This window comes from Strongylocentrotus purpuratus, unplaced genomic scaffold (assembly GCF_000002235.5).
Source record: "Strongylocentrotus purpuratus isolate Spur 01 unplaced genomic scaffold, Spur_5.0 spur5_scaffold_15, whole genome shotgun sequence".
Taxonomy (NCBI): Eukaryota; Metazoa; Echinodermata; class Echinoidea; order Camarodonta; family Strongylocentrotidae; genus Strongylocentrotus; species Strongylocentrotus purpuratus.
In genome coordinates this window covers 37,151,216-37,276,394 of record NW_022145600.1, presented here as the reverse complement: position 1 = coordinate 37,276,394, position 125,179 = coordinate 37,151,216, and the positions used below count along the sequence as shown (strand labels likewise).

The window sequence follows — 125,179 nt, the reverse complement described above, 5'->3', positions numbered from 1 at the left end:
CCCCCCCCCCCCCTCCCCCACCAACAGCCTAAGCCAGTTTGTCGCCCGATCTAGTTATCCACTTTCCTTTGGGATCCTCTGTTCCATATTTTATTTTATTTTTTAAATGATATTTTATTTCCTTCCTCACAATTTCACATAACAAGAAATTCACATAACAAGAAATTATCAAGATAAGCAATATAAAACAAGATCTTTGATACAAGACATTTCATAAGTTACATCAATCAATGAACATAGAGAAAAAAAAGGAAAAAAAAAAGTCTTGCATGTAACAGTGAATAATCAAAATAACAGTAGAGGAAGGTTTAAAATTACATATTACCATCCTATCACAACACTCTCACACTCCCCCCCCCCCTCCCCTCTAGCCCACCCACACCACCTTTCACACACATAAACACACATACAAACACAAACACACACTGCATGCAACCTGTTCCCTCAACTCACACCACACAAACTCTTAACCCCCCCCCCCCCCCCCCTAGCCCACCCATCTCATCATACCCCCTTCACGCCGACACACACACTGCATGCAACCTGTTCCGGTTTGTCCACCTGTACACGAGAGAGAATTAATAATACTACTAATAATAATAATACCCACATCCATTAAAGTAAAAATGCATCGATTTGTTCCCATTTCTGTAAGTGCATCCCCAGTTTCCCCTTTTTGAAGGCTATTTTGTATTCCTCGTCTCTGTAATTTTTAAGCATATGTACTGTTTTCTGTACAGATGGCAAAGTTCCTTCTTTTCTAGAAATAAAAATGATATACTTTACTAAAAATATGATACAATTTATTACAAATATTCTCGCAGTATTGCCGAATATTCCCATAAAAATGGGTTTCCAATCATCAATGTCAATTTCGATTAAATGTAACTTTTGAATTACCTCCTGCCATAATCTTTTAACTTTAAGACAATCTAAAAATAAATGTTGGTATGTCTCTACTTCTAGTCTACAAAAGGAACAAAAATGGTCTGACTCAAAACCAAATTTAAAGAGCTCTCTTTTCGTATATACAGCCCCTTGTAATTGTTTGTATTGAAACTCTCTATGTTTATTACAAAGCATTGCACATTTCATCCTTGTGAATGTTTCTTTCAACTCCGTCATTCCAAGATCAAATTGACAGTTGCCATCTGTAACATGTAATGTATACTCTTTTTGAAGGTCTTCAATGAAGTAATCATATAACCGCCTGGATTTTATATCACATAGTTTCTGTAAACGTCCAAATATCATCAATTCTATTTCAAAATTTTCAGTGTCCACTTCCATAAAATCACTTTGTATCCAATCGTTTCTAATTGCTGAAAAGATCTTTTGAATTCTAAGCAAGCTTTTAGTTTCAAAACCCAAATTTAAAAAATGTAAGATCGGTTTTAAATGACCTCTGACAATTATATCTGATGCTTGAAGTATACCTTTCTGAAATAGTTCGACATCAAAAAATGTTTTATTGCTGAGACAAATACACTTGTTGCTAAATATAATCGGATTATTCTTATTTTCTCCAAAGTGTCTGCATTTATCTAATTCTTGCCATGCCTTCAACATGTCTTTATAAAAAGATGGTATACCCTTCAAGTCCATTTTATTTATATCATAATTACAAAGAAATATAATTCGACCCCCCAGTGATCTGAAAAAGTGGTCAAAGGTTACTTTCCAACCTGAATACTTTTCTCCATAGAGCAACCGTTTGATCCACATTATTCTCTGAGTCTTGATAAATATCTTAAAATTCGTTACTCTGAGTCCCCCAGCGCAATAATCTTGATATAATATTTTCCGTTTTATTCTGTCTCTCCCTCCCCAAATAAAATTAAAAGAAATCTTTTCGATTTCTTCAAAAATGTTTTGTGGGACTGTCATAAGAGACGAAACATAATTTAGTTTTGAAAATACATATATCTTCAACAATTTAATTTTGCCAAACATCGTTAAATCTCGTTGCTTCCACCAACCGATTAGTCTTTTGATTTTGCTCAAAATTTCCTTATAGTTCAAATCATCTTTTATTTTGGAATGACGTGCGAAATATACCCCTAGGATCTTTATATGGTGTACCCTATGTCCAAAAAAAGGTAAACCCGGCCTATCACTTTCCTCTCCTAACCACATAAAATTTGTCTTATCCATATTTATCTTCAACCCACTTAATTTTTCAAAGTTTTTGAAAACTTTCTTCACTTTATTAATTGAATCCATATCTTTTAAAAACAATGTAATATCATCGGCATACAAAACTTGCTTTATTTCTTTATTCCCGAATTCTACCCCTTTAATGCTCTCATCTTTCCTAATATAACGAGCTAGTAATTCGATAACTATTACAAATAAATATGGAGATAGGGGGTCACCTTGTCTTACCCCTCTATTAATTCCAAAATATCCTGTTGAGTGTCCCCCGTTCATCACGCAACTGCTAACATTAGTGTAGAGGGTTTTAACCCAAGAACACAAAACTTTACCAAACCCGAACTGTTCCAAAGCTTTAAATAAAAGTTTATGGGAAATGCAATCGAAAGCCTTTTCAAAATCTACGGCAATTAAAAAGCCTACAGGCTGATACAAGGACTGAAAGAATGTATCATCAATTAACCGAACCGCTTCCCCAATATTCCGATCTTTAACATAGCCCACCTGATCGTAATGAATAATATCCTCCAATACCTCCTTTACCCTTGTAGCTAATACTTTCGACAATATTTTATAATCTACATTTAAGAGAGTAATTGGCCTATAGTTTTTCATGTACAAAGGGTCTTTGCCTTCTTTCTCAATTAGCGTAATTACCCCCTGTCTCTGTGAGTTTGATAACATTTTTGTTTCAAAACTTTCATTAAAAGCCTCCACTATTGTTTTCCCTAAAGTGGGCCAGAACGTGAAATAAAACTCTGTCGAGAAGCCGTCATTGCCTGGTGATTTGTTCCATTTCATTTCCTTTACTGCCTGATAGCATTCTGCCAATGTTATCTTGCCTTCACAATACTCTTTATTTTCTTTACTTAATTTGGGTAATTCATTTAAGAACATATTTTCAATATCCTCTGTAATTTCACCATTTTTACATGCATATAAATTCTCGTAAAACTCCCTGATAATCTTCAAAATCCCTTTGCCATCCCTCACAGTTTCCTTATTTTCATTATATATCTCCTTAATCACACTTTTCCTTTTATTTGACTTTAGTAATTGTTCAAAAAACGTTGAATTTTTTTCTCCTTCTTCAGACCATTCTGTCCTTGAACGGACTTTTAACCCTTGGCGTGAATAGTCGAAAAGCTTCTCTAATTCCATTTTTTCATGTCAATTTCATCCTGAATACTTTTATGACAATCAATATTGATCGTCAATCGATATTCCAGGTCTTTAATTTCTTTTTCCAATTTTGCAATGTGGACTCTTCTGAGTTTTGCTCTTTCACGGGAGAATTTCATTATATATTCTCTTAATTTCATTTTCATAAAATCCCAAAATTTAATTTTGCTCGTTATTTGATTCCGCCAAGTTTCCTCTATTTCAGAAATCTTCTTTTTTACCCCATCTACAAAATCTTTTTCATTACATAGACTACTATTAAACTTCCAATAGGATTTCCCATAAACAAAACTATCGACTAAATTGTTAAATTCTATTCTAACTCCAGCATGGTCAGGTGTAATAGAAGGCAAAATTTCAGACTTTCTTATCAACTTGTCTACTTTCGAAGAAATGAAGATATAATCCAATCTACTCTGAACTAATGGCTGCTTCTGTCTGAAAGTGAATTCTTTCTGATTAGGATGACGCTTACGCCACACATCAATTAAATCAAGCTTATCAAGAAAGTCTAATAATGAGTCCCTATATTTGCTTTTCGAAATATTACTTGCACCCATGTAATCCAAATTATGATTCATAATAACATTGAAGTCTCCTCCAATTATCAAGGAATATTCTTGACTTAATACAGAACAAATTATTTTATTTAGATCAGACAGAAAATCACATTGGGCGTTTTCTTTATTCCTTGTGGGAAAGTACACGCTTCCTAATATTAGCTTTTCGCCTTGACATTTGCCTTTAATGATGACGTATCTTCCCCCTTCGTCAATTAAGGTTTTTTCCACCACAAAAGTAATACCTGGTTTAAACATTACAATAACCCCCCTACTGTGGTTACTCCCGTGGCTAAAAAACATTGAGCCTTCCCAATCACCCTTCCAACTGTATTCAATGTCTTCTGTGCTAAAGGTTTCCTGCAAGAATATCATATTTGCCGACATTTTGCACCACTGAAAAATCTTCTTTCTTTTAACTCTTTCTCTCAGTCCTCTGACATTAATTGAGAGTAATTTTAAATTAACCGACATCAAGAACTATGAATCTATATCTGTAACAAAAAACCTTTAGAAATGTACATAGTGGTGACAGTTTCACAGTAGATGGGAAGCTTGATGCATTTCCAACTCTAGGAAAAACAAACGCTTTCAAGTTAGATTGCAAATTAAACAAGTACAGGCAGACATCGGAACCGGAAAACATACCACACATACCATCACCCCACCCTTCAACACTATCAACCACATTCATACACATAAGCATAATATATGCTGGCATGTTCGAAACCCCTCCCATCACTTATTCTAAATCATGGCGTGGCAGCCTTTTACACAAAGTATTAATACAGTCTTCTTACTGTGACAAAAAAAAAAAAAAAAAAAAAAAAACCAACACCGAAAATAAAACAGTAACTCCAGACGATATAACTTGACCTCATAATTAACGGATTCAGATAATGTGTAACTAATGATACTTTAGCCCCAGGCTCAAACGGCTATATATAATATTTTAAAAGAAAAAAAACGTAATAAACGAACGTAATAGATAAACCCCGTGCATACTTTAAGCTTCAACAGCTTGTACCCCACCAAATGGCTTTTGGTACCATTATAAACTTTACAGTATATAAGGAGTTCTTTTTTAAGAAAACGAATTAATTAACTTTTGAACTATTCCTCTTCTTTTTTTTTCTTTTCCTTTCACTGTTAACGACCGGCTTAAGGTAACCGTAAAAGGGCATTATTTATTTTCCCCTTTTAATTTCTCTCAAAACAGAGTCTAGATATAAAATTTATAGTTGATTTAAAGACCTCGCTGGTGTCTAAGACCGGCTGGGGACGAGACTTTTCTAAATAAAAGAACAACGTCCCGCCCACCTGCCGTCATAGACAGTGACCACAAGCAGCCGGTGACGAGATCTAATTATTACTTCACAAGGCACTAACGTTAATCCTCCTGCTAAGATTGTAAGATTACATGGATATTTACTATTAAAGGGGGGGAGCAGAAACAAATCGACAATTATGTTGTATATTTCAGATGCCATTTATCTCGATCAACTGAAATGTCTAGGACCAGCTGGAGACGAGACTTGTCTCAAAACACGTCCCGCCCTCCTGCTGCCGCAAAGACCATTCAGCCAATCAGCATGTCCGGCGTTGGTGACCACGAGAAGCCGGTGACGAAAAGAAACAAAAGAAACACTTTCGCCCTCCAGCTCTCGCGGACCAATCATAGCTGAGGAAGCCTCTCACGTGTTCATGGCTATTGATTAGTTGGATTACTTTGCTCACCAAATGGAAAAGGAAAGAGAAATGCGATGTACATGTATGTATTAAGTTACACACACAGACACACACACATGCACACCAAACCACTCCCCCTCTCCATTTGTAAATATCTTTAAAAGGAACCCGTTCTATAATTTGCGTTGTACAGTGTTCACATTCCTCTAATGACACATTTTAAAGATTAAGTAACAAGCTAGACATCTCGTGGAATGCAATAAGGCAAACCTATGCCTACATTAGTACAAATTGGCGGGTACTATTTTCTCTTTACATTCATGAGTTTTGACTGGTGCTTTAAATTGCATGGTACTTCCAACCAGATTATATCTCATGGAATGTCACAAGGCTTACATTCTTGAGTCTTAAAATCTATACCTCCAAGTACGATATGGCGGGGATTTTTTTTTCTTCACTTTACATTCCTGAATTTTCGACGTTTGGAGAATTCGTTAATGCAAAAACAAAAGTTCTCACAACAATTCTTTTCCACAATACACATATCAAGGGATTGAACTTTAATATAATTACAGTTTTTGTAATGCATATTTCCAGCTGGAGTAAATACATCTCTAAACCCACCAAGGTTGCATAGATTTCCACTCAATGATAGAGACTAAGGGGGAGTAATAACATCTTCCTTCCGTTAACCCTGACTTTCATTCTCAGATCCATACCTCAATTGTTGATGAGGCATTCCTATTCACCCATAGCTTTAAAATGTATACGCAGTTCAAAAGAGAAAGTTTCATCTTAAGTTCAGATCTTCTTTTCATTATCTGTTACATAATCCATTATAATTACCATTTTCTTTCAACGTTCAATGAACACACTTCTCACAACATCAAGGGAATGTCAACGCCCCTTTCTCAATATCAAAGTGAATTTTCCTTCCCAAACGTAGCCCCAGTAAATTAAAGGCACCACAATATTTTCAACTATGTCAAATATGAATGCGTATTTTTATATATCAAGAAATAAGGAGTATAATCCATCTTCGTAAGGAGTTGATAATCCCTCAAATTGCATGAACTGCTAGACACACAGCCTTTTGTCCCTCAAAATGCTGCCCCTGACATCACTATATGTTATTCATTTATGTGACTGGTGCTTTAAATTACGGTACATGTACTTTCAACCAGATTACATCTCATGGAATGTCACAATGAAGGCTTAAATTCTTGATTCGTAAAATCTATACATACAAATACGATTTGGCGGGAAATGTTTTCACTTTACATTCCTGAATATTTTACCGTTTGGAAAATGTATTTATGCAAAACAAAAGTTCTCACAACAGTTCTTTTCCAAAATGAACATTTCCAGGGATGGTATTTTTAATATAATTACAGTTTTTGTACTGCATACTTCCAGCAGGAGTTAAATACATCTCTAAACACCCCCATGTTGCATATGATTTCCACTCAGTGATGGAGACTAAGGGGAAGTAATGACCTCTTACTTTACCCTGACTTCATTCTCAGATCCATATCTCATTTGTTGATGAGGCATTCCTACTCACCCATAGCTTTAAATTGTATACGCAGTTCAAAAGAGACATTTTCATCTTAGGTTCACAGGTGTGTTCAGATTCTCATTTTCATTATCTGTTACATAATGCATTATAATTACCATGTTCTTTCAACGTTCAATAAACACACTTCTCACAACATCAAGGGAATGTCAACGCCCCTTTCTCAATAGCAAAGTGAATTTTCCTTCCCAATCTTAGCCCCAGTAAATAATGGTACCACAATATTTTCAACGATTTCAAATGTGAATGCGTATTTTTATATGAAAAGAAATAAGGAATATAATAGATTTTTATGAGAAGTTGATATTCCCTCAAATTGAAGTTACCAAACAAACTATATACCGGCAGATATAAGAAACTTGCTTTTCATTTCCTCCTTTTACCCCAGACGGATAATTGACACAAGAAAACTCAGAAAACATGCTAGTATCATTACCCAGTAAAAAACATACTGAATGCAGAGGAAGGGTCAATACCTTACATGTAAACAAAATAGCATATTTGGCAACAAAAAAAAAGGAAAGAAGGATTTCCTCTCCCTCTTTTCTTTCATTTCCCTTCACTTGGCTCCTATGTTTGCAAATTCCACCCCACTTTATAAAGCTTCACCTTATGATTTCCCATGAAATTAAAGCAGAGCTAATTGAATAGCTCATTTTTCCACTCGTTCTTCTTTAAAAAACAAACACAAATTCTGACATATTTTTCCTTAAAAAAAAAAAAAAAAAATTGAAAAAGACTCGGAAACATGCTAGTATCAGTTTACCCAGTAAGAAAATACTGAGTACAGAGGAACGGTCAATATCTTCCATGTAAACACAAACAGCATATTTGGTAAGAAAAAAGAAAGAAAGAAAGAAAGATTTTCTTCCTTCCCTCATTTTCCCTCACTCGGCTTCTATGTTTGCAAATTCCACCCCACTTTATAAAGCTTCACCTTATGTTTTCCCATGAAATTAAAGCATAGCTTGAATAAACAAAAAACACTTCCTTTAAACATGTTAAAAATCATGGCAATACCTCATCGTTTTTTCTTAGTCACTCGTCTCTTTAATTATCATGCTTATTCTTTTTTTCTTTCTTTTCTGGTATACATTTACCTCCATCGTTTCTCATCCAGCGGTGTTACTCTTATCGTTTGTAGTATCTGTTCCCTGCTCCTCCTCTTGGTTATTGACGAACCATACAGTCCTCAACAGCTGGAGTTATGTCCCTTCTTTAAAGATTACCGCTCATGATGTTTGCCTCACCTTGTCCCAATCACAGGACTGGATAAAAATCATACACATGGCTCCTATGTTTGCAAATTCAAGCACACTTTATAGAGCTTCACCTTATGATTTCCCACGAAATTAAAGCAGAGCTTGAATAGCTCATTTTTCCACTCGTTCACGCATCAGCTGTATACGATGACTGGGAAAACTGGATACCTAACAAACCAGACAAATTAAAATCCGCACTTTCCATGGTTTTGTATACTATCAAACTCAGCAATAACAAATTATTGATTCCATGAAAGACCTACTTTCTCCGAATGTTTTCGGCTTAAATGGTGTTGTAACATTAACACTGCACTTTCATGATGATCCTTTATGATTTTGTCGTTATTCACATTTCCATTAAATCATCAAACTATAACTCCATGGCACCGGTGTCTCCCGCCACCACTGTATCTCCCTTTAAGGCTCCCGCTGTAGCTCCCTCAGTGAAACTCGCTGTGGCTGACACGGTGACTCCCGCTGTAGCTCCCGCCATAGCACTCAATGTCGGGATCTTCGTTAACTGTAGCTTCCTTCTAATAGCCCCTTGCTGGCGTTCGAGGTTCCCTTGCTGGCGTTCCAAATTCCCTTGTTTGAATGGTGTCGTAACATTAACACTGCACTTTCATGATGATCCTTTATGATTTTGTCGTTATTCACATTTCCATTAAATCATCAAACTATAACTCCATGGCACCGGTGTCTCCCGCCACCACTGTATCTCCATTCAAGGCTCCCGCTGTAGCTCCCGCTGTAGCTCCCGCTGTAGCTCCCTCAGTGAAACTCGCTGTGGCTGACACGGTGACTCCCGCTGTAGCTCCCGCCATAGCACTCAATGTCGGAATCTTCGTTAACGGTAGCTTCCTTCTAATAGCCCCTTGCTGGCGTTCGAGGTTCCCTTGCTGGCGTTCGAAATTTCCTTGCATCTCCCGGACAAAGGCTTCTTGCTGATTTGGAGGCATATACACTTTGTCGATAAAAAGTTTTGCGGGATCAGCCCGCGAGAAAAAGGCTAACTTCCCGACTCGTCTCGCGGCTTTCAAAGCAGCAATTTGAGGTTGCCGCGCCTCTCGTACTCTCTTTGGCATATCTTCGGATATATACATGGTTGTTCCATATGGCTCCGTTTAGTCTCATTTCACAACGCCCCCTATCGTCAGAGCATGATCAAAGTCAGCAGCCTAACATGTTAGCCTATGGACGTTTTTTTTAAAAATCGTTAAAAATTCATTTTTTGTTTAAACGAAAAGCACATCCACCCCGACGTACCTTATCACTAGCTCTTTCATTGGAGCCCCCATGTCTCATTGACTTTTGAAAGTTCACCCACCGTAATTTTTCAAAATAGGTTGCAAGCTCGTCATTGCCTATAATACACATGTGAAACAAGTCTAACTTTGGACTCAGTTTACCAAGCGATTTGAAGATTATAGGTCGAGCACACGAAACAAAAAAAGCATGAATTATCATAGATCACTTCTGCCTATTTCATTATGTCCATTTCATCCAACCCCCACCGTAATTTTTCCATTTAGTAAAAGCAAACATTTTGCCGAGTTTAGCAAAAACATGAATATTCATGAACGGTCAGACAATACAGCCTTTTAGTACGTAACGTATAGTGAATGGGAATGGGCGATGATCCATTCAGGAGGTAGAGGTCAGTGGTTTGTGCTGGCAATGTTCACGCGAGCGAAAATGAGACAATCGGAGCAATATGTGGAGGGACCCCGAGTGAGATTCGATTTTTGTTTTATTATTATTATTATTATTATTTATTTTAATTAATACAATTCGAGGGAACTTTTTAGGGGTACTGTCCTTTTGGCGCCTGATATCTGGCTAGTGCCGGTCTTTTGGCCCTAGAAGTTTCGTTTCCGTGCTCGGGAGGACGCCCCCTAAAGCCAAAGGCAGTTTGTGGTCTGATCTAGACAGCCCCATTCCTTAGGGAACCTCCGTTCTGGAGGGACCCCGATTGAGATTCGATTTCTGTTTTATTTTTGTTTTTTTAATTTATACAATTCAAGTGAACTTTCTAGGGGTACTGCCCCTTCAGTAGTCCAGAATCTGCACGGTCCTTTATAATTTCCCGACACTTGATTCAAGCCGTCGAAGATGGCGTTATCAACAAACTCATAATTATGCTCACCAGCCCAGCCTAGTTTTTAAACCCCCCCCCCCCCTTTTGAAAAAAAATTATGCCAATGGCTGACCTAAAACAGGTGACCTTACCCAACCCCCCCCCCCCCCAACGGAACAAAATGTCAAATTTTCAAATTGCGAGACCCCCCCCCCAAAAAAAAAAAAAATAATAATAATAATAATTAAAAAAATTAGTGTCCGCTTACCCCCCCCCCCCCCCCCCCCCCCTCCCCCACTGAGCGACTTTTCGGCCGGCGAAATTTTCGGGAGCAAATCTTTCAGGCCCCGCCGATTTAGGGTGTTGGCTACAAATTTAAAAAACACCTCTGAAATATTATGGTTTATGATAAATCTTTCGAATAAATAAGGTGTGCTTAGTTTGTGTGGTAATGCTAGGGCAGGAAAACCCCTGTTTTTTGGTTGTGGCCCTCCGCTTGGACGGGTTTTTCTGAATTAGACTTCGATCCTCGCTTAAAGGGCGAGTCCTATCCAAAAATAACTTACTTTCAATAGAAGCAGAAAAATCATACACAGCAATCAAAAAGTTTGAGCAAAATCGATAACTAATAAGAAAGTTATACATTTTTGATGAAATGAAGAACTTTGAATATCACAAGACAAATTGGCAACTCTCTCGTGAGTCTTTGAGGTCATTGCCTCACTATCCACTTGTTTTCTTTATATTGATAATGTAAATTTCCTATTCCTCCCTAAGAATTTTATTTCTTTACACCAGCATCCAAGTTAGCTTGAAAGTATTAAAGATAAACTTGAGTTCTGGTAAAAAAAAAAAATTAAAAAAATAATTCTCACAGAATCTAACGAAACTTACACTGAATGTTCAAGATTACAAATAAATATCATGTGCCAAACAATTTTGGAAGAAAATGTGTACTGGCTGAGAAATAAGCATAGAAAGATAAGGAAATCAAGGTAGTACTAGCCCCGACACCTATTGTGTTGTCCTATATACATCTTTCTGTGTACTTTACCAAGACTGGGCCAAATTTATGATGATTTTGATGACTCCAGAACCTTGCAGTATACACACCAATACTTACATGCTATATGATCAACTTTTTCTGATCCATTCCACACATTTTCCTTCACAATGCAATCGAATACCAGAACTCACCTTATCTTTAATATAGAGTAATTTTGTTCAGTTAAATCATGAAAAATGTGAACTTTGACAAACTATTTATATACAAAATCAATAATTATGAATATACAATATTCAGAAAAAAGTATCAATTCTTCAAAGTTCATGAAAGATTTTGTGAAATGTCATACACGCAATTTGATACAAATCATATAACTTGGGCAAAAGCATGTGGAAATCAAGTTTTGGAGGATAAAAAGGAAACTTAATGGGATTAAAATATATAAAGCAATTGAAAAATAGTGAGGACATGACGTCACAAACTGATAACCAAATTAGCAATTTGTGTAGTGACTTCCATTGTTCAATGGTTTTACATACTTTTTCAAAAATTCATAACTTTCTTATTAAATATCCGATTTTGTTCAAACCTTTTTTGATTGGTTTGTCTGATTATTCTGCTTCTATTGTAAGTCATTTTTGGAGTGGGCTTATTATAGTCATGTCACTGTTTACAGCCAAAAGTGTTATAACTCATGAATTGAGTTAACACTCCTCTGGCTCTGACGATATATAACTTGGTTTATTTCGGAGTTATTATTTTTAGAAAAGATACTTGTAACCCTTACAAGTCAAACGCCAATTGATCAAATGAATCGACCGTTCACACGTGCTCTCTTTCATATTCTTAGCACTTCCTTTATATTGTCTATTGTACTTAAAACCCAAAATCGATCTAAGACCATGTTAAGTGAAAATCGAAACCTTAAGTGAATACGAAAAATTTGTTAAGCAAAATTAGACTACTGCACAGACCTAAATAGGCAATAAGTTTTATCTCTTAACCCGAGGTGTCGGGTATGACATAAGTTTGGTACATTTAACGATATTTTGTATTTATTATTTGTTTTATCTTTTTATCAGACATGAGCAACATTTGTTTTCCTTCAGGCAATACAAACACTATATCCGCATTAGCTTTGGCATATCAACACATTGGTTTATACAACGTTGCGTGCTTATAATCTATACAAAAAAATAATGAAACTCTAACATGTTGTTTTAGCAGGACTTTGCTTGTTAGTTTTTTATGACAGTTTCATTTGCTTAATAGTAACCTCATGTTATATCATTTCAAAAATTAGTGTAGGTCTATATCAAATTTTGATCAAAATTTGTATTCGTGTTGAGTATACGCAATAAAGAAAGTATATGAAGAAGACACAAGTAAGAAAAGATGTGAATTAGGATGAAGAAACAAATATCAGAATATGGGGGAGAAGGAGGAAGATTATGCGTTGCAGCTGTCTACTATCTTGAAGACAGCTCTAATGGACCAACTCAAGAAAGTCTCATCGAGTTTGAAAGGAACTGGTGACATTTTTGTCAATAGGTCTTTGGAAATCGATAATTTGTTTGAATGGTCTGAATATCACATTGTTAGTGCAATGAAAATGAGTTTGAAATACCTTATGAATTGTACCAGATGAGAAGTGAAAGGTTATCATCCATCATTGGCAATCAATGTGATAGACGGCTGAGAAACGAAGACTAGCGCACACCACTCAAACGGTGAATGGGTCTCCTTATTGTATTCTGTCAAAAGAATTCTTCACTTGGAAACAGTGCCTTCAAATACTCTTATAAGATAAACTAACTACAAATGAAATAACATCTCTGATGTGAAGAAGGATCTCTTTCGGATTTCATCTGTGCATTTACACCATGGGAAAGATAAATTTCGTCAACAAAAATCTGTCATTGATTAAATTCACCAAGCCATCACCTCTGCTCGTTAAATTATGTGTGTATGAGTCATCTGATCAAGACAAGTTGATTCTGGATTAAAAGATACAAACAGGTAAGTGGCTTTATATACTTATAACAATTTTATTTGGCTTGATAATAACAAATAACTGTAGGTAAGGTATCAAAGTTTGACATCGACTTCATAATAGAGACTTTTGAAAATAGCCTATGGTAACTAAGAAATTCGATTTCACCGTTATATTCCGATATCATTACAAACATAAAACACAGAATATGTGAGGATTGGTGAAATATTCATGTTTTTTAGGCTTTTCTCTCCATCCTATTGATCCCATCCTTTAACACTGTCTTGTTTCCCAATTTGATAAAAACCATGAACTAACTCTTTCTTAAAGCATATTCTGCCCCTCTGCAAATTTTAGATTTCTGTTCATTATTGCTTTTTACTCTGATATAGTCTGGACTCTGAGTCCAAAACGAAAAGCTTATATATAATATGTCTTTCTTCAAGACTACGCACAAGAAGGTTCCCCTCTCTCTCTCTCTCTCTCTCCATCTATTCTCTCTCTTCTCTCTCTCTCTCTCTCTCTCTTCTCTCTCTCTCTCTGAATAATCTTTTTTTTTCTTCCCTTTGTCTTTCTTTCGCTTTATTTGTCGCCCGTGTAATGTAATTTACTCTGCCATTAATGTTTCTTTCGTTTTATTATCAATTCGATTACGTCCTCGAGTGTAATCAATTTACCACAGATAAACATGATAAAAGAGGTGATCTACCTCTGTTTGCCGTTATGATCAAATCTGTCTTGTAGTGTAATTGTTTCAGGTTAGTACAACATAAAGGGATATCTCTTTGTAGAGATGGGTTGATCTAGTACTGGTTATTAGGTATAGTCGAAAAGGAAAGGAGTGGAAAAGGAATAATAGCCATTATTTCACGAGCAATCATAATGGTATGTATATTTCAACAAATTTATATTATTTGATGGTTCGTTGGCTTTATGTTTTATGTTGTTGTTGTTGTTTGGCATTATCGGCGTTTCATTCTCTTTTTAGAATATGTTTATTAGATGATGTGTATGCTTGTGAGTAAGCAGTCAGGAAACCGATGACTTTAAACCATTCCGTATTGTGTTTTCATGTTTTACTCGCAATTTATCGATCTCAGGCTCAACAACGGACTACAAACACACCTGGTTAAATTCCTTCATCTAACAAAGAAAGATAAAATAAAGGATACAAATCTTTATTCGTCTGAACCAATCATGTATCCAAATTCAAGACAAAATGCGATGACAAAAAGGAATAGAATCTCGGGTTAGATTGAATCATCATTATTATTATCATTATGAGTTGTTGAGTTGTTAAATAGATAGATGATCTAGACTGGGATATGAGAGGCCCCGGGTTCGTTCCTTACACGGTGCTTGCACCCATAGGCAAGCTGTTTTGCCCACATTATTTGTTTATCCCGACTCGGGTGTATTAAATGGGTACATGGCAATCGTGGCAATGCTAGAGATGAGACCTGTAGAAAGAGCAGTATGCAAACTAATGTGGCTGCGATGGGGAATATAACATCAGATTGATTACATGCATAAATAATATGTCGGCTTTTTACAGAGTGCAAGAAAGATGGGAGATCGACGGGCCAATCGGCGCATGTCAATGGCGAGTTTGGGTAAAGTGGTAAGCTCTAGTATTATATTGATTTGATGTAATGTGTAATGCTCATTCCAAACGAGTCGCCAATGTGGTAATCAAACATTATGACGGAAATAAATGTATACGCTTTCAACAGTTCATTTTGCATTCACTTTTTGTACAATGTTACCCTCTCAGGAGACGTAAAAGGGCGCGTCCTAGATACCGGGCTTAAATCCCATCTAATCACTTTTAATTGCTTTATTCTTTGATGATATGTTTTGTCTGAAGTTTTAATATTTCTCCATTCCATTAAATCTTATTCAATGCGGGTATTCCCGAATAGAATATGACTTACAATTCACTTAAATTCACAATACATGTAACTATGCAGAGCTATTTTGTTACACTTTGGATATTTGCAATTCCCATATATTGGCAACCCTAATTTTGTTCAACAATTAGCTTTTGTTTGAATAGCACTTTTGATGATAGATAAATTGGTCATAACGACGTTAACGGACATCATTAGAGAGCAAAGGGCAACTGATCGGAACTTGAGTAGAATTATACGTCCCACATTGACATAATATGGACATATTTGTTGTCAAGCAGTAGAATACAGGGGCGGCCGAGCGACTTCCAAAGTGGGGGGTCACCAAGAAAAAAGGGCACTTTCTGGGGAAAAAGGGTACCTACAAAGGGAAATCTCAAGACGAAAATATACAATTTTGTTAATAGACATTGGTATATACCCCTACATTGTGATTACAATAATATCAGGGATGATTTCAATATTTGTTTCACTTTATAAACCATACAAGATATTGCTTAAGCATCATGCCTTGCAGCTTGGTTTGATTGTGTACTAAATTACGAGTTTTAAGATGTGTGAGGTCGCAGTGCGAAAAATTATATCTTATAAAGAGGAAAAAACCCAATCCTAATGGGGTTATAAGCACATTCTCATAACGGAACACTGAAAAGGCCTTTGATAAGTAACGTAAGTATATCATCTACAGTTGCGTGCGAGCGTAGCGGGGGGGGGGGGGGGCAAGGCCCGCTCGGCCCCCTGGATCCGCGCCTAAATGCACTGTCTTGCTGTTTTTATTTATATATATATATCATGGATATATAGTGAGCGAACTTTGGGGGAAATTGCTCTTAGTCGCTTGAAATTAGCTAGAGCGCGTTTAATGATGAGAGCCGGAAAATGGGGCACTTCTTACACCCTCAAAAAGAGACACTCACCAAGGATGAAAACAGTCAGTCTTGAGAATATGAAATGGGCATTTGTCGACGGAAAAGAGGCCCCCGGGAGATTTTCATAGGGGCATTTATAAGATATTATTATATATTGTTAAAAGGGAAATTATCAGAGGTAAAAAGAGGCACTTATTGCACCTGAAAAGGGGCAATGACCAGATATGAAAAGGGGCACTTATGTGAATGAAAAAGGGGCACTTGTAATAAAGGAAAATGTGCATTAGTTAAAAGAAAATGGGCACCGATCAGATTTGAAAGGGGCATTTATCGGAGGTGAAGGGGGCACTTATCTGAAGTGAAAAGGAGCAACTTCTCGTACCTGAAAAGGGTCATTTACCAAAGAAGGGGCACTTATGAGAAGGGGAAGGCGCTCTTTTTTAATGGGGCACTTATCATTAGGAAAAGGGGCACGTACCTCTCAGATTTAAACAGGACAATTATCAGAGGTGAAGGGGGAACTTATCAAAAGTGAAAAGAGGCACTTCTCGTACCTAACCAGGGGCACTTACTAGAGATTAAAAAGGGCACTTATGAGAATGGAAAATGGACACTTATTATTACAAAGGAAAATGGGAACCTGTCGAAGGAAAAGGGGCACGTGTCCAAATAAAAGGGGCACTTATCAGAGTTGACAAGGGGAAGAAGCACTTTTACAAATTAATAGGGACACTTGTCAAAGTAAAAGGGGCACTATTCCCATGTAAAAAGGGGCACTTCATAAACAGTTAAAGGGGCACTTTCCTATGTTAAAGGGGGTACTTTTCGGGTGCCTGAAAAACTGGAGGGCACTGTGCCCCCCCCCCCCCCCTCTGACACCCGTGAGGGCCGCCTCTGGTAGAATATGCTTAAATTTAAATAATGAATTAATCAGCTAAGGTTGCGGTACGTACATGTAATTCATTGTAGTTAAAAGAATGAAAGTGAGAGGAAAAGGTGATAGAGAGAGACAAACAGACATACAGGCGGATGAAGATAAATAGACCGGGGGAAAAAAGAAACTAAATCATTAGAATTGGGGAGACTTAGAAGATTGGGAAAAAGGTAAGAGTGTACCTTGATTAATTATTGATGCTATTTAACGGTTTTGTTTATACATTCTTTCTCTGTTAAGGATACTAACGTAAAGCGTCAAAATCGGCGTGGATCTGTAGCCTCAACATCATCAGACGAACTAAATAAATTGGTATGTGATTGAATTTAAATATAAATCTTTTCTCTTAATTTATTATGTTTTTATTTATGATGAAGGACAACAGGCATTAACTCCTGCTAAACCAAAGAGCGAAAAATTACCATTTCTCATAAGGGAAGTATTTTGGTCTTCTTTATAGACAATAAGAGACATTGAAACTTTAACAATAATATATCTAGTTGGAATCATTGCTCCTAGATATGACCTTTTGAGTTGCTGTTTAATTCCTTCCGCATGGTTTAAGATGTGTATACACTTTTTGTGCATTCCAAAATTTGGGGCTGTTTGGGCTCTCAGGTGCTCTAAGAAGCAAAAAATTGTGTAAAAAAGTAGTTATCTAGCTCGGTCCAGTTATGCTCCCCAGTATTGCAATAAACACACGTTAGGGTACGTTGTTGAAGATCTGCCAATCGTAGGTGTGATGAAAGGAAATCGGTTCTGGGACAATTACCCCCCCCCCCCCCCTGGGCAATCATCCCCGGTTAATTACCATCAGGACAATTACCCCCCCCCCCCCCCCCCCCGCCAAATCAACTTATTATTAAGCTGGACTTCCTCTTTAATGAACAGGGGGCGGTAATTCCGGGGGTGGTTTCATGGGGATAATTGTCCTAGGGGTTAAGATCAGGAGCCGGGGGCAATTGTATATGGGGGTTGTCGTCGGGGGTGGTTGTGCATGGTTGTCCTATGGGGGGGGGTAATTTTTCCTAGGTTTTTCTTTCAGGGGTGGGGGTAATTGTCCTCGAGGGCTAGTTGTCCACTGGGAGTAATTGTCCACTGGGGTAATTGTCCGTGGGGGGGGGTAGTAATTTTCCGGGGGGGGGTTTATTGTCCACGGGGTTGGTTGTCCTGGGGGGGGGGGTATTTCCCTGGAGAATTTTGGAGAGATGTGTATTCACCCTCACAGTTACCCCATACCCTCTCCGTCTCGACCAGCTTCAACTAGATACAATTGCTTAATTTAATATCATATTTAACCACACTTATTATTTACATAAATTTTATTATAAGTGTTTAATTTTTTTTTTTCTTCTTCTTTTCGCAAGGTTTCCCTACAACGCAAGAGTACTAAGGTAAGTTATTGGTAAATGTGCAATAGCATGTTTAAACATCATTTAATACACTCAATAAACCTTTTCATATTGCTCCGATTGTCTCATTTTCGCTCGCGTGAACATTGCCAGCACAAACCACTGACCTCTACCTCCTGAACGGATCATCGCCCATTCCCATTCACTATACGTTACGTACTAAAAGGCTGTATTGTCTGACCGTTCATGAATATTCATGTTTTTGCTAAACTCGGCAAAATGTTTGCTTTTACTAAATGGAAAAATTACGGTGGGGTTGGATGAAATGGACATAATGAAATAGGCAGAAGTGATCTATGATAATTCATGCTTTTTTTTGTTTCGTGTGCTCGACCTATAATCTTCAAATCGCTTGGTAAACTGAGTCCAAAGTTAGACTTGTTTCACATGTGTATTATAGGCAATGACGAGCTTGCAACCTATTTTGAAAAATTACGGTGGGTGAACTTTCAAAAGTCGATGAGACATGGGGGCTCCAATGAAAGAGCTAGTGATAACGTACGTCGGGGTGGATGTGCTTTTCGTTTAAACAAAAAATGAATTTTTAACGATTTAAAAAAAAAAAAACGTCCATAGGCTAACATGTTAGGCTGCTGACTTTGATCATGCTCTGACGATAGGAGGCGTTGTGAAATGAGACTAAACGGAGCCATATGATTATCCGAGTTGCCATACTGTCGTTTAATATTAACACAAAATGTAACTCTGTAATTTATAAATGTATTAAACTAGGAAAATCACTTGAATCTCATTTTTGAAAAAAATACGCTCCAAAACTGTATTTCAATCTAAGGTTAAACAAACCTTTATAAATATCTAAAAGCTTTACATTTCTATTTTTCTATCTTAAAAAAATCCATCGTTAACAATATACATAAATAGAAAATAAAAAATATTTGTTGATATGTTATATGTTATTTACTTTTTAACGTTTTTAATGTGGAATTGATTTTCGTTTCGTTTTGTGCTTTGTTTGTATTCTGTATTTGTTGTAAGGGAATTGCTGTGTTTTATTACAAGCCACTGGCTTTTAAATGCTATTTCTAGGCATAATTTTATTATCTATAACATCTTGATAATTTACGAAATTAATAAATTGAAGAAAAAAAATGTAGTCGAACCTTTTAAGCAAGTTAGTAAAAAATGAATTCTCAAAATCAGAGAAACTCGACGATGACAGTTTAAACGAAATCGCCTGAACAATACAGATAGCTAAATGATTTAAAAAATACCCACTGCAAATAAACCAAAATATACATTTGGTCTAATGACTACTTAGGCTAATAGTAACTTGCATGGAAGCAAAAGTTTCAAGATTTGTGAGGTCGCAGTGCGAATTACAGCTTATAATTAAAGAAGAAAAAAAAAAAATCCTGATGGGATTTTTAGCACGATCTAATTATGAAAGTTTGAAAATATATTTGATAATTAACATATTAGCGCAGGGGGTACTAAGGGGGCATTTAGAAGAATGTGAATGCGTTTTTCTTATCATCATGCGTGGGATCTGTGGGTGTATATAACCCATGGAAATTTGTGTAAACCTTCAAATAATAAGTTATCATCGAGCCCCCCCCCCCCTCTCATTATTCTGCCAGCTCGTAACAAACCAAACATTATAATCTGGATCAGGCGCGTACACGGGGGGGGGGGGGGTTAAATCCCCCCTTTGGTATTATTTTTGTGTGTTAACCCCCCCCCCCCCCCCCCCTCCGCTTATTCAGCGGGTGGCTGAGTCGTTGCGAAATTTTCGGCCCGATTTATAAATGTTAACCCCCCCCCCCCCCCCCCCCCCCCCCTCCTCTTGAAAAAATCCTGCGTACGCGCCTGATCTGGATGAAATACGCCATAGGATTTGTAGCTAGCTGAGAGAGAGAGCTAGAGCGAGCCGGGAAATGGTAGTGTCCCTTTATAGACACTTAAAAGGACACTAGGAAATGGTAGAGTACCTACATGTAGGTACTCTAGGAAATGGGGAGACCGAGCGCCAGCTATAGTCGAGCTAGCGTTAATTTTTCAAGAACTGGCGTCGGTTTGGTGCCTAGCAACATAATGTCGTCCAAAAAAGGAAAAGGAAAAACGTCTCAAATATTGATTCAGCCGACGGGTAAAGGGCCAGATGCTTACAAAGATGTAGACTGGAAAACAATGAGTGTAAGGAAAAGTAATTGTGAAGGATTTTCAATTGTGATGCTTACCCCAATCAAGTTCTTTTACGGTCCCATACCTAGCTTTTTATGTAAGTAGTCTGACTCTAACTTACGGGTGCCCGTCCCTTGCGGCGCTTGTTCAGAAAGGTATCCAAAAGGTATCCAAAATTTGACCTGTAACTCCGGCGGGGAGATACCCTACTAAAACATACCTAAAATGAAGTAAATATTCATTAAATGTCCCAAAAAAGATCATGAGTTATTTCTAGCCTAGTCTAACCTTTACGGCAAACTGCACCGCAGCACATACCGATGGTGGGTTGTCGGCGGGTGCGCGCCTGTGTGAAGTTATCTACCGTAATGTCTCATATCCTCATTGCGATAGATAACTTCACACAGACGTTCGCCCGCCCGCAACCCACCATCTGTAGGGTAGCGCGCCCGGTATTTGGTCCATTCCAAGTATTCGGTCAGACAGCCGTTTCAACAGCTGTAGATCTAGACTTCTAGTTCTAACAATTTAAAAAATAATTTATGAGCCACGAAACTTGCACAAATTAGGCAGCGGAACATCTTTTCTTAACTCCCAAAATTAAATCAGATGGACCTATAGGGTAGAGTGCCCAGTAGACTATTCCGTTACTTAACAGGAAATCACTAATATTTTGAATTCTTACCTCTTTTATTTTAAAATCTCAGAAAAATGCTACGTCTTCTTTCGGAAATACTTTGTTTATCATCATTCTTTATTTTAAAGGTACTAGGGTAGAGTGCCCCGTATTCGGTCACTTAAGGGGAAATCACCATTCTTACCTCTTTTATTTGGCAATCTACCCATCAAAAGAAAAGAAATTTATTCCATACAGGATTTTATAGTCACTTAAAATATATAATAATGATAAGCAAAGTACTTCCGAAAGAAGACGGGGCATTTTTCTGCCCAGAATTCGGTCACGCCGATTAGAATTCGGTCACGCGATTTGTGCGTGGTATCTCCGTTGCCAAGGAGGGAAGCGTATTTGCGCACTATTTTTACACAATTGCGCAATAAAGCACTGAATGTCAATGCGTTGACCGAATACTGGCCGAGCAATACCGCATGGCAAGGGTATCGTATAAATACCTCTCGCACATCGGCAAGTGCATCATTTGCAAATTCACTGCGATGGAGTGAACACGGAAGTGATTCTCTTTACACACATACTAAATTCATTGCTACAGCACACGTACAATGTAGTTTTTTGCAATAGACTTCTACATATGGCTATGCATGTTAGCGCATGTGCTAAGAGAACGCGGAAGTGCAGAAAGTTGTGGGACACTGACCAATTTCGAGCTAAGTTGGAGATCTTTCCGGGGCCCTACATGTACATGTAAATCTGATTTAATATTGAGAGTTAAGAAAAGTTGTTCAGCTGCCTGATTTGTGCAAGTTTCGTGGCTCTTAAATTATTTTTTAAATTGTTACAGCTGTTGAAATGGCTGTCTGTCCGAATACTGGGAATGGACCGAATACTGGGTGCCCTACCCTATGTCCCATTTGCAGGCCAAAAAAATGAAAAAGTTAAATTCCAACTGCATTTGAAAGATAATACTAATTTAGAACTTCCCTAAAAAAGGTGGGGCTTGAAAATGTCTTCAAGTGGAAAAATAATGACTATTAGTTGTCAAATCGACTTTAGGGCTATAGAGCCCAAAAGTAATAGTCCTGATTTTCAGACAATTGTACAGAATGGTCATACGTTTTATGCTGCGCAAAGATTCAATCCGTTTAATCTTGGTCATCACAAGAAGTGGGTTATTGATGTAGACAAATGCTCATGTACCCTTTACAACTCTTTTCATGTGTGTTATTACCAAAGAAGAAAAAGGCCAGTCAGTCACTCAATAGTGTCTGACAGTGAAGTCTAGCAAGTAAACGGGTTTCCTTGCATAATTTAAATATGAGGACACTGCTAACGTTTAAATTTCACAGATAGGACATACATGACATATTCATAATTCCTGCAAAGTTCTACAGAATTTGAGGTTGGCGGCAAAAGGGACATAGTATTAGTACCTTTAAGTGACTATAAAATCCTGTTAGATCTAGAGGAATAATTTTCTTTTCTTTTGATGGGTAGATTACCAAATAAAAGAGGTAAGAATTGAAAATATTAGCGATTTCCCCTTAAGTGACCGAATAATGGGCACTCTACCCTATGTACTTGTATTGTGCAGCGACGCGGTTTGCCGTTAAACCTGTGAAAAAGTTTAAACTAATATTAACGTTTATCCAAAAAATACTCCAAAAATAACAAGAAAATTGACACGAAACAGGTAATAAACATAAAAAATGATCTTTATTTGGACATTTAATGAATATTTACTTCATTTTGGGTATGTTTTAGTAGGGTCCACGCCAGAGTTACGGGTCAAATTTTGGATACCTTTCTGAACAAGCGCCACGCTTGCTTATCGCACAATGATAATGCAGCTGTTTAACAACAAAAATAAAGTCTGCATGTAGGCCCAGATCTACGTCTTTTTCGTCTATTCTGACAAAAGTTGGATGAATATTGCCTAGATTTTGGGGGGCTGTATCTTTGGATAGAAACATTGGTGAGTCTTGAAATTTGAAATGTACTCTAGCCTAGAGGTCTAGGGTCTATTAGACTTTTTCAGTGGGGGGGGGGGTGTAGATGACACCGATTACCAACAAAACTAGCCGCCAATTACCGAAAAATACTGTATATTAATGCCAATGTCTACAAATTTAACCCTAGACTATAATATAGACCAGGGGCTAAATTATTTCCCTATGAACTAGACTATTTATACTTGCGTAGACTATGCCCACATGGTCATTTTCCTCGACCACCTAAATATATGGATTATTTTGTCAAGACTAGTCAGCATTGTAGATATATACCGGTATGTAAATGTGCAACCAGGTTGAGCAATCAATTGGTGTGGCGTGATTGGAAAGAGTGCGGTGCTTTTCACCTCAAAACTTGCAGGTTCTCATCGCGGAGTTTCAAATTTTAACCAACTGTTTTATTTTGCTGATATCATGTTAAGGTGAAACTTCCAGAAAATACTGTTGTTGTTGTTTAGGTTTTTAGGCATTTATCATTCAGAAGTGAATATTTACGCCTCTTCTGTTAGGATTTTTTTTGTTTCAAATTAGATTTACTTTTTTAGTTTGGATTCTTAAAAGTTAAACTTTTTATCTAAAGGGCAAGTCAACTCCAAAAATAAGTTTCTTTCAATAGAAGCAGAAAAATCAGACAAACCAATCAAACAAGTTTGAGCAAAATCGGATAACTAATAAGAAAGATATGAATTTTGAATGACAGGAAAAACTTTGAAAATCACAAGACAAATTGGCAACTCAATCATGAGTCTCTGAGGTCATTGCCTCACTATCCACTCATTATTTTCTTTAGATTGATATTATAAATTTCCCATTTTCCCCCTTAGAATCTTATTTCCTTACACCAGCATCCAAGTAATATTGATAGTCTTACGTTTTTGTTGTGAATGCACCAATGTTTTGTTTTTTTTCTTCAGTTATATCATGAAAATTGATTATAAATATACAATATTCAGAAAATAGTATAAATTCTTCAAAGTTCATAAAAGATTTTGTAAAATGTTATCCACGTAATATGATACAAATCAATTAACCTGGGCAAAGGCATGGGGAAATCGAATTTAGGGGGATAAAAAGGGAAATTAATGGAATAAAAAGAAATTGATAAATAATGCCGGAGGCAATGACGTCACAAACTGATACCGGTACGTGATTGGCAATTTGTGTATTGATTTCCAATATTTCATAGTTGTTCATACTTTTTCAAAAAATCATAACTTTCTTATTAGTTGTCCGATCTTACTCAATTTTTGTTGGCTCTGTTTCTCTTGTTTTTCTGCATCTATTAAAAGCCAATTACTATTTTTTGGAGTAGACTTGAAGAGGTCAGTGGCTGCCTGGCTGGCACGCAAAAGGCCTGTCAGCTATATTAGGATGTCCAAGGACCAACCCGGACACAGTATGTTGTGACATGTTTCCCAACTCAGCCTAATTAATGCCTAGGCCCTCCAGTGTTGCACCCCACCCCCCCCCCCCTTCAGCGATGCCCCTGCCTATATAGGCTAATATACATCAGTTCCACGTACCAGCTTGACTGTATGATGTGTTTAGATGTCTTTCTTCAGCATTTTGTTGGTCGAAATTGAACTCTGTGTTGTAATTCTTGTTGTCACTTTAGTGACAATTATTTATACCTAAAAAGCAGTAAAATGCAATCAATTAAGAAAGAAGAACAAATCAGAAATCTATTGTCAATCCACTCAAGTTCAAACATACTTGGACAAGAATAATATGTTCACAAGAAGAGGCAACTGTGTCAGTTAACTCTGCAAAAATAAAGGTTTCCATGTCTGTACATTCATTCATTTTACATGCAGTTCAGAATTTTCAACTAAAGAGATACATTTTTTAGGCTTTTGAATAATACATACCGGTAATAGAATTTCCCAATGTATTAGACTGATATTTGGAATGAATGAGTATGTATGTACATCAATATAATAGAGACAATGTTTTGTGTGATTCATTAAAATGATTCTTGATTCATATGTGTGTACATCTTAGGATGATGAAGCAAGGGCAATGGAGAAGGAACAATCGCTGGCCTGGAAGATTCTCACTAACTCACAAGTCCACACATTAATGGGATTAGAAGTAGAGGAGGTTGAGAAGTAAGACTTTTAACTGTTCTTTCTCCTTTTTATTCACCCCCCCCCCCCTACTTTGCAATTCAGTCATTTATTCACCATCCATTTCATTTGACCATTCTGGACCACAGTCAGGAAGAACAAAACTTTCTTATTATGTAATCCTAATGTCAATTCTTCCAAAACCTGTTCTACATCTAGTTCAGATGTTTTGGTGAAAGTAAAATGTAAGTCCATCTTGATTTAACTTTTAAGATGTATAAGAGTTTGAGAAAGACTAATAATAATAATACGAAAAAATTATAAAGCATTTGTGAGATAAAAGTTTCAAAGCGCTGTACACAAATCAAGATAACTTCAAGAAAAATCAATATTACTAATGGAATTAACATTGCTTAAATTACCAAGAAGATCAAACATTACTAAAATTACTAAAGAAGTTAACATAACATGTAAATTCTATGAAAAGTTAACATATTATGATATCATTATATCAATAATAGCAACAATTTAAAAAGACATACTGTAGGCATTGTAATACTAATTCAAACTATTTTATAGTTATTTGGTTGTTTTTTAAATAGATGAGTTTTTAGATTCTTTTTGAAAATATCAATGGTGGGTGAGTCCTGAATATGGGCGGGAAGAGTGTTCCAAAGATTTTGGTAACATTTGATGTAGAAAATGTAGAGAATTAAGTCTATCTTGTTAAGTTTTAATTTTGGAGATGTTGAGATGTACCTGTAAACCGTCTACCTTGAAAGGGAAATCCATTCTTAGTAGCAAGCTGCTATAAAATGGAAGGAAAATCCCAGATAGTGCAAATTAAGTTTGAACAGAATCAGACAAAACAGTAAGATAATCATGAATTTTCTGGCATATGAGTCACTTGGTGTATAAATATTATAATTTAAAGTTGCTAAAGAGATGATTGGTACTGCAAAATAACAAATAGCAATGAAAACAGACATACTAAAGCTTATATCGTCTGAGTTTTGCTTTCTGTACATTCTTGGGATTTGCTCTGATCAGGGCAAGACAGAAAGCTGAATAGTATGTCTGTTTTTATTGCTTTTTTCAATTCAGAGTTGGCTTAATCAGTAATGTCACTGTTATTTAATGATGGACAACTCTCCCAATTGGACTAGAATGTACAGTTTTTTGTTACTTCTGTTACTCACTAGGATATTTTTATTTTTTTTAATATTGTTTTTAATATAACAATGTACTCTCCATGTATGTCACACAACTGACGGATCCAATAGCCACTTTGAGATAAATCTCTAATATTTAGTGATCTTACCATTAAAACCTTCATAACTCTTTTAAGTATTCGTCCAATTGGATTTCTTTTAAAGTTTCACTAATCTTTTTCTCTAATTGTTTTTTTCTTTTTCACACAATTACCATTTCATTTTGTTTTTGCTTTAGGTCTTTGTCAGAGATGTTGACTGTGCCTAGCTATACGACAGACTTGAAAGAAGCAACCTTATTAGATTATTACACCTCTGCTTTCTGGTGGGCAAAAGAAGAAGGTTTTGATGCGCAGCAGATTTCTGGCTTCTTCACTGTGGTATCTACACTCATGGCAAATGTCAAAGGTAATTCACATTCATTTTCTAGATATACAATTATACATGCATACATTACAGACCCTTAACTTTTTGCTTTGAAGAAGAAAAAGAATTATTCAAAATCTTAGAGACATTTCATTGAAGTCAATGAAATCTTTAAGAGAATTCATTTAAGTCAATTTGTTACTGTTGGTAAAGGGGGTTAGAACCCTTTTTATGCCTCCGTTACGAAGTAGCCGGAGGCATTATGTTTTCGGGTTGTCCGTCCGTACGTACGTACGTCCCGTTCTTGTGATCGCGTTATCTGAAGAACCGATCAATGGATTCCTGCCAAACTTTGGTCATGTATGTATCTTGCAGAGCCAATGAACTGATTAGATTTTGGGGTCATGAGGTTAAAGGTCAAAGGTCACAGGGCTCATTATGTATGCATAAACAGCTTATGATCGCGTTATCTCAAGAACCGATTGATGGATTGCTGCCAAACTTAGGTCATGTATGTTACATGCAGAGCCGATGAACTGATTAGATTTTGGGGTCTTGGTCAAGGTCAAAGGTCATGCGGCTCATTATGTATGCAAAAAATAGCTTGTGATCGCATTATCATTAGAACAGATTGATGGATTCCTGCCAAACTTTGATCATGGATGTATCTTGCAGAGCCAATGAACTGAGTAGATTCTTGGGTCATGAGTTCAAAGGTCAAATGTCATGGGCTCATTATGTATGCAAAAATAGCCTGTGAACGCATTCTCATTAGAACTGACAGATGGATTACTATTTAACTCAGGACATCTTGCAGAGCCAATGAACTGAGTACATTTTAGGGTCATGAGGTCAAAGATCAAAGGGTCATATATGTATATGAGAAATTGCTTTTTGGTTTGTAAACTTGCTCTGTGACGGAGGCATCATTTTCGACTGCGCGCAGTCGAAGTTCCATCTAGTTTAAGGGGAAACACTTCTTAGATGTATGTGTGCACTGTGCAGACAATTTTCTCTCAAATACTGTTTATGATTATAGTGTTTAAGTATTCAGAAATACAATCACTATAAAGAATCCCATCATCTCATACAGTTTCAGATTTTCAAAACATGACAGAAGACTCTGGGTATGCACTGTATGTATCAATGTCAATAAAGCTTGTGTCCTTTTTAATAAACAGACAACATGACAGCTGCAGAGAACCTGGCTGAGTTACGTAAGATGATGGTGGGTGTAGGCACCAATGTCGATGAGGCAAATGGAGGTTTAGATTTTCTGACTTTAAAGCAAGCCAAACTCATCAGTAGCTTCCTAGAAACAACGTAAGTAAAGTGGATAGATTCAAGAACTTGTGATTAGTAATCATGCATTTTTGTTGTTTCCAAGTTTAGACTATATAAATATGGATATAACGTGTATGTATTCCTTGCACCCTGGCCAGCTTTATTCAACTCTGGGTTCTGCCATATAACAGTTAGCTTGCATGTAGTTGTAACCCATGACTATATACATGTATGCAATCATTGATCTAAAAGAAAATTTGAGTGATTTTAATCAATTATTTGTTTTTACTACCTTTCAGTACACAATATTTGTAAGTGACATGATTGGAAGTGCCTGTGATTGTGCAATAAATCATTGACTTGTATCACAGATCAGATAGAGATTCTGAAGTTACTAGAACACTGACTGTTATGTAATTTTCTACAGTGATAAAGACTTTAACCCATTGCCTATGGCAATGGGTTTTCCTCTATTCTTTATCTTACAAGCGGAAATTTGAGAATTCAGTAGTTATCAGGTTGAAAGAGGAAGCTCTACTTATTTTTCTTTTTTTGCTATCTTGGCCTAAACAAGTATGTTGGTAAATTAAATCAATTATTTTCTTGTACAAGTTTTATCTTATTTTTGTGATTTGAATTTCTTATATTTATTTCCTAGATTATTCCAGCATTACAGTCTCTATCACTTTCTTCATCATGGTGAAAGAGAAGAACAAATTGTCTGCACTGATGTAAGTAAGGGCTACTATTAGGGTTAGGGTTAGGGTTAGGGCTATTATTGTCATTATTATTAGGCTACTTAGCATGCAACTATCTTTTATTATTCAACAGAAACTCTTCTGTCCATTGGACAGATTTTGCAGCAAAAAGTTTGGTTCTATTAGCACATAATCAATAAATGTTATATTGGCAGAGTTAAAATTCTCCATAAACATGATGGATCTGGTCTTCCTGTGGATTCTTTTCCCTGAATTAATTTTTCTTATTGAGAAAATGAAGATTCTTGAATTACCTAGGAGGCCAAAGAATTACCCCTGTGAGCAAAGTACCATAGAAAAACAACTTTATCCAGACCATGGTGAATATTAGTGACAAAGTTTGGATTAATAATCAATTGAATTTAGGTAGAGGTACATATGTTTGTTAAAAATGTGGTCACATTTATCAATTCTGAAACGGTCCCAGCTTTCATATTGAAACAAAATATATATAGTAAATAAATTTGATAAGTATGAAATATTTTCTTGCCAGCTGTGTGTTGAGACATTGCCTCCAGCCGCAATGCCATACCCTGCTCCACTAGATGAAGGTGTAGACGAAGCTGCTTATCTCAAACACATTGCCCCACCCCCTCAAGAAATGAAAGAGGAAGAAGTAGGAGATGAAAAGATTGACGAGAAGGTTGTTGAGATAGCAGGAGATCCCCAGAATGACAAAGGTTTGTTCGTAGGGCAAATAAATAACAACATTTACGCAAGTATTACTTTTAAAAATCCTTAATGATGTAATGAAATGATTTGTTTTTGTATTTCTAAATTTTATTGGTGAAATGGAAAGTTTATGTTTGTACCTACAAATTTTCATTTTTATTTATAGGATAGAGCATAAAAACTAACAATCTTCTAGCCATGAAGGGGCAGTTTCTACATTTCTTTGCTTGTATACATGTATCATATTGAACCTGGCAAAACAGTGTAAAACACAAATTTTGTCAAATTCTTCATTTTTCAGATTTGAAATGAAAAGATAACAAATTAGCAGGACAATAAGCAGAAATTGTAACATATCTCCAGTAACAATTTAGATGATATACAATCTGAAATGTGTAGCAGAAAAGTCAAAATTTGAAATGTGTATTCTAGAACGGAACCTGGCGCCTGTGCATCTATCCATGTCTTGCTGCTAGGTATACAATAAGACATTGGCCATAGATAGAAGGAAATTTATGAAATTTGACATAAACCAATTGAGACATTGGATGTATATATGTAAATGTATGTTTTGGAATTACGAACATAGTGTATTGCTCATGCACTTTAAAAAAAATGCAAACACAAAATTGCTGCCTACCTTTCAAGAAAAAGATTGAAGGAACTAGGATAGAATTTGATGTCAGAAAGGGTGATTCAAACGGTTATTTTGATATGGGGCCCCTCCCGTACTTTATGGATAGAAATCATTGATTAAACATTCTATTTTAGACTTGTATATTTTGTGATGTTGCAAAGAGCCCTTTAAATCTTAGGAGGTATATTAGGGTCAACACTGAAAGTCATGTAACCACTAGGGGGAAGTTGGGAGGGGGTGGGGGGCTACCCAAAAAAATACATAGAATATAAGGAGGACCTTAATCTTCAAACTCAGAAGCCATAATAATCTTCATAGTAATTCATAGTATTGTGTTTGTATATATCTCTGTGTAGAAGTTGAAGGAGATGAAACCAAAGATGTCTTAGCTGGGGTCACAGTAGAAGAAGTGCAGACTGTCTTTGATAAGGTGGCAAAGGAAATGTTTGCAGGACTACAGGTTAGCAATTAATCTTTTTTCCCCCTTCTTACATACCCTCTACCTTTCCATACACTCTGTCTTTATTTTATTTTTTGCAGGCTCTCTCCTCTCTTTTAATATCTCCTGATAATTTTTTTTTTTCTTAAATATCCCTCCTTTCCGATTGTACAATAATCTTTATATTGATGATGTTTTCATTTGAAGAAAGAAAAAAAAGGATCCCACTATTTTGTACTCCTTCCTTCCACTGTGTTTATACCTCTGCCCACCAAAAGTGGTGCCAGAAGCATTATGCTTTGGGGCTGTCTGTCCATCTGTCTGTCCATACATACATCCCTCTTTATTTTTTTTTTATTTTTTTTTGGGGGGGGGGTGATATCTGAAGAATCATTTCAACCATGAACTTCAAACTTGGTGCTAGTAAATATTACTGTAGGAAAAAAAATCGATTAGATTTAGGGATTCGTAGGTCAAAGATCATAGACATCAGTTTCAATGAAATTGCATGTGTCCAGCCTCTTTACTATGATATCTCAAGAACCACTATATAAAATGTCTAGATTCCTTTGTAAGTCTGTTGTTTGTTATTGCTGTTTACTTCTACAATTTATTTGAATAAAGGTGGTTTAATTTCTATTCTCGTTTCTTTTTCTTTTTTGTAGGATGAGATTGCACTGAAACTGAAAGAGAGAGAAGCTGATATTATCACTAGGATAAACAGAATACATCGAATAGCTGAAACATAGTACACTGGTATTGGATGAACATAACATAACAACTAATCCATTTGCTTCATCATATGTTTTTCAAAATCTGTTTCAAGCGTAATTGTTCTGACTAGAGTATTTAACTTGATATATATCCTATGGTCTGTTAAGAAAAAAAAAAATCCTTCTTGTATGACAACATCCCACCCCTTGCCTAGATTCTTCCCCATTTCCATATGCACAAATGATTGACATATATTTGTGTTTATGGATTGTTATTGATTGGTAATCTTTTGAAGGTTAACTATCTTTGAGGGATGTGGTGGGTAGGAGAGGTACAGGATGTTTCAGCTTGTACAGAAAAGACGGCAATAATCTCCAAAATCTTGCTAAAGCTATGGTCACAAATCAGAGGAGCGACCAACCGATCAGTAGCCTGCTCGGTCGCTGCTGGAATTTAGGCATTGCCCTGCGACTTTTGGAGAAGTCGAGCAGGCTGTAGAGCCCCAGCGATGCCTGGGCGGTGACCTGTCGATTGCCCGTCGGTCGCCGGTCGATTTTAGGTAAAAACTGGGCGAAATCGCAGAGCTTTTTCGCGCGGTGTCCCGGCAGTGACCGACCGGTGACCCTCCTATTGCTGGGCGGTCTCCCACCAGCCACCGGCTGATTTTAAAGAAATTGCCTGGCGGCCGGCCAGTGATCGGCGGGTCTCCAAAATATGTCCGGTGCCTGGCTGTTCGCCGCCCGGGCACCGAACTAATCGAGCATTCGCCGCCGAGCGATTTAGGTCAAAGGCTCGATTAGGTCGGCGCCCGGGCGGTTGCCGAGCGTAGTCTGGGCAGCAAGTGAAAGTGAGCAGGCGCCGCCCGAATTTTAACTCCAAGCTAAAACTTAAGCAGCGACCGAGCGATGCCTTAAAAATGAGCGGTGCCTGGGCGGCCGCCGCTCGGTGGCCGGGCAAAATTGGCTAAAAACTCGCCGCTCGGCCGCCGAGCAGGCTACTTTTAGGTAATGTGACCATAGCATAAGGGATGAAGTTGATGTATTTGGTTGATAATTTCCTTCATGTTAACTACACAATTCTAATAGAATTTGTTACTGTTTCAATCCACCCTTTTGGAAGTGTTTGTAGATATTTGGTAAAAAGAGGATCTAAGATACTAAAAACAAACCTGCACTGTAGTGTGTCTATCTGTGGACATATTTTATAAAAGATGTTTTAGAGGTGTTGTGGTCTCATGAATAAGTGATCAATCCTAGCCTGGTACTAATGTCAATCTACATTTACCAATCTCCATTTAGGTGAGAATGGGTATCTAAAATTCTTGAGCACTAGTTGAACTTGTTCTACTTGTAAATACACAATTTTTTGGAAAACAAAGAGCTGTGTCTCTCAGTAGTTTCATATTTTTTTGTTACAGCTAGTGTACATGCATTTATGTATCAAGATATGTAAGAGTGAAGTATTTTATCAATGTCACTAATAAATATGACAATTTATGGAGGGAAAATTTGAATGTTCTAATTTTAAATCCTTTGTTTACTTGAATGGAGAAAAATATTGCTATTAAGAAATACCTTGATGATCGAGTCCACTACAAGAATTATATTTTTTTTTTAATTAAAGGATGTGCTAGTGAAGTGGTAAAACAGTAGAAAAGATTAAGCGCTGTGTAAGACAAATGAGATTCATTAGGTGTCCAGATTCATGTTCTGGTTTGTAAAATCAAATATATGTAACAAGTTACACTTACAAGTTGAGTGAATCCCCTAAACAGCTAGTCTATGAAAATACCTTGCAGCTTCATCATAAATGATTTGTATTATTACTCTAGTCTTAAAGACATTTTTGTTGTTATTCTTCATATTGTTCTGGGGCACTGTGGTATACATGTAGCTGCTTTAATAACTTTATGTTCCCTGCCTTGACATACCAATATATCCCTAATCAGTGACCTCTGTCTTTTGACCTAGGTATTAATGTGTGAGTGACTGGTACCAAATAATTAGCCACTTTGGAGGTAGCACTTGAATAGATGTCCCACATTGTGCATTTAGAATAATCACTGCCAAAGTGATGCAAGGTTCCTCATGAACTCCTTTTTTTGCCCTCTTGAAAAGAATACTTCCACCTGTGTATCATAAAATGTACCACTGGTGATATATGTAATGATGACTTTCATGAACCTGTATCCAGCAGTTGTCTTGATGGGTTTAGCAGTTTTTTTTATAAATAACCTTTATTTGCCAATGTGCATAAAGTCTTTCTGAAGTTGCTTATACCATGTTATATTTGGTTAATTCACTTTCATCTTTCCTACCTAGTGTGTATACCTTAAAGCAGGTTCAAAGCTTCTATACTAGAAGATAACATGATGACAAAAAAACCTTTTGTATATATTTGTACAAAACTTTTTTTAAATTGTATCATTTAAAGCTAGTGTATATACTGTACATATATTCTGTGGAAATTCTGTAGATATTTTTGAAGATTTTACATAATGGGTCTATATTTATTGAGATGTACAGGGACAATTGCAGTTATTAAATTCTTTGATAGTAATTGAAATTCAAAAAGGATATGTGTTATATGTTTGATAGAGCTGTGCTGTTTTGTGCATGTACGTGTGTGCATGGGTCAGTTGGTAACAACGACTCTCATAAGACTGAACTGTACCTTAATTCACTTTGATGATCACTCCCAATTAAAGGAAGGCCCTGTAAATTTGTTAAAATTTGAAGCCCTTTCATACATGGTTACGTATAGGTGCTCTATTCGCACACAAACAGTAGGTCCTCGGTTATGCAGTAACTTTCCATAGATGATATATTCCTAAAAATATGAGTGTCCTCAAACAGGTAATAACTAACTTGTGTGTACATATGAGTGTGTTGTTTGTTTCAAGATATTTATCAAACATACCATGCAATGAGAGGCTCCGGTCAAAATTCTTCTATCTTTGAAGAGTGTAGCGCTGCTGTGTTTTCAGAATATCTTCCATGAGCAACATACACACTGCACTAAAACATACACACACAAAGTCTTAAAAAACATGCAAGCACTAAAACAATCAAGCGCCAAGCACTCATTAAAACAGGCATGAGCATTAAAACAATCAAGCGCCAAGCACTCCTAAAAACAGGCATGAGCATTAAAACAATCAAGCACCAAGCACTCATAGAAACAGAGAAACAGGCATGAGCATTAAAACAATCAAGCGCCAAGCACTCCTAAAAACAGGCATGAGCATTAAAACAATCAAGCACCAAGCACTCATAGAAACAGAGAAACAGGCATGAGCATTAAAACAATCAAGCGCCAAGCACTCATAGAAACAGAGAAACGGGCATGAGCATTAAAATAATCAAGCGCCAAGCACTCCTAAAAACAGGCATGAGCATTAAAACAATCAAGCGCCAAGCACTCCTAAAAACAGGCATGAGCATTAAAACAATCAAGCGCCAAGCACTCATAGAAACAGAGAAACGGGCATGAGCATTAAAACAATCAAGCGCCAAGCACTCATAGAAACAGAGAAACGGGCATGAGCATTAAAACAATCAAGCGCCAAGCACTCCTAAAAACAGGCATGAGCATTAAAACAATCAAGCGCCAAGCACTCATAGAAACAGGCATGAGCATTAAAAAACATACATGTACTTCACATGAATTCATCTCTTTAAAAGAAAAAATCAATAAATTATTAAGAAACTAAAGAAAATGCAGCAACATCTTTTTGGAAAACTTTTAGGTTGCCCTATTGCCTGCAGCCTGGGCCTTTTCAAGATTTGTTAACAAAGGCATGGTGCTTCGAAAAGTTGATAACCAAACATTAGGGAATCTTGCCGACATGTCACAGTAGTGTATGAATTTCATTTTGAGATCTTTCAGAATTGGCATTCATGGATGCCCAGTTGGGAAAAATAGGCTTACAGCAATTTACAAAAATCACAATCTCTTATATCAAAGAAAGAAGACTGCTCAGCATAACAATGCATTGAGAACTTTTCACTTCTGACCCTGCCGATGCCCCTTATGCTGATGTACTGCTCATTCCATGGCTGCATAATCATATCAAATATGGTATCATTTTAAAGAAGAATAAACACTATCTAATGATACTAAACAAAGCAATGATTATGTCATGACAAGAGATATATAATCAATCAAACTTACTTTATGGCCCGAATTCACAAAGGAGGTTTACATTTAACCCATGGTTTAAACCTTCATTTACATAACCCATGGTTTAAAATTAATGCAAAATAAGCGCAACACAGTCAAGACTGGTCCAATATTAGATGCGTGCAAGACAAGGTACGCTTATTTTGCGCCAAACCATGGGTTTAATATTAACCTCCTTTGTGAATTTGGGACTTTGGGTTTATATTAAAGTTAAACAATATTTGAAAGTTGAGAATAGCTACTTTTGGGATAGCAAAGATCAAGAGATATGTGTGTGAGTGTGTTGGTGTGGAGATATGAATGCAGAGATATGACAATATACCAGCATAATCTTGCTTTCTTTGGACTTGAACATAAGTCATTTATTATACAATATTTTTCTACGAAACATGTTTTTCATACGGAATCAAAAGCCTGAGAACATGGCATAGACTGCACATAAAAAGTTTGCAATAAATGAATCTAGGAAATGAATAAATTAGAAGCATTCTACTGTCACGATCTACACACAAATACCCTCATCATTCTGAATAAATACTCAATTTATAACTTTGCACAATATTTGCTTTGTTTTATGTCTCAAAGCATTCCTTTTCACCCTTTTCTTAAGAAAAACAAATTGATATCATATTCTGAGTTCTGATTTTCTTTAACTTTCAAACTCAAAATAAAGATGATATTTCTTATACCTACTGTATGAACATGTAGTGTGTGCATTAGAAACTAAGACGGTACGAATACCACTGCACTAAAAAGTCCTCGACGGAGATCAATCCAATTTAACAATAAAAAGTCTTTAAAAGAAAGCTTGGAAGATTTCATAAATAATTTATGTGAACAAAATATGACATCATTACTCATTAAACTGAGTTTCTTGAACAATAATATTATGTAAGTAGATTTTGGGATGAAGACATTGAAAGAAGAGAAACCATGTACTGAAATTTCAAATCAACATTTACAAACCGATTTCAATACTGTCAATGCTAGCACAACATTGTGTTCATTATGTGACACTCCTCTTGTGGTCTTGCTAGGCACCATAATTACCTCAATTCTGTTTTTAATCATTGTTGGAAATATCACATTCATATTAGGATCCAATTTGTGTTTTGGGGGTGTAAATTCCACAAATAGCACAGCATAACAAATCACATTTTCATGTAATACAGAGAATATTTTATAAAACTTTGTCTTGAACCGAAGTGCAGGACCATAAGAAAATTGCCCAAAATAGCAGATACATTACCCATATGCAATAATTATGCACTTGCTTATGTATACTTTTGCAAATCATCTATTTAGGGAGTACAGTGATTAGTTGTTAATGACAAATAACCTTGTCACCAAATTCTAATATATGGGTGCCTTTTGAGGCTAATGTTCATGTAACGCCTTTCCTCACATCTTTGAGCTACCTTTTATAACATATATCATCTGAAAAGAGCTAGAAGCTAGGACATTACCTTCTTTCATTTAATACAGTTATTACAATTCTGGCTTGCAGCAGATAATAAGATAACTCTTTATACTAAACACTGGTTAGAACCGAGGATTTACAAAATAACATGTCAAGGAAAGATATCAAATCATTATTTTGGTGGTAGAAGAAAAATGTTTCCTCCAAATATATGAAATATTCTCAAGCATTTCAAAATAAGCAAATGGTGATAAAAGCTATAGTATAAGTACACTTTGTAAATAGCTTATCTTTGAAGGCCTTTTACATGAAGATTCGTTTTCATATCTTTGCTTATTTACCATCAGTATAATGGACAAATTAAGATGATTGTAGAGATGTTTAGAGCATAAAGGACTCACTTGTCTTTTGGTTAAATAATGATTATATAATCATCCTGGATCAGAGAGACATCGATTATGGAGACGCAGTTACAAGTAGAGCTAAAAGCAATAATCCCCATTAAAAAGAAGAAATATGGGGAAATATGGGGGAGGAATACAAGAAATACAAAGAAATTGATAGGCAATAAGACAGAGAAAAAAGAGAAAGAGTGTGAGAACAAGAATAAGGATGCTATTCTGATAATGTTTGCTTACATTATGGTACAAGTTGCATGGTTCATGATAATAAAGTACACTTAGGATTATCTTTTACTTTACCATGTCAAGTCTTACAAGAACTAATATTTCCAATCTCTTTATTTAAGCTCCCCCATGTCGATTCATACATGTACAAGACTTTTTTTTTTCTTCAATCTCTTCCCTTAATCTTTCACATATCAAGTCTTACAAGTATCACAATCATTCATCTCTTTGTACAACTTCCAGGGTCAAACCTTGCAAGAATGTATCATATCTTCCTTAAAGCTCCACTGAACTACTTATAGCTACTTGTGCCCTCTATACAGCCAACAATGCCTAATCGGTAACCGTTGATCCCCCAGGATGCCCTTTTTCTTATGTTAATTAAGAGCTGATTTGATGAGATAACCACCTGCCAGTGACCTTGCAGGGAGGTCTAATCCCTCCATGCCAAACTAGTACAGAGGGGCTTTAAAGCTTCCACATCTGAAATGTTAAATTAAAACCTATCCCAAAAAGTCCCAATCTTGTGTGACTCTTTCAGTTAAAAGACTTTGATCACCTTACAGACTTAATGAAAACATGAACATTATTTGGCAGTATCAAATCACATGAACTGAGACTCAAAGAAATTACTTTAAATCAATTATAAATATATTCATCAAAGTCATATAAATGAAATCAATCAATTCAACCCTTATATCTTTATAAGTATTATAAGAATGGAAAGTAATATAATCTATTCTATATTTCAAGCAAAATATCATCTGTTATACATTAACCTATATGTATATCATATAAACTATTCACTGACTACATCACAGTTATACTATTAGAAGCTTTGGCTGTATTTTCAAAATACAACATTAAAATTACATCAATGTAAATAAAGACCTGCTTTGTAAACTATACGCATTAAAAAAAATGAACTTCATTCTCAAAGCAAAATCCTTTCTAAAAACATACAAACTTCATTCAAGTATCATTATCTATTTCCACACAGACAATGTAAATGATTAATTAAAATGTACATGTACGTTCTAGTAAAAAGCATACCCCAAAACTGTGATTTCACACATAATTACTTTCTTTCACATTCGTTGCCTTTTGACGCAATCTTCCCTCTGTTGAAAAAGAAGAGAGAATTGTATTACATTATTGCACAATTTATGGCCATTTTCAAGTTTCTCTAAAACATCAAGAGCTTAATCATTAGATTTATCCTCCAAAAATCAACACACATTCTTTCACAACACCAATAATAAGCAAGTATTTGATAGACAATTATTCCCAATAAACAATGTTAAAGTATGGCAATAAAACCAAAGAATTTGTAAGCAAAATATATGCAGGGTCTAGGAAACCCTCAAAACTCTAAATGGCCCTGGCAATAATTGATTTATATAAGGGGCAATCCCAAGCAAAACATTTCATAAACCTTACCATTTCAAGTTTGTCTCACCATATAACATTAAGTGTCATGTCTAATGTGAATATCCAAATTTTCCTAATCTGAAAAAGTATACATTTTAACTGCTGAAAATTGAAAGTTGTATAATCAATCAACATAATTTCAAAATTAATACAACTAATGAATACCAAATACTGTGTATGACAGAATTTCAGAGAAAAATTCATACTAGTAGGACCTGCTTGCTGAAGTACAAGTGATACCCAAAGTCTAGTTACAGCCAGCCTTACTTTATTCTACATATATTCTTTTGTCATGTTTGCAATGTCTGTTTGTTATATATTTGTAAAAATGCAAAAAGAAAAAGAAAATCAAACAGAAATAAATAAATCAAATCAAATCAAATATAGGAACCAGTAGTATCAGTATTTTTTGTTTTACATAATTTTTCATGTTTCATTAAACTTGGAGACTAATATACTCTGTAAAATTATCATTCTGTAACAGCCACAACACTTCATTTCAACTTATTTCTGACACAGATGATTTATTATGTCATGAAAGATTAAAGGTAAGTCAATTTTGATTACACCTATGAAATACATATAATTTGTTAATGAAGCAATTAACAGAGGTACTGATTTATTTTTGTCATCACATTGATTTTTGCAGAAATCAATACAACCCTGGACATTTTTCAAAATAATTTTCATTAATCAAACAATATATGAAGGAGTAAAATGGAATTGAATAGCTCACTTTCTCCGTTAAATATCATCATTGATTTGATATTGAACAGTTTTGGGTTTTGTGTGGAGTATTATTGGGAATGAATCTGAGGATACCACTACTACTACTAATAACAATAATAATTATAATAACATTTATATACCACTAAATACCAATGCTTATAAGCACTATACTACTTTTACACCAGCATTAACTAAGCATACAAATAATTGGGTGAAAAACATTCATGTACGTAAAGATAGGCTGATTCATAACAGGACCATGCCAGTTTATGTTGTTTATTTCCTTTTGAAAGGATGGAGGCCAGCACAGGAAAGCCCAAAAGATTTGGAATACACCAAGTTATTCACTATAATCAGTAGTAGTGGTAGAAGTAGTAGTAGTAGTAGTAAGAGTAAGAGTATTTTATAGCAGTGGTATTAGTATTAGTGATTATGGCTGTCATAATAAATGGAGTAGTAGAAGTAGTGAGAGAAACAGTAATAGAAATACAATATTATCACTATAAAAGTAGCAGTATTAAGGATAGAAGTAAAAAATAGTAGTGAGTAGAAGTGAGTAGTAGTAGTGAGTAGAAGTAGTAGTAGTGAGTAGTAGTAATAGTAGTATTATTAAACATAATAGTGTTGTGGTTTAATAACTCACAGGAAATGTAAAGGTTGTGGGTTTGATCCTCAGCACAGCACTTTTTTTCTTTAAGCAAGTCATATTATCTACATTGCTTCCCTACATCCAGATGAAAAAGGGGATACCTGCTATAATGCAAAGTCATTGTGTTTTTTCAGCATTGTGAGTGTCAATAAAAAAAATGCCTGACTGCAACCCATCCATTAAGTGGAAAATGTATATAATATGTGTTTAGGCAAGCCAAAATCTGATGAGTAAATTTTCCTGCAAAGTGGTTACAAAGGGGCATTGTAGATGTATCAAGTGTAGTAGTAGTATGTAGTAGTAGTAGTAGTAGTAGTAGTAGTAGTAGTAGTGGTATTTGTAGTATAGTAGTGTTAGTAAAAGTAGGGAGAGTAGTAATAGTGTTATTGTAGTGGAAACAAAGTACTTATAGTAGGAGTATGAGTGGTAGTAATATTTGCACTGTAATTGATAGTAACGTACAAGAAGGGAGAGTGATGGTTGTTGTATGGCAGTTTCATTTTCATGTCAATAGGGGTAATAGTTGTGGTAAATAAAAAAACAGGAGTAGAAGTAGCAGAAGTTGTAGTGGTAAAAGAAGAAGCAGTAACAGTACTAGTAGTTGTACATGTACATGTACATAAATTAGTAACAGTGGTGGTAGTAGAAGCAGTAGTAGTAGTAGTAGTAGTAGTAGTAGTAGTAGTAGAATATAGTAGTAGTAGTAGAAAAAGTAGAAGCAGTAGTAGTAGTAGTACTACTAGTCTTTGACGTAGTAGTTGCATTTATCTGAAGTAGTAGTATTAGTAGTAGTAGTACTGGCAGTAGTAGTAGTAGTATTTCCAGAAGTAAAAGCAGCAGTAGATGAAGTAGTAGCAGTAGGAGTAGTAATAATATTTTAAGTGGTAATAGCATTTGAAGTAGTACTATTTTAGTAGTACTAAGTACTAGTAGTAGAAGTAGTATTTTTTAGTAAAAGTAATATTTTTAGCAGTATTTGTAGTAGTAGTAAAAGTTTTTGTTATAGAAATAGCAGTAGTAGTAGTAGTAGTAGCAGCAGCAGCAGTAGTAGTAGTAGTAGTAGTAGTAGTAGTAGTAGTAGTAAGTAGTAGTTTCAGAAGTTCAAGAAACTTTTCAAGGCTCACTTATTTTGTCAGAGAGAAAGGTGTCTGGCGCAACTGATATTTTATATTAAGTACGAGGGCACAAACTGTGAAGCACTCTGTAGCTGCAAGGTAAAGGTGCTACACCAAATAATCATTGGACAGGACTGGATTGGGTAACAGAAGTAGGATAAGTAGTATTAGCTGCAATATTATTACTAGTAGTAGTACTAGTGGTAGAATTATTAGCCCAGTAGTAGTAGAAGTAGCAGTAGTAGCAGCAGTAGTAGAAGGAGTAGTAATAGAAGTAGTAGCAGTAGTAGAATTAAAAGCAATACAAAGAGAGTATAAGTATTAGTAGCAGCGGAAGTAGCAGTAGTAGTATTAGTAGTAGAAGTTGTTGTAGAAGTAATAGTAAAAGTAATAATAGTTTTAGTAGTAATAGTAGTAGTAATAGAAATAGAAAGAGTACAAGTAGTAGTAGTAGTAGTAGTAGTAGTAGTAGTAGTAGTAATAGTATTTAAGGTAGTAGTAGCAAAAGTAGAAGCAGTATTATTAGTAGCACTAGTAGTAGTAGTAGTAGTAGTAGTAGTAGTAGTAGTAGTAATAGTATTTAAGGTAGTAGTAGCAAAAGTAGAAGCAGTATTATTAGTAGCACTAGTAGTAGTAGTAGTAGTAGTAGTAGTAGTTGTATAGTTGTAGTAATATAACTAGTAACAGTAGTACAATAATATTTAAAGTAGTAGTAGTAGAAGTATTTAAAGTAGTAGTAGTAGTAGTAGTATTTAAGTAGTAGTAGCAGCAGTAGTAGTATTAGTATTATAAAATGTAGTAGTACTAGTAAAAGTACTTGTAATACAAGTAGTATGAGTACTTACAGTATTATTAGTAGTATTAGTATTAGTAGACGCAGCTGTAGTTTTAGTAGTAGCAGATGTATTTGAAGTAGTAGAATCAGTAATTCGAACAGTAGCAGTACGTAGTAGAAGCTGTAGTAGTAGTAGTAGTTGTACTAGTAGTAGTAGTAGTAGTAGTAGTAGTCGTAGTAGTAGTAGTAGTAGTAGTAGTAGTAGTAGTAGTAGTAGTAGTAGAAGTAGTAGTAGTAGTACATGTAATGGTAGTAGTAGTAGTACATGTAATGGTAGTAGTAGTAGTAGTAGTAGTAGTAGTAGGAAGAGGAGGAGTAGAAGTTGTAGTATTGGCAGTAGTAGTAGTATAGAACTGTAGTACTGTAGTAATATGTGAGCACTAGAAATAACACCTCTATTATATTAAGTAATATAGGTGTGTTAATACCTCAGAGCAAATAGTCTTCTACTGAGTTCATCTGAATGTCCGCTATGAGTCTGATTACAAAAGAATAAACTGCTGTCAAAAAAAACTTGGAAATCAAAAGTGAAAAAGAGAGGTTTATAATGCTGCTAATTTTCAGATTGTCATATCCATTCCATTACACACTGACTGCATTGTTTTTCCACTCAGAATCTTGCATCAAGTATGAAATATGAAGTGAATCTAATTCTTTTACAGTACCTAACTTATATGATGTTGGTTAAATAAAGCACTTGTTTACAACAGTATCAATTTAATACTTTTCTCAGCATAGTATACTATTCATAGTATTACCATTGATGAGTACTGCCTCATGGACTTGCTTGGTAGCTTTCCATTTTAATTTATTATACAAATATTTGAACAACAAAATTAATCTAATGTTTCCAGCCTTGAATGACACATAATGCCAATATTCCCTATGCTTCAAAGAGCTGGGGTTTGTAATGGAAATATGATTATATCTTCATGAGGAGAGCCTTGTGGCATCAAATTTACTTGTATACTTGATAATACATGAAGTACATGTAATATATTGTTGACATCTTTCAAAAAAAATGTCCTAATAGTTGTCTCTACCTCAAAGTGAAAACAAGTTAGAATGAAGTGGTAATGCGATCTTTGCTACCTGCTCTGTAAAATATACAAGTATACCATATACACAATGAGAACCAGCCCATATTGTCAAAAGTAATTCATACCTTCTATACATCTTAAAAATCCAGGTAATAACTGTCGAAGAATCTTTGACAATGATAGTATTTCTGAGAAAGAACATGCATATGACAAACAAACACACAAACATATATAAGTCATGCTTTTGTTATAAGGAATTGCTATCACATAGCTATTGATAAAGGACTTGGACAAGAATACTTTAGTACAATCCAGGTGTTTCTTTACCAGACGTCAGTAGCTTTAATGTTGTCACTTTTTTTTTACTCTAGATAAAAAAAATGGAAATTTATATGTCCATTCACATTGTTATCAAGTACGTTAATGCATTATCAAACAATAATGCCAATAATGAATTACATTCAATCAAGTCTTCCAAAGTTTGATTCGACTTCGGAGTGAAGCAGGCTTGGGTGTAGGATCTTTTTCAGCATGAACTGACTCCATTTTCTTTTCATCAGGCTTGAAGTTCCGTGGCAATGTTTGGTTCTTCAACTTTGACGATGCTATAAGAAGATAAAGCATTGTATTAGCATATAAAATAAAATAATGTAACATTATATGACTTTCTGACACTGAAACCAAGAGTGCCAATATTAATGTGAATAATAATGATAATAATAATAATAATAATAATTACATTTATATGGCGCTTTAAACTGTTCTCTTTTCTATATCTAACACATACAAGACTTCATCCTTGATATTCAGGTATACTAACATAATCTCCAATATTGATTTTATTTTTCATGAAAACAAAATCCTGATTTTGGGGCAAAAGGAACATACATAAATAGGATGATATACACAATGTTTTTGTTTTTCATTTTCTGGTTGTCAAGTGGCCGAGTATGGGCAGATGACCTTGACAAGCCTATGACCTTGACAAGCCTATGGGTCCAGGTCCTTAAACTGTAGGTGAAAGGCAGGCAGGCAAATACTTTTTTCTCTTTTTGGTAGAGCATTTCATGGATGGATACCAGTATTTTGAGTTGATTATGAATGGCTTACTGTGGAATAGATTCCATATATTCTTACCAGTATTTTGACTTGATGAGGGTGATTTATTGTGAAATAGATTTCATATATTCTTACCAGTATTTTGACTTGATGAGGGTGGTTTACTGCTACTTGATTTCTTCTTAATCCTCTTGAAAGTTCCACTGCTTCCTCTACCCTGCACCTATAAAAGTATTAAAAGTATTGTCATCATAGAGGCTTTTTATTCGGGTGGAATCGTTAAATTGAATTTGAAATATTGTCATACGATGAAAAAATAGTCCGGTGACATATGAAATTAAAATTACAGTATGGCTTACTACCCTATTCATTTACATCTAGGAGTTGTATAACAAATGAATATCAGCCTCTATGACCATCTATCTAAATAACTAAGACAAGCTACCAAATTTGTTTCAGAAACTGTGAAATAGCTAAGATATAAGCGAAGAAAGAAAGTGAGAGTGAGATAATAGGCAATAGACCTTTATGCATAACATGTTGTCACCATGTGTGTGCCATTTAAGATTTGTTTTTTACTGTGAAAGGGATTTCGAGACCACATGATCATGTGGTCTCGAAATCCCTTTCACAGTAAAAAACAAATCTTAAATGGCACTGATAGTGTGATATCTAGTTTCAATACAGTCTAAACAACCTAGCTTGTGCATAACCTAATCCAGAATTACTTTCAGCCAGTATCTCTCACAGTGCAGTGCCATTACTAGAAATATAAAATAACTTAAAAACAGAACGTTTGCTTTGATAGTGAGTATAAATTTACCTCTTCTCTCTCTCTAAGTGAGAACCTTCCTGGTGTCTTCCATTGGTCCTGCAATTCAGCTACATTCTCCTCATCATCTAATACTCTACTCGTCACTTTCTCTGCTATGTTCTTCTTTGCTGTGGTGGTATCCGGGCTCCGCCATTCCTTGTACACATCCTCAACTAGCACAAAGCTAGAAGGATTAGCATCCAGTCGATGGGCCTTGGCCATCGCCTAAATATAGAGAATATGTAGATCAATACAGGCATCCAAAATGGTTCATTGGAATGTAATATACTAGTTACATTCATCTGTGATATTTTAGACCATCACATTTAAGCTATTATCCCTCAAATATCACCCCTACTCTTTCATCTCTGGATTATCACCCCTACTCTAGCACCCTTACTCTTTCATCTCTGGGTTATCCCCCCTACTCAATCACCCTTACTCTATCATCCTTGGACTAACATCTCTGGACAATAACCACTACTCTAAAATCAGAGTCATCCAAGATGGTCATTTGGATTTTAATATATTATTTATACTCATCTCTGACACTCTGTTGGTATAAATCTAGTCTAAATGACCCCTTGACAATAAACCATGGACTATCACTCTTGAGCTATCACTTTAAACTATCACCCCTCGAATATTGACCCTATATTCTTTCTCATCTCTGGGTTATCACCATTGCTCTATCACCCATGGACTCACTCCTACTCTATCAACCATGGACTCACTCCTACTCTATCACCCATGGACTCACTCCTACTCTATCAACCATGGACTCACTTCTACTCTATCAACCATGGACTCACTTCTACTCTATTAACCATGGACTCACTTCTACTCTATCAACTATGGACTCACTCCTACTCTATCACCCATGGACTCACTCCTACTCTATCAACCATGGACTCACTCCTACTCTATCAACCATGGACTCACTCCTACTCTATCACCCATGGACTCACTCCTACTCTATCAACCATGGACTCACTCCTACTCTATCAACCATGGACTCACTCCTACTCTATCACCCATGGACTCACTCCTACTCTATCAACCATGGACTCACTCCTACTCTTTCACCCATGGACTCACTCCTACTCTATCACCCATGGACTCACTCCTACTCTATCACCCATGGACTCACTTCTACTCTATCAACCATGGACTCACTTCTACTCTATTAACCATGGACTCACTTCTACTCTATCAACTATGGACTCACTCCTACTCTATCACCCATGGACTCACTCCTACTCTATCAACCATGGACTCACTCCTACTCTATCAACCATGGACTCACTCCTACTCTATTACCCATGGACTCACTCCTACTCTATTACCCATGGACTCACTCCTATCTATCACCCATGGACTCACTCCTACTCTATCAACCATGGACTCACTCCTACTCTATCAACCATGGACTCACTCCTACTCTATTACCCATGGACTCACTCCTACTCTATTACCCATGGACTCACTCCTACTCTATCACCCATGGACTCACTCCTACTCTATCACCCATGGACTCACTTCTACTCTATCAACCATGGACTCACTTCTACTCTATTAACCATGGACTCACTTCTACTCTATCAACTATGGACTCACTCCTACTCTATCACCCATGGACTCACTCCTACTCTATCAACCATGGACTCACTCCTACTCTATCAACCATGGACTCACTCCTACTCTATTACCCATGGACTCACTCCTACTCTATTACCCATGGACTCACTCCTATCTATCACCCATGGACTCACTCCTACTCTATCACCCATGGACTCACTCCTACTCTATCACCCATGGACTCACTTCTACTCTATTACCCATGGACTCACTCCTACTCTATTACCCATGGACTCACTCCTATCTATCACCCATGGACTCACTCCTACTCTATCAACCATGGACTCACTCCTACTCTATCACCCATGGACTCACTCCTACTCTATCACCCATGGACTCACTCCTACTCTATTACCCATGGACTCACTCCTACTCTATTACCCATGGACTCACTCCTATCTATCACCCATGGACTCACTCCTATCTATCACCCATGGACTCACTTCTACTCTATTACCCATGGACTCACTCCTATCTATCACCCATGGACTCACTCCTACTCTATCACCCATGGACTCACTCCTACTCTATCACCCATGGACTCACTCCTACTCTATCAACCGTATGCTATTGTCCTCAAGAGTCCTTGTAGCAAGGGATGGGTTATTTTTGTCTAGGGGTGTGATGGTCCAGAAGGTAATTGTTATGATATATACTTGAACATCTTGGATTCATAAGTTTCCATTACACATATGTCTTTACTATGATTTCAAATTCATGATGTAATTGTACCTGAGCTATAATATCTTGTGCTGTGCTGCTTGTAAGTGCTCTGAAGACAGTGTAAGGCTGGTCCTGAGAAACGTTATAGACCCAAACCAAGAAAGTCTTGTCACTACCATCACCGTCCATTGAAGTCCATTCATCAGAACGATGTCTCTAAACAAACACAACATCAAACAATGTTATAAGCTCATTACAGTTTGTGAGTCAATATACCATAACAAATCATTATCTTATATTGTATAAACATGATGTCACATCTCCACGATTTCTCTTTTCTGTCAGACAAATACAGGATGTCATTTTTACAAATAAACGGCAGAAACCTGCAAGAGCTCTCTGAGTAAAGTGCTTATAATGCTAATAAAATCCAGACTAAATTTCAAGTTTTTAGTTTCATGAGTTTCTGATTGGATGCTTCACAATTAGACATTTCCCACATCCTGATCATAGAGTACACAGTATCAATAGATTTTTTTTTGTCCAATATGTATCAGTGAAGACAAATATAACATTACAAGAACTGCAGTCACAACAAATTTAAGGCAGTCTTCTAAAGGCAGTCCAAGAACTAAGCTCAATTAACCCAGTGGCTACTAAACTCTTTCATTTGGACAACCTTTGATAGAAGAGCCACCCGGTTACCATAGACAATGGGTTCAGACTGAGCTAGATTAGACAAGGCATGTGTGAGCCGGGCATAGCAACTAGTAAGTAAGCAAGCCATCATAAGAAAATTAATCTCAGGTAAACAAAAAGAGGCCTGAAAAATGTACAGCATAAGACTCAACTCTGTTGATTAACACTAGAATAAAATGAAATACAATGATCATGAGGTAAAGGATACACATTGAAAATGAACATATCTAGATCTGTAAAGTGCATGAGCATGAAGTGTGCTTGACATATACATATATGTAGAGAATACTATAGAAATACATAACATTATGTGTTGTACATGAAGGACGGGCACCAAGAAGGAATGAAATACATACATGTACAAAACAGAATGAAGTCAGCTACCAAACATGAAATTCATGCTACAGGTACATGTGTAAGGGCACTTGAACAAAAAGAAAACATGGGGAATAATGACATTGCTGGCATGTTATTAAAACATTTGACATACATTAATGCCAATGCAAATATCTCTGTTCACTTGAAACACAGCTTGACAAAGAGAGAGAAAACAGTTTGTTTGAAGCCAATGGCATAAAGAAGATGATGAAAGAAGGATGAAATGAGTGGCTTTACCCGATACATTCTGTAAAACAAGGAACGGGGTGTTCGTAGAAAGTCGTAAGCTGACTGTGGTGATTGAACTTCCTACATGTAAGCATGAGAGGGATTAGTATAAGCCACAATTTTAGTATGAATGGTATCGCCAATAACATTCTTTAAAGTACAGAGCTCACAATGTAAGTATGAGATGGTTTGGCCAATAACATTCTTTAATGTACAGAGCTCACAATGTTAGTATGATATGGTTTGGCCAATAACACTCTTTAAAGTACAGAGCTCACAATGTTAGTATGAGATGGTATGGCCAATAATACTCTTTAAAGTACAGAGCTCACAATGTTAGTATGAATGGTATGGCCAATAACATTCTTTAAAGTACAGAGCTCACAATGTTAGTATGATATGGTTTGGCCAATAACACTCTTTAAAGTACAGAGCTCACAATATTAGTATGCAATGGTTTGGCCAATAATATTCTTTAAAGTACAGAGCTCACAATGTTAGTATGATATGGTATGGCCAATAACATTCTTTAAAGTACAGAGCTCACAATGTTAGTATGATATGGTATGGCCAATAACATTCTTTAAAGTACAGAGCTCACAATGTTAGTATGATATGGTATGGCCAATAACACTCTTTAAAGTACAGAGCTCACAATGTTAGTATGAGATGGTATGGCCAATAACATTCTTTAAAGTACAGAGCTCACAATGTTAGTATGCAGTGGTATGGCCAATAATACTCTTTAAAGTACAGAGCTCACAATGTTAGTATGAGATAGTATGGCCAATAACCCCGCCCACCCCTCCACTCAGTGTTATTTAGGGTACGCATATGCGTGTTCCAAGCGACACCCCCCCCCCCCCCCCCCTTTTCAGCAAAAGTCTGGTGTGTAAAGTCAATACGGGTCGACCTTTTTCTTTTGTTATACAAGCTTTTTTCAGCACCCCCCCCCCCCCTTTTCAGCAAAAGTCCGGTGTGTAAAGTCAATACGGGTCGACCTTTTTCTTTTGTTACGAAAAGGACATTTTGGTAACACACATGGGGTCCATCCGTTCTCGGAGTGGGGGGCCGGGCCAATAACACTCTTTAAAGTACAGAGTTCACAATGTTAGTATGATATGGTATGGCCAATAACACTCTTTAAAGTACAGAGCTCACAATATTAGTATGCAATGGTATGGCCAATAACACTCTATAAAGTACAGAGCTCACAATGTCTAAGAATACATCACACACTGCAGGCTTCCAAATGATTTCTTAAAACTGACACATTTTCAGTATAACAAGATTGATGCAATGCTATTATCTTCATTATGTTTCTTCCAAATACATGTATCAATATTAATGATACAGCCAGAACACAGTTACAAAAGCTTTGTGACAAAAAGGCAGATTCTTTGCAGAATGTGTAATTACATTTCTAACATATTCTATTGTTGATCCCATAGTACACATTTACATGACACTGAATTTTCTTAATGAGGTCAAAAACTACTAAATAATTAGGTATCAAAATAAACAAGTCAAAAGCTAAAAATGGGTATCAATCTTCATTATGCTACCCCATGTACTTTTTGACAATCTCTTTATAGTATTGTTCAAAGTATATCAGCTATATACAAACAATCTTGTGAAAAAAATGACTATAAATCAAGCAGACAAGTACAGACGATAATAATCTTCTATACACAATAACTAGTGTGATTCCTACCAGGATATCAGAATGTGATATTCACCTGCGGCAGATGTTTAAGGAGAAATCTGCCTTTTCCTGTCCAGCTTGCCTGAGCTTCCATCACTCTCTCATCTCCTTCTAAAATTCTTTCATCAGTTCTTCCTTCTGTTTCATCATCCCATGTCTCTTGTACCTCCTCCACTAACAGATAGTCATGCATAGACTCCAGAGGACGATCAGCTCGACCCATGGCCTGTACAATATTAACATAAAATAGTGTAGAGTTTAACTCATAAAGTAAAGAATTAGGCTAACACTCATGACCTGTAATATGGTAAATATTGACCCTTAATTATGACACGGAGAAGCCACTAACAGATCTCTGTCCCAAATCACTTTTTTTAACTCGGTAACTCTAGATCTTGGTTTCTTTACAGAAACTTCTTCAAGTTGTACATTATAAAGAATAAATATATCAGCAGATCAATAATAGTGCAACACAATTTTGCACTAGAAGAACCACTCCAAGCAGAGATAGATTTGTATTTCCTCATTGATAAAACAAAACAATCTAAGGTTATACATGTAGCTGATCTTAACATATTTAGAAACTGATTTGTGTTTACCTGTGCAACTATTTCATGAGCTTTAGTCTCTTGTGTTGCCTTCAAGGTTGTACTGTCCTCTCCATCCAGAACACTGAATACAGTCAGAGGAAACGCTCGTCTCTTCACCTCTGAACCATCAACCATCTGTATGCAACAACAAAGAAACAAAGAATGTGTAATGAAAGCTTTTTAATATAATGGGTGAACGTCATAAATGGTGCTTTCCAAGTGTAAAAGACACCTTGCTGTGATATCCCCCAGGAATGAAAAATGTAAATCGTAAATTCTATATGCACACTTTTCAACAATACAATGACTGGGATTTTTATTTATTTATTTTTAAATCAACATTGTTTTTGTTATTAGTATTAACATTATTCATTATAATAATAGAATTATAGATATATTTTATTAATAATAATAATCATTATTATTGTTACCTCCTTGAATTCCATCTTGATATCTGAGTCCTTGCCGATATGATAGTAGAGCATATTAGAAAGCATCTGCCTCTTACGTCTTGATTCATTGATGGCTTCAGTAGCTACATCTTGAATCTCCTCAAGATGAGTGTGAATGAAGAGAGTTGTGATCTCAAGAGGTATATTCTGTGATGATCGCAATCTCAGGTGTCTGTATCCTGTTAAATCAATAGCATTATCACCATCTTTATCTTCAACATATCATATTGAACAGTCAATAAATGTAATACTAGAATTTTGTGAGGTACAATACAATAACTTGAACAACCAAAGCCAATAACTAAAATTAAGATTGAATCCATCAATCAAGACCAATATAAAATGGAATCCATCAATTAAAACTCGATGGATTATGCACCACCTTCCACATTAATGATCAAGAGCTATACAGACCTTGTCTAAGATGAATTCACATTAATGATCAAGAGCTATACAGACCTTGTCTAAGATGAATTCATATTAATGATCAAGAGCTATACAGACCTTGTCTAAGATGAATTCACATTAATGATCACGAGCTATACAGACCTTGTCTAAGATGAATTCACATTAATGCTCAAGAGCTATACAGACCTTGTCTAAGATTAATTCACATTAATGATCACGAGCTATACAGACCTTGTCTAAGATGAATTCACATTAATGATCAAGAGCTATACAGACCTTGTCTAAGATGAATTCATATTAATGATCAAGAGCTATACAGACCTTGTCTAAGATGAATTCACATTAATGATCAAGAGCTATACAGACCTTGTCTAAGATTAATTCACATTAATGATCAAGAGCTATACAGACCTTGTCTAAGATGAATTCAAATTAATGATCAAGAGCTATACAGACCTTGTCTAAGATGAATTCACATTAATGATCAAGAGCTATACAGACCTTGCCTAAGATGAATTTACATTAATGATCAAGGGCTATACAGACCTTGCCTAAGATGAATTCACATTAATGCTCAAGAGCTATACAGACCTTGTCTAAGATGAATTCACATTAATGATCACGAGCTATACAGACCTTGTCTAAGATGAATTCAAATTAATGATCAAGAGCTATACAGACCTTGTCTAAGATGAATTCACATTAATGCTCAAGAGCTATACAGACCTTGTCTAAGATGAACCAAGGGAACACTCCTCTGAGCCAGGGTGCTAGAGCTATTGCTGTCTATGACTGTGAAACGGACAAACGCTAAGTCTTCAAAGGACACTTGGAATGTAAAGGTTTCCTCCCATATTGGGTTGATGCTGTTTCTTGAAGCGATCTTTGTTTTCCATTTGGCACAATCTGCAGGAATACCCATCACTTCAACCTCAACAAAGACACTTCCTAGAGGATTGGTAAGGCTCAGGAACTGTCCAGACACTATCTACTCCAAAGAAATCAAAACATAATACAAAATAGCTTCTTATTTTACATAAAATAGTCTTTAGTAAAACCATTGACTACTGAATTAATTTATGTATCAATCAAATATACTTGTTATATTCCAGTTTAACATAGAATACATTCATTACAATATAACACTGGTCAATGCTCTTTTCATTCCTTTTAATAACTTAGCTTGTAATGTACATATTTGTTCTTTAATATGCATGCCATCAAATGATCTCTTACCTGTATTGTGAGTTCTTTAATTGGCATGCCATCAAATGATCTCTTACCTGTATTGTGAGTTTTTTAATAGGCATGCCATCAAATGATCTCTTACCTGTATTGTGAGTTCTTTAATTGGCATGCCATCAAATGATCTCTTACCTGTATTGTGAGTTCTTTAATAGGCATGCCATCAAATGATCTCTTACCTGTATTGTGAGTTCTTTAATTGGCATGCCATCAAATGATCTCTTACCTGTATTGCGAGTTCTTTAATTGGCATGCCATCAAATGATCTCTTACCTGTATTGTGAGTTCTTTAATAGGCGTGCAATCAAATGATCTCTTACCTGTATTGTGAGTTCTTTAGTAGGCCTGCCATCAAATGATCTCTTACCTGTATTGTGAGTTCTTTAGTAGGCATGCCATCAAATGATCTCTTACCTGTATTGTGAGTTCTTTAATAGGCATGCCATCAAATGATCTCTTTCCTGTATTGTGAGTTCTTTAATAGGCATGCCATCAAATGATCTCTTACCTGTATTGTGAGTTCTTTAATAGGCATGCCATCAAATGATCTCTTACCTGTATTGTGAGTTCTTTAATAGGCATGCCATCGAATGATCTCTTACCTGTATTGTGAGTTCTTTAATAGGCATGCCATCAAATGATATCTTACCTGTATTGTGAGTTCTTAATAATAGGCATGCCATCAAATGATTTCTTACCTGTATTGTGAGTTCTTTAATAGGCATGCCATCAAATGACTTGTTGTATGCATTGAAGCGGTTGAAGGCTGGATGGTTCCTGTCCCATAGTATAGTAGGCTTCAGGACATAGCCACAGTTGCCAGTCCTTTCAAACATGGCAAAGTATGTCTGAAGACTGGGATCTGACAATGAAAAAAAAACAGTTGCTTACCGGTACATTGCATCTCCTAGAAATGTTGTTTTAATGAATTTGGTTTGATAACATCCTGAATAGCAGCATGTAGCCTGCCATGGTATTAACCTTGCAGAGATTTATCACCAAATACATAGTTCAATATCAATCACAATCATTCAGTACACTCCAGCTCTATACAAAACAATACAAAATCAAGTAAACAAAAAGATTCCCAATTGGTTTATATAAAAAGAGATTTACAAAATGCAGGCACATATAGAAAATAAAGAGACATACTTAGTGAAAAGACTCAAAGTTTAAGTTTATGCACTTCAATACTATTTGAAAAGAATATTTCTAAATAATTTGAAAAACCTCTTTACTCTTAGCAAACTATCATACAATCACAAATTTCCCAATCCATATATGCAAATTATTTCTTTATTCAGTCTTACCATCAGTTTGATAGTTGAGAGCAACAAGCTGAACTCCAAATGACCAGTAGATGAAAGGATTGTAATTAGAGGAATCAATCCTCATGCCGGCTGGATAGGTTCTCATAAGCTGATACTCAGTATGCGTGCACATCATTACAGTTAAAGATCATTCTTCTTAAACGTTGCAATACTCCTCCAATAAACAGATTTAAATAAATGGATTCTCATATAACTCTTTATCAAGATCTCTCATATATTAATGTGAATGATTTTTCAAGTTCATTTATGTAAACATTTCAGCTGGCAAACAGCACCACCAGAATATTGGAAGTATATGGTTGTATTGTCCCTCTAATTCATGAATTTGGGTTTTATCATTTGGGTGATATACAGCATTTTCTCAGGAAATCAAACTAGAAATCTTACTACAACTAGGAATATAAGATAGGTCATATCTAATCAAATTACAAGCAAAATCTATCTCTTATAAGTTCCATCATTCCCAAGTCTTTTAAAAGTAGCTCATACACACTATAAAGTTAAAGGATATTCCACAAATTTGGAGAAGTATTTCCTTGACATCCTCTTGAGGTTGCTCTCATTGACAGATGATATATGGAAGCACTTTGGTGTTTGGATGTAAGCTGTTAGTTTCTCTACTACAAGACCTTGTTGAGACTGAGATAACATTGTAGAATGCTGTAACTTTCTTTCATCAGGAGAACCATTCACCTGAGGACTTTCTTCAGAACCTTCAAAACAAGAGCAGATTAAATGAATATTATGTACACATTAGAAAGTAAAAATAGACTTTGAACTTCACATTTTAACTATTCATGCTTGTATCAAAATTAGGTCACTATATTTGATGCTGACCACACAAATATGTGTTTTTAGAATATTCTCAATGACAAAAATTATGAAAGCTGGGCCCCATTTCACAAAACTTTCATCAGTGACAAAAAACAGTTGTTGTTATAAGCTAGTGAAATCCTTGCTTCTGATCGGTTATCAGCAGATTTGTCACTGATTTTTGTCATTTGTCATTGTAAAAAGACTTTGTGACACAGGTCCCTGGTGCTGTTCTATTAAAAAGTACTGACAAAAAATATATTTTCAAAATTACAAATAAAACTAAAAGACTTTAACCTACTCTTTGGATTATCCTTTGTCACTGGTATGGGGCTATTAGAAGCACTGGTTTGAGTACTAGATCTGTTACTACGGCGACCAAGTTGTTTACCCTCCTTGGGTGTACCAAGAGTCGGATCAGTAGTGCTACTAAACCCTGGAAACTTGACTGCTTGGGTATAGATGACCAGGTCAGATAACTCTGGAGCTATCTGACTTGTTTCTTTCTTCTTCTTGTGTTTCACCTGTGCCATCTTGTAGAAGTCATCGCCATAGCTACGCTCTGTTCCAGTGAGTGGTATGATCTGAGTGCCACTGCCACTGCCACTTCTCCTGCACAAAGTTAAAATGCAATACGAACAAAAAAATGCATGCTGAAATTCCTTCATGCTTTCATTTTTTTTTTCATTTTATTTTACATTTAAATTTTAACTTTATGCCCATATTTATGTAGGTCATATTAGAACATGCCCTTTATTCAGAATGGAGAAATAAAATGGCATATATTCTAAAACTTTCTGTTTTTATGCTTGGATTCAAGTCATCATAAAACCATCATACAGGCACAGCGGAGCACCCCAATTTGCATATCATTAGCGGCCCGTTCTATTTGAATAACCAACGGACATCTGCGTGAATCCGAACATGTGTGTGCTAGAATGTCAAATCTTAAAATTCGCGTTGCGCCTTTATTACTGCCAATATCGCTATGAAACTTTCCATACTAACTAAAATTATTATGAATTTTATGTCAGTGAAATAAATACGAAATTCCATGGAATAAAACTCGAGATATTAATGTGTTTTGAGCTTCGCCCCTCGAAAAACACGACGTCTACTTTATAATGCGATGACCCTATCAAGCAATGCACGAAGTAGAGACTTGGTATGAATATTCATTAGGGTTAAATCCATACATGGGCGAAATTTTCGCTTCTCCGCTGTATTTTTTTTGGTTATAACGTTCTTTTTCATGGGGCTTCATTTTTAAAAGTTGTAGTCAGCGAACTCATTGAACATGACGTCATCGATCTCAGCGATGTACTGCGCATGCGTCTTAGGCCCAGTGCATGCCAGATCGAAACAGCTGAGCCATTAGCGTGCACGTGTGCAGTCGGCTGGCAAGACATGTATAGCCAACGCACACGCGAGGTTCAGACATGACACACATTTGAATGTATGGGACTGGTCAAACAATTTTGCGACAACGAAGGATTATTTTTGTTCGATGAGATTCGGACATTGGGGTATGTTTTTCTCTGAGACGACCCTATCAAGCAACTATGAAAAGAGATATTTCACAAGGATTGAGATTATTAAATTTTCTTTCTGTTCATACGAGGCAATTCTTTCTCGCTCTAAAAGAAATGGTGAATTTTACGGTGATTTTGTATCTCATTTTTTTCGTTTTTGTTCGTCAAAACTATCCCTTAAATTTCACATTTTCTGTGCATCAATAACTCTTTTTATACACATGAGTGTCTTGCAAATTTATTAAATACTCGATTTAGTAGCTTTGATTGGTGATATTCATCACATTAATGAAGAATTTGTCTTCGAAATTTGTTTACTTTTTTTCGCATCGATCGGTACACAATTGTTGATTTTATGCAAATGATGTTTACTGGACGAGAGTCGATCGCACGGTAATTGGGGTGCTCCGCTGTGCCTGCATAGTCTTACAAAGTTAGTATGATTTGCCAAGCTACATATAACAACCATTTCATAAAATCTCTCCATTACACGTTTGGCATGTACATGTATCTCAGCTAAGCAATCACTTGAGTGAGAGATCACGTTAGAACTCACTTATGCTTTCCATTAGTCATAGCTCCTTTGTAGCCTGCTTTAGTTTCATCAGGGACGGGAGGTGATTCTGAACCTTCTGATTGAGTAGATGCAAGGCGTCCTAGAGGTGGCTTCGAAAACTCCGCTGGGGTCTCTGAATTATTATCTGTAGTTTATAAAACATTGACATTCTAATTTACAACACATGAATGTTGATTAATAAACTCAGCAAGAAGTCACCTGTAATGTACAGATATATAATCTTCCAATGCTTTTAGCATGCCTACAACCAGTAATAATATATATATCTGTAAAGCGCTTTGAGAGGGCCTTCGGTTCTGAAAAGCGCTGTATAAGAACTAGCTATTATTATTATTATTATACACAACTATATATTAATTAAAGCTTTGTGATATCTATATCTTGTAGACAAATAATCATCAAGGCTGAACAAATGGGAGTGGTCTAATGCAGCATTTTTCAACATGTTTTATAGTCACAACACCCTAATCAAAAATAACAAGTTTTGTGTCACCCTAACGCCAATTTCATTACAGAAGATTCATGTTGCATCACTGCGGTACTCAACAAAGGACACTTGCGTATTAACAAAAATGCAAGTGAGCGAATTGAGCGAGCCAAAAAAAATGACATTTTTATTATGGTAAATTTTTATTTTGTAATCAAAAGACACACTGGATAAGATTTCAAAAAATATATATATATACGGGCACCTTATGAGTATGAGGATATGAGGGCATGTTGCTGCCCAGAATCATCCTGTTTTTAAGCATTTCATAGCAGGTGAAGCAAACAAGCGTCTTAAAATGCAATTTATATATAAATAAGTAATTATATATATTTGGGCTCCTTGCTTCCTGAATGTGACGACATTCTAGCACCTCTTTGCCTAAATACGAAGGTACATGTATTCAGGCACTTCCCTGCCTAAAAACATTTTTTTTCTAAATCTTGAGAGCGAGCAAGAAAAACTATTCATAATCATCTTAAAAATGTAATTCCTCATGAAAATACTAGGAAGTTTCTAATATTTCACTAAATTGATGTTCACTTCAGAATGGAGTAAAAATGGATCTTTCAGTAATTTCTCTGATGGCACCCCTGGAGATGTCTTGTGGCATCCCACAGTGCCACAGCACTCCAAATGGTTGTCCATTGAACCCATGCAGCCACACAATGTATCACAGTGCAGTAAAATCACAACACTTTCATTGATAATTGTATCCCGCATACAATGAGCAGTGTAACATCTTTCTTCCATACAGTACATGTATACGTATAATGCATCTTGTTTCTCATGGTTATATATGAGATGATTTACTGACTTCTTTGTAGTAATCCATAAGAAAAACAGACAAAACGTACCATCTACAGGTAGAACCTCTTCATAAGCATCCTCAAAGAAATCATCATCTTCTTCTTCCGAGATATCACCCATTGATACTGAGTTTGCTGCTGAACCTAACAGATCTACCTTAGAGCTCTTGTGCTCACTCACAAGCTGCATCACCTACATTCAAAATAGAAGAATATATCTATATCATCATTATCATTATATCATTACATCATCACCATCATTAGCATCATCATCACCATCATCATCCTCATCATTATAATCATCATCATCATCATCATCACCATCATCATCACCATCATCATCATCATTATAATCATCATCATCATTATAATCATCATCATCATCATCATCACCATCATCATCACCATCATCATCATCATTACATCATCCTCATCATTATAATCATCATCATCATCATCATCATCATCACCATCATTAGCATCATCATCACCATCATTATCATCATCATCATCATCATCATCATCATCATCATCATCATCATTATCATTATTATCATCATCATCATCATCATCATCATCATCATCATTATCATCATCATCATCACCATCATCATCATCAATAGCATCAATAGCATCATCATCATCACCATCATCATCACCATCATCATCACCATCATCATCATCATTATCATCAATAGCATCATCATCATCATCATCACCATCATCATCAATAGCATCATCATCATCATTGCCTCATTGTTATTATCATTATATCATCATCCTCATCATTATAATCATCACCATCATCATCATCATCACTATCATCATCATCATCATCATCATCATCATCATCATCAATAGCATCATCATCATCATTGCCTCATTGTTATTATCATTATATCATCATCCTCATCATTATAATCATCACCATCATCATCATCATCACTATCATCATCATCATCATCATTAACATTATCATCCTCATTTCTGCTTCACAAAGAAGAATGAAAGAAATGGAAAGTAGACATGGAAAGTGGGATAGATTAGCTGAGCAGAAAGAGTAGAACTTATCATACATTTTAATAGATCTATAGGTGATTATCCATTACCTACTGATCTATAAAGACTTTCTTACTATTCTTTCAAACAGATTAGGGATACACAACATTATCTGAGCAGAGGTTAACCAAGTTGTATTAGGACTCTCATTACAAGGACTGCAGGTATATCTAGTTGTCAACAATCATTTGTTGATTATTTGCAATTGCACAATATACTGAAATGTGATAGGAGGCTGCTTAGTAAAGGCAGGAAGTAAAACTAACCCTATGTTTCAATAAATAAACAGTTGGTGGTAAGCAATTAGCAAAGGAAAGTGGAAGAAGTAATCCTACATGTATATTTCAATAGATATTTATATAGATATACACATACTCGGGGGTGATAAGTAAATGAAATGGGCAAAACTTACCCTATGTTTGAGCAGGTCTACAGGTGCCTGATGAGCTTTGATCTTCTTGTTCTTGATGAGTATCTTATGTTTGAGTTGTTCTGGGCTTGGTAGTCTAGGGCTGCTACTGTAATCAGACTCAAACAAGAACTTGCTCACTAACTTGTCACCAAACACCTCCTGCAATCCAAGAAATATACATTGATATCATATTATGCATATGAAGCAAATTTCTTAATCATCTATGTCTACAAAATTTGCTCAATTTCTTAAACTCATGGAGCATATTTTTTTTCTGATTACAATTTCATTTTTATTTTTTCACTTTACCTGAAAGGGCATAGAAAACAAGAATGCAAGCAATTACATTTCTGTTATTTGTAGACTCTTACAGATGAACAGTGATTTGTTGTAACACTTCAATGTAAAATATTTCACATTATACAAACTTTATTTTGTCATTAAGAATAAAAACCGTCACACAAATGTTGATTCTGAAATAGTTTGTCAATCAGAAGTGAAAGAAGACCATAAATCATTAATGATGGGCCTTGATTTACATTTCAACTACTAATACAATATTGATTAGGAGAGGGCCGGTATTGAGCCCCTTGGCAATGTCATATGTACATCAAGTCTGCTAAAGAGGGATTATCATCACAGGAAGAAGGACTGCATGCCTTGATATTTGTTCTTCTTTTATGAAGAAAAATACTATATACATCAAACATGGTCATCATAAATGAATAAAATAGGGAAGAAAAGTGATATTCCACAGCAAAATATACATATCAATAATTAAAAGGAAACTGAGGGACTCCATGATAAAATGTATCAATGAATCAGAAGATTTTTGATTAGACACAAAACAACTACAGAGAAAGAAAAAAGTAGGACTATCATGAGAAAACAACAGAGTTTCTGTTATTGTAAAATCATTGTTAGTTATAAATTCATGATATGATGATGAATATAATCCAATCCTTGAATACATTTATATAACAAAGAAAGATACAAAACATTGAGAAAGAGAACTTACAGTGAAGATCTGAGCCATCTTGGTCTGTTGTTGTAGGGAACAATGATTCTCAACAGAGAGAATGATGGGATAGTCACTGGCAATGAATGCTGATCTGTTGATAGCTTCTACCACGTCCTATAGTATGAAGGAAAATAAACATAGTGAGAAACAATGAGACAGGCGAGTAGGAATGGTGAATTTTTTTAAAGTACTAATAAAAGACAATGGTAAATATTTTTTTTCAAATACTAATAAAAGACTTTTTTAAAGGAAAAAGAGCAAGTAAAAAATATGATTGAGTTGGAAGAAAGGAACAAGAGGAAACAAAAGAGAGAGAGAGAGAGAGAGAGAGATAAAAACATCCAGATTAGAAGACAAAATAATAAGAAGAAAAAAAATAGAAAAAAGAACATTAGTAAAGAGAATATGAGTTAAGAAAAAAAGAACAATAAGAAACAGAGAAGAATGGATTAATTACATTTTCTTCTGGATTGTCAGTTCAAGCTTTATTTGACAGACATGAATACACGTTTTATTGCAACATAAAGCCTATTAACTTGAACACAAAATTAACCATTGAGTATAAAATGAAAGCTTTATCTCCATTTAGCCTGTATTCAATGAGTTAAATCCCCCACAACTAAATATCTTCCTAGCATCCAATCTTTGATTACCTTGAAACTGATCTTTGAGGTCAATGTATGTCCATGATAGATGACCGGTGAACCATCATCTCCATCCCAACAATCTAATTCAACACATCGACAACCCGTCAGTAAAACCTAGACATTGGAAGGAACAAAACACATCATTCAAATTATCTCCATCTTAACTTATTCACTGGGGAAAAACATAGAATTAAATCCATCATCTCTATCCAATTTCAGTATAATCTAAAATATTGGAAAATGATGCATAGAATTCAAACAAAGGCCAAGGAAAAATTGATGAAATTATTTAGGGAGGGACAACAGAAGCTGCTGGAAATATAAAATGTACCGAAATTATTATCGATGTAGGTGCTACATTGAAAGACTATGCAGTCATGTTGTTGTTCTTCTTCTCTTCTTCAAAATAATCTGCCTCCTTCAATACTGAAGATTCTTGCAGATGCCGTATACTCGGCCTGATTGGGGTGTGCAGGTGGACCATTACACCGGGGTTTCCCCCTTCTCTAATACGAATAGTGCAATGGGTTCTTAACGTGCAAGGGTGGTGACTCGAGTGGTGAGTAGAGTTGTAAAGCCCTATTCATACTGACTCACTCTGAGCTGGCTTTAATACCTGTGAGTAGAGTTCTAAAGCCCCATTCATACTGACACACTCTGAGCTGGCTAACCTGTGAGTAGAGTTCTAAAGCCCCCTTCATACTGCCACACTCTGAGGTGAGTAGAGTTCTAAAGCCTCATTCATACTGACACACTCTGAGCTGGCTCACCTGTGAGTAGAGTTCTAAAGCCCCATTCACACTGACACACTCTGAGCTGGCTCACTTGTGAGTAGAGTTCTAAAGCCCCATTCATACTGACACACTGTGAGCTGGCTAACTAGTGAGTAGAGTTCTAAAGCCCCATTCATACTGACACACTGTGAGCTGGCTTACATGTGAGTAGAGGGTTAAAGCCCCATTCATACTGACACACTCTGAGCTGGGTCACATGTGAGTAGAGTTCTAAAGCCCCATTCATACTGACACACTCTGAGCTGGCTAACCTGTGAGAAGAATTGTAAAGCCCCATTCATACTGACACTCTGAGCTGGCTTACATGTGAGTAGAGTGTTAAAGCCCCATTCATACTGACACACTCTAAGCTGACTCACCTGTGAGTAGAGTTCTACAGAGGATTCACCTCTCAGTTGATGCCCAGTGAGGTACGTGTTGTGAGAAGAGGAAATATAGTAGTGAGATAACGGGTGATTGAGCTCCTACAGGGAACAATAAGAATAAAATCATCATTCCATCATATAAATTGTAAATTGATATTCATCTAACAAAATAATTCCTTTATCAATTGAAAAGAGATGTTCATACGGGAATGCATACCTGTTTGCATACAAAATACTGTTCAAACATTATAATGCATACCTGTTTGCAAACAAAGAGCTGTTCAAATATTGGTTTGCATACATGTTTACATACAAAGAGATGTTTACACATACGGTACATATTTACATTAGAAAAGGCTGTTCATACTAGAATTCCTACCTGTTTACATACAAAGAGCTGTTCATACTGGAATGCATAGTTGTCTTGGTCCATCAAGTAGCGGGCGAATCCTTCAAAGGTCAGGCACTCTAGTTCTCTTATGGTCAGTGAGGGTTCATGCCGCTATTGGGGACAACAAGGACAATATTAGAGGTCATATGTCTGGAACTCGGCTTACACGCACAAATAATAACTAATAAAAATGGAATAACATTTGTATGTAAATACATGTACCTAATTCAATCCCATATTAGTATTCTTATGTCTCAAAAACAATGTGAAGCATTATAATCATAACCTTTGTGGCACGCTCGATGATGGAAGAGTTTATTTAAAATCCCACTTAATATATTCATATCTACCCCAGATAGTAGCTCCATAGAAATCTTATATGACTACACTATAAATCTTATATGACTACACGTTATATTTTATATGACTACACTATACATCTTATATGACTACACGTTACATCTTACATGACTACACTATACATCTTATATGATCACATATTACATCTTATATGACTACACTATACATCTTATATGACTACGCTATACATCTTATATGACTATACTATACATCTTATATGACTACACTATATCTTATATGACACACTATATCTTATATGACTACACTATATCTTATATGACTACACTATATCTTATATGACACACTATATATATATATATATATGACTACACTATACATGTACATGAATTAAACCAGACACATAGACAATGAAATTCCACTTTCCTCCCCAATTAACTTGAAAACTAAGTGACAATAAATTAAAATTGTCAATTAGAAAAGGATTAAATCCATTGTTCAAAACCTGTATTTTATTTCATTCATTTACTTTCATTTAAGTTATCTATACAAACATCTGAAAACACATTAATAACAGTTAAAAACGATCAATTAACACTCATTTTGTAGCATTACATGCCAAGATTCTAAAATGTAAACACTAAATTAAACAATAAATAAAAGGAAAGAGGGAAGAAGACAGTCAACCAAATGGAACTATGCTGGGCCATGTAGAAAGTCATATACCTTTACAACAATGTGCTAATTTATCTGATTTAGCCTCACACTTGTGATATCCCTTTATGACATAAGATAGAAGATAGAAAGAGAAAGATGAAGAGGGGAGCAGAGAGAGAGAGAGAAAAAAAAAGAGAACTATACATCCTTCTCTGCTCAAGTCTACTTCAGTAAGCACTCAATATGTCTCTTATAACTGACAGCTATAAAAGCTTTTTAATGCTCTCAGTTAAAGACAATGAACATTCATAAAGCTTTCACATTATCAACATCATTTCAGCCATGTTGCGCCATAGATCTGAAAGCATGCATTTAAGTAGAACCTATCTAAAATTGTATTTCAGAAGACATTCAAGGTTTTTTTTTAGAATGACAAATACCTTTGAAGGTTTCATATCAAGAAATGATGCACATTTACAGCAAACTTACAACCCTTATTAGAAGCATTATATCACATACTGCTATTATAACACATCTATGTCAAACATATAAAAAGAAAGCACTTTATGTTCATATCATCACATAACAGAGTCAATCATTTTCCTTATTAAGTCAGTATATATATTAGAAAGACTTCTAGTAGTGTGTAAGTATCTTTAATCTGTATTCTGTCAAGCAAGACAAAGGAGTGGGAAAGACCGCAATCTTTCAACCACAGACCCTTGGCATTTCATCCTAGGAATTGAACTACCATGAATTCCATAGAGTCTTTGCCTATTTTACTATCTTTCAAGCATTCAACTTTTCCTTGTGAACATGAGATTTGTACAGTGTACGTGTATGCATGTTTTAAGGGTTTTCCTCTTAGATATTATAACTAGCAGTATTGCTACACACCGATATCCTCTAACCAAAGAATTATATAAATATTACATCATAATCAAATTCTGGTAATTTATTTCTCTCATATGCATAAACGATCTTCTGGAATGGATTCCTTAACGCACTTCTTTACTGGTGTCATTTGCATTATAAATATGTCCTCGACATAATTTTGTTGCATTTAAAATCTGGCCTCAACATTATCTTATTGCTGTTAGTATATTCTCCTCACAGAACACAAGTGAGCTCATGGAAAGGTTGGGTTAGGAAGAGACTGTGATGGAAGTGGTAAAGAGAAGTGGATTGAGATGGATGGGTCATGTTTAGAGAAGGAAAGATGATCAACTTGTAAAAAGAGCATGTGATCTGGAAGTGGATGGCACAAGAGCGAAAGGAAGATTTCATAGAAAGATATGGTGAAGAGAGAAAGCAGTAAGGCTGGTCTAAATGAGGAGGATACTCTAAACAAGAAGTGGAGAGAGAGAGTGTCATTATGGCATGAAAGTCAGTACCGGTAACCCGTCATAAGAGGGAAAAATGCTGACTTTAATAAATGATAATGATAGAGTATATAGTACAACCCAATTTACATGTGCATGTTAGTGGTGATCAAACAAAGCTTTCAAAAATTTCGTCTAGATCCTTTCTACATGCAATCACAGACTGTAGCAACCTTTCTCATCATTCTAACTGAGTAGGTGGTTTAATGTCAAATTCCAAGAAGGCAGATTCATGGTCTGTCTGCCTGTCCCACATACAAGAGAGACCTTCACTAAACACTACGCTTGCTTGATCATTTGTGCCATGAAGCATGACATAATCTGAGAAACAAGACAAAATGTTTTCTATTCACACCTGAATACACATCCTGCTCATCCATCTTTATTCATCTCAGTCTGCTCATAAGAAATCTGATTCTTCTCGTTTCATTCATTTACTCTTCTTTCACCTCACTATCCTGTTTTCATTCTCCATTTTTGTTTGTTGCTTTGGTTCCATCTCATGATCTGCCTGATCAGGCTCGTACGCAGAGGGGGTTGATTTTTTTTTCTCACTTTCATACTCTCTTCCTCTCTCTCTCTCTATCTCTATATTTCTCCCTCCCAACACCTTTCTTCTTACTTTCTCACTCTCTTTCTTCATTTGTCATCATGTATACTCTTATATACTGTCTAAAACTAGCTTTCTCCAACCTCTTAGCTCTTTCATCTCACTTTAATTTTATGTAGCTGTAGTAAAGGGTTTCTAGGTTCATGTTAGTCCACATTCTGTCCTTTTTTATTTATATTTTTATCATCTATGTCCTCCTCCCTTACATGCAACCCATACAGACCAAGCTACCCCCGAAAGTACATCTGTCAAAAAAAGCCCGGGGTAGAGAATGAGAGGCAAGGACTGTCTCCGTTTCTCAGCTGATTGGGCGTGCAAGACGGAAACAGTCCAGGCAGTGGACTAGGTACATGTAGATACTGTGATGTAGTGAATATATTAAATTCTAACCAGGCAGCCATACTGCCTAATTTCTGCAGGTCAGAAGAAAGTATGAGTACTTGTAGTTTCATGTAAAACCACTGCTTTGAATACATATTAGATCAAGTATAGATCAATTTAGCCATGATGAAGGAATATCATAACCTGGTGTGTGCCTGCCCCACTTAGATTAACAGAGGAAGGATGAATGTTCATTACAATAAACAAGTAATTCATTGAATGTTCCTATGAATAACATTTAACACAAATTTAATAATAATACTAATATAATACTAATACTAATACATGCAGCACACTTGTATAGCACATATCCCTATGTGCTATAATGGAGAGAAGAGATGATTGTAAGAATTTTATTTTGTACCACTTGAAAACTGACAAAATCATGAACCCGCTAGAGCAAACTTGTAAGATGAGATAGGTTAAACAAGGCTATCACATCAATTAAATCTATACAATGAGGGTCCTTAGAGTAAACAGACTAGGGGAATAAACCACTCAACTTTCTTATGTCAGATCAATTTCACGCCCACATGTTGCCCTTTCAAAGATGTATCTATGTAATATTTTAATCCATCTTCTGTCCTACAATATACTGCTTCTCCTCTCAAATCTTTTCTTCATCTTCCATCTCTCTTTTTCTCCCTTTCTCTCTCCTCTTCCCCCCCCCCCCCTCTCTCTCTCTCTCTCTCTCTCTCTTTCTCTCTTCTCTCTCTTTCTTCTCCTCTCACATCAGCGAAGAGCATAACAAAAACCAAAAAACATTAGTAACATTCTCCAATTTTCCATGTTGAGTGAACTAAAATACAGTTCATCCTTAAGGCATTTGACTCCAGTTCCACTACTACTACTAGAAAAACTAATTAATTTGGTATTCATGAGGGAATTCCTGTCACAGGATATATTTGCCATATACTGAAGAGTCCTTCATCACTGTCATAACTACTTTAATCTAATATTTTAGAAAATATGGTAACCCTTGGCAACTATTTTGAAAGGCACAAATCGTTTCAACAACAAAAATAACAGAAGCCAAATTGTGAATTGTTATTTAACTGTTTTAAAAATTGTAATGCTTTCTTTTCAGTTTCAATAACATGTGTAAATTTTTAAGAAAGGTACTTCAGTTAAGAATGGTAAGGAATATAATTGAATTGAAAGCTGAAATGTGACTGACCTGTATAAGTTCACTGACTTCCTCATCAGTGAGTTCCATACCCTGCTTTGTGCTGAGGAATTGTTTGAATCTTTCCTGTGTGATTACATGTGAAGTGACTGATTGTGTCCCAGAGCTATTGGTTTGTACGCTGGCTGCAGCAATGGCATTCGTCACTCTACGTGTTGAATCCGGCACCAATGGTGGGAAGGAGTTTCTCGTTAGACTGATGACTAGGGACAAAAATATAGTAATCTTACTTGATGTTCAGAACAAACAAAATCACCCAAACCAATTCCCAGGAACAAACTGCACAAACTTGCATTTTGGGGGTACTTTCACCATTAAAAGTAGGATTTTGAAAAAGAAGAGGCATGCACATCAAGTGCCCCAAAATATTATTATGGTAGTTGACTAATAAGAAAGCAATCAGATTATAAGATAGCTTACAATGATCATAACAAATCCAATTAATCATCTGTCATGTAACCTTACACCTGCTGATCAAAGCTTTGAAGAAAAGAATGTTTATAATCATAACTGCTCAAAAGTCAAATAGTTAAAATCCACAAATCAATTTGAAAAAAATGCATATCAGCAGGAATTTGTTTTTCCTTGAGTATGTTTAATATTTCATAAATACTTATAACCAAATAGTAACATTTCATTGGAGAACTACATGTACAAGTTTTGATCCTCAGGTCATAATCATATCACAAACACTGTCAATGTAGACAGAACTCATTTACACAGCTTCGATACCAAAAATAATAGAATTTGGGGATGATTAAAACCTTATAAAGAAGTCCCTTACCTCCAATCCCTATGAAGCTAGTCTCTTCTACCTGACTCACAGAGCGGTTACCATGGTAATAGATCTCTGGTTGCTTGTCTCTTGAGGCATCTTTGTAGGTATTGTAAGGCAAAGCGTAGGTATCAAAAATATCCTTCAATTCCTTTCTTGAACACACACTAAATGATTTGAACAGCTCCACAAATTCTGGAATAAAACGGAAATGGAAAATTAGTAATAAATATGTGTACAAATATACTAGACAGGAATATGTATACATGTAGTAAAAGATAACTATGACTCTCATACTTCTTAAGCTATTAAGAAACATGTATAAACTTGTACTAGAAGCATAAATTCAATTATGTCTGAACTCTTTCTTACACAGTAAGTCTAAAATCATCAAAAACTATTTCCATAGATTGGCAGCCTGCTTCCACCCATGTCAATTACTTTTGCATACACTGTACTTGTATAAGTAATTACATCGAATAAATCTAATAATTAGACTTAGAAGTAATTTATGCAGTAAAAAATATCTTTCACCATTTTTTATATCTATATTTTGTCTTCAAAGTTACATAAGAATTCAATGCTACTTTTAATCATATTCTCATACCATCTAAATAAAACAAATAAAATTGTAAACATTCATAGCATCATGCCTGTCAATCGAAGGGTTGAATCATCTTACCTATGAAAGACAAATTACTGTTCATTGTAAGAGACCTCTGACCATCACAACCAATAGATGAGCTGCTCCGCTTCCTACCAAAGATATCATGTTCAGATGGCACTTGAGCATCGTCAGTGGTCGGGGTAACAGACAGCAATGTATCATCATCTTCAAAAAGAAAAGAACACAGTCATCAAAGTTAGACAGACAGCAAAGTATCTTCATCTTAAAACAGAAAAGAACACAGTCATCAAAGTTAGACAGACAGCAAAGTATCTTCATCTTAAAACAGAAAAGAACACAGTCATCAAAGTTAGACTACTACTTAAACCTATGAAAATTAGAAATGTTAAGTCAATGCCTAGCATTTATCATGAAGAAGTTGATTTTCAAATAGAAATATATTTCTGTACTTTATTGTGACATTACAACGATAAAACAATTAAAATCTTTCACTTGCATTTGAATTATGTTAATAACAAATTGAAATCATCAGTAAACATAGAATAATATGTAGAATGGCATTATTACTGCTGCATGACCTTCACTGTTTAAAACCATCATACTTGCTCTATCTAGCACACGCTGATTTCATAGTATCACTTAATATTTTACAATTAAGATTTGTTTTAGAAATGGATATATTATAGGAATTAACAGTACGGTCCAGGGAAGAATGACTTTAGGAAGGCAAGACAATAAAACAAAATAAGTCCTGACGATACAACAATATGGCCTTAAAAAAAAAAAACGACCTAATTATTTATTTTACAATGAAATACCCCTGTCTGTCTAAAAAAATAGAAAATGAATCTACACGAATCAGTGCAATATTGAAAGGAAGTTGACTTACTGCTGACTGAGACATCAACAAGGGGAGTTCCTTTAACTGTCCCATTCTCATTGACATCCGTGGTCTGACCTCCAACAAAACTATTGGTATCTCCATCCTGCATACTGCCCCCTAGTGACAGCGTTGAGACATCAATGGTATAGGCACGCTGGTGTACCTTCTTACGACTCTTGCTTCGTAGACTCTTCCGTGATCGTCTGCCCAAAGGCGAACCAGGGGTTTCGATGCTCTGATATTAAAAACACAAATTCACATTATACATAATTGTGATCATTTTTTTATTCAAACCCTACAGTATTTTTAACCATGTAGCAAAAAAGCACTGAAAAAAGATATTTACAATAAGCTCATGACAATTAACAACTTACTAAAATATGTTTTTTGTCTAAAAAAATTAATCAAAAAGTATCTTTAACTTCAAAATATAAAGTCTTCCACCATGTACTCATCCAAGCAAATTGATCACAAGAATGAAATAGAACAAGTGTGAAATTACATTGCCATCCATTTTACCCAATCATGCATCACACCTTACATAGCATTGAATAAGAAGATTTATTGACCTATTTTTCAAACTAATCCTCAGATGAATTGCAGCTATGAAATGTCAAACAGACCTAAGCTATTTTCATTCTATCTTTGTGGAATGAATGCACCCACTAGCTTAGCTGGGAGCTAGGAAGAGGGGCAAAGAAAAACTACCTTCAAACCATCAAAATGTAACTGGAGAGATACCAGCTGAACAGGGAATTGTAACGTCAGATCTCAAATTGTGTATCACTCAATTATTTCACGCTAGCTTCTGTATCACACTATTCCAGTAGTATATTGCTGTAAAAATGAGAATATCCCCTACTCTTCTTAAGCCTTTCCAAATTTAGTTTTGTTACAAAATTGAATGATCCCTAAACCTCTACAATGTTGTCATGACATGATCTTTTAAATGCAATATATTACAGCTTCAAATAAAGTGAAACGATTGTATAGTCTTTACAGCACACAAAGAATGATGTATATCACAGATGTAATAGCGAAATAATTATAGATAAAAAAGTTATGACAGAGGATAAACAAAAATGAGATTGAGAAGCATACCTTGGTGGAAGATTTCCTTCGTAGCATGATTCTCATAGGAGTCTGTATCATGAGTCTATCCAAGCTGACATTCTTAGTATCTGTATCGGTACTACTCTGTCTTTCTGTCGATAGTTTCTTCATGGCAGCATTCTTACCCCCAAACACCTACATATAAAATATCAACATCATATTGATATATGCACTCTGTTATAAATGAACAAATTTGCTTCTCTTTGAACACAGATTCTTTGTAATCAAATCTTGTTAATTTCTTAATTCTTAGTTTTTTAATTTCTATACTTTATTTATTATATACCATAAAGGATGTAATGATACAAATATGGCAGAGACCATTTCAACTGTAATAACACTTTAGTTGCCTACTTCAGCTCTCTGCCCTTTTGCTGGTTTGCCACATGAGTATAAAACACTAGGCATCAACTGATGGAAAGATTGCCTTGTGTAACACAATGGCTTTGCAAAATTACCCATTTCATGTCTTCATTAGTTAGCTCCATTATAACCCTATTAACACCAATGTAGATTACTACTGCACTGGAAACAATTAAATAATATTGAAGCCTTTGGTATAACTATGATGAATACAGTGTGGCACAGGGATATTATTTGTGTGGCATATAAGGAGTTCACAAAATATGTCTTTCATGATGTCCTTATTCTTATCTTTAAATACTACCCTTTATCTTGATTACTTAAGCATTTTGTTTTCACATATTTCCCAAGATGATTAAAGATAGTGCTGTAGCCGAACCGCCGAACCGAACGGAAGTTCGCCGAACATGGCACTTCCGAACCGAACCGAACCGAACCGAACGTAAAGGCCGAGTTCGGATGTTCGGCAGAAAAATGTGAACGTTTTTGCAAGCTAATAAACTTGTCATTTTGTACCTAATTTTCATGTCATGATTGCTCATTTTATATTTACTTTTTTCCCATTTTCCGCCTTTGTGATTTATGCCTATCCAGTGGTGGGCGCGACTTCACTGGCACCATTTAAATCCCAAATCCTGACCACGCTACGTCGCGATCGCAAGCCATAAACAAGAATACATGTGCGTGATCAAAACAATTTGAGCTCAAACCCATTCAACAAAAAATTAATATTTTAATTGTAACAATATCGGACAAATTTTATAATATAAATAATGAAATAAATATAGTATGGTTTTGATTTATTCAGGAAAAAAAGGGATTTTATATTTTTCCTATTGAAAATAAAAACTTATAAAAAACAGTTATTGACGAAGCCTGACTTTCTATTCAAAGATGGCAGCTTTCATGACTCTAACATTAGACAACAACCGTCTCGGAAAATTTTTGGAAAATATCATTTATTGACAAATTGAAAACATGATTCTTTTAAAATTGAAAATAAAACACGATTCAAGACGGAAATACGAATGTAAGTAGTATTTTTCTTCACAAATAATTACGTTTAGAGCAGAGGTCCTCCGTGCTGGTCGGGCCCGGCAGGCCAGCCGGCCCGCCCAGTGCCGACCGCCGTGGCTTATAACGCTGTTTGCTATTATATTACCGAACCCCTAACCGAACCAAGTTCGGGTGAAAAATTGCTGAACTCTGCCGAACCGAACCGAACACGAACATAGCGTCTGACTTACAGCACTAATTAAAGATGAGACTTACCTTCACAGCTTCCAATGGTGTAGGTCCAGCACATCTAGCGGCTTCAAAGAAGAGATTCATATATTCTCTCTGGAGCTTCTGAAGTCTCTTATCCATAGCACACTTCTGTAATGCTTGTGAAGCTCTGATCACCATACTCAATCCTTGATGCCACATAGATGCTGTCAAAGCAGGCACACAAAATGAGAGTACTCTGTTATCAGTGATTCCTGCACCATACACGATACTGATACAACTCAACTCTTCCTTGTTAGATGGGGACAGTGTCATGGGAGCATCCGTCTTCCGAGGTGAGACCGTTGCAGAGGTACCTGTGCTGGAGGAGGCTGATTCTGTAGTACTTCCACTTTTCATCGAGATAGATTTGGCGTAGCATAGATCAAGGTAGCCTCCATCCAAACTACTAGTGTTTGCTGGGTTTGAGGAATGATACTTGGTACACAACATGACGCTACAGATCATATGAAGATCTAGATCCTCTTCTCTAGGACTCTCAACAGACTTAGCCCATACAATGATTGCATTGCAGACATCTAGTTTCATCAAGCTCATTACGTTGCGTCCTGAACAGTCTTCATCAAAGAGGGATACACATGACCCATGATGCATGAATTGTAGTGTATGAAGATCTGAATCAAAGAGCTGATGAGGTATCATCTCAATCCCTGTAGGGTTAGCTATAGCTTGGATAGGTTCATAGGGTGAAGAATCTTCACAGCATGTCACGAAACTCAAGTCTGATACATCACTCTCACTAGGAGTTGACCTGCAGATAGAGATTCAGAGGAAACATGTCAGTTGGAACAAAACAAAATAGATTACATTTTATCTTTGTAGAAATAGTCTTTAATGTTTTAGAAACAGCAATCATACATTGTATATATAGGTGTGAATAAACATGTATTTATATACTGTATATAATAACAAATGTCATAATTTTTCTATACACTGTACATTTTTTTCAACAGGTCAAGTATTTATACATAGAGAAGAGTTATTTCTGATTTTTTTAAGGTGACAAACAGCCTTATCTAGTGTCTAACCTTTAAAGTTAGTCATCTAGCAATCAAAATTTAAAATGAGCATTTATTGACGACATGCAGCAATGAGACAAAATCATTTGTAAACTTATTTATAGTATTCTCTCTCTCTCTCTCTCCCTTTCTCTCTCTCTCTCTCTCTCTCTCTCTCTCTCTCTCTCTTCTACTTCTTCCACACAACATCTATCATATGACTTTCAAATGGTCATTGATCAAATTAACCAAAAGATCATATTTCAACTGCTGCTAGCCTTAGAGCACCACACTTCTAAACAGAGCATATAATGAATATTCATGCTATAAAGCTGAGTGGCATAGCCACGGGCTACAAATGAAAATGACGGTGGAGTTGGCCCTTTCACCTCATCCATGATGTAAAGGTTAAAACAACAAAGATGAAGAAACAAATCTAGAGAATTTTACATACAAGTGCTTTCACAAATCATTTAATGTGTGATTACTTCAAAGTTTGGTGTTCTTTAACATTTCACATAACAAATATAGTAATTACTTAACATTAAAAAATTTGGTTTACTAAAAAAAAATCACACACACAAAATGAACGGCACCAGCCAAATAAAACAATAATATTTCATAATTTTTTTTTTTTTAAACATCACCTTATTGTTCAAACTTGCACAACAAAGGAAAACAATAGCCCAGGACAATTCCATTTTACTGGAAAATGCAGGGCATTACAAGTACATACATGTAGATATACAGTGAATAATGTTATATAACATCAACAAAAATTAACTAATTTTACAACATAGTGAAGACTGAGGAGTTATGGATATTCCTAGCTATAGATGAAATAAGAGGAGCTAAATATTGAAATTTCATTTGATATATCAACTTAATAAATACGAAGCATACATAATGAGTATTATAAGAGTTTGATTTGAGTTAATGTTTAATACTAAGAGGATTCTATCAGTGCCATGAAAAGAGGCGAGCAGTAGAAAGAAAATATAAGACTGGTTACAAGGTGTAAACCAATTTGTGTGTGTGAGTAATTACATACTTGAAATGCGAAGGGGAATTTTGGTTTCCCATTTATTTGCATTCTTTGAGTAGTAGATGACAAACGAAGAAACAATAGATATATAGTTTGGATAGACTCTGTCAAACTTGTTTCAAATTGACAGGTTTTCCAATTTCTTTCAACAGCTGCTTTAGCCTCATCACATTGTCTGGCGAAATATGACCTCTAGAGCCGATTTCCAAAGGAAGATACACCACAGAATATCCATTAGCCTGTATATCGGCAACTAACGGGGCATATTTGTTCTATTTATATTCATGTGCCTTAACTACATTCATTTCAAAGGGAACTGACAATTCAAGTATGAGGATTTTCTTAAAGTTCTTCCAAAAGACACAAATGTCTGGGATGAGGTTGGTTTGGGTACACTCTAGTGGAGTTGTGGAGATGCCTTCTTTTGTCCATCACTCTACTTCTTTATCTTATTATTTTGGGTAGAAATATTACTTCTTTTCTTTTATTCTAATCATCTTGAGGCTATTACACTTTTGAGTGACTGTTTTAATGATGAAATCAAGCAGATAAGAAAGTTTACTAACTTATTTTCTGGAATGGTCCCATCAACTTCCTCTCCAGATCTCATTGCCTTGCCTATCTCTAGACACAGTCTGATGTCATTCAGTACCCAGTTAGCTCTGTACATCTTATCTGTGTTGATCAAACCTGTTGCTGGGATGGAAGTTGGTAGACCATCGGACCTCTCATTACTATTCCACAGATAATCACCAAGCTGTGAAAAAAGAGAAATGTAGTCTGATAGAATAAAAGATGACAAAGGAGGAAGGCACAGCGTAGTCATTTTATGTAAAGGGGCAGTATGAACATATGAGTTTAATCTTCAAATATTCAGAAATAGTGAAGAAGTCAGGATTTTAATATTCCTCTCAAAATATAATGGTCATATTTATAAAAAAAAATAATCAAGATTTGTATATCAAAGATCTATGTAAAATTGTACAAAAAAGCACCTTCCAGATAACATAGCAAAACATTGAATTCTGTGTTTCCTCATTCTTTGGCGCAAAACAAAAAAAAAATGTAAAAGAAAAAAAGTATAGTTCTTAAATCCCAAAGTCTAGTTCTAGTGATATCAACATCAAGGATCTTATCAATAACCTCTGTCAGATACAGACATGTATAATCATTTTCATTCTACTATAATGCTTCCATGAATATAAACTGCATGTATAACTCTAAAGGTAAATCATTTGCCATTGGCCTTTTTTTTACCAACTCATTATTTATTAAGTGTTTAGCACCCATCCATCATGACTGTAAGATATCAAACATAAATGCACTGTCTCATCCAATATATTAACTAGTTGCAAGAAAAGTATTCTGGAAAAGAGAGCTTTCTGTCTCACTAACAATCTAGCATGCTGTCTTCACCTTACAAAGGTCAGATTAGAAGTATTGCAATGATCATCAATCGTCAAGTTTATATTAAGAAGCCATATCTCGGCATTACTATCTAGCTATCAGTAGCAAGCTATGACATCATAAAGCAATGGCATTGCAATGAAATCATGGTGTCTTCAAAGGACAAATGCTAATTCCATACAACACTATGAGCGCAACATTTCATTGCAACAATTAACTATTATGAAAACAGTGTAATTATGTATGTTTCTTTGGATAAAATAAATCAAATTGAAAAATATTCCTTAAAGTTAAAACTTTTCATTGCATTTGCTAGTTTCCGGAAAGTCTGCATCATGCATGTGCCCTAGATTAACATGTAATGACTTATAAATCTTACTATTGATGCCAATGAGAGTGAAAATGACATTGTCCTAATCCTCCTGCTAAGAATAAAACATGTGTAAGTAATGTCAGCCCACTGGCATCTTCTCATCATCACCCAATCATCAACCCACCTCTTTCCACTTATTTTAATTATAGCTTTTTGCTAGATGAAATTGGAAATTTCTTTCTGAGAAAAACTACACAAGATACACAAATGGTGAGTGTAACATGAGATCTACAGCTGACATTTTTTTTATGCGAACTGTTAGAAGAGTTTTGCAGCATGGTTAGGAAAGCTCATTCTTGATGTTATTGAATTAAAATATCAATTTACTTGTTTTTGGCTAAAGCATACACATCATGATGGTCATCATGAACATATTTAATATATTAATACTAACTCTATAAACAAAAACAGCAATGCGGATTACAACATCACAAATCATTAAGAGACACAGTGAAGAAAATCCTCCAGGAAACAGGAATGTCTATATTTGACTACATGTAACTGCAAATTAGTATGAAAATCACTTGAGAACAAATATTCAACACCTTATTTTATAAAAATCAATTAAACTTATTTCAGATGTTTCTGACATTAAGTAGACTAAATAGGTAGAATGTAAACACATCTTACACTAGATCTTCAGCATGTTGTTATCCTGACTTACAAAAAACAAATCCATTTAATATTACTATCACACTGTCATGAATACTACATCAGTCATATTCATTAACATTGCAAAAATTAATATAGAAAGAAATATATATATATATTGTGGGTGTATTCATACTCTGTGCATCACAATGAAACTATGTAAAGAGTTGCATTAACCAATCATTTTAGTATCTATCTAGTTAAACATACACATTGCTAAGTACTATTCTTGCCTAGATGTCTAATGCAGATATGAACCTATTCAATGAATCCTATAACGGGGAAAATGAACCTTACACAACTTGACCTCTACCTCATTGATCTTATTTCATCCAGGAACAAACAAAACACCTGAATTCAATCACCCCTCCTAGTATTTTGTAATTTTATGAATTTCTTCCCATTCTTTTAAACTGGCAAAGCCCTTCAATGTTAGAAAGAGGAAACAAAATTAATGCTCCTTTCATAAATACTTATTATTATTTGTGAAAGTCTGGTGAAATTAAATATAAAAAGAAACTGAAAAAGCTATTTGAAATTTGAACATAAAAAGGTACTAACCAATAATCCATGATTGTCAATGACCTCCACACTTAAAACCACCACTATTCCTCAGATCAAGTTTTTTTCTGTTTTGTACATTTTCTGAAACTAGATATTCTAAGTTCTCCAATTAAACAAAGTTTACTTTAGTAGAAGTCACATTTTATTCCACACCAAAACAGTCAATTGCAAATAGTCAGAAAATAAATCACTTTTGTCTCATTAGCAAATTATTAGTGGATTTGAGTCCACAAACAAATATTCACTCTAAATACAAGAATCAATTTGAGAGTCAAATATGGGCACAAATTAAAGTTTTGCAATCAAACACAATTTCATGAAAATTAATTAGTAAGTAAAGTACTGCCATCACACAATAACCTGTTTGTTTCCAGTCATGCCATTCCAATAAAAAATGTAAATGTGTATGACTTTCTTTTTAATCTGATGTGTACAAAGAGAATTTAATAAATCATTGGGAATTAATTGCATGATTATCAGCACACAATTTTCATTTTCAACTTTGATGTATGCTATTCTATAGGTGAAAGAAAGTGTTTTTTTAAATGAGAAGTGAAGCAAAATTATTTTCAGGGAATATCTTATCACCATAGAAACCCAATGCCGCTATGACCTCTAGGTATACCTCCATTACCCGCATGGAGAACCCTACAGCTCTATGCAAAAATTACAGCTTAAGGCAAAATCTCTCTTGTCTGTACGTGTTCCTTGCCAGTAGCAATCCATTAGCCATTTATCTCTTTTTCTTTCTTGCTTGCCATCATCTCCTCCACCATACCTTAGCCTCAAAGCAAACCCGTCATGGCCTTTTTTAATGAGGTGACTCCGCTCAACGCTTAGACGTGTACCAACCTAAAATGCTCTACTTTTAATTCCATAATGCTGTGAGTACATCCATATCCAGTAAAGCAGAAAATGGCATATATACACAACTAGAAAGGTTAAATGACTAAACAAGATAGCTTAAATGGACCTGAATTTGATGTTTATAAAATGAAATAGACCCAATACAATGATTAAACATGTACAAACAAAATAATAGCGTATTTATTTGCTTAATGATCATTCCACTTAATTAATTCCAATACATCTTGAATACTAATATTTCGAACAGAATCAATGTCTTATTGGAACAAACTAAATCACTCAACTCCCCAATCAAAACACATCACAAGTGAAAGAAGTGAAGGAGAGAGATTATTGGTTACATACCTCTGAGACTGCATCAGTGTTCGTCATATTGGGTAGATTCTCCTCCCAGATGACCTTCAGTTCCTCTAGGAAGGCTCCATAGTAAGGCACCACACAGCACCCTGGGATGTTCAGGGCTCTATCTACAGCTTCACGGTACTCTGTAGAGCTAGACTTGAGAGCAGAGTGAAGTGCTATAAGGCCTTGCATGTCACAATCCTTCATGTTCTCAAACACAGGCTTCAAAACCTCGGACCTGAAAGTATTCAGGGGAAAAAAGAGGAGAGATTGAAACTTATTCAAATGTATTTACTAACTCACCAGAACAAAGTAAATTTGAATGAAAGATGTGAGAAAGGAGTAATAAACTAATTAAATTAAACGTAAAGATACTCCTCACATTACAAGGTATTAAGCACATCCAAATACCTCTTGGAAATGATGGATTGAAATCCTTAATTATAAATGCAGATAAATAAAAGATAAAAACAAATACAAGGATAGACATAGGAATCCCTACAGACTGAGAAACAGAGATGGAGAGAGAGAGAGAGAGAGAGAGAGGGGGGGGGAGAGAGAGAAAGAGAGAAATAATATACCGTACCTGATTCCATCTAAGATTTCCATGACGGTATTGAAGTTTCCTAGATTCCAGCTAGAATTAGCTACTTGTATGAAGCTCAAGACATTCCTGACCTTGCCTTCCTGATCCTCTACACCCAGAATGGTGTCTCGGACCCAGTTACTCACCTACAAAACAAAAACATAATTAAATGCTAGTTAAGACACTTCTTATCCTCAAATTTAGAATAGTGTGTTGTTTAGTGTAGACTATCAAATAGAAATAAAACAACATAACACACAGCTTGATTTCTGATCATCTCTGTCTACTGAACCAGATACTCACCAGAACAAACACAAATCTAATTCAGTCTCACCATTATCAATCCTCTATCATATTCTCATTTTAAACAAATCTCTTCATCTTTTATCCTCTCTCATAGTTGTTTTAAAACCCAGCTGTCAGCTTATCCATCAATACAACAATATCATGTTAAATAATTTTTCATCCTGAACAATCTAGTCATTTGGAATCATCATTCTTCCTGTGGCAATGATGATTAAATGACTGCAAACAACCTTAATATTTATTCTCTTCCTCAAGAGACAAGAGAAGCTCGGTGGAAGGAGAGTCTTTCATTCTCTTTAAACTGTCTTAATTGATGAGATGCACATGGCATAGCCAGTGAACTGACAAACAATCTACTCTGATTGATAAAGGGAATTTGATTTGTGAGATGGGAAAATATATAATTTATAACAAGCTACAATCGCATCCCATTGTGGGTTCTAGTCTTGGACAGAATGTAATACAGTAATGTACATATACATGATCTTTAGCAATGACCATTTCACTGAATAAAAGTCCAACAAGTCTTGTGTACATGAATGCAAACTAAACAGTTATGTTATAACACTGATGCTTTATAGCAAATATTTCCTCTTCAATACATAGCCTGAGATGGTGCCTTCAGTAATTACTTTGGCTGTGATTTTTAGCATAATTTTATCAATCATGAAAATAATTCATAGATTATGATTTGTCCCTCATTAATTATTTTAAGACAAATTAGCCTGTAGCAAAAGAAGCTGAATATCACATGATAAAATGAAGACAGATACATGTGAATGTATATATTATCTTTTTCTTAAAAATGCTGAAGTCCTACTCTTTACCATTTCCCATAGCAAACTTGAAACCATACTATTTCACTACATTCATTCATTCATTCAGTGTTCACACTTATCCCATTTTCACATATAAACAAATGCACATCGCCTGGTCCATTTCACATAAAAACACATGCATGATGCTTGGTCAATATGGCCTGAAGCGAATCAGGGTTCTTGCCGAAATGTCATGACATTTGAGGGTGAAAAACTGCAGAAATTCAAGGAAAATCAAGTTGAATATGATAATTAACTACTGCAGCTGCATGCATGCATTATACTCTGTAAACTTGGATCCTCTTCCTCTCTCCATCTTTCTCTCTGTCTGTCTCTCACTCTCGCTTTCTCTCTCTCTCTCTCTCTCTCTGTCCCCCTTCTCTCTCTCTCTCTCTCTCTCTGTCCCCCTTTCTCTCTCTCTCTCTGTCCCCTCTCTCTCTCTCTCTCTCTCTCTCTCTCTCTCTCTCTCTCTCTCTCTCTCACTGCATCTGAATTATTCTGCTTTTGTACTTTATACTATGTAAATGAACTATTCTAATCTTATATATTAGGACAAAGCTACAGAGAATGATAGTCTGCTTGAAACTGTGCCACTGAACTAACCAAGACAAACACTCCCCTGTCTTGTGCCTACACTGCATATACAGCAAAAACAGAACAATTGATCTTTGACCATTCCTCTTATCACTTTCTGTTCCTCTTTGTAGTATTGTATTCCTTGCAGATTGTTCATGAACATACTACATACTAGCAATATCACATACTTTACTCCCTAGTGAACCACACATTAAACCTAGACATGCACTAAAATACATTAACCGTGATTAACATATTTTATGAGATTATTGCCATGATGAATCAAATGTAATAATTCAATCCAATTCAATTTTGAGTTAGATTCAGAAACATAACTGTAATTATTAAGTCATAGATTTAATGTTTGTACTGTTTAAAACATATACCTGAATTACTGGAATAAGTCCCATTCAATATACTTGAACTTTAACAAGAGCAATGCACAGCAGTACCTAGAAACTCCTCTTATAGGTACTAAAAGGTTATGCTTAGGCATAAAACATTTTCAAGGAAATTATGACACGTTTGGGCAGGCTTGCATCATACTTTGACAAGGGTGGTAAAATAAGACAGCATGTCAGACATGTAAATAGAGACATTGTCAAAAGAACAGCAAACACAAACTCACCTCATGAAACCTGATATCCAAGTCTCTTACAGACTTCCTGTGCTGCCCTGAATTGTCAGGTAATGGTAAGGTCATGTGACCAACATGTCGGACATAGCTGGCCGGAGGAACCTCGTTGAAGATCCTGAATTCTGTCTGTGTTAGGATGAGGGCAACTTCTTCAGGGAAGTTGAGAAGACGTCCGCATCGTGAAAGTTCTTCATGGTATATTGCACTTGGAGCAAGAAGAGACTTGGAGTCTAGGACTGGGGAATCGGAGTATGGCACACGATCTGTCAAGATATAACAAGCATGCATCCTTTAAGTCTCAATCTATGGGGTAGTACTAAATCAATACCCAGGACCAAAATCCAATTGAAACCAGTTGACATCTCCAACTGGTTTCAATTGGTTTCAACTGGTTTCAATTGGTGTCAATAGGAATACAAATTTTCCAGTTGAAACCAATTGCCTTAACTGGAAAAAAAAAATTGGACCGTGTGTCAATTCCAGTTCAAACCAATTGGAAATTGCGACTGGATCCAGTTAAATCTTGTATTTAACTGGTACCAGTTAGAAGTGCAACTGGAACCAGTAAGATAATTTTTCCAGTTACTCAATTGGTTCCAGTTAGAATTGCAACTGGAACCAGTAAGAATATTTCCAGTTACCTAAATTGGTTCCATTATGTTTTAACACATCTGTGATGAAGACTCATGAGTTTTATCCGAAGGATTCATTAGCAACAAATGGAATAATATAACAAATCATACGATGTACTTCTTTCCTTTCAGTCAAATGACGTTCACATGTACATGTAAGATGGATTTTGTTGTTGTAATGAATGACTGACCTAGACTTGGTGTGGAAGGTGCTGATGCAGTGACCACACCATCAGGGATGCTATCCGACACTGGGTTAGAAGATGAGGCTTCCTGCATATTAGCTGATAGTGCACCACAGATGGCCCTCAGCTCAGCTAATGACAGAGGCTGTATAGTCCAGTGAGGTTTACCCTATAATCAAACAAAATATCAATTGTAAAATCACTCTTCTTCTTCTTCTGTTGCAGCTGTAGGAAGAGATTGTGTTGAGAGAGCCAGAGCCAAACAAGAGGCATCATTTGACAAGATACAGTTTCTTGATGTGGAAAACTTTGTCAGCAAACAATCATTATGCATAAGATCTTGAATGGGTGACAGCTACTGCAAGGTGCACTGTCTTGTAAGTTCCACTTGTGAAGGTTGTATGAATGATGCACTGCACTGGAGATAAGTTTGGCCTTTGGATGGCCATGTAATGGTGTTCTCAAGTCTGGGGCATGACTGCCTTAAACAGCACTCAAAAGTATCGAAGAGATCTATTCCTATTTGTATCTAATAATACCCATTTACAATACCTGAATTTAGCAGGATTACAGTGACTTAAGTTATTATGAGTGAGTGGAAGGCATATTTCTACAATTTAAAACAAATTAAATTAATTTAACATAATGAATTACCAAGTAAAAGTAATAAAAGTCAGCTGAAAATGAAAATCTCTCCTTTATCTACAAATGTAAATGATAAACACCATGACTGAAGGAAAATGATTAATGGCGGAAATGCTTGTCACTGTATATCATTAATCCACAGACATTCAATCTCGGGATGTCAGAATATAAGTGACACTTGTTTAGACATCCAAAGATAGCTGAAGTAGGACATTCTAACCTTATTGCATCTTAATGTGTCACAGTTAAAGGTAATGCTCAGTATGAAAATAGAACATCTTCATTCTCGAGAAAACATTCATATAGAGTTATACAACACAACTGGGACTGTTGTGGAAGATGTGCTAAATTACAAGTACCTTACAAACATATTTAATTGTTCCACTGTGTGTCATTTATACTTAATATGCTCTTTATGTTCATAACTAAACAAAAACAAATGGTTGAGAACAGAGTGCATAAATGGTAAATTCATTGAAGAAAACTGATATTCAATTTGGTTTCAAACAAAAATATCGTTCATGTAAGATGCACAAAGAATAATTCACCAATTTTATGACACTAACCAAAACTGTGCATTTCATTAATATCCACTGCCCCTTGTCCATATTGAACCTCAAAATATGAAGTTTGTCTTAGATTAGGTCCTTCTTTACCAAAGAACACCTGATCAGCTGTCTTTCATTGGCTTATCCATCCATCTTATTTCTCCTTTCTCTTTATTCAGTTTCTCAATAATATCTTTACGATAAAGATATAACATTTTGGTTAATGTAAATAAGACTTCCAGATGGTTTGTATCACATTAAGATTTCAAAGATTTATCAAGTACATGCACACTGTAGATACTGTTCATATTACTGTGAGATTAAAAATACAAACTGGCAAAATAACTTTTACTACAATGGAATATATTCTCTTTGCAATTAATGATTTAAATATTACATTGCATTCAAATTCGTCACTAAGAACACCAGTATGAAGTACAGCCATTTCCAAATTAGCATTGAACAATACCATTTCCTACATTTGTATTAATACAAAAATACATAGTTTACATGTCCCTGAAGTAAGACTGTTTGGAATTCATGTGAACATCTGCATTTGATGGATTACGATATCTTCACAGTTCAATGTTCAAATGTACAGGTCATAGATTATAAATTAAATGAATTATAGAAAAGCTTTTAAAAATTGTTTTGCTTGTTTGGTCTTTTTAAGCAAACATGAAGATTTTATTACACAGGGGCAACACTTTAAATCCTTTCACCATTAACTGTGAGTTAGCCTTTAAATCATTGATATTTAGTGACTTTGGCAGCATTGTTCGCTATTGTGCAACTAAATAAAGGCAAAGCAAAAGAGCATTTAAGCAAATGAAACATAGTCTCTTTTTTATAGTTATTGTTTTTCCTACGGGTTTTATCCTCATATTTAACTAAATGGGGATTTAATATTAATCAAACTTTGGTGTTTATTCTAAACAAGCATACAGAGGAAACAACTAAATGTACACCTGCTTTAGTTAGGAAAATATTGAGATGGCTTCCATGTTTCTCACCTGAAATTCAACAACCAGAAGGCTACTCAGCGGACCACTGTGACATGCATCAATATGCCAGTTCTTCAGCTGGTCTGTTGGTGTAGACTGAACAACTGCCTTGGTCGCTGTACTCAGTAGTACTATGTGATGACGATTAATACACAAGATCCGATGAGCCTGAAAGAACAAAAATACAATTTTAATATTCTTTATAATTTCATGATTGAACTGTTATATATCAGTTACTTTAACTTCAAGGCCCTAAGTTTAACATACCCACTTCTGGTCTTGTATATAATACTGATCTACATCATACACTTCAACAGACTGTTCTTCATCTTCATTCACCTGCATTGTTGCTGACTCTCAGTATCAATACATTCCATCTCAATACATTAAATTCTTTCCAGACATGTTCATATTTGCATAAGAGAGATACTACAGCTTTTTTATGGAACTTCCTTCCTAGTTATCTCAACAACAGTCCGCCATAAAATGTGAAAGAATCATACCAAATGATCGCCCTAATCAAACTGAGTTGCTACAGTTACAAGACCAGCAAAACATTCCCTAAATTACCCTGCGCCCTTGTCTTTAACGAATCAACAAATATACATAAAAGTTTAGCTGTAGCTACATAGATTTGGATTTCAAAACAAGATACACAGGTCAAACCAATTATACTGGACTCAATGAGGCAGAAATAGATTTGTATTCATTCTATTCCTTCATTCATGACATACAGGCTTATTAAAATAGTGGGTATATGTCCGGCTTCACTGCATTGCTTTACAACTCTATCATCAATTCCAATGACTCCATCCTGTCATAAAGGAGAGATGGAATGTGTAAATATGTCAACCATGAAATACACCGGATTAAGCCCCCAGATAGCAGCATGTAAACCTCAAGTGCAATAAAAACTTTCTTAAAGTTGCAGTGGATGGTTGAAATGTCATCTGGAAGATTGTATATCACAGACCGTACGACAAAATTTACAAAAATCATTATTGATTATCATTAAATGACATATAATGCTTTATTTCCTCTGTTTAATACCAATGGTAATGTTTGAGTTTTCTTACCTTTGACGACCCTAAGTAAGAAATCAAAAGATTAAGTCAACATCAAATAAAGCTTATCAATGATCAGTACACACATGCAGGACACCAATCTGGTTTATTTATTTATTGTCCTTGATGTTACACTGAAATGAAAACTGTCTGTCTGTAATAGGGGTACCAGCATACAAATGCAGACTGAAGTATTTTTAATAAATTTCCACATTTCAAAATGTCATGGTTGTCTTTATTGTCAAATCAGCTTAGAGGCACAGAAGTGATTCAATTAATAACTGGTAATAATTGTATGCTTCACTTTCAAACATGATAATTTTACTCTCTTCTCTTCTCTTCCCTTCTCTTCTCTTCTCTTCTCTCTCTCTCTCTCTCTCTCTCTCTCTCTCTCTCTCTCTCTCTCTCTCTCTCCTCTCTCTCTCCTCTCTCTCCTCTCTCTCTCTCTCTCTCTCTCCTCTCTCTCTCCTCTCTCTCCTCTCTCTCCTACCATATTATCTGTGTTATAGTGTATCCGTATGTTCTCTTTCTATTTCTATGTTTTTTTATCATTTTCTGCTCGTCTCTTCTTCCTTCAATTACATTCTACTTCATTGTACCCAAGCATGCCTCTTGGCTATTTCTCTATCTATCAACTAGACTGCACCTGGAACAATTTGGCACAAATTAGACAGGTGAGACTGCTTGTCATTGCCCAGCCCATGGGATTCAATCCACAGTGTATTCCTCTAGCATCATAAGAATAACATTCAATCTAGTCAACTCTCTCAGCTCAGCTGCATACACTGACTGCTTGATTTCAGGGCACTCTCTTATTCAACAAATATATTACACTTGATTACAAAGCATAATACATGATAAGCCATGGTCACTTTCTCTTTAAATGTAAAGACCAGTAATGGAAACGCCCCAATTTCAAAAAATGAAATGGAAGCTCTTATTACCAATCATGTGAAAGAGTATGTTTTGACTAATACATGATGATAAAAAATTTGCCGGAAAACCGCCTACTAATTGATATATTTGGTAAATTAGTTTATCTATTGGTGTGTGAGAGATAAACGCACGTGTGCGTAGTCCCATATACATCTTTCTGTGTACAGTGCTTGTAACTTTAGGAAGACTGGGCCAAATTTCTTATTCTTTTGATGATTCCAGAACCTTGCAGTACACACCAATACTTATATGCTAGATGATCAACCTTTTCTGATCGATTCCACAACGTTTCTTTCAAAATGCAATTGCATGACCATAACTGGTCTTTATCTTTAAAGGTATTACAAAGTTTTTGGAAATTTTGAAAAATGGGTGGATAGTGATTCTTTACAATTTTAATATATTTGGATGCCCCTGTGGATGTTTTAAAAACATCACAAATTTTAGCCCCTAAAACACTTCTATTTTCGAGACAAATTCAATATAAAGATTTACCGGTGCTCCCGGTAAATTTTGATGAATATCAAATAGCTCCGACGGCCGTTCAATGGTAGCTGCGACCATGAAAATCTCAGAGTATGTAGTTGTGGTATATAATTTCCGAACGAGAATAGCTAATCAGTCAATTTTAGTCAATAAACATTGTTTTATAGCTTAACTAATATATTGACCTTGAGAGGGAGCTATTCAACATAAAGTGTTTATTATTTACAATTTCATAACTTTAGAGTCGATTTCGACCGCGACAACGATCACTGAATATTGTAGGATCGTATATGCTTCCAATATGTTCATTTGAACCAGATTCTACCAAAACTTTGTATTACCTTTAAACTTTAACCTTTGTCAATTCAATCTATGATTCATAACAATAAAGACCCCAGTGATTCATGTATATACAAATAATCCGAGGTAGATAGTGACATAGTGATAGAGCTCTCTAGAGCAACATCAGGTTATAGACTACTTAAACTGATTTGAGTTTAGTTAACTTCTACAGCATCACAAAGGTTGCAAACATGAACAAGAAATAACATTCTGTTTTCACTATACAGTGCTTGGTTCATTGTTTATATTGATACAAACATTATCTTATAATATCTAACGTCATAATCTAAGACCCACCTTGAATTCTCCTCTTTAAAAAAAAACCTTTTTGGTCCCGAAAATTATCATTTGAATAATTTAAATCATGTATTGTACTGAAAGGGCCAATCATTTATTTCTTACTTTGTAATGAATGTAACAACATTGGCTTCAGCTTGGCTAGCATTTCTCCACTTCTCAAATTCTCATCCCATTTACTACCCCCTGCATACAGAGAGGCTATTGTATATAAATGCATTGTCTATCACATGAGTAAAGTGAGCTTTGATTGTGATCTCTGCATCTTCCTTTTATTCAAAATTATTTTTTACCAATCTACCAATCCCACTCGATCTTAGAATTTTTAGAGCGCCAATATCTAATTTTCTAATCAGAGGCACTGATGGAACTGGAAAAACAAGTGAATATGTTGCCTATGATTCACCTACTGATCATCCTAATAACCTAAGATCTATAGATACAACAGTGGTGTTTATCTATGGAGAGTTCTCCATCACTATTTACATGTTTTTCTTTCAATTCAGAAAAATATCACAAACAGCACACCCACATTTGGATTGCTGCATGCCAATAAATATTGACTGATTGAAAATGATTTACAACCTACAACTGTAGCTTCAACACCCATTCTTTTCTTTCCAGTATATCCTAAATTGACCTATAAAGTACTTAGTGGTTCTTGTACATTCTCTATATATATACAATGCCATTATCTCTTAGTCAAAATAGATTATTTTTATTTTGCTATAGAATACCTCAACCGGTTACGCTTTTAGGTGTGCTGCCATGCAAAACATATGTCCTTGTTGAAAGTGCAATTTATATGACTGAATCACAGTTATCAATACAGAATATTCTAAACTCTGAAAAGGCTATTGTGTTGAATTAAACACAAGATCATTATTCTCCAATTACTCTCAAATCTCTCTGGTATATGCCTAGAAGATTATACTTCTTTTAGGTGGATTTCCTGAATATATTCTTTTTGAAAATCTCTTAGTGTGAAGTAACATCTTGTCTACCTCATAGGTTGATGTAATTGACCCGAGATTTGATCAAAGTGCTTACCTAAAGACATGGATGGGTGAAGAAAAATGCAGTGTATGAAACACGATGATCAACTCTCCACTTCAAAGAATAAGAAACAGCAATATAAAGGAAGAGATTCAGAGAGAGAGAGAGATGGGAGAGAGATCAAAAACAAGAGCACAGTCCTGAAGCGAGTATAGTAGCTGTAGAGGGTAAGGCATATTTGCTTAACCAAAACACTTTCCATTTATGATTTGAACTAAAATATACTTTTAGAAGATAGTACAGGATATAAGCAGAAAATCAAATCCGAACGACAAGCTCTTCTTCCATTCGGAACCAAACACTTCAACCAGTCTCTAATACAGTGGACAATACTTGAATCAAGATGATAAACATTGAGAACTATTTACTTTCCAAATATCAAGGAATGTCAATAGAAAGATAAGGGGACAGGGATTCTAACTCGTCAAAGAAGGCTCCATTCACATAGAAAAAAAAACTGTTTTCAAAGAATTTCTCTACAAAAACCATTCCCACTCATATGATCACAAAATATGCTGACCATCATTATCTATTTCTTTTACAAAGTTGTCAACAAAAACTCAACCTAAATATATTTGAGCTATAGGGTTTCTATGGAGTTTATAAAAAATGATAAAATGCCAAAAGATATTGTGAATAGTCTTATTGTTGAGGGGCATTTAAACTGAAAAACAGGCAATATATGATTTCTGTCATGTAGATGCAGAGCCTGATATAAGAGGTCACACTTTAAAGGCAAGAACTATTCAGGCATAACACCCCCCCCCCCCCCCCAAGTCCTTGTCATCTTCTCGATCATACTCAGTGCTGTTGTGTAGTAGTGTAAACCACTGCAAAAAACCCTAGAATGAAACAAATATGTACGGTAAGTAGGAATCTAAAGAGAGAAATAATGCTGAACTGAATGAGTAAAGACTAGAAAGCATGGTCTGATAACAAAATAAGAACGCTTCAATATTACTCATATAACTCTCTTGAGGTTAAGAGGTCAAAAGCAAACAAACAAAGCCGATGGAAAGGTGAACTAAATTCTCAGACATGAGCTCTGAGCAAAGAACAAGCGGTTGAAAGAAAATCCCTTAAAAAGCCCCTTTCAGACATACAAAATACTCAGTATGAAATTGTGATTTGGTTCAGGTTTTTCATAGTTTTGATAGGTGTTTGTGAAGAATAAGGAGTACCGGTTTAATACTTGATCATGAGATGTTTTGTAGTTGAAAACTTTAAATATAATCAGGTTTTCATAAGTATCAATAGGATAAATGTGAAAAAGTAAAGTCACTTTTTGCCCATAGCTTCAACCAGAACCTCTCAAGACAGTGTATATTTGTATACTGTAGTATGTAACTCTATAGTAAGTAGATAATGTGATATCCTGTCTGTGATTAGGTCCTTAACTGATGACAAATGTTCAGTAACCAATGTAATGAAGTCATTTATCTAATCATTATGTAAGATACAAGATAATATCTACTCCCACAAAATATGTCAATATTGAAATAACCCTCTGATTGGTCTGTGTAACTAATGGCATGAAAATGGATCAATTGTCATGGTCTGATGTTGCCATGGTAATGCAAAAACTACGTTTTCCAATTTCTTTATATACTAGGCACAAATTATTGTTGTTTGTTTGTTTGTTTAAAAGACATTGCGTAACATCACAACCTTGGTCTCCCCAAAAAATTGCTTCTTGCATCATTCTTAAAGTTTTAAATTGAAATGATTTTTCATCTGCAATAAAATACTTACCGGTAGACCTGAATATCTAAGTATAATTACCTAAAATATTGTATTAAGAAATAAATAGTAAATTTAATAGGACTTGATGATTTGATCTCAATCAATAAAAAAGCATTTATTGAAAACTGCTTTTACACAAGTCTATAGCGTCCTGACATGTGATTGAAACAAGTTATCATGGTTTACTGACAAACCCATATTTCAAATCTGCCTTAAAGGTACTATGTCCCATTTGCAGGCCCAAAAAATGAAAAAGTTAAATTCCAACTGCATTTGAAAGATAATACTTATTTAGAACTTCCCTAAAAAAGGTGGGGCTTGAAAATGTCTTCAAGTGGGAAAATAATGACTATTAGTTGTCAAATCGACTTTAGGGCTATAGAGCCCAAAAGTAATAGTCTTGATTTTCAGACAATTGTACCGAATGGTCATACGTTTTACGCTGCGCAAAGATTCAATCAGTTTAATCTTGGCCATCACAAGAAGTGGGTTATTGATGTAGACAAATGCTCATGTACCCTTTACAACTCTTTTCATGTATGTTATTACCAAAGAAGAAAAAAAGCCAGTCAGTCACTCAATAGTGTCTGACAGTGAAGTCTAGCAAGTAAACGGGTTTCCTTGCATAATTTGAATATGAGGACACTGCTAATGTTTAAATTTCACAGATAGGACATACATGACATATTCATAATTCCTGCAAAGTTCTACAGAATTTGAGGTTGGCTGCAAAAGGGACATAGTACCTTTAAAAAATGAAATGATTCAAACTCTATATAGATAGTTTGGTTTTCTAGATTGTCCTGTAAATGATGCTTGGATAGTAAGTTAAAAATATTATTCATGGCATGGATTCCTGTGGAAACTGAAATATGGTGTCAAATTTTTGTTTTAATTTTTAATTCTTAACCTAAATTATTCTTGAATGAACACTATTTACGTTCCAATCCTTGCTGAATGTCATTTTGAATTTTTAGTCTCAAGTGAAACTTCTGACCATATCATAACTTTTAATTCATAGTATCATTTACTCTTGATATAATATAATATTCAATTAAAGTGAAAAAGAATCTATCTATATCACATTGTAAATATTATATCCTTTTCTGTGTACTCTCTTAGTGTAAGTGAATCAATTCATTATTTCTTTAATCATGAACATAATAAAAACTATCTCACCATTTTATCAATAGACCTTGACTTTTCTAATGGCAACTCAACTTTTCTTTTATTAATGACACATTAATTTAGCCACACTGAACACTGAACACTTATACTCTGTTCAGCATCATCACTTCTGTCTGGATTTATTCACATCATATTCACATCATATTCACATCATATTCATACCAAAGACAGTGTATCGTGGGAGATGATACATCCCTGCTTGGATCACTCAAAATAACCATGATCATATCATGGACATGCTAATAACAACTAAAACATAAACAATAGAAACCTCCTCCCTATGCTGCCTGTACATACTACAAACGATGTATTCAATATCTTACCTACAATATCCATACAGACATAGCTAGCTAGCTACATGTAGCTAGGTAGGTAGGTTACAGATGTAAGCTAGCCTGCCTGCATAGAGGGATCTAGCAGTAAACTCTCACATCTGTTCCCATTCCAAAATTTCATTCCTGTCAAAACATGAGCGAGTTTGCTGTCAAACAATGCTGGAATGACTGGTTGATCTTTCTTCGTCCTGTCCCAAGTTACCAGTCAACAGTGGTGGCCCGCCAGCCGCCGGTATCACAGTCACCCACCCTCTAGTCTTCATACTTAGCTCTATTTTCATATTCAACATTGATCAAGAATTTAAACACCAATATCAAACTTGACCGCAACTACTTTCCTCAAATCAACCAAAGGCAAATACAAATGCCTTGTATGTCACTGTGTGTGAACATGACAATGATGTATTACTTAATCTGAACATGACTTCCATTGGATATTGTCCATGATTCATTTTTTCAAAAATAGTTGTCATTAAGGTTATATTTGAGGTGCTACATGTTCATTTCACTAATTTCCAAAATGGGTTAATCTTCCATCAAACTAAGCATTTAAAATCATAACAAATAATTCCCATTAAAAACTAAAACTCATTCATAACCCTTGAAAATTTAGGCTTTGAATCCTTTGAAAGTATAGTCATGAAATATTTTCCATCAATTTATTTCGTTAAAGTTTTTAAGATCTGTTTGATTTATTGTCAGTAAATTACCCAACATATTATACCTCAACTGTATGTGGGTTTCATCTTGGTCTTAGTCAAGTTTAGAAAACTGACAACCTAGATGTTGTTGTTCTGTTAACTTCACTAGTTGATAGATCCAACTCAAATTCAGCAAGGGGTTTCACAACTAGTAGATTAAACATCTTCTAAATCATTTTTAAAAACTTTTTAACTTTCACCTTAGTGTATCATATTCCTACTTTCATGAAAGGCCAAGAAAATTGAAAAAAAATGTCCCTAATATTTTCTTGTTACCATGTCACATTCACTCTGCCCCTGATCGGCCTGTGTCTGAACAAACAAAAACACATTGATGATACGGAGTAAACATCTACCGGTAGGTAGCATTATTCAGACAATTAGAGAAGGATGTATAACAATTAGATCATTTAAACATAAATAATAAAGACTAGGTCTGCATGAAGACTAGCTGTGAGTTGTTAGGATATTATTGTAATTCCCAACAACTAACTTTGAACCTGACTCTCCTTCACTGTAAGAGCATGAAAATCAGTCTGCATTATGATGTGATTTAGTAGGATTTGTGATGACACTTTGTTTCCTAAGTCCCTATGGATCATTCAGTATCTATCCTCTCTATTTGCTCACTTCTAGTGTTTCTGCTACCAGTACTACTTCAAATCAAGATAAAGGCATTGTACTTTAGGGAGAGTGCTAGCGCTCTATTCACCTAAATACTATCCAAATCATTGAGATAAAAAGTACAGAAGTCCTTTGAACTCAGTTACAGAAGATGACCAATAGTTGCTCTTTACATGACAGAGAACAATTCCCTAAATAAAATAGCAAGAGAGTTTCTCTTTTTCTTATTTTAAATATAACTGCAGAACATTTTGTTAGTTAGACTGCCAGGATGCATGACAAGTACATCTATTTATTAGTAGTTCATAGTTTTCCATGTATACAATCTTCTTAGATACTAATTATTTATATTTACACACTTACATTGCATGTGTTTACTGAATAACTTTCTTGTGCTTTTCAGAAATGTATATGCACAAAGCTTGCATATAGATATTGTAATGAATAAATAATAACTGGAAAGATCAGCAAATGCAGGAGTGGACGAATTAATGGCCACATGTTCTGAAATCATCTCGGGCCTATATATACATCTAGATCTTTCAAACCCAAGTTCAAGATCGCCAGAATTCTGCCATGCAACAATCAACCTTTACCTCAATACTTATCCCCATATGGGGTCCTGTAAATATGGCTTAATTCTGACTTGTGATTGCTTGCTTGCTTGAAAATAGATTCTAGTTCTCAACTCTCTTACTGCTTCTCTTATAAAATCAGTATTAGAAGAAGTATGAAATAAAATCTGGATTCATTCAGCCTGACAGATACAAATCATGTTTGTTCATTCGAGAGATAGATAGAGCCTGGTAAGATCACATTAGTATCAACTTAGTGGTTGTCATTTTAAGTAAAATATATGTACCTTTTCCATATAGTTTTCAACAGTAGTTCCCATAAATCCCTGTTAATAATTGTAGCTAGGAGAATCAGAATTGTATAACCACCATCTTGTTTTACCTACTAGGTTTGAGTACTCTAACAGAGGCTACTTAAGTGATACAATCACTAATGTCCAGAGACAATCTATATAAAGTACAATATTTGTTATTCTATTCCTTCAATCACTTCATGATAAATAAATCCACTAAAAACCTGAATGATAATGCTATCAATAGTATCGGACACAGCATTAATTATGGCTACTACTTTCAATAAAGTATGTTTGCACACTTTCTTCCACAATGCTTTTCCACTGCAGGTCCAACTCTTTAACTACCCTTAAATGTCCTTGCCCATTTGTGAGAACATAACTATACAACATTATTTTATTTTATTCCACTTTTTGTCTATATTATTGAGTTTTGAAATAATCTGAGCCTCATTTTAATCATTTTAATCATTTTTTCATGCACTGTACTAGTGTAAGATGACTTTGCAAACCTTTCTCTTTCTCTCATCATTCTTATAAAAAAATCTTTCTATCAAATTATTAGCCTGTCTTTGGATCCTTCCTGATCCTAGAGATGACTATCCTCCTCTTGAGCATGATATCTCATTCATCACAAACTGTCCCTCGCACTAGCTCAGCCCTATTGAGAGCAGCATCTCAAGCCGGATTCCACATATATATAAACAAACCACATTCCGCATACACCATCAACAGATACTGACTTCACAACAAATCAATCAAATAAGAAATTCACAAGCCAAGAAAAGAAGTCAATGCAGTAACTCCCTACATCTCCCCCTACCCTCCCTTCCCTACCCTCCTCTGTCCTCCTCCCCCCCCCCCCCCCCCCCCCCCCCTTCCCTCTCTCTCTCTCTCTCTCTCTCTCTCTCTCTCTCTCTCTCTCTCTCTCTCTCTCTTTCTTCTCCCCTGATCTGTGCCCCCTTTTTTCATATTTCATTGCTGTATCATCAAAATTATGCCAATTCCTTAATTCCTTGTATAAACATATTATGGGAGTAGTTATTGCTGTTTGATCTGAAAACTAATCATTAACTAACAATTAATAAGAACATATCATACCAAATCAAATTTGAGACAAAGGTGAGTTTTTTAATCAATTTATACTTTTCTTGAATGTTTCAATCAGTTATGATGATTATGACTATATTTTTCAAAATCCACTTCTGAATTTTATTCCACCTGATATTAGACTTCATCATGATCAAGGGGTCACATGATCGAGGGGTCACTTAATCGAGGGGTCACATGATCAAGGGCTCACATGATCAAGGGCTCACATGATCAAGGGCTCACATGATCTTTACAAATATTCTCAAATCATAGCAGGGGACAAAAATGTTTAATGGAATACTCACTAGAATCATAGTTATGGAAAACTATTTCATTATACAAGTTCAGATGGATTTAAAAAAACATTTAAAAATGTGTTTATGAAACTAGGAAGGATTGAAGACTATTGGTCTTACCTTTTTCTTGAGTCTGTTTCCATACAGCTCCTTGACATGAAAGACCTTGCTGTTAAAGGATGGTATCCTCTTACAAAGATCCACATAGAGCTGTTTAGCATGGTGAATCCTGCCTGGTGTAGATTCCTTGAGGTCTCCCATTACTGTTGCATATGTGGTATGAAACTTCTTGACAGCTTTCTGTACCACCTTAGATCCTGAGCACCCATAAGGTAGGCAGAGCTTGATTGTATCCACAGATATCTTATCCAGTAAACGCTTCTCTGTGATGTCACTACCAATGTCTGCAGACGAGGCCTTTCTACCTGATTGAGCTGCTAGATGACCAAGAGGTGAAGAGTCTTGCTTTGAGCTCTGACGAGACAGACGTCGTTGAGCAGAGGCAAAGAACCCAACACTAGGACCAGGTCCTCCACTGTCTAGGATACTTGTCTCTCTTGTTGCTATGTGCTCCACACCATAGCAGTGCCATTCAGGTTCAGAGTCTACCAAGGTATGGTTACTAGAACTGGAGCTAGAAAGCTTCTGAGTACTAGTAGTGCAGGTAGTACTTGTCTGAAGGAATGTATGGCTCGCGGGACTTGAGGGAGTGGACTGGTTTTTCTTCTGATGTGAGGTTGTTAGGTTGTTGATGATGATCTGGATGGCTGCTAGTTTGGCAGCGTCTTCTTGACTGCATGGTAAACTGCCATCCAGGACAGACTTCTGCAACTGGTAACACAATGGAATAAAGCATTGCAATTACATGTCACAAGGTAAAAAAATGTGTGAAAATGGTCATATTACAGTATCTTGCTATCATTAATCCTTTCCAAGCAAGGCTAAGCTAGTATAAGAACATATAAATAACAATTCCTGTCGATTAGGCCCTTCATGCTAGAATACTTCTATTCAATCAAGATTTAAAAAGCTCTGTCTATCGATCCCGAGGACAACTATCCAAAATAAAATTAAAAAGATTTATGCTACAATTTCTCTTTACAAAAAAACAGATGTACTTCTGTATCTGATAACATGTGCACAGTTTTACAAGAGATCAAGTTAAATGCACTAATGAAATGGACACTTGCCCATACTATTCATAACTAAATGAGGCCAACATAATGAATTCAGTCAAAATAGCACAACATACAGAAAATGTACAGAACTTACAACTTGGATCGAGTATAATTCCTAAAGTAGATAATCCAAAACCCCTGTTAGTCAGTAGCAAGTCAGTAGACGTACAGTGTACATGATTCAGAATAAAGCTTAGGGTAGGTCCATGGGATAAGCAGATAAATGGTGGACATCAAGCAACACGGTCTGGTGAACCCTTAGCCTTAGGACAATAATCAGCAATCACAACTATGGTACTTTTGTTTGCACAAATCTCCTGCTTTTTAGTTGCACTATTTACTGACCATCCATGGGAGTAACCGCAAAAATTTCTGAGTCACAGTTGAGTTCAAGAACCGTTTTAGTCCAACTTAATCTCTTTCTCTCTCTCTCTCTCTCTCTCTCTCTCTCTCTCTTTCTCTCTTTCTCTCTCTCTCTCTCTCTCTCTCCCCCCACCCCTCCAATCTCTCTCTCTCTCTCTCTCTCTCTCTCTCTCTCTCTCTCTCTCTCTCTCTCTCTCTCTCCTTCCATACTTGCACAGCAGGGATATCATTTCTTCTGATTGGTAATATGTAAGGCGCATTGTCCCAGCAGCAGTTAGCTCTAATGAGAGGTCGTCTGTCTATTATACCCTATTGGCTCATAGATATAGGGTCATATTTCATCGGGAACTTTGAATAACTGAGATTAATGCTTTACAAATATTCATGGAATTTTTATAAGCAATAGATGCCAAATGGGAGTCTTCAAGTTAGCTGGGAATTGCATACCTTGGGTAATATATATATATATTCATTTTGATAAAACAAGATGCAATGATAATTTTGTTTCATTTTTCAAAATAAACTTTTACATCCCATGTATGTGGACATGAAATTATAGTTTTGTGTATAGAAGACAAACAAGTAAAGACTTTGTTTAATTTATACAAAAGTTCATTCATTAATCATGCATGTATTTATCGATCATGCGCAACACCTTACAAGGTTACATTCAGGTGCACAGATAAGGCTGCTAAATAGTCAATCATAACCTGAAATTACTATTTCATGCCTAAATTTACAGTGTAAGATTGATTATATACAGACATCTGCCTAACACATGTAATACTACTCAAGGTGATAAGACTATTACGCTCCAAGACTATACCGTATATTGACAAGTAAAATGAAACATCCATCCACACACTGGTGTAGTGACTGTGTTCATCCATGAAGCCAGCAGTCATGTTTGTTTAACAATTATGTTTTATTTCCTTTGGTTTGTTGACTTATTAGCACTCAGATGTCTGCTTGAAGGTGTATGCAAACCAAACACTCTCTGTTTTCAGGCAAGTTCCAAGTCAGTTGGAGGACAAATATCTACAGATTCCCAGGCCATGATTTAGTGTCATTTACAACGCAATTTTGTTACTTTATACACGATATCTCTTTTCCTCCTGCATTTGCTGCATTATAAGATACAATCAGCTAGACATGTATTACTATTCTAAGTCTCACCAAGCTCTAGATGATGGTATCTGTATCATACAATGATACCACATAATACATGTACTTACCTTTTGGTAGAGACAGTGAAGATCTTCAGAAGACAGAAGAACAGTTGACCTGTCGACTAGTGAGATCTGACCGACTCCCTGGACACTGTTCAAAGATGTGAGACTGGACGTGCTGGAGCCGGTCAAGGATCGATTCCCGGTGACCTTATGGATGAAGTTAGCTGAACCCATATTCTTGTATGAGCCTGGGAATGACTGAAGAGAGAGCTTATCAGCAGAGGATGTCTCCCCACCAGGTGAACCCATGATGAGGGGCGGGGCACTCTGGATGCTGGCCCTGACAGCTGGAGACGAGAAGGTCCGAGAGATGTGAGCATGATGATGGTGATGATGGTTACGGAAGCGTCCTCCTAGACTACGAAGGGACAGAGTATCTTCTTGCTGCTGGTAGAGAAGAGAAAGTTGGTCTGCAAGAGGATGTCCTGAAAGTCCTAGGAGTCGTAGTCGTTGTAAGAGCTTGGTAGCTTCAGATCTCATTAGCTTGTCTTGTAGAAAGTCTTCTGGAATGTGTTCTACCCATCGACGAATCATCTGAAGAACCTATTCACACACAAAAAAATACACAGTGTATCATTAAAAGAATCATGTCATATAAATAGAAGCTCTATATACTGCCCAAATCTTAATGACCCATTTATGTAAACAATTATCAATTCAGAACATAATCAACTTCTTTCAACTTGATATCTGAAAAAAATAAATTCCAGATAAAAGATGCCATTCATACTAAACAAATATATTCTCAATAACAACTAGTTCACAAAAAACAAATATAACCTAGCAAATTATTCACACTAGCATTGATCATACGAAAATATATTAATGTGAACAAAATTGAAATGAAAAAAATAAAATAAACATAAAAAAGCAAATTCATACTAAACATAAAAGTCATTTGGGAGAACAAATTTTATAGAAACAAAAATGGAACATTGGGTGATATAAGTTATATCACTCATTGAGTAGTATCCTAGTTAAGTTATAAAGTGTAGATGAATACATAATTAGTTATCCACTGAGAAAATAGAAACAAACCAAGCTTACATCGTACATGCATAGGCTATGTTGTTTGTAAGATTGTCATGGTAGTCACACGCTATATCGCTCCAATTCAATCTGGCGTGCGGCAGGTGGCAGCATTATATTACACATTTACAGTGCGACAGAGTATTACCACCAAACAGTCACTTGATGTAACAATTACTACAGATAGCAGGCGACAGGTGTGAACTTTTAAGATCCATTTCAAATCAGAGAATAAGATGCAACATTCTGATCTCTTGTAAATGGCAATCGTGTACGTTTCACATACTATACTCCTTCATGGAAATGATGGATTCACTAAAGCGAACAAAATGACAAGCTTTCATTTGTATTTTGGCTATTATTCAAAATCGTTTTCAATTACAAAAAAAGAAGTACTTTTTACTTATCTTTTTTACAGGGGGTTTCACATTCACAATCAGGTTCTGGAATGCTTAACATTAAGTTTTCTAATACAATAAGTAATTTGTGTTGAGCCATCTTCAGAGTACAGAAGTTCTTACCTTCTCTTGAAGAATGCGTTTGGAATTATTAGTGTTTCCGCTGCTGCTGGTATTCATAGCAAACAATCCTCTTCTCTTTCCTCCACTGGTAGCTAGGAGAATATGCTGCAGCACCCTGAATGAAAAACAAAATTAATCAATGCTTTACAATAATAATAATAATAATAATAATAATAATAATAATAATAACAATAATATACAACCAAGAGAAAAAATATGCAATCAAATGAATGAAACAATCATTAAATAGCATAAATTCTGCTACTACAGTCAAACCTGTCTATAGCGACCACCCAAGGGAAACACAAAAAGTGGCCTTTTTAGACAGGTGGTCTTTGTAGACAGGTTCCTTTAGTACATGATTCAATGAGAAACCATTTTCAAGGGAAACAAAAAATGTGGCCTTTGTAGACAGGTGGTCTTTGTAGACAGGTAGTCACTAAAGCAGGTTTGACTGTACTTGGAATGCCATACATTTTTGTTGATTTATGGGTTAAAAAATAATACCTTGATGATGAACAAGGAACTACTTACTCCCCCTAGCTTCTATCATTCTGTCTATTATACAAATGGAGGTGACTTGTAAACCCCTTATTCCATATTTCCCTTTGACTTTCTTTCTTTCTTCCTCTACATACTCTTCTTGTATATCTCTCTCTCTCTCTCTCTCTCTCTCTCTCTCTATCTCACACACACACACACACACACTGCCATGGCAGTAAAATGTTTTAGGCAGCCTGGATACAGTCACCATGGTTACAAGGAAATGAAAGAAGTGACAAGATGACCTCATCTTAAGGTCTAGATCATGAATATTCAGCCTGGATACTTATTTGCAATTGCGGTAGATTTTACAAGATTGACCTTTTCGAAATACCCATTTTAATACCCCCACAATGGCGGCTCTTAAAGGAAACCTCAAATTAAAGAAAACGACTTTGCATGGTACATCACCACGTTATCAAGAATATGGTGAAGCCCATGTCATGCTGAAAACTGAACATTATTCTAAGAATATTTTGCTCCATATGCTTTGGAGGGAAATCTTGAAGATTAACGGGCAAGAATAAAATAAATCTCTTAGAATAGCTAAAAGTATTTTCTTGGGGTGAGGTTTGCTTTAAACCCTCACACACTAAACATTAATCCTGCAGACTAGACTCTATACAGTGTGTTCCAGAAAAAACGAAACCGAGAATTATTGATGTTGTATCATAACTTAATCACGATTATAATTAATAAATGACACATATTTGTAAAGCTTAGATCCTCCTCTTTCATTTGATGCAACTCATATGGTGCATATTTCATGCATGAGTGATTAAAATCAATTTGAAGAAAGGGTACCAAAAAGACATTTGGTGGATGGTATCTGAATTTCAAAGAGAAAATCACATTTCTAGAAAGTTCATTTTCTGCCCTTTCATATGACACCTCAATAAGGAAAAATGAGCTAGGAATAACAAAGTTCTGTCTGTGTAAAGTAATGATTGCATTTCCATAATTTGATTAAACAATTTTGTATCTACTGGCTGGCTGCCTGCCATAGCAACAAAGAGAATTGACAAAAGACTGAAATCCATTTTGTTGAAGATCAGCCGTAGACGAAAGAATTCATGCATGGCTGATTGCAACGAAACGAAGTTAAGTCTTTTTCAATTCTGTTAATTATAATTGTGATTAACTATGATAAAACATCGATAATTCTCTGTTTCGTTTTTTCAGGGACGCACTGTATAGGTTAAGTGTTAGTCTCAAATCACCAGACCCTATATCAACTGTTGGTTGAAGCAGAAAAATGATCATAATACAATACACTAATGTACCATAGCACTTGTAAGTAATGGTAAGTGAGATGAAAAAAAGTAGATCTTCAAATAATGAAGGCTCCAAGGCACTTTTTTTAATATTTTGTTTTGGGTGATTTTTAAAGTGATTTAGCATGATATATGGGAACAATCCTGCAGAAATGAAGAAAGAAGTTTGCCACAGGGCATTTGAGAAAAAGAAGACACTTGATTGGTGTATTTCCATCATAAAGTTCATAAGTCATCACATTGCTCAATCAAGGAAGTGGTTTAACTTCTAGCCATTGCTAAACCTACCTGAAAGCAATGGGTGGCGGCACACAGACAGGTAGACTCTCCAATAGAGGACAGCCTCCTTCTGGTCGCTCACTCTCAATCTCTCTCTGTCCTATGCCATGGCCTATACTACTAGTCTGTTCATATATAATAACAATTGAAAGAAAAATAATTTGTTATTACTGTGATTTTTACTGTAACTGAAAGACAATGCCCCTTCCTCTTTTTCACACTCATATTTCTATGACAACTATTAACTCGTTTCAATCAGGGTGGTCACCGTTATGCTCAAAAGTACAGTCTCTGGAGTCTTACTCAATGTAATCTTCTGTTTAAAAAAAATACTAGCAAGGAACACTTCCATGATAACTTTTATTTCAAATATATGTCAATGAGTGAGTGTGGTGCCCTTGGATAAGGCTCATCCATTTAAATAAACGCATTTATTAACTAAAGTTCCCTGTAAACTTCATAACAATCATGCACAATTACTTTCTCAGGACTCAGATTATGCAAAATATCAATCAATTCAGTAACTGTAGACCATGTAAATTTCCAACATTTTTATGGTAAATCTACTCATTTTCGAGACTGAGGAGAGCTTGTCTTCCTTCTTCACATTCAACTTATTTATTTATTATTTTTGTAAAAATTGCTTTGAAATCATAACATATGTAAGTTAACTGTATAGTTTGTTACCATGAAATTTAATCTGATCAACTTTTTGATCTAAATACTTGGATTTAGTCCAACTATACAAGTTAATTCAAGAAGCCTTCTACATAATTGTTCTTTGACTGCATAAACATACCTCCTCACTGTCTATTTGAAGGGGCTGGACCTCCACTGCCAAGCAGGTACGTTTCGCTGGGATAGGAGAGAGTCTCTCCGACGAAACAACAGAGGGCGATCTACTGTTGCGTTCACCTTGACTGAGTGAGAGTAAGACGAGACGTTCTAATGATGTAGCAGGTGGTATATCCTTTGCTTGTTGAATCCTCAATCTGAAGCAAGCATACTCGTACTCAGATACATCCTGACCACATACTTTGGCTGCCATGATCAAATCAAACACAATATATTCACTCTTTACAGTGGTTATGACCTAGAAGACATCAAGAGTAGACCTATCGTATTCCTACTTTACACCTTATGACCTTACTTGTGATTATGCCTCCATATTGACAAATACTGAAATCAGATTAGATATAGAACTTCAAAAATGTGAATTCTTTGTGTTTCAGGTCACAAGCTGTTAGACATACATGTATGAATGGATGTTGTAAGCCTTTCAGATGAAGAAAAATACATACTCAGCCATGAATCATAGTGGTGTTAAAGAAGTTGCATGGCTGGCTACTCACTACTACCCAATTTGAATTTCTTTTCTTTTCTTTTTCTAAACGTAGATATTAAAAAACCATTCAACTTCAATTTTGATATTTACATCCTCAGTGAAACACAATTTATATCAATTTTGTAAGATGCTTACCTATTCAAATTGCATTCTTTCTTCATAATCAATTTGTATTAGGGTCTTAAATTGTGATGAAAGAGTGATGAAAATATGATATATATAAGGAAAATGAAAAATCATCAAAACTCCACAAGATACCATAAAGCATCATGCGTTTTTAGTTCTTTTCCAATCTTTCACTGCCTTAAAAATGGTGTAACTGGGATTCTCTGGCATGGGAGGGGCATAAAGATCTCTCTCTCAAGTAAAAGAAAAATCACTTATCCTTTGTCTAACAAAAAATGGGGCCACAGAAACACAGAAAGGTGCACACTTGTGTCTTGCTTACTCAGAATACACATCATACTAGATAATAGAGTTTGCCCTTGGAACATCTATGTACCCCCTCTCCCCCTCCCCCTCTCTCTTCTCCTCCATCTCCCTCTCGATCCCTCTCCCTCTCCCCCTTCCCCTCCCTCTCCCTCCCCACCCTCATCCACCAGAGTTAAACTATCTTGTTTCCTTTCTCGGCATCCCAGGTGTGAAAACATCAATCTGACCATGTAGAAAAATAAGGCTCTCAAATCAATGGCATGCTGTATGCTATGAGTTACATCAATATTTCCCAATCACAACCTGACACTTTGCAAGCTCAAGTTACCTTGAATAATTTAACTTCATGTGGGCGAAACATTTAAAGGGCACCAGAGATGCAACACTAGCATGGTACAAGGTAAATAACATTTCTGGGTTGCTGGGTAACCTATGCTGGGCATACAGTTGAATGTATGAACACTCTACCTTTAACTTAGGCACGTGTATGCAGACCTACATGTACATATCTACCTCGATGGAGGTCTAATTATCAAAAATCTTTCAAATGGAAAAATCATCATCAAAAAAATATTTATAGGTTTACACTGAGCTATTTTAAAATGATTGGATAACTTCATTGAGTAGCAAAATAATTAATATCATGTTAAAAGTTTAATACTATGGGTATTTCTTAGCATTTAATTTCTGTTTCATCAAACTTAAAAGTATGGCAATTCCATGTAGACTGACCGAGGTCATCAAGTAATTTCTATTTTCTACTTTTCATTGAATAAATTATAAAGCAAATATGGGCCACATTTCACAAAATCATCCAATTTGAGAAGATTTTTTTTTTTAAATGAACTACAGATGTTCAGTGTTCTTGCCGTCTATAATACCTGTTTGAAGTAGCAGGCCCATTGAAGTTCAATGGTACCTTAAAATGTACTTAACATATACATTTTAAAAAGACCTTCCACTTCCATTTAAACGAAAATGGTAAATTATTATGATAAATAATACCTAGTGAAGTGGCAAAGTCATTGACTCTTCCATTTTAACTTTGATCAGTTGAATTATTGATAGATTGCCTCGGGCTTGGCATAGGGTCTATTATATTTAGGGGATTACCTAAAATATTTTCTTGAATCATTTTCATACAGTTTCTTCATACATTTTCATTATATTACTGAGGTAGAGTGTACCTTCTAGTTCTAAGATGGAGGCCTGAGTGTGTCTTTGAAGCTGTTCGATAAAGCCATGATACACGAGTATCCTGCCAGCGTGCAGCTGGATGTGATGGAGCACTTTGCTGTCTCCTGGCCCCCAGGACTGCCCCGGTACACTCTCCTCAGGTTCCGAAGCCTCTGTGCGTTGTAACTTGAGAATACTTTCCAGGCGATGGGCCAAACCTGCAGCCTGCATCGGTGCATGGTTATGTGGGTCGAGTGACAAACTCTCCAAGACTTGAAGAATCAGGCAAAGGAATTGCTGCACATCAAAAGAGAAATAAACATAGATTCTTATTGGAGATCATCACTTTCTAATGCGTTTTTATTTTCCTCGACACTATTCGTTCCGCGCATGCGCCCAACATAATCCTGGCGCAAGGGGTTTTCCCCCTTTCTCCGGCGACACGCCTATCGATTGATTGATTGATTGATTTTTATTCGACAAGCTTCCAACATACAACAATATACAATAATAACAGATCAAAAAATAAGTCAGCTTGAACAGGAAAACCCACGAAAGCTCGAGAGCTTATTTCCAGTGGAGGCCCTTACAGACATGTATAAAATTAATAAGTTAAAAATTAAAATAGTAATATTCACAGACAGATAAGAAAATTAAAAGAACTACTTATTAAAGATAATAATAATAATAACAACATTAAACTGATGATAGATATGATATTAAGTACAAGAAGAAAAAGAAGAAGGAGAAGAAGAAAAAGAGGAGAAGGAAGAAGAGGAAAATAATGATGAATTTGTAGAATTTATATAACGTACGAAAACATAATTATATACAACATGAAAAAGTATGAACCGACAGAAGAATAAAAATTTCAATCATATAACATGTCATTCACTTCTCTTCTCTGACTGTCAAGTATTAGGTATTCCTTTAATTTCCTCTTTAAATGATCATAGTTTCCTATTTCTTTTACACCATTGGGAAGGAAATTCCAATGTTGTATGGCATTGTAATAAAACGAATTTCCAATACTACCTACTCTTTCTGGTAAGTTAAAGTTGAATCGGCTATTTCTTGTATTATAATCATGTACGTCAGTAACAAGATCGAAGTTGGATCGAATATAATGATTCGACCTAGTATGATATATTTTATGCACGTGATGCAATACGAGTTGTTTTGATCTTTGGTCGACTTCAAGTAAACCAGCTTTAGAAAGTTCGCTGTAGCCAACATGAGTTCTTGGACCAGAACAGTTGATAAATCTCACCATTTTGTTCTGTATAATCTTCAACTTCTTTTGATCTGACTTGTTTATGTTACTATACCATGCAGGGTTAGCATAGTCAAATAAACATTGAATAAGAGCAAAACAGAGTGTACGTCTTACTTTTAAATCCATACAACTTTGATATCTGTATTTCAGACGAGAATTTGCTTTTTTACAACTGATTCTACTAAAGATGAAAATGAAATTGCGCTAGCCAATTCAATGCCTAAATACTAATTTCACAGACTCTTTTCTCTTGATTGCTTGATTATTGTGTGTCACTTTGAATTCAAATGACTTTTTAGAACTACTTTTAGAACAAAATAAAATGCTTTCTGTTTTTCCCAAGTGTAAAGAAAGCTTATTATCAGTCATCCAATCGACACACGTAGACAGCTGTTCACTGAGCTTTTCCTCAATATATTTAGGATCAGGATTTGAATAGAGTAGTACGCTGTCATCTTCGTACAATAATAGTTTGAAGTCTTTTATACAAATACACATATCATTTATATAATTTGAAAATAAAATTGGGCCTAAAATGCTTCCCTGAGGAACACCGCATGTTATAGGCATTAGTTTGGAACGAATATCATGAATGGCCACTACTTGGTGTCGATTAGATAAGTGGGATCTGAACCAATCTAAACTTACCTTATCAAAACCTATTAGTTGTAACTTCTTCAATAAGACGCAATGATTAACTGTATCAAAAGCTTTTTGCAGATCAAGGAGCACCATACCAACAAAGCGCCCTTGGGACGTTTCTCTCCTCAAATAATCAGTCAAATGAATTAGACATGTTTCAGTCGAATAATCATGTCGAAAACCAGATTGAAATTCATAAATTATATCATTTTCTTTAAAGTATCTTTCAATTTGAACACAGACCGATTTTTCTAGAATCTTTGATGCTACGCTTATAACACTAATAGGTCTATAGTTGCTAACATCAGTTTTATCTTTCTTTTTATAAAATGGAGTCACTTTTGCTATTTTCATATCCTCTGGAAAAGTACTCGTCAAGATAGATAGGTTCATTAGGAACTTATAGGCTTAAATAAAACCTTCGCACCATCTTTTAAAAATTTAGCTGGAATCAAGTCTAACCCAGTACTTTTTGATACATTTAACTTACGTAACTCTTTGAAAACAAATTGTTCACTGATTGGTAATAACTCGAAGCTGTTTTCACGTACACCTTTTCTTTCGTAAAACTCACGAATACAATCATTGTCTGCGCTGAAAAAGTCTTTGGAAGGGGGGAGTTTGTCAGGCGCGGATCCAGGATTTCTTAGGGGAGGGGGCCCAACTTTTTTTTTTTTGCTCCCGAAAATTTGAAAATCGCGCTCAGTGGGGGGGGGGGGGTACAGAGCACAATTTTTTTTTTTTTTTTTTTTTTTTGCTCCCGAAAATTTGAAAAACGCGCCGGCCAAAATTCGCTCAGTGGGGGGGGGGGGGGGGGGGGGATAGTGAGCACATTTTTTTTTTTTGGATCCTCAAAAAAAATTTCAATTTGCACCCCCCCCCCCCCTCCCCTTGAGCGCCAGGGGGGGCCCAACCCCCCAAAAAGGTAAAAATCACGTGATTTTACATGATTTTTTTCTCAAGGGGGGGGGCGGGGGATCCGCCACTGGAGTTTGTCTACTAATTTGGCAGCCACATTTGTGAAATGAGAATTAATTCATCAGCGATGGCCATCTTATCATGACATAATTCCCCATCAATTTTAATGACAGATTCTTGTTCTTTTCGCTTCTTATTTTTCAATCCTAAGCTTTTTAGATTCTGCCAAATTCTATCATATTCAAATTTGAGATAAAAACATGTTGAAATATTGACCATGCCTCATTTACATCTGTATAGTCAGTTATTCGTGACCAATCAACAACAGATAGTTGAAGATTGAAAGACTCTTCTGTATATTTTTTCATGGATCTGATATCATTAGTCCTGTGATGACCTATAGCCGGTCTAATATTTTTCCGTGTACAGAAAGTAAAAGAATGGTCGCTAATACCTAGATCAATGACACCACTTTGACTTATTTTATTTTCTTTGGTACAACCAACATGATCCAATAGAGAAGAACATGTAGGTGTAACGCGTGTTGCCTCTTTAATGAGTTGACTAAACCCATGAAGACTCAACAAATCAATATATTTTTTAGCCAGTGGCGATTTGTGAAGAAGACAAATATTCATGTCTCCTAAAAGAATTATTTCGTCATCCTTCTTTAATGTATCAAAAATATTGGACAATTTCTCGATAAACAAATTGTTTTTCGGAGGTCGATACAGAGCGCCAACAACAACTGGTTTTGATCTTGGTATAAGCAAATTTATCCACAGGGATTCCGTATCTCCAGTACTTATAGCATCCATAATATTAAATGCAATATCATTTCTGATATAGAAACATACACAACCTCCAGAGCTAGAGGACCGATCATGGCGTATGATTTTATATCCGTCTATTTCAATTTCTTCATCATTTATGAAATTGTTTAACCATGTTTCAGTGAAAGCAATAATAGACAGCCTTTTTCTTTTAAAAAGAATTCTAAGTTCCGATATCTTATTTAGAACAGACCTCACATTAAGGTGAAAAAAATGAAGGCCTTTAACTTTAAACTTTTCTTCAAAATCTTGATAAAGAGAAGTGTTTTCATCTCTGAGGTTTGGCTGAATTATTCTTGCTATCGCTTGCTTTTCAGGTGTAACGCGCGTTAACTTAAAATAGTTTTCTTTTAGTCTATCCTCGTTTTGGCTTTCTTTCTCTAAACAATCGTCAGTAAATAATGAGTCACAAAAAGATGGCAGACAACATGTTAAACAATTCCACTTCTCATCAGGGCATTCATAATATAACCTGCGGTACTCTGAAAAACTGATAGCTTGACAATTAGTGTGAAACCATTTTTTACAATAAGAACACAGAAGGCCGTGTTGATTACATTTGACTGGCTTATCACAGTTCCCACAAGGGAACTTATATTTTCGACCGTCAGCTATAATTTTCGGATCATCACTTGATTTTGTCAAACTTTCACTTAATTCAATACCCTTCTTACAAATTGAAGATATTTCGCCCAGTCTTTCATGTCCACCTTGGATGGTCTGAAGGCTGGTTTCAGTCGTGACCTCTGATCGACTGCACTGAAATCCAAAGATCTCCCAGAAACAGATTCGGCGTAGGACTTTACGGGGCTGCTTTTTTCCTCATCAGAATGAAGACTCTGGTTTTCTCGGTAGATGGCTTGATGCCGCCTTGCTCAAGGTTCACTGCCTGCTTCTTGATCAGACGACCGTTGAGTCCAGCCATGGCCTCGTGTTGTCGGTTGGTCAGCACTGTTGATGAGGCGTTTCAGGTTGCCTGCCAAGATTCGTTGACCGGCTCTGTTGAGGTGAACGCCATCACGCCCGAGATGCTGCTCGCTGATATCATTGTTGATGATGAGGCCCCATCTGTTCTCGCTGGCTGCCAACTCCATCAGCTAGTTGATCTCATCAACCCGCTTCTTGTCCGCTTCACTCTCCCATCTACGATGGATTATCGTAGAGACTGAGACGATAAACCCCTCGGCAGCAACAGACTTGCCGAGGTCTGTGATTTGGTTGCAAACTTCACCAGCACCCTCAGAGATGTTGTTGGGGCCAGTGTGGATGATCAGTTCTCCCCCTGGCTTGAGAAACTCGCAAGGTGAAGAGGTGAAGATGTCTCTCACTTTTGCACCGGGGAAAGAGACGCACTTCACGTTCTTGCTGCGGGAGAGATGTCTTCCGTCGATGTGTTTTATCATGGAATCACCGACCACAACTACATCTCGTTTGTTGCGGATCACACTATGTCGGTGGCGGTATCCCTCTATCTGCTCATGGGTATGGTGGTGAAGTAGAAGTAGATCTAGGCCTAGTAGGTGTTGACGGCGAAGCTTCTGTTATTGTTTCTTGAACAGCAAGAACTTCGAAGCGGTTAGATGTCGGCACCGTAATTATCTCCACTAGACCTATGTCTTGATTTCCGTCGTTTCCGGGCAGATCCTCAATATCAATATTAAGGATAGTGTCGTCAGTGTCGTCTACGATGCACTCTTCTACAAAGATAGTGTTAGTCGTGGCGTCGCGATCTTCTGCCTTCGTTTCTAGGCGTTTGAGTCTTCCGTCAATGCTTTTCACGATGGCCAATATTTCCAGGAGAACGTGATTGCCCGGTTGTTCTGCAGTGTCTTCTTCTAGTCTCTTCATCAGTATTTCGTGCTGCGGTCTCAGGATCCAAGGCTCTTTTGAGACGAGCGGTTAGTGTTGCCTTTACGCCACTTTTGTCAAGACCTCTCTTTTGAAGCTCGCTACGAAGTTCTTTCACACGAAGATGTTGAATATCAACAGAGCAAGTTGCCTCTCCAACACTTTGCGATCGACTTTGACAGTTCTGGATAGTACCTCTATTCAGCCTGCTAAATAAGGGTATCGCAGGAAACATTAAGAATTGTAAAATCTTCCTGTTTGGTAACCTGATTATTCATGTGAATATTATGAATAGTTATGAATATAGCGGCCGGTACAAAAGTGTTTCCCTTTATTTATGAGCGTACTATCGGACATAATTTCGACACGGGCTGTTTCTACATGAGAATTACGTGATGAAAAGCAAACATTATCACAGCTACACCCATTATTGTTGCACTATGTGTTTGCATATCGCCTTTTAGTGTAATTTCAGTATGGAAATATTATAAAAGAGATACAACATAGAATAAACCACGTCGCTTTCCAGATGGTATTCCGATTAAATGTAATTTCAAATTTTCGGGGGGCTGCAACCCCTCTCCACCTTCCATGCCTTATACCCACACATAGCTGTTTTAGCACAAACTGGTGATAAAGTCAGCTACAAGCTGTTTATTCATAGAGCTAGGAGATTTTGTTTAGGTATTAGGATCTAATATATACTATAGCTGAATTTGATCACCATGTTCATAGAGGGCTACAGCAACAGTTGCTCACGTGAGAATATGAGAAGCTGTTCACAAACGTAGCTAGCAGATTGTTTTTAATAAAGATACCTTTTTACATAATTTAAACAGTTAACCGAAGCTGTTCATTCACCTGGAGTAACAGAAGAGGTCGTTCACATCATTACGTCTAGCATGAAATGTTTACATCACGGAGAAACAATAAAGTAACAACACTATTTCATTAAAATAGCAATAGGCCTTCATTAGCAGACGCTATTTGGATTCAGCAAACCCAATTAGTACGTAAAGTGATATGAAACGGGATCCTAAGAAGCTGATTTCATGTCACCAATAAACATCACGATAAATAAAATTATACGATCACTCCAATCTCTCGAAAGTAATATATTGAAGATAATTCAATATGTGTGCTAGTTGTCGATTTATGTTAATGAACCTTTACCCCTGGCTTTATCGGACCCAATGAATCGTCTACAGAACCATAAGGAACTCTAGTTATATTCAGCGGTGATATAGAACCGACCCCTAACTGTTTATGTTGCATTATGGGAGATGAGATGAATACCAAACGCATTCATCTCGCGTGTTTGTGCACTTTTTTGAGCAGACGATGAAAAAATAACATCACCTGTACTTTCCATTATGAAACCTGAAAGATTACATTCAAGCTCTAGCTCTATCTGTCTGACTCCTGTGTGGTTTGTCATGTTTTACCAAAGAATATATTCTATCGCTATTCATCTGTTTCGGTTATTATAATTTGTGTGCTCTTGCTGTCATGTAATTTTGTCAGGAATACGACTCCTCCTTTGAATTAATATATTTTTCTTAAGCCTATCAATCTTCGACAAGTTAACCTCAATGAATAAGAGAACATCGATTTAGATCTATGCACATTTCCGGGATCGCCTTCTCGGCTGAGAAATCATATTGAACGCCATTTCAGAATGCTGAATTTTATTGTAAGAGTACGTGCATGACTTTAGACAAATGGGTTTTTCTAGCTAATACCTACGAATATTCAAAAGACATTTAAGATATCTTATTCCCCGATTAATTACACCATAGTATTTCATTTTATGGATATAACTTTCACGCTGTAATTATGTGCATGACAATTGGAATACGATGATTTGAATAATTTCAGTTTTGCCCATGCAATCTCATGGACAATAAAATACACATTATCAATATAAAAAAATGGAATAATTCAATGTCCATAAATTAATATTGTGCACATGCAGGTCGTCAAAAAATCATGTGTTCAATGTTATAGTTTAACCTGTTGTAAAGCTCTACTGTTTAACTAATCCCCAATCACATCTGTCTGTGAATATTCAATAATGCTGGACTTAGTTTTGTATGGCTGCCATGGCAAATAGATGAGATTGATATAGACGGGTAGATTTCAAAGCAATCCATCAAACATTATGTATGTTTATGACCTTGTCAGTGACCTTGTAGGTTTCACTGCATTAATCTTTGAAACAAATCAATGACGTAAGTTGGTGCTGTGAAAGCCGTTGGCTTATTAATCACCGTCAATAAAGCTTATGAACACTCTCAATAATTCTCCATATGTGACATGAATATTGTATGATTCTCAATGTTAGAGCGGCAATGAGAGCGGCCTACGACTGTTTCTAATCAAGGGGTTCAAATGCATGAATCAGACTGGGGGTATGGGTTGTACTTTAGGTGTATCATTAAACTGCTCTATCCGTATAATGATATGTTTTTCATACCATCATTTTCATAACGTGAAAAACACATGGACTTTAAACCAATTGTTTTCTATTTATATGTTTGTTTGTTTTTAACGTGAGCAATAATTCGTCGCTGTTTTCACGAAGTGAATTGCATTCACTTTGCGTGACGATTTTCACTACCGTCACTTCGTGAAAACGAATTGTTTTGCGCGCCTTCCTACAAGATAATATCGATTTATTAATTTTTTTCGGTTCTAGTGACATAAAGTGACATGTAACATTTGATATGAATTTCTATTTATATACCACACGTAAATAAGTCAAAACTGGAGGCTAGGAATTCGGTAATGACTGCTGGGCAGTGTATAGCGGAAAATATTGACCGGGTATGGTACAAAGCAGGCAGTCATGTGAACAATGGTTACATGCATGCAGTGAGACATGCGCAATGCTCTTAGACGGTATTTTCACTTTATTTCACTCTACACATGAATGCACTTTGAGCGGTATATTGTGTTAACATTTCTCTTTTTAAGAATTGACAGAGGGAATGCGGTATATGAAACAAATATTTACTGCTTATTTTCGGGTAACGGTTATACTATAGCTCCTCGGTGATCTCTAAACTGTACTATGCCCCTCGACTTCGTTTCGAGGTGGCATACATGTAGTACAGTCTCGAGCTCACCTTGGTCAATAGTTTTGACCATGTCCCTCAAAGCAGTTAATATTTGTATAATATATCGTAAATAATATTAATTAGTGATTTCTGAATTTAAAAAATCATTCTGTTTTCTTACCTTGTCTCCTGTTGGTTCTAAGACGTTTAACAATCTATGAAGATGCTCAACTCGGACAAGTGCTCTTCGAGTACTCGGTAGACTAGCGATGGTAAGCAGTGCTCGAGCAGATAGAATCCTAGCTTGCCGTACAGGATCAGCACTGTTAGTCTTGGGTTTATCAGTAGTGATGTGTGGACTGTCTAGATTGTCATCGTCAGATTGGGATATCCGAATCCCAGGAATGGATGTAGTTGGGAATCCTTTAGCTTTACAGTCAGTCTTCTCCCGAGGTTTGGTGGGATGTATGTGTAGTTTGGTGTTGGCTACAGGCGTGGTGGGTGCAATGCCTACGGTTTGGATGCATTCTAAGAGTAGATTAATATCTAACGAAGAAAGCAATCGTAGCGCAGCTTGAACGATGGGTTGGTTGGAATCATCCCGGTGTCCATGTGATGTATAAGACGTCCTATGGCTGAAGACACCTCGTCTACTACCTGGACCAGCTCTAGGGGTCATGTTTATCTCAGTCTCTGGTACATGACGACAGATCACTGATTTGAGTTGAGCGATACGGTCATCACGTGCAACCACCTGGTTAAGAGTAGTCAACACTGCTGACAAGGAAGTCGTCTGGAATGTAGAAAGATTGTCCTTGTCAACTGCACTCTCGACCTGAAGGTATTTGGATTTTTCTGCAGACTTTGGTGAGAGCGAGTCCTGTTTAGGTCCAATACTGGATGAAGATTTCCGTCTGAAGCTGTTACGTAATGATTGCACGAAACCACCCCTCTTGGGTGATTTAGGTTCCGAGTGCTCAAGAGAAGATGGTCCGTCTTTAGCATCCTCTGCATTTTGACGTGAGAGGCCTAACCTCCTCTGTGCTGTCTGCTGATCACCCATCATTAGGAATGTCTCTAGCACTTGATTGTAGGATACTATAGATGCTAGACGTACTGAACCAGAAGCAGGAAACAGTAAGACAGCCAACTTGCACAAGCTGGCCAAATGCTCCCAGCTCTCCTCCCTCTGAGCAGCTCCATACGGCACTTCAAACAAGAGACCTTCCTCCAAGTCTTCCTTTATCAACTGTAAACAAAACAAATGATAAAACATTAATATATATCTTCTCAAGTAGACAGTGACCATTCCCTATAGGTTGATGGAAGCCCTTGAGATGTCTAATCACCTAATGCAGCACCACAACGTATCGTAATCTATTCGACATGCTAGGCCCAGGTAAATTGAAGGCTGTTTACCCTCAAATCCCACATTATGCATGCGCTAAGAAATTCCCACTGTAAATTATCAAGGAGTACGAAGATCGTAAAGTACCAATTTGTAAATGAAGGCTGGATTTCGAGTCAGAGTGAGTCGCATCATGCATCATACTAAACTTCAAGGTGAGCGAGTTCTTGATTTGGAACCTCCCCCCCCCCCCCCCCCATCCCCCTGTTTCTTACCATCCTTTCCTTTCATCATTTTCTTTTCAATTTCCACAATCAAAGTTTATCCTTGCTCGCAACGACCGTCATCACTCATTCAAGCAGTATTAGGATGTCATATTTACAACAACGGTAAATCTACAAACACACGAAATAATTTGTTTCTAAAAGATTTATTCGAGAGAAAGACCCGTAGGTCTAACAAACACCCATATTAAGTCTTTCATTTCCCTTCATGGTAAAAATTGAAATCAAATGATATTATTTTACAACGCATAACTCGACAGCCGTTGCCTTAGTTATCCTTTATTTCAATTTTAATTTTATTGTGCAATGGAAATTTGTGTTGCTCTCTTTTTCATGTACCACCAACCAAAAGTTTCCTCTCTCACACACACACACACACACACACGCACACACACATACACGAAGACTCTCTCTCTCTCTCTCTCTCTCTGTATCTCTGTCTCTCCCTCCTTATATATGTGTATCTTTATTTCTCTCTCTATCGCACATTTCACCGGTCTTAAAAGTAATATGGATGATTAGGCAGTATAAATGAAATGTAATGAGCCAGCCAAACCGATAAGAGCTAGGAGACGTAGAGAGGAGAACGAGAGGGATACAAACAGAAAGGATAGATTATAAAGAGAAATGGACGCGCACACAATCATGAGGGAGTGAATGAGATACCTCTCAAACTATTGGGAGGAATTGAGTGTAAATGGTGCATGAATGATGTTGGGTCTACATCAGGCAAGAACGACAGAGAGAGAGAGAGTGTTCGTGGATTATAGAGAAGTACTTTGCATTCAAAAGAACGTTTCCATAAACCTACTACCAATAGTCACTCCATAAACCCACTACCAATAGTCACTCCATAAACATATTACCAAAATTCATTCCATTAACCTACTACCAATAGTCACTACATAACCCTACTACCAATAGTCACTCCATTAACCTACTACCAATAGTCACTCCATAAACATACTACCAATAGTCACTCCATAAACATACTACCAATAGTCACTCCATAAACCTACTACCAATAGTCACTCCATTAACCCACTACCAATAGTCACTCCATAAACCTACTACCAATAGTCACTCCATAAACCTACTACCAATAGTCACTCCATAAACCTACTATCAATAGTCACTCCATAAACCCACTACCAATAGTCACTCCATAAACATATTACCAAAATTCATTCCATTAACCTACTACCAATAGTCACTACATAACCCTACTACCAATAGTCACTCCATAAACCTACTACCAATAGTCACTCCATAAACCTACTATCAATAGTCACTCCATTAACCTACTACCAATAATCAATCCATTCACCTACTACCAATAGTCACTCCATAAACCTAAAGATAATGCAATGTAAACAAAAAACTGCATGAATTGCATGGGTCCTTTTAATTAAAATCAGCTTCGAACTAAATGAAGGGTGAATTCCTGAAAGAAACACATAAAAGTCTATGACTACACACAAAAAAGACTCACGACTCTTCCTTTAATGATATTTTTTGTATAAAGATATCATATGAATTGAACCTGTTCTCATCATTCCAGTGAGCAATTTGATCTGAATAGCAGACATCCTGTCTACTCACTAATCAAAGCGTCAAGTCTAACTGACTGATCACGTGATGTCAATGGTGGAGTGCATGGAGTCACAGGAAGAGATCTTGGTGGAGGAGAGCACTCTGCGATTAAATAACCGTATTATTCTATTTTGAGATTTTCGTTTACCGTATCCTAAACAAAAACAATGGGCAAGACTTTTTCATTGATTCCAACAAAGTCACAGCTGATTAATTTTATATGGGAAAATGTTGATATAACAAAATATATCTATATCTATCGTTCGTCTCTGTGTGTGTGTGTCTCTCTCTCTCTCTCTCTCTCTCTCTCTCTTTCTCTTTCTATCTTGATCTCGATCTCTCTATCTCAAGCTTTGTCTCTTATCATTCACTATTTCATTTTGTGTTGGTTCCTCTCCCTTGTTCTGATCCATTCTATAAACTCATTCAGATATCGTTTGCTCCCCGAACACAGCCAACCTGACAAACGCAGTCGATCGTACTGTGTTCTCTCATGGCGGTGATAATGTGTCACCTAGCTCTTAAATCTGAGGAAGATGGGTGCAAACCCCACCCAACTACCCCATGTTCCCCCTCATTAGTACTTCCGTATTTTATCATACGATAATATTCCACGGGTGAGAAGGTTGCAGTATTTCATTTGCTTGGACTCACTGTCAACAGGAACATCTGTTCTTCTTCTTAGTCAGACTTTTAATAACATTTATTCAATTTCGCCCACCTCGATCCTCCACGGCTTGGCGTAACGACTCGAGACCGACCAAACCGGACCCAGATACTAATTTAGAGCTAGGCGATTGATTGAGCGGGCGAGTCGATCGAATGAAATGTGGCTTGGAGCTTTAAAGGGGTTCTCCCTCTTATACAGAGAATATTTGGTTTGTGTATGGTCAGGATTGTTTAGGGGTGTTAAATATAAGGGGTTGTCTGTTTATAGAGGTGTATCTGGTCGGCCGGCCGGCATACAAGGTTGATCGAGACGATGTAACACGATTAAAAACTCTTATTTTTATTTGAATATTCTATTTATATAGCTATTTGTATAAGAGTAATGTCACATGCATGTATCAAGACAAATTAAATGCTGTTCAAACCTAAAGAGCAAAAGTGTTAAAAATTGCACATTTACATAAAAATGTGTATCCAAAATGGCATTCACCAGTCCCACCTATCACACTTGTTGTTATGTATTATGCATTATGTATCAAATAAACACAGATCTCAGGTAACTACATCTAAAATAGTATCGTAAAGTCGTTATATTTGTGTTTTCATAGGTTTTAATGACGTATGAAATTTATTTCATTATTAGTAAATGGAAATGAATGTTGTTGAAGCACCCAAAATGTCGATTGCGAATATATAATGAACAAATTAAGTACGAAGGTGCACTCAGCTAAATTTATCGATTTATAATGCAATGATATGTCTTCGTTATGTCTCTTGATTAATGTTTGTTATCATATCATTTCATTCTTTCTGGATTACTCATAAAATCTGTTAGTGGTTCCACGCTCAAAAGACTATCCCTAGATTGAGATGATGTGCATAGAGCTCCTATAGCTGCATTCATAATGAGCGGGAAACAAAATGGTGTCAATATTTACTCAGATTATCATGGTCTGCTTAGCAACAAAGATACGCTGAATACAAATCAATCATTAATAACACAGGCATGACATAACTAGGAAATACTACCACCATGAACCAAAGAATATACGACGCCCTTTTAAAGGAAAGGCATATGCCCAGGGGATAGATTTCCTATATCGTTATCAATCTTGTTGCTTTGTTTTGTTTTTTCTCTTCTTTTTTTATTTTGTATACATGCATAAATTATGTCGATGTCAAGAAAACGGCTTTAAAATGGTATTTATTAAAGGAAACGTTGAGAGTAAAATCTACTTTTAAGCATCTTTCCATTTTCATTCATGTAAACAGATTTTGACTTTCATATCAATGTATGTTGTGTTTAAATTTAAAGTAAAAACTGTTACATAATTAGAATACACAAAAAAATACACCCTCCTCCTCCTCCCCCCCCCCCCCCCCCCCTCCCTCTCTCTCTCTCCCCCTCTCTTTCCCTCTCTCTCTCTTTCTTTCTCGCTATCTCCTGATCTTTCTTTAATCTCTACAACTCTCTTGCTTTCTTCATCCGTGTGTTTTCCCTCTCTCTCCAGCATACGGTTGAAACGTAGCAAAGCATATCATTAGCAATAATCTTTATCAAAATAATTGCAGGTTAACAGGATGCTCCAATTTAAAACTGTCGAAACGAAATTAAAATAAATGTGAACAGATTATTGAGGATACATACCTGTGTTAGATTGAGGATGATTTGGCTGATACTCTGACTAACTTCTTCCCCTAGACTATTAGCTAGTGTTAACAGGCGAGGTACACAGTGCGGCAGACGATTGAGGAGCATCGGAATGCATTCATTATTCACAGAAAGACGTTTGAGTGTCTCAACACTTTGCTCAGCAAGTAGTGCTTCATAACACTCATCTGAAAAAAATGAAGGAAAACAAATAGAATAGCACGTTATTCATATAAATTTGAAATATTTAGAAAGCTTTAAAATTTATTACTTTAATCAATCATTCAGTTTAGTGGCTTTGGTTTGACTCTGTATGTGATGATAATTCTGTCTGGATACAAAATAATCGTGATATTCGTCATTGGCATGACACGTAATGAAAAAGTCAACATATTTTAGGGTTAGAAATTGAAGAAAGTGATTTTCTTTAAACGAATGGATCGAAATGGATCACAGAACTGCTGTCATCGAAAAAGCTTGGTAAATGATTATTAATAATCATATCATAATAATGCTTAAGCCTTATTAAACCACAGTAGCAAGTAAAAGATATTTCTTATTTTATTAATAATAATACCCTACCACCCAAATGCCTTTAAAATGTTTTTGTTCATGGATTTTGTAGAAAGACACTGTCAAAGACATCTCAATACTACACAAATAAAACCTTACAAAGGCCTGGTTTAATGAAGGAGATATAAAAAAGAAAAAAAAAAGTCTTTCAATATTGAAACTTATTTAAGTGCGGACAAAGGAATAAATATACATCAACTGAAAGAATTTGTTTTGATGATAACATGGATAGAGGAACATTTGATATTCAGAAAAATAGTAACATGTTCAACCACATTTGAATATTAAAGACAAAACGGACCAGAATTGATGAGTAGATGACGATCCCATGTAAAAATGTAAAGATAAGGTGAAAGATTATTTTTTCAATGTAGGCCTATCAAAACATCTGAACAGATTATAATTTCATTTTTTCATCGAGGGGAAACATTACGCATGTTGCTATGTCAGACAAGCACACACCAAGATGAGAAAAGCTAGTTTTGTTACCAAGTTGGCCAATCTCTTTATCTCCATGATTCTAAAATGTCCTTGACTATACATACAATGACAAGAGCGACTGCAGTTTTTAAATATTTCCTTTCCCGATAATTTCTTTCAACAGTCTTTTTTAATCAACTTATTTACATTTCTGCATTTACTCTATCCCCTGATGTCCGATTGTTTATAACTTATTACAGGGTATTAAAAAGCGAGAACAAAATGATGTGTCTTCTCCATACATTTCTAAAGTCTATAGGTTGGTGATATAAAAACGAAAATGCACTTTAAGCCATGCTATAAACAACATATAAACGTGATTATGAGAGGAAAATGAAGTATAGGCCGAAAATTATTCCATGAAATTTCAAAACCCTTTCAACACTAAGGTATTACTTTATATGAACAAATTACGATTTTTTTTTTCCATTATAACGACTCGTAGGTGTAAACAATGTCAACCAAAGATATGTGGTATTTATTTTGAAATTAATTGCATTCAAGAAGATAGATTTCAGTGAAATGAATACAACTTTAAATTTACGTTAACGTTGTCTTAAATTTGACATAGCTGGCCTTATGAAGAAGACTTATAAAGTTCATGGTCCGTAGAAGGATGGGCGATCGTTTCAACAGGATGTTTATAAGATCCGCTTCATCAAACAGGTTTTATACCTGATAGCTGATATCATCAACAAGTATATGATTACATGTTAGCAATGGGGGGGGGGGGGAGTATACAATGTTTAATTCCTAAGTTGAAAAGGAAATTATATGAATTCATTTTTGAAACCTCAAATGGGAGAAGTGATCTTATAAGCCGCCCAAATATCGAGCTTTAAAAAATGAATTATCTACTCACTGGTTGATCCAAGACGAAAACAAAGAAGATGGTATCGGTAAAACAACTAATGGGGAGAATGGTATGATCATTGATGCATTGTAGGAGAAGCTCTAGTACCCACGTGTCAATGTGGACTAATAACCCAATGTTTGAAGAATTAATGTTGTTAAAAACCCAAATAGCTCCTTATAAACGCACATTCGGTATACTTGACGAAATATCAAAAGCCAAAAAACTTCCGACACAGCCCGTGCGCAAAATATCTTGGCAAGTCCATGCTCTAGGCTCATTTCAATTTGTATCATAGTTTTTCTTGGGCCTTCAAACGGCATGGGGAAGGCGGAGTCGTAAGCCAGCTCCAGACAATACTGAATACATGCACCATCGTGATAACATCTTTGCTTCTAACATGAATGTGAATGGTATATGTAAGGCTGTGCTGTACGTCTCATTCTGTTTCCAACATGAATAATACGTTGTGAGACTTTGTTTATACATCTCATTATTAATGATAGGTAAGGTTCATTACAAAGCAATACAAGAGTAGCTAATACAAAGGTTTTATCAAGTTTATAAAGAAAGTAATGAAGCTCTGTGTATACAGAAAAAAGACTGTAATCTTGTCGAAGTAAAGTACAAATATGTTCTTAAGTCTTTTTATTACGGAGACTTTTAACTCAAACACGAAATATCTGGAAAATGTACTTTCCGATATGATACAAGGAACAGTACGTGGATACTTTGAGAATTCGGCTGAATTTAACTTGCTGATTACATGAATTAATATATTACACCAAAACTGAATCACTGTGTCAATTCTAACTAAAAATTACAATTTGTGTATACTTTCAGGATAATGTGGGCAAGGCGATGTGAGATATATATATATTCCTGATGTCGGACAAAATCTTCTCGATGGAAATTTGTTATATTATTTTGTTTTCTTTCGTTTAGTTTTGCTACTTTTCTAAGGATCATCTGCGTCCCCTCGACGTCCTTATTGCGTCCCTCAACTTCCTTATTGCGTCCCCTCGAAGTCCTTACAGCGACCAACGGTTCTGCATCATCAAGGGACATGCTTTAGGGATCATCTGTGTCCCCTCGACGTCCTTATTGCGTCCCTCGTCGACGTCCTCATTGCGTCCTCTCGAAGTCCTTACAGCGACCAACGGTTCTGCGTCATCAAGGATCACGCTTCAAGAGCTCTCAAATGTTATCTTGAAACCTCTCAGAAGATATATCCCCATCGCGACTTTACAAAACAATGAATTTATGGCGATCGTCTGCGTCCCCTCGACGTCCTTATTGCGTTGTTAGAGTCCTTTCTCCTAACATCCATCCACAAGGAAAGAACCCAGATATTAACTCAAATGAAATCTTTGCTGCCGCTTTGGTGACGCATTGTATATCAGAATTTCTGCATTCTCCGAGGAAGAAGCTCTTCATATGGACTTTGTTCAAGCAAGACGTTGCAAAAACAATAAGAACTCCACATAAAATCGTAAAAAGCACCCAGGCAGGATCTAAAACTATCTTAACCATTTTTCTTTCTTCAAAATGACGCAAATAACCCAATATGATGATGCCCTTGTATCCCAAAATCAAAATCTAATTCGAAAGTTTTTGTGTCGGTTGGTGACCAACGTCATGTCATGTAAAACACCTATTCAACTATCATACATTTGCATGGTACATCAATTAATCACTTTTAGTCAAGGGCTAACAGTAAGATCATGATTACTTCCAACCTAAAACTCAATCGCAACCCAAATCCTAGTCCCAAAATAAAGCCCGAAGCAAACGTATAATCTATGTACGATGTGCATAAAATAGAACAAAACATACCTTCTCATCAGCACTCAGTCCCCTGTAGTATCTAAACCGTAACAAACTATACAATTATTCACGTATAGCACCAGCATCATTATCCTGTTGTTAGTAAAGTCTTTACAAAGCGAAAACAAATCCTTATCAAGGTGAAAACTGAATGACTTCTCCCTCATTACGACGGGTAAAACGAGCTCACCTCATCAATCTACTTCACTTTAACATGTTTAAGGAAAACAAATCTTACATGTTATCTAAAACGACAATTTTGCCAAAACGTGACAAAGGATGAAAGGTCAAATAGAAATCGGCTGTCTAACTAAATACACTATCCATCTATTACGAATTTATATTTCAGTTTGCACTCGACGACAGACTAAACGCAATATTGTAAGAAGCGATATTGCAACAAGCGCGGATGATCTCAGTAATTAAGAGCCAGACCGACCTAATACAACGCGGGATGTTACGATAGCCATGTCAAACTATCCTTATACAAGGGATCATGTTAGATATGGATATACTCTATCAGAGAGAGTGCGATGGAGAGGGAGAGAGAGAGAGAGATAGAGAGAGAGAGAGAGAGAGAGAGAGAGAGAGAGAGAGAGAGAGAGAGAGAAGGGACCTGCGTGATGGAATATTCCTTACCTAGCATCACGTTAACAACCTAAATGATTGTTGATGAGAGATGTGAAACCATACAACCGATACTCTTATATTAGATGAATTAAGAAACTAGTCGGGTAGGATGAACGGAGGGGGGGGGGGGGATGAGAAACCTGTGCCACATGTGTCAGCTACATAACTGTGGCTCGCATCATAGCCCTAGCCTAGCATATGATTCAATCAACGTGCGTTACACTGCTACTACCACTTCTTATTCAACTCATGTGATACGTGACGCCATCATCAGCACTGTCTCTGAATAGCTGTTATACGCAGTTCACACGTCTACATGGTGATGACACCTTCTTATCCAGCTCAATCTCCCCGCTCTCTCACTCTCTCTCTCTCTCTCTCTCTCTCTTCTCTCTCTCTCTCTAACTTTCTTAATCCCTTTCTCTCTCCTTCTCTATCTCTCCGTCCCTATCTCTTTCCATCTCCCTGTATCTCTTTCTCTCTCCTTCTCTATCTCTCCATCTCTCTCTTTCCCTCTATATTTCCCTCTCTTTCTCTCTCTCTCTCTCTCTCTCCCTCTATCTCTCTATATCTATCTCCCTCTCTCTCTCTCTCTCTCTCTCTCACTCCCCCCCCCCTCCCTTCCTCTTCTCCTCACCCCTTCCCTCTTCCCTGTCTCATTCTGAAATGAGACAGAGAGGGGCGGTCGCGTGAATAAAACATGAGTGAAGGCTCCGTCCAAAGTTTCTACTTTACTCACGTCTATGTTTCTACCTTGAAAATTATCATAAAGGCAACAAGAACATTCATCTTTTTTTGCGGGAGCGGGGGGGGGGGGGTAATTGC

General features: G+C 35.9%; 2 protein-coding genes across 4 annotated transcripts; one reads left to right on the top strand and one right to left on the bottom strand.

The window, feature by feature from the left end:
- The first annotated feature begins 13,364 nt into the window (after positions 1-13,364).
- On the top strand, positions 13,365-34,124 carry LOC592209 (ciliary-associated calcium-binding coiled-coil protein 1). Of its 3 annotated transcripts, none has more exons than XM_030986370.1 (11): positions 13,365-13,525; positions 15,055-15,120; positions 17,453-17,524; positions 18,580-18,606; positions 25,414-25,520; positions 26,928-27,097; positions 28,237-28,378; positions 28,998-29,070; positions 29,591-29,777; positions 30,763-30,866; positions 31,511-34,124. In XM_030986370.1, exons 2-11 carry the CDS (start codon positions 15,067-15,069, stop codon positions 31,592-31,594), a joined length of 1,020 nt encoding a protein of 339 aa, XP_030842230.1. In that variant the 5' UTR covers positions 13,365-13,525; positions 15,055-15,066; the 3' UTR covers positions 31,595-34,124. The 3 variants fall into 3 exon arrangements, with proteins under 3 accessions (XP_030842230.1, XP_030842229.1, XP_796839.3); XM_030986369.1 differs by lacking the exon at positions 13,365-13,525 and adding an exon at positions 14,293-14,384; XM_791746.5 differs by lacking the exons at positions 13,365-13,525; positions 15,055-15,120; positions 17,453-17,524; positions 18,580-18,606 and adding an exon at positions 20,618-20,778.
- Positions 34,125-42,799: 8,675 nt separating this feature from the next.
- On the bottom strand, positions 42,800-115,687 carry LOC592193 (1-phosphatidylinositol 4,5-bisphosphate phosphodiesterase epsilon-1). Its single transcript, XM_030986368.1, has 39 exons — positions 114,628-115,687; positions 105,882-106,167; positions 103,717-103,958; positions 102,927-103,042; positions 100,822-100,936; positions 99,275-99,814; positions 96,619-97,329; positions 85,480-85,638; positions 83,280-83,442; positions 82,448-82,719; positions 80,120-80,265; positions 79,537-79,771; positions 75,896-76,086; positions 73,272-74,037; positions 71,625-71,771; positions 70,530-70,758; positions 69,695-69,844; positions 69,022-69,207; positions 68,229-68,440; positions 63,692-63,814; positions 63,307-63,411; positions 62,160-62,267; positions 61,504-61,620; positions 60,486-60,644; positions 59,063-59,207; positions 57,698-57,842; positions 55,911-56,221; positions 55,308-55,509; positions 54,776-54,900; positions 54,164-54,327; positions 52,947-53,208; positions 51,792-51,991; positions 51,370-51,495; positions 50,805-50,996; positions 49,075-49,146; positions 47,830-47,976; positions 45,469-45,684; positions 44,781-44,868; positions 42,800-44,191 (listed from the first exon to the last, which is right to left on the bottom strand). The coding sequence occupies exons 1-39, from the start codon at positions 115,510-115,512 to the stop codon at positions 44,052-44,054; spliced, it is 8,898 nt and encodes a 2,965-aa protein (XP_030842228.1). The 5' UTR covers positions 115,513-115,687; the 3' UTR covers positions 42,800-44,051.
- Between the last annotated feature and the right edge of the window lie 9,492 nt (positions 115,688-125,179).

Excerpts from the sequence above, each read along its gene's own strand:
- LOC592209 (XM_030986369.1), top strand. Across the intron at positions 28,379-28,997 it reads AGTAGCTTCCTAGAAACAAC|ATTATTCCAGCATTACAGTC; the intron begins GTAAGTAAAGTG and ends TTTATTTCCTAG. Across the intron at positions 29,778-30,762 it reads AGATCCCCAGAATGACAAAG|AAGTTGAAGGAGATGAAACC; the intron begins GTTTGTTCGTAG and ends ATCTCTGTGTAG.
- LOC592193 (XM_030986368.1), bottom strand. The coding sequence starts at position 115,512 with ATGATGGGTGATCAGCAGACAGCACAGAGGAGGTTAGGCCTCTCACGT. Across the intron at positions 85,639-96,618 it reads GAAACAGACTCAAGAAAAAG|GCTCATCGGATCTTGTGTAT; the intron begins GTAAGACCAATA and ends TTGTTCTTTCAG. Across the intron at positions 47,977-49,074 it reads TGTTTTACAGAATGTATCGG|AGACATCGTTCTGATGAATG; the intron begins GTAAAGCCACTC and ends GTGTTTGTTTAG.